The following is a 144,179-nucleotide window of genomic DNA, read 5'->3' on the forward strand; positions in this document are numbered from 1 at the left end:
TTCTTGAGTCACTGTCAGCGTAAGGTGAGGGGACAGAGTTGGTTCCCACCTCAGCTGAGGTGGATTTGTGGCAGAAGAACAAGCTCTGGACATGAAGTATGAAGTGAAACAGATTATTTCAGGATATTGAGACCTGGCACTTTCCCCATCGCCTGCCATGGCAGACAGTGACCAATATTGTGCAAGGATTTAGCAATAAAAAAAACAAACCAAAAACTCCAGGACCGAGGTTGTGGTGATCCATTCATACTAAAATGCAGGGAAAAAATATCTACTGAAGATGCCCAGCTGGGCAATGAAGCCAAAACTGGGGAAAGACTCAGGAGTGAGGTGTGAGCTCCCACTCCTGGTTGCCTCTGTGTTCAGCATCAGGTTAAGCCTCAGCAACCCTACTTAGAGCATGGGAAGGAGGACAAAGCTGTCTTTATAGCCCAAGTCTGCCCAGGGAGGAAGGGAATGCCCCTGTGCACCACATGTAATAAATGATGGTCTTCAAAATCCCTTGGCTGATGTCATTCCTTGCACAGGGTGTCACAGCCTTGGCCTTTCAGCTGAGACATTCATATCTCCCAGCTGGAATGCAGCTGGCATCCCCAAGCCTGGCTGTAACCTCCCAGCTCAGAGAGCAACTAATTTTTCTGAGCAGTTAAGAAGTTACACATCCATCTACTGCTGAGGTTTAACCATATCAGTATCCTCCACCTCCTGCCTCCCCCCGTTAGTTTTTGTCTCTTGTAATCATTTTCTGCTCATATTTCAGAAATCCCTGCTTTGCTACCTAGACAGTGATGTTAATGTCAGGTGCTGTACATCATGCCACACTCATGAGTTTTACATTCCTACTATATGCCAGACTTTGATATAATTACAGCTTGGCTACATATCTTAATTTATGTTACAATATTGCTGCAGTGATATCAGAGACAAATGTTTAATTCACAGAAACTCAGTTTCAAACTACAGTCCCTGAATGCAAACAGCAGACTTCAATATTTTTTCATCAATTTCTTAGTTCATAAAAATCAATTTTTGTAGAGTTTTTACACTGTACATAAAAGACTGTGGCATCAATTAGCCTTAATTCTTTTTTTTTTTCTTTTTTGGAAACCTCTTTGTAGGAAAATCTCATATTTCAGCAATTTGCATTATCCACACAATCTGCTTTGAAGTTCTAAGTTATGGTAAGAAAAGGATCCACTTATCTGCACATAAAAAATGTTCAAAGCTTATAAATTCCCTGAAACAGATGTACATTATCATTGGATTTGCCTTTCTCTCTTTGCTGTTGCATGGCTAATAGAGTTTCATGTGCCCCCTCACATCCTCCCCATTTAGCATCTTTTCTCTACAGAAGCATGCACCCTACTGTGCCAATCCACACTTCAAAGATTTCTGTCTATCTATTAGAAACAAAGCACAAAGTGAGAACATATGGCCCCTTTTAAATTTCCCACATTTAAGTCAATATCGTTTCTTTTCTCCTTTGGCAAAGAAACATAATAAGGTTTATCTTCTCCCTTCCTAAATCTGCTGGCTCTCTCAAACTGCTTGTGCCAATTCAGCAGTTACTTTGCAATATCAGACTTGGCAGCACATATGAAAACAAAATCTCTAATTTTTTAAATTGCTTTTATTTCTTCAGATCAAGAAGATGCATTTAAATGATGAAAAAGGACAAAATGTAACTGCACACTTTCAGATAAGTGGATTTTAAACCCATGAAAGGGCACAATAGAAAGTCAACAGCAAAAAAATTGTCTTGTGCAAGTTCTTTTCATGGTGACATCTTTCTAAACTGACTAAAGGGATGGAAGAGTATTCTGGAATCTGAGGCCTTACTGCACCTGCTTGTCACATGTGCCAGAGCCTCCCCAGAAACCCAGTGGGGCTGAGGGGGTGCTTAGACACCGAGACACTGACACCCCTCCTGAGGACAAGGAACAGTTACTTGTCTCAATGACTTTGGCTCCTCAGTTTTCTCTGTTGGTGTCACAGATGCAGTGAACATACCTCTTGTGTGCCAGGAAGAAGAAATTTTGGACCATTCCTCTGGAGTGGTTCCATCCTGCACATCTTTGGGGAGCTGAGTAAGAGGGCACGCAGGATGCTCATGGTGAGAGCTGCTGTTCAGTGGATTTCCTTTGCAGTTGTGGGCTACAGAAGCAATATCCAAAGGAACACAGGCTCCAAGTAAAACAAACTTCATTAACTATTGTTAGAAAGATCAGCAGACACATAATATCCTGTGAGTGCCGAACTCCTGATTCAATTACAGCAAAAGGGGTTACAGAGATGATGTTTTTAGCAGAGAAAGGAATGAAAGTCTTGCCCTGCTCCTGAAAACACATCTTGCTCCTCTAATTCATAGTTACCAGCTGAAATGATTCCGTATTTTAGGCTTGTAAGAGATCAAGATTGTAATCCTTAAATTAATTTATTTTAGCATCCATTTATTAGACCAGAAAAGTTCTAATAAAAACCTGTACCTAACCTGTGCAAGCTCCGAGTGTCCCAGGGCCCTGATTCCATGAGAGTATAAACTGAATACTTCTGTAGATCCAGTAAAGCTGCACAATATTTCCAGTGAAACCTATGGAAGTCACATGCTCAGAGCCATTGAGGGTTGTGGCCCTAGCAGATGGCACACTCAAACAGCAAGTTGTGATTATAGACATCAAAAGTAAAAAGTATTCCCTGAAAAGGCTGTAAAGAGACTGGAAGAATGTGAGGCCCACAGTGCTGCCTTATTGCTTCCCTTCATACTTTTGCACTTACTGGAAACTCCAAGTCTCTTTAATTGAGCTTTTCCTCCCCTCCCCTCCTTGCAGTGTGAGAGGGTTAATTGCTCTGGATGGCAACATTACAGTTTTTGTACTCCTGCTTCCTCCTGGAGCACTGAGTGTGCAGAGAAGCTGTGTGCACACCACAGAGGAGCCCCCAGCACTCGGAGCAGGGATGAGAACAGCTCCAGACCTCCCAGCCATGGGATGAGAACAGCTCCAGATACCCAGCCCTGGGTATCTGTGGGTATCTACAGAGCACCGTATCTATGGCTTTGAAAATCAGCACTGGCCAAGTGAGACCTTAATGCTAATTGCTGCAGCATTTCACTGTTTATCTTAGCTGAACTAGCATTACCAGTCATGGTTGTTAACAACCTCAAGTGGCACTTTATTCATCTATCAACAGCCTTACTCTGTGAACAAGCAAGCAAAGAACTATAAACACCCACTCCAAAGTCACTGTGCAGGTTTAAGCTGAAGCCCACAGAAAAAAGGCTATTCACAGATCATCAGAGAGCAGACAAAACACAACCTCCAAACCGATGCTTTAATCTACAAAGTTTTATTTGTCTTTTAAAACTTGTAAACCATAAAAAGAGCTTATCAAATATCTGAAATTAGTACAAGAAAAAATAATGAATCATAGCAAACTGCATTTGTAAGGTCCAAATTCCAACACATGCATGGGGCTCTTCTGCTTCCATTTATGAAGCTGAAAACAAATTTGGCCCATTTTGTTAGGTGTTTTATTAGAAAATTCACAAAGCCTCAGCATGCTATACTTTGTGAATAGAACAGAATGGGAAGGATTAAATGCAAGAATAAGCACTCAGCACCCGAAGGATCTGAACCCCATATCTTCATCCACAAAATACAACACCAAAGCAGTACATACATCCCTTAGCTGGCAGTAAATAGAGGCAGCTTTGGACTTATGGACTAGGCACTCAAAGGAACACACACATCCCACCTCACAGACATGTCCCAAAAACCAGAAAGCACAACACCCATCACTACCAGTATGCCTGTTATTGTTAATGTTTGCCTATCCCCAAATTTATGAACATTAACATGATGTCTTCAACTTTCTTAAAAAAACCTCTGGAACTTTAGACTCTCAGACCCCAGAACGCCAGCCTGTTAATGACAACCAACAGGCCCAGTCTGCCATTCCTTGTGGTATAAAGATTATCCTTTGTGTGAGTAGATTTCACAGAGATGGTGCTTAGTGTTTAGAAAAATCAGGACAGATACTGAAACTCTGGGTAAAAATTTGACTAACTTTTGTGTGTTTGTAATCAAAGAGAAAAAGAACTGATGGCACTATTCAAAATGTGTTCTAAGGAATATTCAAAACATCTGTAGAAACATCTGCTTCCACAAACATTTCCCTCACCTTGGACAGGGACTCAGGAAAACAGGGATCCTTCCTTATTCTGCCATAGCTCCAGTGATTATCTGCAACTTTCCTGCCTCGTGCCTCCCCTGCACACTGGAGATTCATCTTTTAGAGAAAGTCATTCAAGTTTTCCCAGTCAAAAGCATTCTACAAACTACTGTTGCTGTTTTATGAGCAAAAACTGTAGAAGAGATTCATAAAAGTAATATGAATAAAAAGTTCTCCATACAGCATTTTCCTGCCTCTGGTGTGTCTCCCCCAGCCCCTCTGTTGGACAGTCCTGTGCCATCCCCACACTTCTCAAATCTTTCCATCTTTCCCTTGCCAGTCTTTCTTCACAGCTCTAACTCTCCCAGTAATCTGCCTGAATAGTCCTGAAATCCTGCTAGTTTAAAACAAAGAAATTAGAAGACTTCATCCGTGTGACTCCTATAATTTTAGTTAATTTAAGATTGAATTATGCAGAAATATGAAAGTAAATTAAAGCATCATTGAAAATCCCATCATTTAATAACTATAATCCAAGCTTCAAATAAGATGCATTTCAATGTATATTGAATAAATTCAATATAGTTTTTCTCTATCTGTTCCTTTTAGACCATTTTAAGCACAGTTTAAATGTGCACAGAATAAAAAAAAAAAAAATATAAATCAAAAAAAAGACCCAAATCAAATCAAATCAACATCTGTTCAAAAATGCAAAAAAAAATACATTATTATGTCATAAATAGAGGCTGGTTTTGCTGTTAAGTGCGTTAGGAAAGAAATCTTCTTCCAGAAGCTATTTAGAAAACACATTAGGTTCAATTTTTAGTTCATGGATTTTCAAACATGTTTCTGCTGGTATGTTAAAAAAAAACCAAAAGCCAAAACCAAAGAAGTCTGACAATTAATAGGATGCTGAATAAGACTTAGTTCCCAGCAAAGCCATGAATAAATCATGTTTGAAAATGTATTTTCAGATCTTGATGAATTGCATCAAGGTAATTAAAGGTGCGACTTGATTAGCTGACATGTTTCCAAACATGAACATTCTTGCCTGTACTCCAGGCAAAAATCATGGAGAATGTTTTTGCAAATTTTCTAGCATGATGAATTTTTCTCAAGTATAATCTAGGCCCAAAGGGGCCCAACTTTCCTGTTAATTGGAATAGAAATGAAATCTGTCATTTAGTAATTGAGGTACACGATGACACAGGGAGAACAGTATGCACTCATCAGAGCCGTGTGCTCATGGACCACAGAGCACACACAGTGCTCGTCCCTTTAGGAAAAAACACCTCTGTCAGAACCCATTCTGTTCCATCCACTCACTTCTGCCAGAGGACACCCTCACACACACATAATATATATATATACACATGTACACAACACACACACACTTTAAAGTACTTCTCCAGCTAAACACTGCTGTTCTATGCTCACGGTGACTGCAGTAGAAAGACCGTAACAGAGGTCATACATTTGGTCATATATTTGGGGCTGTCTGCCACTATGCCAGGAGAATCTCACCATCCAAGGGCAGAGATGGGGTCTCCATTTCTGACAATGACTAAGTGGCATGTGGCTGTTTCAAAGACATTTGGAAGCCCTCAGGTCCTCCAATGACAACAGTGTAAAGAGTATTTGCTGCTAATCTTAATTAATTTACCAGTTTGATCTCTTACAGCAAAACTTCCATTTACTATTAGAAAACCCATCAGCAGTAAGATGCAGAAAAAATAAATATTGAAGTTCCTGGCTGCACATTATGTAGACTTCAAACCCACCTTCCTGGAATGAATTTATAGGCACCCTGCAGCAAGCAGGAACCTGGCAGTCTTGCCAGAGATTTCACTGGGATAGAGATTTTACTTCACAGCCTTAGCTTAGGTTAATTTGCATTGTGGTCATGAAGTTGTGAGAAGAGCTTAGCAATCCTTTTCAAAACACCGTACTCCCCAGAACTGCAGCTGGTAGAGATGAGCAAAATTTTTCAATTGAATTTTTTCAGCAAATAGTGCAAACTTCAGGATTGACTTCATTTTGCTGAACTGCCTTCTGTAAAAACAGAAGAAGGAAGTGAAAAGTCTGGAGTTTTCATCTGAACTTACTTAATGTCACTCCATTTTATTTTCAATATTAACAATATACTCAACTCTGATATTTTTTCTCTGGAAATAAATGTTTTGTTTAACCAGAAACTAAACTATTTCAAATTTTGATTCAGCTATGGTTTTGAAAAGCTTAAAACAATATTTTTTTTTTTTAAGGAAAAGCTTTCAGAATTAATAGCAAGATGAAATACCAGTTACTCAACACAGGTCCAACAGCAGGGGACAAGACATTTAACTTTGAAACTTGATATTTTAAATATTAGACCAAAGCATACCCAGTCCATACGTAATTTCCTGATCCTGTTCCCAAAAATGTTAATGCAAGCTCTTTCATCAGTGGGATCTGCAAGCACTGACAGCAATTGCAATAGGCCCCTGAAATCCACAACAAGAAGAAAGAAATATACTTTCTGAACTAGTAAAACTTTAATTAACAGGGGGTTCTCTTGACACAGTTTTTGTTGTTAAATAAATAAAACATTTAGTCAAAACAATTTATATTTACTGTACAAAATACTAAAAAACAAACATACTTAAAAGATAGGAAAATGTAAGGTTCTGTGAAAAGAAACTGCTACGTGTTATTCACACTTATAATGCACATAACACAACTGCAACACACTATTTAGATATTGTATATTCATAGATGGCTGGTATAAAGTTTTCGTAGAGGGATGCTATGTTATTAAAATGAGTTTGTGCTTCACAGACTCCGAACAAGGCAGAATTTGTCTTTTGAATGTCTAAATATAATAAACCAAACAAAATCAATGCCAGGCTGTAACAAATGGCCAGTCGTGTTCCATGTCAGAGCTCACTTGGCACAGCCAGCACTGCACACTTCTCAGTCAGATGGGATTTTGGTAGTGCTGCTGTTTTCCAGCAAAATATCTTTGGGTGAAGGAGCAGTTTTACCCCTTTGCTGCCCCTTCTTAGAAAGCCCCACAATTCTGAAAGCACTCGAGTTTTCCAGAATGTTTTCTGGTTGTCAGCAACAATCTGCATTTAAGAAAAATTGACTAAGAACAATTTCCACCTGTCAGTCTTTCTGGCATGCTCTACTGAAAAGAGAACAGCTTTAATTACTTCTTCAAAACAAATAGCATGGCATCCCTTCTTAGATGGAATGTACACTGTGTGTTTGCATGCGGTATAATGAAAGTCACTTGAATACATCAGACTTCTTTTAACACTATAATATAAATAAGCTTATTCCTTCTACTAGACATATAAATGCCTTTTTTTTTTTGCAGTCCATAATTATATATACATTGAAAAAGAATGATACACAAGCAGCAAAAAAGGCTTAGACTAGAACAACTCAGTGGTAACTAACCAAATTTGTGGCCTTTTCATATTTTCAACACAGAAAATTCTGCATATAAATATTTTTGGACTTTAGGAATTTTAAAATAAACAGAACAGTATAGTTGTCACACAGATCAAACACATTTTAAAAACATTTTGTTAGATTTTACAGAACACACTGTTGACAGCTAAAAAAAGTAAAATAAAATAAACCAGATTTTTAAAGGGGACAATAAGTCTAAACATCTGCTGATCCAGGGAGACAAGAGATGGACCTAATTACCATGAAGCAGTGATTCTATTCCAATTCCACAAGAAGGCAAGGCTTCCCACTGTTCTTTACAAGGTGATGTCTCTGTGTTCTTAGAAAGGACAACATCCCTCTAAAACTGGTCAGCAGTAAGGTAATATCCCACTTTGGACTGATCAAAACTCTAGTCAGAAAACAAAAAATACCCCAATCATAAAGGGCTTATAACAATGTTGGATAGTTACATTTTACAATATATACTATTGACAAAATACCACAACATTAAAAATAATTAAAACCAAAAGCAAATACATTTATAGAACAATTATGTCTTTATGTAGGAGTTCTCTACTTTAATGATCCAAAAGAAATGAAGGTGTTTTCCAGTCACTTTCTACCTGCACAAATGATGATCTGTACAAAACCCAACTGAATCTATTTTAAATCTGGGCTCCACAGAAAGCAAAACATCAATGTACTGACCCTTTCCTTATTTTTTTTTTTTTTTTTTTAACTTTTCCAATTGTCTTTTGACCTTCAAATTTCTCAGCAGCCATTAAGGCCTGAATTGAGTGTGGTCTTATTCTCCCTCATGGAATGGAAGCCCTTTGATATGGAAAAAGTAGAAGAATCCAGAAAGATTGTGAATGATATTTTTTTATACATGTCTCTTTAATGGGAGAAGGACAAATTTATAGGTGCTTGGGAAATTCAAATTGGAGGCACCAAGAAAATGCCATGGCATATGTTTCTAAAAAGTCACTGTTGTGGAAAAAAACAAATATAATGTTAATATTCAAACCACAGATTTCTAAAACACAACAAAATGTACCTGAGAGTGTGCATATTTATATATATATATTTATATTTATATTTTATATATATTTGCCAACATTTAAAGTGAGAAAGTATATTTTCCTCAATTCTTTCTCAAAACAAAGAACTGTGGATTTAAACAAAACAAACCCCCCCAGTCAACCCCTCTCCTTCTCAAACCCCCATGAATGATACTTATGGCCCAAGCATTAAAGTCTAGTGATGCTTTGGAAAACCCCATTTCACATCCTCCTCTTTTCAAATGGTACCCCAGAGTGGAGAATAAGCAAGAGAAAAACCAAAAATAAAAGAAGTATGTTTAAATATTACCCAGTATATAACAGACTGTACTTGTATCAATGAAGAATCTCCAAGAAAATAAAGTGTAAGCCATACAAATGTAGCCCTGTTGACAAGTTTAGCTAATATTTCCTTGTAATTAAGATGATTTGAAAGGATGTGAACACAAACAGGCTACATGAACACAGTATATTAGAATTCCCCCCTGTAGCACATTACAATCAATAAAAAGAAAATAAAATCTGAATAATACTAGAGGTAGCAGCTGTTTGTATTTTCCATTATCTGAGTATCTCTGGAGTCCAACCCTTCGAACATTGCTCCCCTGATGAAAGGCTTGTGTGCGATCAGCCGACATACAGCAGAGTGGAAAGCTAGATGTCTGCAAGAGTGTTTGAAGTATCTTTCCGAGTACAGTGGAAGTAGTACTTGTACAGAAGTGCGTTGACGACCTGTATTAAATCACAGCTCAAAAAGCTATGGCTGTTTGCTGTTCTACAAGCCACTTAAAAAAAAAAAAACAAACAAAAAAAAAACAATCCACAAGGTGTTTGAGTAAGCTATGCTGTTCCACAACATATAAATAGGGTGAGTTTCAAGAGTCCCATATAACCTCTAAAATATATGCTAGCTGAATATTAATGGAGTAATGATAATATTGATCATAGTAATGCCTTAGTTCTGGTATCACAAGAATGCATTTCCTTCATTTGGGATGATTCTTGGAGGATGTTGGTGGGATCTCTTCTATGTCTGGTAGAAGTGGTGGTAGTGGTGGTGGTGCTCGTGATGGTGGTGGTGCTCATGTCTTTGTATCATTTGTCCCACTTGCCCTTCATACAAAATGACTGTGGGTAGGTCTCTCACATGTTCCTTTTCCACAACTGTCCCCGGAGACTGGAAGGTTTTGCACATTTGGTGATTCTCCTTTGCCCTCTGCTTATGCTTCTTGTGGATCTGTTGGGACTGCAAGGGAAGGTACGGGAGGTTCTGGCCCACGCGTGCACTTGGGGAAGCCATGGGCAAGGGCACCCCTTGAAAAGGTTTGTTTCTAACTGCCCTTCCAGGATGCACAGGAGCCACATTTTTGCTCTGGGCTTTGGGAGACCTCACAAAGTGCTTGTTTGAGTCCTGGTTCCGGAGCCTCTGCTGGATTTCTGCAATTTTGGCATATGAACTTTCAGCCAGATTGATGTGGTTTGGATCCACCACTTGAGATTTCCTATGGTGAGCATGGAAGGTCTCAGGCTCATGAGAACGGGATCTAGTTTGATTCACAATTCTGCCTGGTGGGTCATGTTTTTGAGCTGCTGGAGGAGATCCTAGGAAATAACAAGCTGAGTTAGTCATCTAGTATTTCAAAGTTTTAATTAGTAGCATGCAGTTGGCAGGGATAGTATTATCGGCAGAACAAATTTTTCCTAAGGAAGTGAATGCAATTATAGCTGTCTAGTTTAATTACATTTAATAATTCTGGCCAGTAAATAATACACAAATATGAATACCTATCTAGAGAAGACTGAACGTATGTGTGTGTGTGTATGTGTATAAAAATCTTTATGTTACCAACTCTAGGTCATCAAATTAACTGTGAGGGGAATAGTAAAACCCTGGCAGAGGGCAGGGAAATGAAGGAAATCCAAATCTCTTTGATTTGGGGACTAGAGCCAAAATTCCAGGTATGAACACATATTCTTCTATTTTTGGGTCAGTAGTGAGAATAAAATATGTGCTGGTCTCATCTTGGGAACAAGCCCCAACATCCAAAAGTCAATCCTTGCCTTACCCGTAGCCTAAACTTAATAAATTAGATGTAAAGATTGTTCTCCTAGGCTCAGCTCCAAGTTTAGCTACGCAAACAAGCACATCAAAGCAGCCTCACAGCACATTAGCCACTCTGCTGTGATACCAGCTTCACCAGTAATTATCTGGCAGTATTCACAGTCCTATTTCTGAGTCACTACAGACAAATCACACAGCTTCACAATTCACTGTCCCTGATATGGAACATGCAACTGAAGAAAGAAGAGATTATGAGGTTACAACATAAATTACCTGGCCCAAACTTTGATGTGTAGTTTTCTATTCCTGCAAGATCCAAATAGTGGTTTCTCCTTTCAATGTTCTCATCTACACAATGACGATAGCACCCACTTTGCTCTGGATTGTTCTCACTCTGGTGGTATCTGTCAGCAGGAAGCAAAATTACAATTCAGCAGAACTTCTTTAAAGTTTTTGTCACTATCTGCAAACCAACAACTAACGGACCCTTTGAAGTGACAGGAGCTGCTCACAAAGAAACAACAAACACTTGAAATTCTGGATGACCAGATTTGCTATGATGATAGGCCTAAACTGACTCTTCTTTCCCCTCATGTAAATCAACCCTCATGTTGCAAAGCAAAGGAGACTTTCAAATTGCATCACACGTGCAAAAGCAAACAAAATAACTCCTAGCATTTATTACTTTCTGTCTTAGGGCCAAATAATTCAACTTGTTCTTCAATTTGGACATGCCAAAGAAAATCTGCTGTTTGATTCATGACCATTCCCACCGCTGTGAGGAAGTGCTGGGGTAATCCAGATAAATATTCATGTGTTCAGAAAGACAGGCATCAGCACTGTGTAGTAACTGTGTAGTAACTAGAGAGAACCTGGGAAGAGAAGGTGTTGGTAGGACATTCAGAGGTAACTGCTGCTTTCCAAAATACAATTTATAAGGTCAGATCAGATGCTGGCTTTAGAATCTCAACTCCTTTTCCTGCTCAGCTTTGCAATTTTATTTATAGCAGAACTATTTCCTGAGAATGAATATCTGAAATACCATTCATTTATGAGGCTGAAAAATATCAGACAGAAGTTTACAGTATTGTAGCCCATAATGCCAAACAATTTAATTCAGCAATTTAAATGGGAAGTCTGCAAATACGAACAATATTTTCAACATAACAAACAGAAAGGATAAGCACAAAACTCTTGATTAAGTTGCTGCTTGTCATTCAGACAGCTCAGTTTCCAAGACCACGAGATTGGCTCTGCTATTTCTCTGTGCAAGTGCACTGATGTCAACCTAACATCAGAATTTGGCCTGGTATCCTACAGCAGCTGCTAAATGTGGGGTCTGTAATGTATGGTGCCCAGTACTCTGCTTTTAGTCTATTAACACATTTCCAGGTTTGCAGAGGCTGCTGATCCCCCTGAGCTTTGGCACAAATGGCCCTCCTGGTCTAGCTTCTGCTGCTCAGGGACATTACAGAACAGAGACCCCTCGTGTCTCTGTCAGACACAGGTCTGCAGCTTCTTTGACTAAAGACAAAAGACTTGAACTACCTGGAAGATCATTTTTGGTCAACTTTGATAGAGGTAGAGTCTCCTGAATGGAGGAGAGTCTGCCTAGAAAGCAGGTAAGGTTTAAAGATTCTGAGTCAGCTTTGAACTCCACAAGTGACATGGGGTACCCCCCAAAAAAAGGGGAATGTCCATATACATTTTTGTATATAATATAAAATATACATCTGTATATTTTGCTTTTTAGATACCTAACCAACTCAGTACCTTTCCTACCTCAGACACAACTTTGCCAGTTGTTACATTTGGCAAGTCAACATACAAGATCTCTGGGGCTAGAATTTGCCTAACTTAAGCTGCCAGGCATGAATCACCTACAGAAACCATTGGGACTTGCACACATGTGCTGAAGACAATGCACAGCTAACCCAGAAAAAACATCATTGAGTTTGATCCAACACAATTAAGCAACACTGTATACAGCATTGTCAGTTGGAAATGAAGCTAACAGGGAACCTGTTGTTTTGTTACTGTAATAAATTCAATCTCTCATCAAGACAGAGAAGAAAAATGATGCCAGTACTGCCACAGCCCTACAATCTAATAACTTGTTTACATGCAAGATGATGTTCCACAATATTCAGGCAAATACACAGCGAAGCAATTATACACTGGTGAGAGATGTGCTCCACTCTCAAAGGGAACTTCAAGCACTCTGGGAAGTGTCTGGCATCCAGGCCCACACTGCTGTCCTGCAAACACGTGGGGAGACTTGGGCAGGCATCAACCATGCATCGCGGACTGTGTAAAAGCACAATGCTGTTACTGGGGTTGTGCTTGGTTTGGTTTTGGTTTTAATAAAAATGGCATCTGCTGAAGAGTTTGTGGTGTGTATGGAAGTCCTTTCTAAAATTCCCATGCAGATGTGTCATCCTGATGGCATGAAGCACACAATAATATAGCAGGAAAGAGGAATAGAGCAGTGACAGAGCACAGGGCAGAAGATGCAGGGACACCCCCTGAAAGCCTCACTCACTGAGAACACGAAGTTCAAGTCAGCCAGGGAGAACCAGGCTATCTAGCCAAGAATCTAGCTACTTATCTTGATACCCATATTAGCCCTACAGGTGAAAATTCCTGCCTGTACCTTACAGCAAATGAAAAATCCAACCCATTTCTCTCCCAGCCTTCAGGATAAAAACATTTCTATCCACTTTATCTTGAATATTAATCATGTCTTGCCTAGAATTCCTTCCTAAGTGAATGAACATGTAAAATGTGTGTACTTCTCACAAGTTCTCATTGCTGCTTTCAAAGGGGAAGAAATTGCATTAATATTGTGAGATTCTGATCTGAGCCTCAGCAGCTTTCCTGAGGGTTGTCAACCTGGCCAGATTGCACAAACATCCCTGAAACACACACAATGTGCACAGCACACTTCACCCTGCCTATATTTAGTGGGATGCAACAAAAACTGTCAGGTGCTGATCATTGTCTGATGCTGATCTACTCAGCTCAAGACACAGATTTGTTCTGTCGACGAAGCCTCTCACCAAAGGAATGAGAAGGACAAACATTTTGTCCCAACATCTGATGCTTCCATGACTCTGGATTTAATTGGAAGTGCCTGTTGTACATAAAAACACTACAATTGCAGAGCCAGGAATTTAAGATGGATTAGAGGGGGAGTTCAAACTAAAAGGGGATTTTTGCACTAGATTATCAAACAAAACCAGTCTATCGAATTCACACAGGGCAGAACTTTGCTAATGGGCAGAGAGAATCTGCACACCACATCTAGGCCAGCAAGTAAAACTATGGAGCATTCTTCAGTTCATAGCAGATTTTGTGCAGAGTTGCTGACACAAGATTAATAGTAATTTTATTCTTCTTTTAATCTGAAATTTGATTGTACTGGGATTTGCTGACTGGGATAACTCACTAGCATTTTTTCTCCTTCCAAAAAAGGGAGGTACTGTTCTCTTGTCAGTTTTAATAAGACTGAATGCTCCTTCTCCTGATAAATTTGTTATGTATCCAGACAAATATCCCTAAATCTAAAGAAAGCCAAAAGCTTGGGTTTTTTTTATTTTTAAATTTGCAGCTGAAGAAACAAACATAATTAATGAGTCAAAGTCATTACTGTAACAGTTCAGCAAACACTTTCCTCTTCCTTATGAGCAGTTTCTGTTATGAAACATAAAATCCTGAAATATATCAAATATGCACCAAGATGATCTGTTAGCACTCTGGTTGGGTTATGAGCTGGTAACCAAGTTAGCCCATGTAAAACTCAGCACTATTTGAGTTGATGAGTGAAAAAATGGGCTGGAAGGAGGGCAGAGAAAGGCAGGAGACAGCCACTAAGGAGATGAAAAGGTTTTAGGATACTTTTAGTCAAAAAGCTGTGCTATTTGCCTCACTTATTTGCAGATGGCATCTAAAAAGACAATTCAGATCCTCCACAGAGCTCATAGAAGAAGAAAATATCAAGATTTTTTTTTTCTTTTTTGTTTGTTTTGTTTTAAAATAAGTATCCAGCTATGGAATCTGCTCTTAAATCCACAATGAAAACTCCTGTAATTCTTCTATTTTAAAATAATTTTTAAAAATAAAATAATCAAGCAAGAAATCAATGGTTGAGGTTTCCTCAGAGGTCCCCAGTGCCTGTCAGGAATCAGGGTTCATTCCCCTTACCTGAGGGAAGCCCTCTGCTTCTTCTCAGAGCTTCTTGCTTCTTCATTAGCTTTGTTTTCAGCCCTGTGCCTGGCACTCTGCAGATCTGCCAAGAGAAAGTACATTATTGCCACGTTGCTGTCCTTGCTGATCAGCACAACTAACACTCTACATTGCAAACACGGCTGCTCGTGTCAGCAGATCAGCATGTGATCACTTCATGTAACCTTCTCAGTCCTGCTTTTGCCCACAGGACAGATTTTACTCAGATGTAACCTCAACTGCAGGGTATCAGCCAGGGTTAGATTTATCCTGCACTCCATGTGGAAGCCCAGGTGGGGCCACAATCACACTGAAGGCTCAGTGCTGACAATTCAGTGACAGTGACAATTCAGTGACAATTCAGCCAGCTCCCCAGCAGTGAGAACTGGCTTGTGTTTGTTCTTGAGGGAGTGATTGTTTTATTAAAATTGAGGTGGCCAGGCTCTCCTTTTAGATCTGATACCTACATTTTCTAATGAAGTATTATTTTAAATACTTTTAAGTATTTCAATTTAGTACTACTCTACCTACTGAAGTAATTATGCTAATACAATCATTATTACAGTGAGGATAAGTTGGATGACCTATCATGGTATGAACCTTTTTATAATGGCAAACTCTGCCAGCACAGAAAATGTGCAATTTTTATGCACAGATTGTTTACTTATGCTTAATTGTTTATTTTTATCCAGCAGCACTGGTAGCTATGCACTGGCAAGAAACATTTTACACCCCTACACCTGCTTCCACACAGATCAAGTGCTGCAATACCAGCAGAAATAAAGTGGTGGACGCCAAGAAGGTCTTAGACCTGCCTTGTAGAGCACAAAGACAATTACAGCTCATAGGAGTTACTGCTGCTTCCTAAAGAAGCAATCCATCAGAACCCTCATTTGCTAATGAGACTGAAAGGAGGGCAGGTAATTTTCTATTCAAGATCATAAAGCAGGTTAATGGGGTTTAAAAAAAACACATAATTATTTGCCTTTAAGTATATATACATTTGTATTAACAAAATACAGAGATGGATTTTCAAGGGGCTCAGGAAGTTTTCTGTATTTTTTCCAATGGCTGATTGCACATCCTTACCAGTATGATTCAACAAGATACTCTTTTTTTTCTGGCTGCCATCTGGTGCCACAGTGAGTTTCACTCGCAGAGTTTTGCTGGAACTAGGAGAATGGTTTACTGATGCATCAACTACCTCATAGATGGTATGAAGCAAGCTGGTAATGTCCTGGGTTGGATTGAAACACAAAAGAACACAGTACTGTGAAAATGGCATGAAACCTACAGCTTTGATGCTTACAATTGTTTTGGATTTGGCACTATTAAAAGCTGAAGTATCCTCAGAAGTCACTGAATTTAGAAGTCTTTAACTTGCCCAGAGTGTTATAATCTTCACCAAATGGGTTTATGAATTGGGGCAAAGCAGATCAAAACAATAACAAAAGCACAAGATATGCAGGTTTCCCAAGCTCTGAATCAGCAAAATGGTGTTCTGCCTTTTCTTTTCTTTGATTTACACAGAACCCAGGGATAATAATTTATGCTCCACTAAAAATTGAGTTCACATGGCCAACACAAATACAACAATTGAAGAAAATCTCGGACATTACAGTCATTACAGTCTTCCTATTTGTTTAGTTTTGGTTTGTTGTTGTTTTTTGTGGATTTGTTTGGGGTTTTTTTGTTTTTTTCCTTGGCATAGTTAAATGGTTGATTGTCTAGAGAAAAATCAGCAAGAAAAGTGGCAGAACTTTAAACCTCAGGTTTGAAAATAAATTATGTCTGTCTGAATGTCATCCTACCATCTGTGTTTTGGGGTCTAGTTTATTTTGCAAAATTCAACCAGTTTCAAACACACATTTTGAACTGCAAATATTATCCAGTCAGGCCTATTACAGACCCTTCTTCACAGATCTCTTTGAAGGCAATGGGACGTGAACAGAGGTTTACGTGTCTGGCTATATTGGAAAGAACACCAGCCAATTTTAATAAGCCAATGGTTTCTAACAGGAGAAGCACTGTTTAGTAGCTGGTGATGCTCAAAGGTCTCTCAGGTTGATTTAATCCAGCCAGGCTCAAACAGGGTACTACCTTAAATTGCCAGGATGGAAAGGAGATCTCTTGGCTCACTGCTTTTTCTCAAAAGGATTTTACCCAATCTGGTCTTGGGCACCAACCTAAGGCCAAAGGATTCTGATAAAGCATTCTGATCACTGCAGCCTAAAAAGAGCCCATCAAATGCATATCTGATAACTTCTCCATGCTGGTCTTCCTTTTCCTTGATCTATCCTACTACCTCAGCTCTTTCCAGATGCCTGCAAACACAAAGGAAATACCTAAATCATCTTTTGTCCAGCATAACTGGTTCTGAGGATTAAGAGTCAGGTCTATAAAAATTCAAAACCTTTACAACTTCTACTTTGCTCAGAAGTCACACCTGTAACATGGGCAGCTCAAAGTTTAGTATGCCCTAATGGAGTTCCCTGCCACTTTAGTAGTCAATATACCACACAGTCCTCATTATGGAACCAGCTTTTAAATTGACGCAGAAATATTAAAATACTAAATTCTACTCACACAGAATTTAGGGAAATACTGACCTTATGGCCAGGACCAATGATATTACAGTAGATTTTCCAGCTCAATAGGAAGAATGAATAACTAAATCCTAGGGGCTCCTTTGTCTTAACATGTAACCTTTCTAACTTCACAGCACTCAGGGGAATTTCTCCAGACTTGTAAGTTCAAGACAATATATTCACAAAAAGTGAGCAGAATTTGCAGTGTCTCATTTATCTTTCCGGTAATATTAATTCTCTCATTGCTGCAAAGGTCTATATGGGCAGTTATTACATGTCAGTAGCTGCTTTCCATGCTCTCAACAATCCCTGTCTAAAGCTTGAGGGCGGGACAGAGTGCTCTGTGTCAATCTGGTGGACACCTCATAGCTCTTTAACACATCTCCCTTCTCACACTTCCACCCTAATTTGAAACCTAGCCAGACCTCTAAATGTGGCCAGACAGAGCCACATCTGACAGCCAGCTTGAAGGGCTGTATTTTTATTTCATCTAAGAGGAAAAACCCAGGCAAGCACATAATGGACAAACAAGCCATATCTATGGATTCATACACACTCCATAAGTCCTGTTCTAGGAGCATTGTGCTAGAATCCTACACTTTGATAAACCTTCTCCTTCAGCAAAATACTTCAGCACAGTATTTATTCTTACCTGGGCTCCATACACTCAGCATGGGGGTGAATGGGGCTTTTCCCATACATTCCTGGACAAGTGTTGGTTAGCCAACGTGTCATCTTTCCACACAAGGGTGCTATCAAGGGGTTATTATCAACTCTTTCATTCACAATAATCTGCTCTTCTTCCTTTTTTCAGCTATGCCAGATATTTGTGAAACCAGATGTTGGTACATCTAATCTACATTAGCTTCAATAACCAAAGCCAAAAAATTGCCCACTGTCCTTTTACATGATTTTTTTCAGGGTTGAGGTCTAACTTTCTAACTGGCTGACAATCTTCTCCTTTGTGTTCTGTGAGGGTCTTTCTCAACAAGCTGCTTGACTCAGCAGTTTAAAAAGTACTCCCAAAGGCTGTCAGGGAAGGCCAAATGTGGCATTTGTGTGACACATACTTGGCAAATCATGAAAACTTGCCCACACATATCACATCAGGACAAGTTACATGTCTCAGCCAAACAGGCCCAAATTAACCCAATTTAATGTCCAGGCTGTGAAATGATTGCACACAGGACTCAGCACCCTTGTGGGCTTACACACTGCTGCCTTTGCATTTTGTGACGTGTTTGACATGCAGCCTCCTCCACTGAGCTCGGAGCTGCTCTGCATTCTGGCCCTGCAGGAGCGTGGATGAGTCCCAAGATTGAGGTTAGGGACAGCCACGAGCAACCACTTAGTGCTTATGCTGATCTTTTAAATACTGACAACAACGTCTTCATTACAGGGTTCATTTACTTGTGGTCCTAATTTGGGGCTGGGAATTTCAGCAAACTGACAGTTCTGATTTGGTCAAACAAGACTGCTTGGGTTCTTCTGTCTCATGTACCACAGTCCTGGCTGAGCAAGTACCAGCTACAAGGGAGCTTGAGCCTCCTGTTGCCTAACAATTATTGCTTCACAATTATAACATGAATTTCTGAGACACTGATCTACTGGGAATGGTCTTTGTCAATAAAATTTGAACTGTGACTAAAATTCCTTTCTCACAGCGCTGTTTTGGCAGGTAATATGGTAATGGTTTTGTGTCAAATTGGTAGCAATAGACCATTAAGATATATGTTACATGCTCTGTATTTTATAGTTACATGTATATTTACCCCCAAAAGTACTTTCATCTTATAACAGCCTGCCAGATGACTTGTTTCCCTTGAAAAATGTCCCACTGAACATCATCTGTATTTAAATTTGTTAAAAAACCACCTAAATCCATCGAGGCAGCTTTACCTTCTACACACCAGCTTGTGCATTTCACCATCCTCAAGAAATTTAGCATCTAAGATCAAGAATAAAACCTAGTTAAATATTCCTCTTGTCTGATACGTATAAACCAGCCTGACCCAGAGCCCACCTAAAGAATCAAACTTTTATGCACAATGAATTATGAGTTTTACAAATCATGGGATTTTGCAACTGTTTTGCTTTAGACTGCTTGGCCCTTTCCCCCAAAAAAGTGTATTTTTAGACTACTATATTAAATAGATAAAGAGAAACAAGAATGAACAAAAATATTTCTCTCCTTTATAGCAAATGGATTATATTTAGACAGGAAGTATGCTCCATGACTAACTTCTGGGGGGTTTCTGGTATGCAGAATTTCTGCTGGGATCTCTAGGTTAATCAAGTACAAAAACTGAAAGAATGAAATTTTTCCACAGAGAAGAAAACAAATGCTCATTGAGTAGTATCCAAACAGCCAGCACATGCCATACCCAGATTTGTCTTTTGCTTATTGAACACCACGTTTGGTTTTTCCAGGGTGAAAACCCCATCCCTTTTAACAAGCGGCCAATGCAAACAAGTATATTAAGAAAAGAAAATTCAATAGATTGCCCAAGATAATTTCCATTCAAAATTTTAAAAATATTAAAATATTAAATATTCAAATTTCCATCCAAAATATTAAAAAGCAAACACTTAAGCCCACACATGTATGCTGCACTCACACATCTATCTGCAGAATATTTTATGGATCTCCAGTAGGAGATTAGTAGTAATTTATAACATTCAGAGAAACCAATGGGTCTGAAAAAAGAGAGAGAGCACTGAAGTATTCCTCATTCCTTACAGAACATGTGAGCCTGAGAAAGTCCCTGTTTCAGGTATTATTTTCTATTTTTAAACAATATTAGTGGTATAGGGATAACCTTATCTTTCCCATATTAGTATAGGTTATGATCACAAGACTAGTTAGCAAATCTGAGATTTTTGTAGAAGACACTAATAGGTTAGAATTAGACATTAGAATTGACAGTGAGATATTTGTACCCAGAAAAACCCAACCAACAAACAACCCTCAAAAACCCTTAAACTACCAGCCTCCCCTCAGAAAAAAACCAATCATAAAACCACAAAAAAACCCCACAGAACACCCCCCAAATCCGAAAAGTTTAATAGAATGGAAAAATTCTGTTTGAGTCTTTGTACCTTGCCTGAGAGAGAATTCTTTGATTTCCCTTAAAACTAAGAGAGAAAGTTATATTTTCTCTTAATATTTCTATCATGAAACCACCATTCCTAATGACTGAAATAATGGCCACAGATACAGACAGGCACTGCTCCTCTATCCATTGGTTTCATTCTTCTTTATGTATCCTGAGTTAGTATAAACACATGAAAACCAACAAATTTCAAGGTAAGGGTCAGGCTAATAAATGGTTGCCCCAAAAAAGCCAACATCCTTCCCCAAGTCAATGACTTGGTGCCGAGTTCTGAATGCAGATATAACCTCAAACCTTTTTTATTCATCAGAGCATAGGAGTAAAAAAATCTAAAAAGTTAAAGAACAAGTCACAAAGGAAAAATAAGAGGAAAAATTGGGTATTTAATGTGAGATACAAAGAACATTTTTAGCATTAAAAATGCATGAAGAGAAACATCAATACCAGTTCATTACCTTTCCCTTGGAAAAAGATAAATACAAATGTCTCATTTGTACTTTGTTTGTAGTCTGATTTCTACATACAGCAGGATGTTTTTACTGCAACATCAGCTCTGTTTGATCACATACATTTTTGAATCATTCTTATTTGGAACGCAAAAGGAACTTCACTTGCTATCTGCTCAAAAGCAGCTCTAGAAGAAATCTTTTTTTTTTTTTTTCTGACAAGAAACTTTCTTGTGTGCTAATTCCTGTGCAGCCGCTCACCGAAGAAACTCCATTTTACAAGGAAGAACTGATTACAAGAAAAAAAAAAAAAATAGCTAGTGTTTATGAAGTATAATTACATTCAGAGAGCTCAATACAAAACCTCATGGATCAAAACACATTAGCTCAATTATCCAAGTTTCAAGTCCGATTACAAATATTCGTGTGAAGATAATTACAGCGCAGCTGTCAGTTCTACAAAGGCCTGCTGTACATAATGAATTGTCCTCTTATGGCTTATGGAATGAAGGGAAGTGTTATGAGCCAAGTTTTGTAATATACATATTAGAGCAGGAAAAGTTATCTCTCACTAAACCAAAAAGGACTGAGAACCGGTCATCTTTATGACAGGAAAAGCAGAAGTTTAATAACATGCAATAATGTTAATTTATAATTTGCTGTCCCAATAATTATGCTTTCATAATGACTGTATCTCTTCAAGAAGCATGACTAGATGTGAATTTCTAATTATAAGGACTACAAAATAAGTCATAGAGACTCTAGGAGGAAATCAAAGCAGCATTAAGTTCTGAAGACGTTGTTAGATCCAGAAGAAATTTCACTAAAATGGAATTTGAATGTTCCAGCAGCGATCTGTCATTCTGTAGAACCCAAGGGAAGTTGTATCAACTAAATTTGTACCTTATTTACAATTTTTAAACATTTGAATGAAAAAAGCCCATTTAGCTCATCAGTAAAATTGCTCCCTACCTATGTGTATCTTACAAACTTAATTTAACATGGCAGATTCCTTTGGAAACTCTCTAGATATGAGGTACAATATTTTAAACACAATGATTTTGAATCAAATGAAATGGATGTGGGTGGGCAAGCCACTTCTTTTCCACTGTCTCACTTTTACAACGTGGTGAAAAGCAAGAATAATGCTACTGACTTCTTTTTGTAAAGCACCTCCAGGTCTACAGGTATAAAACTAACTGAAAAAGTTTAATCTCTCTGTTAAATCCAGATATAAATTCAGGAGACAATAAAGGGAAATTTTCCAAGAAGGAGAAAAGGTCCGTATTAAGCCTTTCTCACCAGAACACTGGACTTTTGTTAAGAAAAGCCGACTGGTTCTGAATGCATTTTCATCAGCTCGCTAAAGGGCACTGGTACAGCTCTGCCTCTTCCTCAGACTGCCCATTTTGTCCCTGCTCCAGCAATGTACTTCACATACTTTTAAATGAAAACATGTCTCTTACTCTTTTTAATTGAAACTATTCAAATGTTTAATGTTCCCCCTCGTTATGTGATTTGCTGGAACAGGAGCAGGGTTGCTTAGCAAAGGACAGTATCAGGCATACTACCCATCTCCCCAGGGGCCAAGAGAGCAAGAAATTCTATGTCATATTAAGAGACTAAAATTCCTCTTTTGTGGCCAGGATTATCTATGAACTGCTATTGTTGGTCATTCTGGCTCAAAAAAAAACCCTCATAAATTGTACCTGGATTCAACAGAAGATAACCAAGAAGATGGCTTATACAAATGGTCCTGGAAGAGTTTGCAAAAGAAGTGTGTGACATAAAGGGAAAGATTTGGAATGGTGCACACTACTTGTTTCTATCTTTGGTCACATGTAAAGAGCTGAAAATTATCAACCTATTTGGTCCCTTGGTTGAAAGAATTTTTTTTGGCACAGGTTCAAGCCTGAATGTAGCAACCTCCAGACCTCAGAGCAATATAATATTCAATCCCTGCACATATTTGGTTTCAGTTAAGCTGCAGTCTGCTCTTGTAGCAGGGAGAGGTAGAATTTGGCTGTAACATATTCTCAAAGTACAGTCAAATTAAGCTCTTTGGTGTACCACATAATCACAAGTAATTATTGTGTACATACTTGAAAGCATATTCTCATTATGTTCAGCACATGGAACCCCCACTGACATTAATGGGAATTCCATGCCTGAATGTAAAAGACACCCTTGTGTGTGGGTTTGGGTTTTGTGTTTTTCCCCTATTTTTGAGAGTCACAATAATCTTGTAACGATGACTTAGCCTTGGGTCTTGAAGGACCTGGATTCAATCTGCCACTAGGTTCTTGTGAGACTTAAAGCAAGTTATTTCATTTTTCTAGTCTCTGTTCCACAAACATTAACAAATGCAATAGTACTTCCTCACCTCACCCCTCCTTCTTGCCCTCTCTATTGCATCTTCCTATCTGAAACTCTGGACTTAGCCTGAAACTTTTCATCTGCTCGTTCTTGTCCATAAGGGGCACAGATTTCACTTCACTACTCAAACCACCTTCAGAGCAGAGACAATAAAAATAGCCTTGTAATGATGTTCAAATACATGTTAAAAAGCCTGAACAACATTTGGCAACATCAAAAGAAATTTGCTTCAGACTTACAGAAAAAAATTCTGCCCTCAGTTGGTGTCTAAGGCCACTACACTTTCATTATTTGCCCTATTGCTTTCAAACAGTTTTTAGCAATTGTCACAGGCACCAGCATTAGATCTAAGTGAGAAAAAGCCTTTGATTTTCAGTTGATTATCTAAAGGCATAGGAGCCAGTAAACACACATCACAAAAATCAATGACAGCACATGGCATAAATGCCAAATAGAAGACATTCTTCTAGAAGTACTATTCAGTTTGGGCAGAAATAGCTCTCAAAAAGGACAATATCCCAATTTATACACTCTCTTATTTGGCTTGAAGACATCCTGATAATAAAAAATACACAAAGATATGCTTTGACAGCCATTCTTTATGGTACTCCAGAGAACATCATCAGTGTGATTTATACTTGGAGGCAAAAGGCAGAGATCAGCCCAATATTCATGAAAACAATAGAAGAGTATAGTTGGAAAGAATGTCAGCAAGCAACCTTGCTATTTGGTTAGCTTAACTCTGAAAAGCAGGAGAGAAGTCAGAACAATATACATTTGCAGGGGTTTATTTTGACAATGTGTTTAGCTGTTCAGTTGTTTCAGATATTTTTCCTCCTCAAATGCCAGTACTATTTTTTAAAGGCTAATCTCAGGTATTAAACAACAACCAGCTTAAAAAAAAAAAGGGTACAGTAGATCTGAAAACAGTAAACTACTGGTGGGATTGTTTCTATGAGGGAAGGGTCCATGGAAACTGCTGTTTAAGTTGGCAGGACACCTCTACTTCATATTAGAAAAAATGTTCCTGTTATAAAACACTTCTCTTGTTAGCAAGTGTTCCTCATAAAGGGGCAGCTGTACTTTGCTTACCTCACGTGTGACTCTTCCGTTGTTATCAAAGTCATACAGTGTGAAGGTCCATTCTTGCCTGTTATCTTCCTCTACAGACACATCACATTGCAATTCCTAAGAAACATGCAAAGAGCAGCTGATTACCTAAAGCAAAAGGCCTGTTTGCAGGGGAGACTCTCTGTAGGAGGCTGCTTGCTTTCTTGCTTCCTCCCTCCCTTGTGGGAGAAGCTCTGAGGATATGTCCTGGAGAGGCCTCTGCCCACCACAATGAAGAGGTCCCATCACAATCACAAAACACTCCTAACTCTCTGGGCTACACCTCAGGGAATTCACAACTTGCTTTCTACTAACACTGTAGGAAACAGAAAAAGGTACAAGAAGACTATTCCCTGAAGCTCTTGAAAGATAGTAGGAGTCCCCACTAAAACATGAGAAGGAAAGCTGTGTTTAACTCAGGAAGAGGAAGACAACAGAAGCAGACTCACAGAAGGAGGTGGCACATCACAGGGCCAGGAGTTTAATCCTTGTTAATGCAGAACGGACACAGATCCCCATCAGAGAGACCAGTCCTTGACAGATATTGACAGGAAAAGGTTGTCAGAGTTAGTGCAGTACATCATGCCACTGAAACTCCTGAAACAGAGCCTGCCTCGGAACTGGCAAGGACAACCCGAGAGTAGTGCCTGCTCCTTGTTTTAACTATGCTTCTGTTAGTGAGAGTGTGTTCTGTGGAAAGCCTGAAAGAACCAATTTGTTAAAGGGGAAAAAAAATCCCCAAACCAAAACCAAGAACAAAGGATGCACTTTGACTGACTCCAGTCACCTGGGTGCAAATCGTTTGCTGTCTCTCAAGGCCTGTGCAATCAGAATTATCCAGAGCCACAAAAAGGCAAAACAGAGAAGTTACAGTGCAATTAAAATGAAAAGTCACTGTATGCAAGTAAAACAAACAGCCCCAAATAGCTTCGGCATGATCGACCTCAAAATACCTGGTTGATCTTCTGACTTGAAACCAACTCCCTACAGCAGTAATGGGCACCCTGTCCCCTGCCGAGTTCAAAGGCAGCCTCCTCTGGGTTGTAACAAGCCCGGCTGAGAGCTGCCAAGTGCCCCACACTCCACTGTGGAAACACAGTTTCAGATTACATAAACATTCCCGGCACCTTTAAAAGCAAAATCACTTTCACCTCAGACTTAGACCTCTTGTCACAACACTTGCATTTCTGATTCTTTTATACCTTTGAAGCATTTACCAGTCTCTTAGCTCCCAGCTTACATTGCTGGAAAACTTTCATTTGTAGAACAAGGGGAAAAAATATCAATACTTGGTTTCTTGCCACATATTAATACTTCCCTGTCCCACATTGCCTAACATAACATCTTTATGTGAGGATGTGCTCCGCTTAGTTAAGAGCCATGGAAACCTTCCCCGTATTAGTCACGGTGCCTAGAACCAAGTGCTAACCTTTATGGCATGCCAAGAACTACTTGGGAACAAACACAGACTTTGCTGGTGCTGTGGAGTTCCAGCTACTCTGGCACCAACCATGTTGACAGGTGTCCTCCAACATTCAAATGTCAAGGCACTGTTAACTGCAATTTATCATGCCTTTCCTGTCTGCAAATGTCTGCTACTCGAGGTAGAATATAAAATGGGCCTAGAAAAAGAGTAATAGCTATGCAAAAAGAAAAGGAAGAAAAAAAAAAAGTTCACCTCCCCAGAAGGCACACAAGCAACACCTGAACTACCCATGGGAAACCTACCTCTCCCTAATTTGCTTTAAAACAATAAAAAATAAAATTGTACCAGACTGAGAAGGAAAAGAACACTCCAGCCATGCTGCAAGGTGGCTGCATTGATTTTAAACATCAACTGAAGAAACACAAAGCTCATTACCTAGAGGCTGACAGCACCAAAAGGCAGAGGTTTGCCCTATCTGCTGGAGTGCCGAGGTGAATATTTGTGCTGGTTTTTGCTGGTGCCACAATATCTTCCTCCTCACCAAGACAGACAACCCAATAGCTGGGTGCATGTTGCCATACCCATATTTATGAAAATGCTCCCTACAGAAATAAAAACTGCCAACTACACACAAGGTCTGAAAGTTATATGGTGTTTGCAAGTCTACAAGGACTACAAGCCCATAGGACTCATCTTCCTCCATCTCCTCCTGCCATATATCAGATGGATTTCCTGTGTAGCAGGTCAGGGTTATCTCACTTTGGAGACCTGGGTACTGAAGATCAATCATTGCAGAAGCTTTCATAGGCATCTTTTATATTAGGCAGATTTAACCAAGTGCAGTAGTCCATGAAAGTCAATTTAAAGATTTGATAATATGGTAGCTGGCTTGATAGATAAAGGGTTGAACTGAAAGCTTCTTCTTACTATGCATTTCAGATCCTGCAGAGAAATACTCATCATTTCATTCTCTCCAAACCTGGAAATAAGTGTCACTAAACACCTTGTAAGGAGCACCAATAGAAAGGCACTGATTTGTGCCTGTTCTGCTGCCTCCTGCACCCACTACAAACACTGGGAGCAACAAACATCCATCAGATGACACTATCTGGTCCACAGGTTATTTTTCTACCATAATTATGTCAGTACAGTGAAACTTTAAAATACAAAGGACTTACTTCAAATTTCAGTTGCTTCTTGGAACTTGTGCGTGTGTCACTTTCTTTTTCTGCTTTCTTTTCATCTCCACTGCAAACTCCATCTGTCTTCTCTGGAGGCAAAGCCACTGCGAAAAGCATATTTAAGAAAAAATGCTTATAAGGAAATGTCAAAGCAGTCTCATATTTGCAAATCTGTCTTTATATTTAGGGTGAAATTGATATCAGCAAACTTGTATGAGAAGATCATTATACTTGATTTGCTTTTGTGTTCACTACACATCTGGGATAATTTCAGCAGACAATCTACTAACAGCTTTTGGTACACAGCCTTTCCTACAAACATCACTAGAGTCACAGGAAGTTCAAACACAATATTATAAGAATATAAAATAGCAGAACTGTTACTGCAAATAAGCTGAATAATTTGCAAAATATTGAAAGTTTCTGACATATCGCGAAGAAAACCCATCACGTTCACCAGCAGTGAGTGAAGTAATGAAGCTGAAATAAAGCCCTCATTCTGTTCCAGTTTCACTCTTCAAACACACACAAAGCTTAGTACCCTCCAAGAAGGTAACACTACCTGCCAAAAAGGTTAAGCTGCGTTTTTTCAATGCATGAAATAGCATATTTCACTCAAGTTCTAGTAAAAACATCAGGCACTTGCATAAATCAATAGCACTCATAAAGAGCATCAATATTAATATCTATCACAACATATCATAACATATATCAGCTATATAACAGATATATGCTTCTCATGTGGATTAGAAGACAAATGCCTAGAACTTAATAGCTGTTCCTTTGGCTCCTGCAGGGGCATTCAGCCTTGCACAGGATGAAATCTGAAGAAAACTAGTTCTATCTTCATTAGCATTATGAAAATATACAAAGACTTTTTAACCCCACTCTCAGACTTTTAGATGTGATTTTTTACATATCCACACACCTCTGCCAACGTTATGCTCATACTCCATTGCATATAGCAGTAATCCTTCCAACTCCCCAAAAACCAGCAAAATTGCAAAAACACAGCTCCTAAAGTCAGCATTTTCCTCTCTTGCACTACAGCATTTGCATCTACCCAAAGCCTTTATCCTAATGCTATGTTAGGAACTGTTTCTGGGGGATGCCTTTGGCAGCAGCATCTCATTAAGTGCCAGTTCAATCAAGTCAGATTCCTTACAAAAAAGGTGACATGATCCCCTCCAGTTCAGGGTGACCCATTTCAAACTGGTTTTACTGGCTCTCCTGGTGTTCCACACTGCTGAGCTGCCTCCCAACCATTCTTTCAGGATAGCAAGTTACTAACATGCTAGAAGTTAAGATAATCTATTAGCCATTTTCCAGGACTTTCTTTCATGTTTAAAATATAAAAATTAGCTTCAAGAAACCAACCAACAACAAAAGCAAAACAAACAAACAAAAAACAAAACAAAACCCACAAACACCATAAAAAACTTCCCATTACCATAGCTTCATACTCTCAGAAATTCCAGAAGATTTCTGCCCCAACATTCACACTGTCACACTGCAATATGTATCACAGTCTCATTTCTATAAATTTAACATTATTGTATTACTTTTGTTTGTTTTCAAAACTGTGATATGTTATATAAGATGGATGTACAGTAAAGAAAAGGGAATAAAGTAGAAATGTTGACCTTGGGAATTTCCTGTCTTTGATATGGACTGGTGGTTTTGATGTTATACTAACACCAGCTGCCCAACACACACACATGTAATTTGCATTATACCAATGTGATGGTGTTTATTGTACACATACTGACATGCTGATATACTTTGATTTCTACTCCAAGTCATGTTATGAGTCCTTACCAAACATAAGCTAAATAGGAAGGTCAAACAAAGGAAGACAAAGCTGCTTCACATCAGTTTCTTCCCCAATTCTTTTAACTGGTGTTACTGGATGAGAAGGGACTATTTCTGAGGAGGCTTTTGTATAGTGTTTATCACAGGTAAGACAGGTATTAAAGTAAATATTATTTGCAATACATAACTTTGAAGTACATCTAACAAAGAGCTGTTCGTTCTATACTCACTTTGCCCATAAATACAACTCCACATTCCTAGAAGTTCAAAGCTAAAGTCACAGGAAGACCCCCACACAACAACAGACAGTATTTGTTTGTCTACTTCAGTCCAGCTTTGTTGAAAAGGTAACCTGGGCCTTCATAACAAGGACAGCTACACTGATATTAGACACATCCCTAGATCTTCAGTGCCTCATCTGTACCAGTGGTTGGTTGTTCACACATTATAACAGTTATAACCTGATAAAAACTTCTGTAAAAGAGGCTTTTGCAATCCCTCCCAACTTTGCTGTACGGAATGTGAAATAAATGAAAGCTGGACTGGTATGACCAGCTTCTTTGGGGCAGTAAACAGCCATTTGGAAAAACAAATATCCACTCCTGTTATCACACATTCTTTTAAATGTTTAAAAGTCCATGATGGCTAAGACTCCTACAGTTGTCTTTTATCTCCTGAGGGTCAGCATCCCAAACAACAATGGCATGGCAGACTGCATTAGGCATAGCACTGTGAGACACATGCTGCACGAGGTGCCTGCTGCCTGCACAGTGCTATTTGTTGGGTTTTCTGTCTGAACAAAGTGTCTTACAGAGCATTCCCACCTTTCCACCACCATGCTCCTGCACTGTGCTGAAAGCAACTGGCATAAGCATGGAGCACCAGAGCTCCCCAGTCCGCCAGGTGCTTCAGAGAGGAACAGCACGGAGTTACCTTCTGCTGCAGGAGCAGCCCTTCCCCTGGCAGGGTTAACAACCTTTCTGGATGTACAGTTTGCATGTTCAGATAGGAAGCTTTCACTTTAATGTATAATTTATGCAACAGAGGAAAAAAATGTGCACTGACAAATTAGTCTTCTAAAAAAACAAGGGTTCAACTATTGGGGAAGGAGGGGATACATCTTGCAGTACACTCCTTGGGAGGGTTTAAATACTGTATGCCAGAAATTATCCTCTTTGAGCTTTGCTGACCTTTGATCTGAAGAACTTATTGGCCTTGCTGCTCCAGGGAATTATCCTTTGAAATCAGTTACTCATTTTGGAGCTCAAATGAAATGGGGAAATCTGGTGATCTCATCCTGATGTCAAGTTTCATTCAGCAAAGAAAAATGAAATCTAACTGAGGAAACTTTAAAGGGCAATATGGAGAATCTAAAATATTATTTACAAGTGATCAAATAATGTGTCTGTGCACATATCCCCACATGCCTTATCCAAACACAATGAACATTTAAAAATACATACTGTTTTGTCCGAGAAGAGAAGGAGAAGTGTTTGGTATCTTGCTGCTATACTTAGTTTTGACTATTGACATGTGCTCAATTTCATGAGGGATACAAACACATGCAGAGCCTACTTATAAATAAAATGAGAATGTCTGCTTGGGACAGTTAAAACTGGCAGCCTGTAAACAGAGATCTACCAGTGAGCCACATGCCAAGGTTCGGATATATTCACAATGCGAACTTCCTTTCAGCTCTGCCAATGATATTAAACCAGACCAGACAAGATAGCTATCTCAAAGGAGTGTGGAGAATTAATAGGCTTGTGCTTCCAAAGTCTAGGCCATCAGAAATAGGTCTGCATACCTCATCATCTGTGCAAAAATACTTACTTACCTCCCTGCTCAGATAACAAGTCCTGACAAAAAGAACGTGCTACATAGACAAATACACGGAGAAACATACCCTTGTTGTGGGAATCCACAACTGGAGGGGAAAAAAAGTGTATGAATTGCTTCTCATGGGAATAACCATATGCTCTCAAAAACAATGTTCCCTAACAGAATGTTTCATGAATTGAAATATTGCATATGTTTTCTTTATTATGTTCTTTTCTTGTTCATTATTAATGGTCTTGTATTCACTTCTATAACCTTAAGACACTATAAAAATGCGTCTGGACAATATTTGAAATTGGAAAGACAATAAAGGAAAAATATTAACTTGGAAAAATTGTGAAATACCATTCTTTCACGAAAAACAAACTGACTGGCTTAAGTGTACTAGCAGATGTTTCTCTCTACAATTGTTAATTACTACCACCCAATTGCTCATAATTGAAGTGGGGGAGGAAAAGAGCGAGAGAATGAACACCAGTTTAAAGATATTAAGACTCATCCCAGAAGAATTAAGCCTTTTTTTCAGGTTTTCTTTTTCATTCCTAAGGAAAGGGGGTAATAACTCAATATGCTCCTCAGGAATCACCAAAATATCCCAGAAATGAGGTAAACCAATTGCTGTGCTCTGTGTATTGAATGAGGTTAGAATAGTACGCTTCAGGCAGAAAAAAACATTTTTCTCTTGCCTCCATCCTGCATCTGACAATAAAGGAGAAAAAAGAAAACACCAAAATAGAGCTGCACTCAGGTGGAAAAGTGACTGTTTAAACTTTCACCCTCACTCATGTGGCATGTCATTCCATGTTTCCCAAAGGCTCATGCCAGAAAAGGACCATGTGCTCTGTTAAATGATCTGCCTTCTCAAAATAAGGGCAGCTTCACTCTAGTTTTCAGCCATACTTTGCCTTTTAGTCAGATGGATTAACAGGATCCTGAGGCCATAATCAAAGGGTGCAACTCTGAGGAATGTCCAAGTCCAGGCTACCAACTTCAAATTTTGCACAGCAGTTAGGAGAACTCAGGCTAAATAGACAAACAACTTCAGAACCTCTTTGGAAGGACAGCCATTCCAAAAGGCATGTGATTGTTGCATCACCTTAATTCAAAAGGCAGAACTATGGGAGAAGCTGTGCAATTCCACAGTGGTGAATTATGAGTGGACAATATCAGTGATGTCTTAAGTCTATCTTAACATCAGGGTCATTACTGAGAGAAACCAAAGGTAAAATTGGAGAATTGACAAAAATGCCACCTATGAAAGTCAGAACCTGCTATATATGAAACCAAACCTTTGAACTGAAATATTATTGCCTTTCTGTCATTTTGGATAGGCTGAATTCCACAGAAATTCTTCAAAACTACTACCAGAAGCAAAGGGATAGAATTATCTGTATGTGGGGAAAAGGACAACAAATCACACACTAGAACCTAAGACATGTGGGGGAGTAGGATAAAAGCAAAATTTAAAAATTCCCTATTAAAACAAGGAGTGGAAGTCATAAGTACTTCTATAACAGGTAAATTGAACTTTGGCAGCAGTATTTGACTGGTAGAATTGAGCATCAAGGAGCTGGCCAAGCTTGGTAGTAAAATTCCTATGGACACCAACAGGGTCAGGGTTTCCCTTTCAATTTACAGACGTAGCAGATGCAGCAGGACTTAGAGACTATGACAACCAAAGGGATAGAAAGATAATTAATTTAATTGTTTTACCTGAGGTCTCTGATGTCTAAGTTATCTGGTTCCACCAACATTTTTCTCATTGCAAATCAGGTTTCACAAACATAACTGACATTCCAAACTGACTGTGCAACAACCAGAGCAGTAACAACCATGTTTGAAAGTCTGAACTGAGGAGAAGTCCTTTAATTAACAATTACATTCACATTCAGATTTCACTTTTAAGTTCTCCTGGAGGCCATGGATTAAGAAACATCACCCCCATTAAGCACACTTTATTTTATTCCACTGATTTGATTGAAATATATCCCTGATGGAGATAACTTTGCTCGAGCAAAGGCCCTCTTCTCCAGTGGCAAATGAACATAGGGAGAATGGGATCAAGGAGGAACACTCCTGTTCCACGGCCACCAGAACAAGCACATAGAAAAACAGGCTCCTCCTGGGTCAGTGCCAGAAACACGTATTTAGCTTTCCCTGACTGAAAGCTGAAGCTGATGAATTAGACACACCCTTCAAAACAACAAAGACCAAGCTGCCTTCTCTGAAACTTACTGTAAGGAAATTAATTGTCCATTTGACGTCCAGTGGGACAAGCCAAAACCAATTTAGAGGAAGCTGTACTAGAAGTGCCTCCTACCAGTCTGGGATGGGTATTTCAACCCAAAAATATGGAGAGAACCCATGTTCTTCTATTTCATGGTTTTTTGTTGACAGTCTCAAGACAAATGAAAGGCTCAATCACACACCATAGGGGAAAAAAAGAATCTCAATGTCACAAGACTTAGAGGAGCACCTGACCAGGAGGAGACAGAGCAGAGGAGTAGTGACTCAGATCTTGAGACAGCTTGGAAAAAAAGAAAACCAAACCAAATCCCAACAAAAACAGACAACCAAAATACGTTTTAAATATTCAGGCATGGTTCTCAGTGACAAGACACTACTGGGACAGTGAGGAATGGCTAAACTGAAATTCACTCAAAAATTCAGAGAACAGTTTCTCTCCTGAATGAAAATTGGCCAAACAAGTCTGTGCAACACCACCTCCCTTAAAGGTTCAATTCCTTTTTCCAATCACAATAATTTGACATTTCTAAGTAGAAGTATTTGCAAACTTTGGTGCAGATTCACAGGTTTCTGTCTAGGTCTGGCTTTTCTGGTTTGGTGGTTTTGGGGGGAACTTTTTTGTCTATTATGTTGGGGAGAGGGAGGTGGATTTCTCTACTATTTCCTTACAAAAAAGTTTTGTACTAAAGATGCAGATATGTTGTCTCTGATAGCCAGGGTGTAACTCAAACATGCATAAACACTAGACCTAGATTTCTCACACTCTCTGTGGAGTGAGTTTGCTAAAGGGAGGGAGTTTGCTGAATTTTGCCAGATTATGATTCCCTTTTCCAGTTAGTTCTCCAACTGGCTGTATTTCATCAACAGAAACTGCCAGATTAAGTGCCTTACTTGACCATCTTCACCCAAAACACTTTGATGTTCAGTTCTCAAGCTTCTACCTTTTGGATGAAGATCAGACAGCACTAAACAGAATTACTAATTAATTAAGCAAAGTTAAATTTTAAACACTGTTTGTTGTGCTAGCCAAAAGCCTGAACAGAACAGTCTTTTTTTTTTTTCCTTCCTCATTGGAGATCAAAGAAGATAATTTCTCATTCCCCACCCCTAGCTTAAAAAAAAAAAAGAAAAAAAAAAAAAAAAGAAGAGGGAGAAAGGAGCGGAACATGAGAACAGGGAAGAATCTCCATAAGCTTTGTCAGAATAGTTCAGGATGATACCTGTAGAAGCAAGATTTTTGTTTGATCAGTGGACGTATCAGAACCCACATGAACAGAATGCAATCTATTGTATCATTTAACATGGGCAAGTAAGTGCTCCTTGAGTGAAAACTGTCAGTGTCATATGGACCACTCACCACTTTCTTACAGCACTGTAGGTCCCTGGGGCTCTGAATGGGCCTGTGAAGTGTTGAATTCTGTTACTGAACAGGCACAGATGGGGACATCAACTGATCACTTGTGACTTAAAACAAAAGAAAAAAGACCTCTCTTCTCTAAAGCTCTTCCTACAATGATTTTGGTTACAACTTTGCTTTTTAAAAATCCATTCTCAGTGTAAGTTGCAGGCATGCATGTTCACAAAGGATTTTCTATCTTAAATTTCCTTTGCCTTTGTCTCTTTGGACTTTTTTCCCCCGAGATTCACAAGGGAAGAAAAAGAAGAAAAAAACCCAGCCCCTGTATAACCCTTTATTCAAATGAAGACTGAGTAGATGTTATTAATAATGTAGGCTTTGATATTAACTCTCTCCCATCTAATTTAGATGTTCAATAAGAAAAACATGTTTCTACCACCTTTGCTCTGATAACAGGGCCTCTAAAGGTATCTGAACTGTAATTTTCAATTCATCAGAATTGCTTCCCATGAGGATGAATGTCACTCTGACCCTCACAGAACTAACCTTTTATAGAGAGCAATGTTGTCGACCTATGCTGTAACATTATTTTGTCTGTGATGAACTGTTACAGATCTGATTAATAGTTAATATTCAGTAGCAGTTCAGTGTTCCCATCCTCACAGCCATACATGTTACTCTGAGGGGGGAAGGAGTATTACTAGTCCAGCATATACATGTGCACATATGTCTCTTTCCATTTTCATATTTATGCATGGGTAAGGAAGGGTACTGAGATGATACATCACATACTGCTAAACATGCAGAGAAATAAACTTCATCAAGGCTTGACCCAACCACCTGAAGCCTGAAGACTACACAGGATCTCCTCAGAGAAACAATTCCCACAGAGCAAAGCAGGTATCTGTTTGCAGTAACTAGCCCAAGGACCTCAGCCAGAGATGGAAGCCCACATACCACTCAAACACAGAAAAGCAGATGGTTTGGAGCACGATTTAGAGCACCCTTTCAGGAGGATCCAGCCCTTCCTGTTGCTCCAGAGAGTCCATGTCTTTACAACTCAAGGTTCAGCTTCCCGCTTTGAGCTACCCCTTTGGTCAAAGACCTGTAATATTCTCCTAGACACTGCCACTGTGAACTTACCTTCAGATGGAGCATTTTGGAATCTGGGCAGCAGTAAGTATGTGCTAGAGGGACTGGGCAGCTGTCCCTGCAGGGCACAGGTGGCCTGGGGCAGGGCAGGGCAGCTCCCAGGGGTCCTGCAGGAGCACAGGGAGAGGATTATTCCCAACCCCACTTTGCCAAAAATGTCCTGCCACACCCGGATGGCTCCACTCTCTTTAAAGGCTCCTTGAAATAGCAAAACAAGGGTCTGCAGCCCTACACTTCAGCTTTATGCCTCCACATCCTTAGGCTGGACTATAACTCCTTCCTAAAAATATCTTTCATGCACAGAGTCCAGGGCTGCCTTGGCTTCCCTCAGCAGCTCCCATGCCAGCACCAAGCCCTGAGTGCAGCCCTGGCTGCCAGGCACAGAAATGCTCTCCACTCCTCCAGAGCCTGCTGAAAATTCCTTGGGTAGCGGCTCTTTTACTTCTGGATATTTTGGTTTACAACTACTATTCCTTTCCTCTCTTTCTGTTACCTTTACAGTTTTAAATCCTTTTTGGTACAAAGTTGAGAACTCTGGATGACGTATTTTATTGGTGAAAGGACCTGGATTGCTGGATCAGATTTATAAAGCAAGAAAAAGCTGATTCCTGGTAGTTTCTTTTTGGGATTTTTTTGGTAGACGGGGGGTTGGGACTTTCCATCTAACAAGAGCAGCTGGACTCCAAGCTCTTTCAAGAGCAGAAATGTTGCTTCAGGTTCATTTCCACAACCCCACAGTGCTGCATTTATTATTTGCTTTTACTCACAAACTAGTTGTGGTTACAAAAAAAAAAAAAAAGCTTGTCTTCCAAACAAATCACATTTTATCTCTTTCTCCACAGGAGAATAAGGTTGACTGCTACTCATGCTTTGAGGTTTGGATATGATTGAGATGAAACATCTGTTAAGAAAAAAGGTGTGGGGGGACTTTTTTCTGCTAAAAATATCATGCCTTTTTTTTTTCCACCAAACTTGAAACATGTGATGAAATTCAACTTTTAAAATATAACCCTGGAGCTACTTGAAACTATAAAAGTCTCCTCAGTATCTGAGGCAAGTCAGAATTTCCACTGTTCAAGCTGGGCTTTTATGAAGAGCAGACTTTAGAAAAACCTGTAATCTGTCTAGGTAACAAAGGGTACTTGTTCTGCCTGGTGAGGTAAAACTTTGGGTTTCTGTAGCTACTGCAGCAGAAGTGGAGTTGAAACACACAAAAGCACCCTGACTGATACACACTTTGAATTTGGAACAGCAACCGGCAAAGCAACATGCTTGTCATGGAAATTGCCTGCACAGCCCTGCATCTACACACGCAAGGTTCAGAGTGGTGTTGTGGCTAAACTCACCCAGCACAAGGCTCAGGCTTCTATCTAACTCTGCACCTATCAGGCAGGCCAGCTGTGTAACACAGATCCTAAACTCAGCCCCAGAAATACAAACTATTCGATCCTGTCATGATGTGTGTCCACACATGAGACACTCCAAGATATGAAATCCCTACGGGCAGGAGAGAAGGGCCTTAACAGAATCATGCTCATGGCATCTAAGCAAAAACCTTTGCAGAAAGCTACCAAAACCCAGCACTCAAGCTCAGTTGCCTGGCTCTGTCACAGGTCAGTGAAACACAAGGAAACCTGCAACATCAGGAATATTTGGGAGTTGCAGCAGGACATATGGCCTATTAAATGCAGTATTCAAGGTTTCTAAAAATGAGAGCGGTGTTTCATGCAAAGGCAAGGGATGTGAAACATACATGTTGTCTTCTGAAATATCAAAGGCCAAAATTTCTCTCAATTATGAAGGAAAAAAACTGGAATAATTCTAGGAATATCAGCATAAGAATGTTATCTAGTCTAAAATCTTTGACTGGAAATATGCACTAGCTTCACATGGATTAAAAAAATAGAAAAAAAAAAAATAAAAGAGACAGTCACAAGAGAATCAGAGAAGAATGGCATTTTGAACCACTTTTCAAAAACATTTTAATAAAACCTCCATGAACTGTGGTCAAAGCTACAAGAAAAATAACTGGTAATAATCGTTGCTGGGAAATTAAAAGTAGAAAAGGACCTTTGTTCAAGTAGAATAAATGAAACCACTGGTATTCATCATGTTTCCAGAGAGATTGTTTTCAAACTCCTGACTTGTTCCCATATTTCATTCTTTGTTCTTGGTGGTGGATGTCCTGGGGCAAAGTTGAAGCACATTATTACACTGCTGCCCACGTACAGTACAGCAGCTTTATCTCTGACCACAGACAGGGGATCCCCTCTCACAGGTACAGCCGGGTCTGTCACTCTGCCAAGGCCCAGCTGAGCAGTGCCCAGGGTGGGCAGGGGTACCCAGGGGGGCCAGGCTGTGCCAGCTGTGCCCAGGGTGGGCAGGGGTGCCCAGGGGGGCCAGGCTGTGCCAGCTGTGCCCAGGGTGGGCAGCTGGAGCAGAGCTGTGCACAGCCTGCCTCGCTCAGCGCGGCCAGCCCCGAGAGCAGTGAGCCCACTCCGTGAGCCCACCTCACCGAGCCAGCCCTTTCGTGCTGCATGGACAAAGCACAAGCCTCAAATCCCCGGCACCCATTTCTCAATCCTGCTACAGGGGACCTTTCCTCAAGCCTCACTCACTGACGTGAGCAACCTGCTGGGTGCCGACTGTCTGCTGCCCAACACCCGCCTCAATGCCCCGCTCCCCTTTGGGGTGCCAAAGGCACATCCAAGAGCCCTCCTGTCTTTGATGATATCTCCCTGAGCTACACCCTTTTGGCCATCAATTCTTGTGCTTCCCACATGCACCCTGATGGTCTGGCTCTCACATGATACGAGAAAAGCAGCTTGAGAGATCTGCAGACAGATTTTCCAACAGGTGGCTTTTTGTCTCCTAGAAAACTAGCTCATGACTACCCCAGAGCTGAGAATAAAAGAATATTCTTATTGTTAATTGATTATTTTTAAATGAGCACTCAGGAAGAGCATTAGCTTCTCTGTGGCATAAGGAAAAGTTGCCAGTCTTAGGTAGATGGAAAGAACATGGAAAATCACTATTATTATAAATACCATGCATATAATATAATTTTAAATCTTTCCATATTTAAGATATTCATTAAGGATCAACTCTTTGCTTTTTTTTGAGGCACTTGGTCACCTCCCTATTAACATTTAACTTTCTTCAGCTATCATAAAGAATATAGACCACTTGTAAGTTTGGAAGGCTTTCTTGTGTACTGTACTTTGTCACTCTCTATCACATTCTAATGGATAGACATGATTGCAGAAAATCCCAAGATTCATTCTCAGCCTTGCTACGCAGCTCCTAAATCAAATGTGCAACATGTCCAATGTAACAACTTTCCAGCTGTGTAGAATGATCTGAACACAGAGATCAATGTGAAACTACTACTTCCAGCAGGTATGATCTTCCCAGTCTAATGCAGAGGATTATAACCCAGAACACTCTCAAATATAGACAAAACACATCATCTATCACAGCCTGTGAGGCAGCACCAGTAGGAGCTAAAGAGAGCGACACGCTCCGTGCAGGGAACACGCAGGACACGGCAGGGAGAGTGCCTGCTCTGCACACAGCAGCAGCTCAGTGTGAGGAGCAGAGCTCACCCTCTGAGGTGTCCTAACAGCCCACTTTTCACTGCCTTTCTATGCTCTGCTTGCCAACATGGGTGGGAGCTGTTAGACACACTGTAAAGGTTCATTTGGAAACACCTGGAGACCACTAACTCATTACACACAGGCCATGGGCAACCGTTGGATGGCAACAGTCTTTCATCACTACTGACCTGGCTGCACTTGAAACAGCAGCTCCAGAAGTAAAAGCTTCTGATCCAAATACCAACCCCCCTCAACTGGAACAGTTAATGTTAAGAAACACTTGTACAATTTTATATTTTTTTAATTTTTTTTTTTAAAGGGCCTCATGCCGTAAGATTTTCCTCCCACTCATGGCAAGCAGCCTACCTGCTTCTTATAATTTCCTGGATCTGTGCACAACCACAGGAAAACTTCTGCTAATCCTACCAGTCTCATGTTCTTTGGTGACTTTTATTCTAACTGCCAAACTAAGCAGTTTTCTCTTGGCACTCTCCCCTGCTCCTTCCTCCCCACGCCCCCAGGTCCTTCGCTGCTCCCTCCTGCCCACAATAACCAGCTTATCAGCTGCCAGCCTCGGCTGCTTGTCACACACTGGTGCCTGCTGCCACTGGGGCACCCTGTGGCCAAAGACATTTTTCAGAGTTGTTCCATGTCATATAGAGTAGTAGGAAAGGATACAGCAGAAACCTCTTGGGAGATGAAAAAAATACAGCCAGCGAGCAAGTGATCAGCAGTCTGAGGTGGTCACATAGCATATACCCAAGCATAGCAAATCTATGGTAAGTGCACAGGATTAGCAACAAGTCATTAAAATGCAGTTCCCACATGACATCCCAGAAGGCTGACCACAAGAGCACTTTTAGAATTATTAACACTCTATTTGCAGTGTCAGGGATAAATAGGTATTCTGTTTAAGAACCTGAGAGACAAGGGACCATCATTTTCTGCAAAGCATCATGCCTGCATCGATAGTACCATACAGGTAGCAACAGTGGTGCCAACACAGAGAAAATTTGCCTGTGTGCAAGATGCAATCTATGCCTTTTCTATAAATACACTGGAATTTCACGTATATAAAACACACAAAAAAATTAAGCTTTAGAAAATGAATATTATAACTGAAAGCTTTAACTAGGGGGAGGAATACACTTTGAAATAAGTGCCTTTTATTACCTATTCACAGCTCAGCTTAGAACAATACATTAATTTATTAGAGTTAAGAGATTAATGAAGTATGGTAAAAAGTGTCTCCCAGGCAAGTAGGTTAGCTAAAACTAGCTAAAATGCTTGTTACAGTTTTCTTTTGCTGACAAGTTTATAAACAATTTGGGCCAAATTATCAGCCCTCCTCTAAGCTGACAACCTGACAAATATTCTTCCAATTACTAATTTTAGAGAAAACTCCATGAACTAAAGCCTTCCCTGAATTTTTCCTGAATGGAGAGAGGGAGGAAATCTCACACAGGAGCAGCCCCACTGCAGGGTGCATTGGGAAGGATGGTCCCCCATGCCTCCCCTGCAGCCCCAGCAAAGGGAAGCATCCCCCTGGAAGCCAACGTGCTCCCATCACTGGGATGTCTGGCATCAGTGTGGAGGAGGAAGCACATGCAGCTGTGGGGTCCAGGCAGAGCTGGGCCTAAGATCAGCAGCCTTAAGCCACCAGTTCATTCTTTGTTATTGGTTCCTTGTTTGCTTATGGGTTCTTATAAAAGTCAAAAATAACAACACAGCTTTTCATGCTGGAGCACTGCTAACCACACCTCAGCTCCTACTTGACCACTGATTCCCTGGATGCTGGGGAGGAAGACGTGAAGGACAGACTGCACACACTAGTAAAACGTTAAGAATATAATGAATTACTTTTCTGCTTTGCTGAATACAGAATGCTTTAATTACAGGTTTAAAAATTCCATACCGGCTTGTAAATATGTGAAAAGTGCAACAAGCTCTTTTACAGATCTGCTATATTTTTTTTTCAGCAACAACACGTGCTTTGAACTCTGCTGGAGGGTTTTCTAATATTAATGGGCAAGAAGATGACCTGAATAATTTGTCCTTTCTGGCACCAGAACAGGGAACATCTTACATCTAGGGATTTAGATACATCTGTCTTGGGAAACATTAAAAATTGGGTTTCTTGATTCAGGACAAGCTCTGTCACTACTTTCAGAAGGGCTATCATGTTCAGATAAGGCACCAGGAAGGTCTGGATCTTCTCCAGTCTTCTGTTGAGAGAATAAGAATAAAGACATCACCCTCAGCTGACAAATGTAACGGGGTACAGATTGCTATCAGTGTAAGAGGCAGCTCCTCTGACAGCTAGAGGACTAGATCAATCTCAAGACATGTAAGATTTCTGATTAAAAGAAATACTTAGGTTGCACTTTTCAAGAGAACAGTGACATGAGAAATCACATTGCTGCATAAATAATTGGGACAATAGGTTAGGTATCAAGGTCAAGTTCACTGTGAACTCCAAAAGGCAGCTGTATCCCACAGGGCTCCAAAGAGCTTGGACTGGGACAAGGAGGAAATCACCCCTTTATACAATCAGTCTTCATCAGAGGATTGCATCAGGAGTTCCTTCCTCAGCTGAACTTTCTGGAAAGTTTTTAAATGTTCAAGCGATAAGATGGAGAAACCCCAGGTCCTTTCAGAAAGACATGGAGTGATCAAAATAAGAAAGCTCACCTGGTCTACAAGTTTTAGCTGCAAAAATTTCTAAAAGGGTCCAGGGAAAGGAGGTGAAAAAAGCTCTGAAAAACAAGAGCATGACTCTTCAACAATTCATTAGAAGCTTACTTATGCCTAGAAGAGTTTAGGGAGAATTGGGATGTCATTATTGAGCACACAAATAGCGAATGTCTTTCTGAACCACCCGCTTGTCTCCATGGCAGAAGAGTGACTTGCTGTTTGATCCCGCACTCAATTCCTGCCTGCCATTTTAGCATCTCTGCCGGCACGAAATGGAAAATATCTCCTAATGTCTGTGCTGGTTTTTGTGACTTCTTCCAGAGCCACCCCCAGTCATTCAGTTCTGGTAACCCATTACTCTAGCCAGGGACAAGGAAGAGAAAATGGGAGCTCTTTAACCCTTTGTGTGAAGGGTGATGCAGCACGTCCTTCCTGTGCAGAAACTGGGGGACAAGGAAATTCCAGTGTGAGACATTCCTACACAGCAACAGCAGATTGCTCAAGTACTCCAAATTTGGCAAGTGGAAGGCTCTGAAATGCACTGGGAAATTTCCTGGAATGCAAAATGCAAACAAATCCACTACAGAACCTATATCCAGAATGGCCAATTGTTGTGTTACTAATGAAAGAGGAAGAAGGAAAACAGAGTAAGAGTAATACGAGACTGAGGTTTCCATTGGTGTCTCTTATCTCAGGAATCAGTCTCTCAACTGACCACATAAGAGAAAATCCAAAAATTTCAATTTAGCGACTTGCCCAGCAGCAAAATCAAAGGCAGGTGGTGGATATACTAGACAATGCTGGTCAAACCATTTCTTTCTACATAGCACTCAATAAACAGAGTTGCTGCTATTGAGTTCTAACCTCTTGTCATGCAGCAACATTGAGTCAACAATCCGCTCTCATGGCTTAATGCTTTTGATGTTTACTTTGTTCTTTGTATAGTTCAAAAGAAAGCACTAATGCAGCAGTCCTCTTACCAAATACAATCTTAATCCCAGAATCCCGAGCCTTTTGCTGTTGGCCAGTTAAGTCTGTTAAGACGAAAGGATTTGATCAAGCTTTACATAACAACACAGAAGTTAAATCCAGCAAAGAGAGTTCTTTTTATCTGTACTGCTCAGACAGCTAAGAGGGGAAAAAAAAGAGAGGGAAGGGAAAAAAAAAGGTAATGAACTTGGCTATGTAAAACAAAATAAGGAATTCAATTATTTCTCTTATTGCCACTTTGTCTTTTCAGTGAGAGTCTTCTAAAGAACTCAGATTTATTCTCCAATAAAGTTCCTCAGAGAGAAGGCTCTAAAATTCCCCTAAACCAGAACTGTGGCAATTGCTGAACGTTTTTCTTGCAAATCTGAGAAATGTTTCTTTTTCATCCCTACCACGTATTCACCAAGACAGAACACCGTTCACTGATGCATGGTATTTGGTAGAGCATGGTATTTGCCATTTGTCCTCTCTGAGCTTAGTCTGACCAACCATTTTCTGGGTTACAGATCCCTGTCTCTGAAGCTGCTGGTGATTTTGATGTTATCTTATGACACATGAATCACAGCACATGCGTTATACCAGTACACATGTGAAGATCATAAGGCAGCAAAACAGAGGCAGAACAACTATTTTAGATGGAAAGTTCCATCTATGTTCTAGGATATTAATTGCATTTTCCCACAGAAACGTTTCTATGCGGAGAAGAGGACGACAGTTGCCATCTTGCACCTAAGAATTCAGGCTGTGCCCTATCAAAGATCTCAAATCATGTTTCAGCTTCACTTTATCTAATATCACAATTTTGTGCTAGTACTAGCACAAACACTGAAGTATGATGCAAGTAAAAAGTTACACAAAAAGGATGCTTTAACACAATGATTGTTGTATTGTCTGGTAATTATAAGATTTTCAGTATCTGAATGAAATAGGAAGTGGTTAACTCTGTCCCAGCATGGAAAACACAGCCTGGAGATCTGAGAGCAGAAGGGATGAGGAGCAAGCTTTGACAACCTGCATCCATATGCCTGAGCATGGGGAGGGAACAGTCATCTTCCTCCCAGCTGGAAAGATGCCACAGAACAGCTCTTCCCCGGTGACAGCACACAAAGGATGGACCACTGCTGGTACCTAAATCTAGTCTTCACTACTCAGCTACTTCATAACAAACGAGACTCATCAGAAGCAATAATGTGAAATTGCTGAAAGACTGAAATTACAGTTACCTAAAAGGCTTTACACTCTAATAAAAAAAAATCTTGCTGCTGACTAGTTTGAAAATATTATATATTGAATATTGTGTTTGCTAAGCAAGATAATGCTACACAACAAAGAAAGAAATAATTAGAGGCAAGAAAAGATGGAATGAGACAAAGAAAATGAAATTATTCACCTTGCTGACACTTAATATCCTGTCTGAAGCATTTTCTCCTATAATTCTAAAATTAAAATCTTACCCTATGTCCTACTAAGGGGATTGGAAAACTGTGGTGAAGTTAAATACAAAACCACTCAACAAACACTGACTCCATAATGGCAAGTATTTGTGATTAACAGTAGTTTAAAAGCACCAGCCAAAATTGAGTTCCTATGTTATGGCACATACAAGACATGAAGTCTTTGTAAACTACAGAGATGAGAGAAACTTGGAATCCAAGAATCACAGTATATTAACACATTGCACAGGTAACTGGAAAGCAGACATTCTTGAGAATCTTTCACATTCTGTTTATACAAAAGCTTCTAATACCAGAAACAAATGATTGGATTATGAAAGTACAGAAATTTCCAGATTAAGCTTGACATGGGTTCACTGCTCTGAATAAACTGAGCATATTGTTTCCACTAGTGTATAATATAAATCCAGCACACAGCCCATGCAACCCCTCGTTATACTAGAGTTTATGAAGTCTCACTGCCTTGAAAGAAATGAGAAATAAATTCATCTCCTCCATTCATGAACCCCAACTTGTCCCTGAAGCTCAAGGTACCTTAGATGTGTTCTTTGGCAGAATATAGCAGATAATGGTACCCATACTCACAGGTACCAAAGGTCCTTCCCACCACAATGATTCCATCTCAACTGCCTGATTGCAGAGGAGGAGATGAGATGGAAAGAGAAACTGTCTGAGGCAATAAGGATCCCATTCATACTGAAGAAAAATGTGTTGATTAAGTCTCTAGCCCTTATTAGAGATTAACATGGGAGTTTCTAAGGCTGCTTTGTGTAACCCAGAATGGATTGCAGTGTCCCACACAACCCAGTGCTAACAGTTCCACCCATTTGCCAGCTCTGCCAGGGGCAGTGACAATCACCACTCCTACCAATGTCAGGAGAAGCACCTGGAGAAAATGGTGAGACCTTGAGTTAAAACACTTGGTCCCTGTGATTCAGCTGGGTGACTCTTTCCAATACAAGTAGTAGCAGATACAGAAATAAAGCCCTATTTCCATCTTAGTTTTTTCAGGCAAATGACACATCAGTAGACCAAGAACTGCACTCTAAATATATGCATTATCACACTAATTTATTCACTAACTTACTCCAATACCCCTTTATATTAACCAAAAAACTTTGTTCTTTAAATACCTTCTAGATGAAAGTGTTCATCACCAATAGTGTCTCTGTAGCCTTCCCCAGATAAATCCTGTTTAAAACAAAACAAAACAAATTAACTACAAATATACTACATATAAAGTGTTGAGGTGTTAATAATATGTATTTATTATTGCCAGAACTAATTTATAACATGAATGAGAACACAGAAACTGTTTTCCAGGAAAGGAGTCAATCAACGTCTTAGTGGTAGTCAATGCATTTGATGCTATTTTACAATGCTCTGGATATATTCTGGACAAAAATTTAGTGAAGATGAATTGACTATGTAGGGTAAAGAAAAAAAATCACATTTAAATAATCTTATAAAGTAATATTTTGCATTTCAATGTTCTTTCAATCAAGCAAGATTAAAAAATTCCAAATGGAAATGATAAAGGAGAAATAAGCCTTCACTACCCACAAAGGAATGTTATCACTTGGTTCCACCAACAAACAGAAAACTTCCATATGCCAGAGGTCACCCAAGAAAAGCAGATACCAGATTCTGACAAGCTGCCTGAGCCTTCAGTTCTGAAATTAATGAAATTCTGTCAGCCCCAGAATGTCTAGAACAATACAGATGCAGGTGCCATAGATAATGCAGATGAACTTATCTGAGATGCAAAAACCATTTCTCCAGTAGTGCTGAAGCAGTTGTAAAGGGCATCAGTGGGATTTGGAGCTAATCCCAGTTACAAAGACTCTGGAGAGCATTCTTACTCTCTTATGAACAAACCCTTCCAGCTCCATCACCCCACCCCAGCCAGGCCAAAAGCAATGGAGCTATCCTCATGTCCTGACTGCTCTCAGCCAAGCTTGGGCAGCACCACAGTGCCACTGACCTTACACTGGAGTCCAGCTCCCTGGATGCTCCCCAAACACTCTCTGCCTCTGATAAAGTTATGGTGACAAAGAAGGATATGGGCCTAAAAAACTGGTGTGCTGCACTCACAGCCATTCCAGCTGCATCTGCAAAAACAGACCTGCAGCACAGAGCCAGAATTCACAGCATCAACCTGTGGGCTGGAAGCTGACCTTGGAGAGCTTTTAGTATAAGATAAGGATAAGGGAGTAACCTGTGAAAATTCATGTCTGGTTGTATTCATTAGCTTTATTGTTAAGGAATTTGATCATGATAAAGGCAGTTCACATCTTTTTCTTTAAAAAGCTGGCAGAGGTTCTTCAAATTCCACATGCCTAAATGTTATTCTTTGAGATTAGTTATAACAAAGTAACTAAGCCACAAAAGTATATCTTAGGAATTCTTCGGTATCAATTTCTGCAACAGCATGTTAAAAATTAGATTTCACTAACAATACTGGATACCTAGCCCAGAAACCCTGAAAATACTGCCTCTTCCCAATCACATCCCCTGCAGTAAAGTTAGACTCTGCAGGACAAATGTCTCTGAGAAATGCTGGCAAACTGGCCTGGAATGCTGGGATACACCACAGCACAATGCTGCTATAAAAGCTGACATTCTGGATTTGTCTTTCCAGGTAGAAAATCACAAAAAACTACTTTTGTTCCAGTAAAAAAACTCTCTTATTCTGGGCACGTGCTGACTAATATCAATCATTACCTTAAAAATTATGGAAGGAGCAAACAGAGAATGAAAAGAAGACAGAAAATTTTGGAATGATGCAGCATATCACTGCAAGGTGATGTCTTTTCATGACCATCTGGAAGTTAGTTACTTTTGTTTGATCAAACTCCCCCATGTCACAATTTTCCATGAAGCTGTGAGAGCACACCTCTGCCTGCTCCCATAGATAATGATATATAGAAGTGACTCTGCTCTCCCACAAATATTGAATAACTGTTTCATTTGGGGTTTTCATGTGTTGGAATTCCCACTCTCCTTGGAAAAATAAATATTTTCTGTTAACCTGATCAGCAAATATGCAATGGGTAGGTACTTGTGGTGTATCTCTGGGAATACTATCTACATGGTAGCATTCACCTCCTAAAATTTTAGCTATGCAAGCATTCCACCTGGCTATCAAACATTGCCTGTTAAAATTATGTCATTAATCTCATGCTCTACAAAACTCACAAGTTATTAATTGTTGTGATTTTTCATATGTCAAAAGATATCACTTAAAAATAAGCATACATTTGTGGATGAAAAATGGACTATCAGGTAACTCAAAGGAAAACAGTGGAAGACAGGGAGTGTAAAACAGCAGAGTGAAGCATTAATATTCATTACACTAGCTTCCTTATTTCCTCACTTCTAATCATTACATGGGTCTTAAGCAAATATGTTTTATATTCCAGTCTAGTTTCACTCCTTCTCTAGCTCCTAGTTATTTAAGTTAAAATAGTAACTTAATGTAAGCAAATTTCCAGTAAGTGTTTCTGCCTTAAACCAAATTATTATAAATTAACACATTCTAAAAAGTGTTTTTCATGCTGTTGAACCATAATATAACTGTTAGCACATAAATTGACAATCCATCCTGAAACTGATGAGAGTATCGTTTGAACATTTAGTGACACATTTAAGCAGACTTCCTCAGCTCCCATTCAAAGGTATTCCTCTGTGGAAGATTCTGACATGTATTATCTTTGATAGACAGACATGTAGCTGAGAAGGGTGTGGGCAACTCTTAAGATTTTACAGGGGAAAAGATGCAGGAGAAAAAATATATACTCTCTCATTCATCTTATCATCATTAACTTTTCTGTCAAAAAAACTGCAAGAGATTTACCTGAATATTTTTAGCACCGCGGAGATAGATGTTGCAACCTGGATAAACACCAGAATCCCTGAGAAAAGGTTTCTGGGCAGTGTATGTGAAGTCACACAGCAAAAAAGTGTAAGAGCTGAGCAAGCATCAGAGAAAACAATTCTGACTGCAGCTCATCCTGCATAATACTCTCCCAGTAACCCACACAAATAACCTCAGAGTGGATAACACAGTTATCTACCCCCAGCAACCCAAATTCAAGTGGACTAGAATAAAACAAAAGGGTCAATGGGTAAAACAGAACTCAAGCTCAAGAAATTCTAGTGGGAAGCAAACCCTACAGCCAGGTAGGAATATCTGACACTGGGGACGAGTGTGTTCAAGCACAAAGAGGACACAGGCTCAAGGGGATGGAAAAGCCAGGAACAGCTCTGCATTCAGCCAGGCTCTGCCACGGGGCCCTCAGCAGCCGCCACGGCAGGCCCAGTGCCCAAGAGCAGCAACAACATTTGGGTCATAGGCAGCTGTATATCACTGTCCTGACACGATGCTTTAAATCACAGCACTGCCTTTTCAGACTGCAGCACTGAGTCATGAAACAACCAAAACCAGATGTACCCTGTGAAACACTATATAAATGAGGTCAGCGAGCACTTGAAAGAATAAAGAAAAGAAACATTTACACAGAAGGATTATTCCAGCATGCCATTGCTATGGGCTGCTGAACAGGAACCCACCTAGAGTAAGTGTCTCTACCTCACCAGGAGTTTCCCAGATAAATAACTGGTCTCCATTAGCTACCAACACAACTCACAGTGAATGATTAAGATTCAGGCTCAAACATGTGCTTCAAAACCCAGAACAGCTGCCTGGCTAGAGAGGACCTCGTGCCCCATATATCCCACTCTGATAGGTGCCACTCTACTCTGCTCAGATTTAAGAGGGCGGGGGTGGAGAGAAGAGTTAATTAGTGCAAGTCCCTCAGAAACATTGCTGAGTATATACAAACATGAGGAGAAAAACAACCTTTAAAAGCTCCTACACGCCAGGGCTTCAACTGAGTTGGGTACAGAAGTTCAGCAATCGTCACTCGCTTCCCACCTTCCCTGTGCAATCACACATCAATAAATTCTAATTCAAGGGAAATTTGAATTTTTCTAACCTCAATTTCAGCCCTAACTGCCCTGGGCAGTCTTCTTCCTGATCCAAGTCTCTGGAGACAAAGGCCAGGCACTCACTCTGGGGCTTCCAGCTAATGACTTCCTTCTCGTGACATCTGAAAATGCTGCAATCCAAATACTCTCCATTTGTTCTGCCTACATCACTTTGCTGGCTCTTTATGCTTCTGCCTTGAGGTTAAGCCCCTTGACTTCACTTTCCAGGCTCTGCACAGGTGTATTTGTGGTCACATCCTCTAGTCCTGCCTCCTAGTCCCTACATCCACCAGTTGCTCCAGCCTTGCTCTGCAGTATTACCCTCTCCCTGTCCTGGCTCTGCCTTTCCACGTCACCCCCACAATACCAGCACATTTGTGGCACACAAGAGCCAAAGCTCCTGACTGCAGACAGAGTGTGTATTTCAGCAGCCTGAGCCTGACCAAACACAGTGCTCAATAGTTTTGCTCCAGTGTTAAGTACAGACAGATATATCCATACATGTATTAGATATTTCAAAGGATAACCTTTGATTTAAGTGGGTTATCATGATAACAAGCACATTTTGAAAGCCTGGGCCCCCCTACTCCTTCTATTACATCTCAAGTCAATATTGTGTTAATTAACATTTTTCTAAAATGTGCTCTTCTCAAGTAGAAACAAGTTGCTTTACCTCTCTCCTTCAAACACCTCATTAAAATACTTTGATTTAGCCTTAAGATACTGAATTTTCCACATTTTTGGGAGAAAATATGCACATATTTCCTGTTTAATGAAGTTTTTGTCAAGGAATCATATATACTTTTTTTTTTTTTGCATAACACATGCAGAATGACAAGTCATCAACCAAAAACCTTTCCTCCCTATTTTTAACCATCTGACTGAAACATGGGGTTTTCTCTCTTTATTCTCATATTGATGCAATAAAGTTTTGGAATGAGCAAAGTTGAAGAAATGCATTTCACAACAGGACTGCAAGGGACAAGATATGTGGTAATTCTAATGTCTTGTAGATTTTAAATGATTTTATAGTTATTGCCAACAAGAATGCTGTGTCACCTATGCACAAACTTCATTTCTTGATGTAGAAAAAATAATCCCAAGAAATAGAGGCTCAAGAGAATGAGGATGCCCTTCGGCCTTTCACCGAAACCACTGAGGGCCTGTCAGGTGCCAAGTGGCCATTCTGAATGTTTCAGTCTCACTTGCAGGAAGCAAATTTACAAAATAAGTCTGATTTTCATACAGCAAGTCCTTAGCAGACTGTGAAAATGTGGAAACCTCATACAGCGAAGAGCTTTAGGAAACCCATCCAAATCCCAAAGCAGTCGTTATTGTTTTACTTTATTTTTAGTCTTGTCCAGACTTGAAGAGAAAGAGGAAAAAGACTTTTGAAAAAAAGTTGATGGAAGGGACCTTGTTCCCCTTTGGGTATCTGAAATTTCCCATGGACTAGAAACAGTCATGTGTTACTATGACCAGCGCGAGCCTAGGGTTCAGAGCCTACAGACACCTCAAATAATGGTGTAAGGTCTTTTAGGTTAACATAAGCGGAAGCAGATACTGAGTTATCCTGAGGTAATATTCTCCATTCTCCATATCCACCATTCTTTAAATACAGGTTTATAGCCAGGCTTAAAACTTGAACTAAACAAGGAAATAAAGGAATAAACTGCTCATAGTCAGACACAGATAGAGAGGACACTGAGCCAGGCCAGCCACTTCCACACACAGGTACCCACACAGTCAAATATACATGAAAGTAGGTATTTATGCACACAATTTTGTGTAATCACTACTTACAAGCAAAAGAGAAGAATGTGCTTTGGGCATGCATCTGGCTCTGTCAGCATTTGGAAATGAAGACTTCATTGTAATATTCTCTTTCAAAAATGCTTGAAGATCCCCCTCACAAGCTTCTTCAAATAAACCACACAGTCCTGTATTACAGTACTCTATTTAGGACAAGAGCTTCCTTTCCTTCTCTGTTCATAAGTAATCTATAAACCCAGGGCCTTACACAGATAAAAGTATATATGCCAAGCCTCACTATAATGAAAATTGAAACCAGGTGAATACATGTAAGAATTAAACATGCCATACAGAAAAACACTGTACAGCAATACACATTTATGCCTTGTATTAAGCCAAATATTATTTTCTACAGCATATTTCCCTTTTTCTTCTGCAATCATGAGGTCTTACTTTTTTGAAGTTTGCCATTTTGGATAATTTAATTATAAAGATAATTCACTATGATGAAACATTCTATAGAGAACACGTAAACCAGCTCACACTTGAAAAAGTCAAGGTGACTCTAATTTTTAGACCCACATTGAAATATACACTACAACTGCAATAATGTAGATTGTTCAGCAGATGAAACAAGCTCAACTTATATAATGTTTTCTTTCTCTGAAATTAGAACCTGCGCTCTGTCATTACAGAAGGGTTTTTCTTCATCTGCCATGCACCGAAGCTTCTCTCAGATAAAATTTCTTCATCATATGATCACAGCAGGTAGAGTTCTTAAGAAAACAGACTTTTCCTCTATGATCTGTGATAGATGACCTTGGATGGGTTTAACTGCTGTGGCTTAGGATTTTACTGCCTTTGTCTGCCTCACTGGCCTCTGTGCTCAGAGTTATGGTCTTCCTAACAGAGAGCAGGACACAATGGGTCTCATACCACAGGCACCAAAATTCATCCCTTGGCACGTCAGCATAAAGATCATACTAATCTACCAGCTCCAAAAATAAAATGGTGAAACATAAATGTCTTCAGTTTGGCTGCCTCTGCTCTCTGGGAGCAATAACTCCCAGCCATAATAACATGGCAATTCTGTTCGAAATCACACATCTGTATCCACCAATCTGACAGAACTGGCACTCCTGCAGTCTCAGCTCACAGAATTTACCTGCAGAGCAATTCCAGCTGCTGGTAAAATATTGTGATGATAAAGACAGGATGGCAAAAAAAACCCCACTCTTAAGCTCCAGTCACAAAGGATCATGGACAACTAGAGGCTTATGAGGCAGAAAACATCCCCAAAACCTTTATATCCTGTTACAGGCCCTCAAATGTGTACCAGGAGCAGTTGTTGCATGATACACTTTCAAGGACAGCACATTCATAGGAATACGAACAGGAGCCTTTTGAGGAAGTGAACATGGACAGCAGATGGACACTTGCACAAATGCCTTCATGGTGGACACCTGAGTAAGAAAGGAAACATGGCACTTTTTGTTCCAGGCTGCTTGCAACATGCAGCTGAACATCTTTTGCCAAAAACAAACATGTGGACCAGGCTTTCCAACAGGATCAAACAAAAATCATTTCTCCATATTTCTAAACCCATTTCTTTTCACCAGCCTGTGACAACAATGAATCATGTTCTTTGCAAGGATCTTTGTCACCTCTACTGTAGTGGGCAAATGAGCATCCTCTTTCAGTGGTCAGTCACTGCAACCTGCACTCAACAAAGGCCACCTGCCTGCTCCTTTAACTCATTAAACTCATTAACTCATTTAACTATATACAAATATATAGAGAAAAAAAAAAAAAAAAAAAGACCAGAAATAGCTTAAAATACTAGTTAAAATACTAGGAACTTTTATCCAATATATGTTAAGACCTGTAGATACACAGAAGATCAAATTAGGGTACTCTTTTATTTAGATTATTCCAGTTTCAAGACAGAACATTTCTATTTTTATGATGTTTTAATCCTGGATTTCATGGATATTTATAAACTCTTGCTAGGTGTTTGCAAAGTGACATCTTCCATTAACACTATTATTGGAATTCTGTTACTATTAAGGCTTCTAATTTTTAAGGTGATAGGATAAAACGCCGTTTTTCAAGGACTGTTGCCAGATAAGAGATCATATAATTGAAAGCAACTGTTAGAACAGATGTACAGAATCAGCAGTTACTTTTTTACTGAAGGGTCCAGCCATCTTCAACTAAAAAAGACCATCAGTCTTTGAGATTAAATAGAGCTGAAACAAGAAATGACTGCTTTTTGCTATATTTAAATTCACTTTGAAGCTACTTCAGAAGAATAAATGAACTCACTCTACATTCAGAGTTTCATTCAGAGATTCAGCTATTTACCATACTTTGTTCTAACTATCCTCTAATCTCCTTGCTGATTGGAAAATCAATTGTCCCATGTTCCCCAAGATCTTATCTTCAACATAGATTACACTGAGGAACATGTCTAAAGACATGAATAAAAGAGGACAAATCTTCATCTTCCAGCCTGGAGAAGCTCAGTAACTTCTCTGAATTGCTTATTTTGGGCTTCTTCACCACAGCAGACAGATGGGCATAGCTATGTAATAAACCTGATTTTCTGTTCAACTTCCTTTCATGATAGATTTGGTTACCAAGAAACTCTTTAACAGACACGTTTAAGTGCACTGAGGTGATTGTATCCAGGCATGCATTGGGAAGCAAGCTTGTAGAAAATGGCTACAGAGCTTGAGGACAGGGTAACTTGCTCGTTTAAGATGTGATCACCAACTTCAGTGGTCATTACGGCTTTAACAATGTTCTGAACCTTTCTTGTGAGAATAGTCTGTGTCTTCCTATATGGCTCAGGTTTTCATACAGCACAAGGGCTTAAAGCTCCCCTAGAATGATAATCAATGCTCCTCTATTATGTTTATAGCTCTAAGGCTTTTCCTGCTAATGGATGACGTGTATTTATGCAGCTGGAGGAAACCTGGATTCAATAACTGCTCCACCACAGACTCACTGTGTGGTGTAGGGTAAATCACTTAAATCTCTCTGTGCCTTCATTTCTCAACTGTAAAGAGGAATTCTTGATGCCCACCTTTGCAAAAAGCTCTGAATCCTCAGGATGAAAACATTCCCTGCTAAATAATATTACCTTGTTAGGAAGCACAGGTGTGTGACCCTGGACACATATGCTAATGTTGAGCCATAAATCTGTCAACAGGAGGTGCTGGCAAAACAGATGGTTCACATTCCTTTTTAAACCACCTCTTTGTCCCTCGAGCCCAGGTATGTCAACTAATCATTTTATAACTGGTCAGGGTTTTAATGGGCCAGGAAGTCCCAGCAAAGCACAGTGCCATCAACATTAAGGCTAAAAACAGAGCCAACAGGAGGAAAAGACAGACATGGAGGTTTCTTTTCTCCTCTGTGGCCTGGCATGTAGGACAAGCACTGTGATGCTCTGCAGAAAAAGATAAAATAAAAAGCAGAACCTATCTCCACACATTCCTGTAAGCAGTCCAGCATGAGTTACCATGCCTGAATGGTGACTGATGCTGAATACATGAGAACAGACACATGCTTTTTAATTACAGGCAATAAAAACCACAGATGCACACCATTTAAAAACCTGATTTAGATGAACAATTGCATGCTGATTCACAAGGATGTCAGGAGGATTAGAAACAGATAAAAAGTTCCCTTCTAAACTTTTTTTTTTTTTTAACTTAAGAGTTGCCTCTACTATTAAAATTCCAATTCCCTATCTCAATAGCTGAAATATGGCATTTTCCTTGGAAATGTTTATGTAGCAGCAAGGGCTTGGGCAGGATTTGGGCTACAGGCTGGGCAGGTAGGTGACAGAGTGTTTAGGTGGGCAGGGCAGGGCAGGGCAGGGCAGGAGGCAGAGCAGGCAGGGTTGGCAGGACAGACAGCCATGCAGGCAGGACAGACAGCACAGGCAGGACAGACAGACGTGCAGACAGGACAGACAGCATAGGCAGGACAGACAACTGTGCAGGCAGGACAGGCAGGACAGGCAGGACAGACAGCTGTGCAGGCAGGACAGGCAGGACAGACAGCTGTGCAGGCAGGACAGGCAGGACAGGCAGGACAGACAGCTGTGCAGGCAGGACAGGCAGGACAGACAGCACAGGCAGGACAGACAGCACAGGCAGGACAGACAGCCGTGCAGGCAGGACAGACAGCCGTGCAGGCAGGACAGACAGCACAGGCAGGACAGACAGCACAGGCAGGACAGACAGCACAGGCAGGACAGACAGCACAGGCAGGACAGACAGCCGTGCAGGCAGGACAGACAGCACAGGCAGGACAGACAGCACAGGCAGGACAGACAGCACAGGCAGGACAGACAGACGTGCAGGCAGGACAGACAGCACAGGCAGGACAGACAGCACAGGCAGGACAGACAGCACAGGCAGGACAGACAGCCGTGCAGGCAGGACAGACAGCACAGGCAGGACAGACAGCACAGGCAGGACAGACAGCACAGGCAGGACAGACAGCACAGGCAGGACAGACAGCACAGGCAGGACAGACAGCCGTGCAGGCCCGTCTGCCACGCACATTCCCATAAATGGAATGGCAGGACCAGCCGCCCACATCAAAGCATGGAGTTTAGCAGATTTCCCCTTCCCCTCCCCCTGAGCCTTTGAGACGGAGACTTCATACTCCAGAATTTAATATCTTTTTCCTCCCTCCCCCCATCAGCCCCTTTGTCTGTGTCTCTGTTCTCTAAGAGCTAACAGATGTTGATGCCATATAGTTTCAAAGAAAACTTTTGATGCCCACATAACTCATTACAACTAATATATTCCAAGAATGCTTGTAGCTCAGGAAACACTGGGGTGAAAAAACAGAGGAGAAGGGGCAAATGGCTACACTGAGTAAGCCTTGAGAGAAAATAAATAGTTCACTTCAAAGTCATCAGGGAATTCTTTAACAAGCTCTTTCTTCCGCAAAACACAGAACAAATTCAGCTGAGCCTAGAATTCCCAAAGGAAAAAAATAAACCCAAACCCCATACAAATGGCAGAGCAGGGGGAAGCATCTGAGAGGTCGCCAGGCTTGCCCAGCAACAAAGTGCAGCATTCTCAAGGTTCACTATTCCCAAGCAACCTGCACTGTGCCAGGGCACAAAAGCACCACTGAAAAGCAGAGACTGTCAACAATAACAACACAGAGAGCCCTAGAAAGAGCTAACCCTGTCCCTCTGCACAGAATGAATGCAGATGGCAACGAGATTGCTCAGTTCATGGAGCGCTGTAAATCAGCCTTAAACACATGAGGAGGATGTGCCATGAATGTCACAACTAAATACAAGAAACATCCCCTCATTTAACAAAAGCAGGTGATTGCATTTTTCAGGGCAGGCAGGTCCGTGTTCTTAGCTGTTTTCTAGGATTACATCTAGGACACAACCCTCCATAAATTTTGCCAGCAGGTCTCCTCCTCTCCTCTGCTGCTTCAGCACACAGCTGCATCCTCCCCTCCGTTTGGTGAGAAGCCCCCCAGGAGTCACCAGGGGTTGGTAGGGAGAAGGGTTGAGAAAAGGGGGGAGGGCGAGAATGCGATTACATCAATTTCCACAGCAGGGGGATCAGATTGCATCATTGTACACAACTTGGGGCCCACTCTTTTATCCCTGATGCAGGCAAATTTCCCATTGAAATCAGTGGGAGACTCGTCTGTGCGAGGACTGCAGAATCGTGTGTTCTGTGATCACGGAATTAAAAAGCAGTAGGAAGCCACACCTGGCAGCACCTCTCTCGGTGGTTCTCTGCCCTCCATCGGGATGGAGAGCAAATCACAACAAACAAAAATATAACACCCATGTTAAATCCCTTCTCCCCTCATATATGAACTCCTAAAAATTCACCACTGCAGTTACTGCACAAAAGTCTGCATAAAGTTCCCACAGCTGTACTACAGATTTCACACAAAGCAAGTAACAATGAGAAAGAAAATATCAGGGGGAGGCACACATTGACATTTCTCATTAACAACTAGAAAGCAAAGAGTTTAAAAGGTTTTAGATGAGCAGGTGTATTCTACTGCTTGGGGTTTTTTTCCAGGGTTTTAGTTGGAAGAGGAGAAACAAAGACAGCCCTATTGCAGCAGCAACAACCCATGGTCTCTGTCTGAACCATTCAAATATAAAAGCACAATATGTGAAACTACTTTTTCACTGCTGCTCATTTGCAAGCACCACACTTTGCATCCACTCACATCTGCATGGAAATTTTCCTTGTAGCAGCTCAACAGTCTCCCCAGTTTTGCTGCTGCTACTCCCGTTCACACCTTCTCTGCAAAATAATTATTCCTCGAACACACTGGTAAATAGCTTAGGAAAACCAGAACTGAAGTCCTTTATCAGATTTGTTGAGGATAAAATGTGGTTCCTCTAAAATGATTCCTTACTACCTCTCCTGCCTCACTGTTTGGGGACAGGTCATTTCCTCTAGAGAATCACAAGGAAGGCACCCTCAAGACCTGTGGCTCTGTAAGTTAAATACCGTACTCCTGAGGTCATCCACCACATTTCAGAGCATTAGGAAGCTCCCGCAGGAGAGCAGGGAGCAGAGCTGCTTGCTCAGGTAACTCAAATCTAGTCTGTGGCTGAGTGGGACTAAGGTGAAAAACATCAGGAGAAGGCAGAGGATGGCACAGAAGTACCAAACGCTGCTGAGCCCTTAGGGAATCAAAAGATTTGGAATTCTATTCCATAAATTCAAAGCCTTACCAAACTCTCAAAACAATGCACCTTTAGGATCTGGGTTCTAAGTTTGTTCCAAGCCCCCCACCCTCTCTGACTGAGGGGCTGTTGAGCAGGAGGGGAGGCTGGGCAGCTCCACTGCCATCAGACCATGGGCTCTGAGCTGCCAGGGTAGCACCGGGCCAGGAACTGCCTTTGGACTCCACCCTGTGCCCTGCCCGTGTTTTTCACCTGTCAAACAGCTTATTCCAGGGGGGAATAAATACATGCTCCTGTCCCACACGTACCAGAACACTGTGAGGAAAAAAAATCAAACCCAAAGAATCCTGAAATATACAATATAACATAAATGTTATGTTTTCATTTTCCTGGTTAGGCCTGGTTTTAGATTCAGCTCAGCCCTATCACGACTATTTTGTGCAAAATAATCTGGCCTTTAGGATGAAAAAAACCAGCAAATAATTAGAAAGAAAAAAACCTCACCCAGACCAAAAACTTAGTAGCCATTACTTTTAGTGGCTGTTGGCAGCAAGAGCTGGAGTTTCCCCATGTAAGATGAAGCACAACAGGGGCAGCACATGACTGAGATTTTACACTAAAGAGAGATTGAACTCCAGTCTGGGGGTTCCTCCTAAAGCTGGTGATTCTTTGCCTTAGAAATCTGCACCTATAGCAATAGTCCTGACTTCATACAATGGTTCTGTTTTCTGTACTCGAAACTTTAACCACAGAGCAACCCATACATCCAGCTTATCAGCAATCCTCCTGGACTCTCTCAGCTGTTTCTATACATTGAAAATTTACATTCAATAGGTTAAGTTACCTCTGCTAGAATTTGTCAAAACCCTCCCCCAATTTATAGACAATCCAGAGCACAGAACCTGTCAAGTGCATCTCCTTCAAATGGTCTCAGTAGTAGGAGACCAGCAATAATGCTACAACTGTAATTCCTTTCTACTCTCAAGCAGACAAATTAAACAGAAATAAAATTATTTAATTTTCACAAATTCTTTTTGAACTGCCAAGGATACCTTCAATAGATTTTCAATTGTGTTGCCCTGAACAGTAAAGGTGTAGATGTGCATATCTTCCTTAACCAGAACTTCTGGTGACACATGGGAATTGTGCTACAGGTAGGAGGAAAAACACCCTACTTCAGCCAGCCAGGATAGAGCAGATGCTCATTTTGCTGCAATTCTGACACTCTGGACATGCAAAACCCTAAACTTTGGGCCAACGCTATGGTTTTGTCTCCTGAGCTGAGCAGAATGATGCCCAGAGACATACAAAGACCTTGGAAGGGCATTTGAGGCAGTTTTTCACCATTTCAGGGAAAACGTTTGGTTTTCTGACCGTGTGTCTTGGAGTGTGTAGGTTTTGTTTGTTACACTGGAGTAACAGAAAGGCTAAGGAAAAAAGATTAATTTCCCAAATACTAAATTTCCTTTCAAGAAACACTGATAGAAAAAACATAATTGAGCCTCACAAATATGGACAGTTCTTGTCCTCAAACAAAGGAATTGAACTTGCAGTGACCCAGCCAAGGCTGGGCTGCTGAAGCACCGAGGGAGGTGGTATTTATAGGACCTCTTTCAAAGGCTTTTTTTGCCTTGTTCTCCTATTTCCATTAAAAAGAATTACTGTATTACTTAGCAGTACTGTATTGCTTAGCCATTACCTTCTGCAGTACACCCTGGCACAAAGCACTGCCTGTTCCTCACAGTGCTATGCAGACACCCAAAGCCTCCCCAGCCCAGGGGAACACACCTGAAAAAGTTACATGAGGGTTTATTTTTTTCCACCTGCAGGTGCTTTCAGTAGAGCAGATCCCACTGAGCTTCTTGCAGTGGTCAAGCCCAGAGAAAGGTGTGTGCACAGGTCCTGGGCAATGAAACTGTCCCATTCAGCCCAGGGCTCACAAGTGCACAGGTACTTTGAGATCAACCCCCAGTGCCAGGGCTGTGTCTCCAGGCACAATGTTATGTATGATTTCAGATACAATGAGGGTACCTGACAAAAGCTGGCCTTGGCATCAGATTCCATACAAAATGGGAGAGGCCAAAGCCAGCACTGTGAGAAGCCAACCAAACCAAGGCTATGGGATGTTGTCAAGAGCCACGAGAGCACCATTTCCACGTTCTGAGCACATCAGCAGGGCTAGCAGGTCCTCAGTGTGTTCCCCTTGGAAAGGTACAGCCCTCCCTTTACACAGGTGCCATAGGAAACACTGCTCCATGACTAGCACAAAACACCTGGACAAAAGTGGAGTTCCTTGGGATCACAACAGACATTTTCTCTTCCCATAGAGGGTGGGAGAAAGCTGAAAGAGAAACTTAGGGTACTTCACTTTCATCACCGATCCACAAAGCCCTCAGCATGTGTTCTGAGCAACAGAACTGGAGTTTGAACAGTCTCATCAAGTTACTATCCCACTTTTCTTTCTGAAACCAATTTAAGTCCATCTTTGTGGCAAGGTTTTGTACTCGTTTGCTATGATTTATAACATTTAAACATAAAGCCCCATGGAAATCTTTTACAATTTTTGTACAATTTTTAATGTTTTCCATGAGGACCAGACACATTTGAGAGGGGAGGATGATAGCCAAATGCAGATTATATGGAGAGCAGCAGGCTTGACTGGCCCCATGCACCTATTAAAGGGACAGCAACATTTTAAAATTCACATTTGCTCAGAAAAGCTTTACCTAGTCTTATGTAAACACCAGAAAGGCATTAAAGGAAGAAGAAAGTCTCAGCATTTCCAGACAGCTCACTTTGACTTTAGAAAGATTGTTTCAATTCAAGTCGGGTGGTGCTTTTAATATGCTCCAGTAAGAAAGGCACAAAAAGAGGAGTGATGCAAATAATCATGAAAATAAAGGAAAACAACAAGGAGACTTTACTATCCCAAGCTAACTCCATTTAAACTTTTAAATATTAATTAGGGGAAATATTCCATCAGAGTCATTACTGGCATCTTGGTTGATATTATTTTCATGTCAAATGCTGTTTAATGCTGCAAATTTTTAAGAGCTTGTATTTAAATAATTAAATAAGATTAACAGAAGCAGCTCTTTCTCACTAGGTACATCTCAATTTCAGTCAGAAAAGTCTGTCAGGCAGCCTAGAGTGCATCAACAGCTTCATGAGCTCATGACACACCAGCAGCATAGCACAAACTGTTGCCCAAGCTGTCCTGGCAGGACATGCAAACCTTGATTTTGCCCTAGTTTCACATTTCTGTAACTGCAGCAGAACAAAATCAGAGTGGCTGGAAATAAAATTGTGCCTTCACTGGACATTCAAGACCAACTTGTCTCCTAGTCAGTTATAGCATCAATATTGATATAAAAGTAAATATTTTAACTTAAATTGAAAACTCTTTGTATTTCTTCCATAAATAAATATTAAGAACTCTGGCCTAGAGAAAGATAAAAGGAGCCAATCTCCCCTTTAAATTACCAAGCAAGCCTGGGCTTTGACTCCTTTTTCAATGGGAAGTCAAAACGTCTGACTCCAATCAGTTTGTATAAACCAGCTTTTGTTTTTCCTTTTACCCAAATGACTCCACTCTTAAGGATTTATTGTAACTGGATTGCTTTTCTACCCAGCAGGGAGCTGTAGCACTAGCAAAGCTGTTCCACACAGTAGGTTTTCCGCTGATTGAATTTCTAGACTTTCAGCTCTTCGGAAATGTTTGCTCTTGTACAAGCTGTCAGAGGGAAATTGTGTGCAGTCGATTTTGTCTCAGCTGAAGCCAGGCGGGGTTCCATATGCAGCCAGCCAATGCAAAATTGAAAGAAGGAGGATCAATCAAATTGCAAAGGAAAAAAGGTCTCAGCACAAACAAATACAAAAACCCCAAAGAAACAAACCATACAACAAAAAAAAAAAAAGGGCAGAGGGAAGCAGATGACAATGAAAACCATTCCTGCAAATAGGTGCATTAAAAGAAACAGCAACATCCTATTTTAAAAGGAAAGCTTTTATTTAAAAATCACTAAAATAAGGGCTAGGAGCCATATGAAGAAGTTGTTCCATTAACCATGCACAAAGCCAACACCATTACATTGCTCCCCCTCCAAGCTGCTGTATAATCCCTCATCCCTGGAGCAGCCCACCCTACCAGCAGTGCCCCAGCTGTCAGTACCACAGGCACAGCCCAGATACAGATACCCTGCTCCACAGGCTGCTGGCTCTGTGTAATCAGGAACACACACTGGGCAGATGTAGGGAAAACACCTCAGCTGCCATGTGTGTCACAGACCATGGTGATTTAACAAGAAGGATTTTTCAGGCATCACGTTCTCAGACCTTACAGAGACGCCAAAGCCACCTCCACCCCAAGTGGATCGCTGCCATTCTCTTGTCACACACAGGGTCTAACATGCCAATTGCTGTCTGCACCTGAGGTTCTGTTCTTTGGAAATACAACAACTGACAGGGCCAGAAGCGCACATGGGGGCCAACACAACTAAGTCAGGCAGAAGCAACAAGCAGAGATTAAGACATCTGTATTGAAGGTCTCAAAATCTGAGTATAAGCAACACTTGCCTGTGGTCTGGTTTGCAATAGCTCATATTTATAACCCTACTGCAAGGAAATTTTTGGTTTTAACTGCATTGCAGGGAACAGAAATGCTTTTAGGCATAAGCCAATATTTCCAAATGACACAGTAACCCATGACTGGACTAGGAGTCTCTGCCCTGCCAGCCACGGGCAGATAAGTCTCACAATATTTAAGTACACCATAACAGAACCAGGAGTGGTTGCACTGACACCAGGCACACCATCTTGCCTTTCTGCTGAGGTTTGTATTGTGACAAACCTGTGTCAGAAAAGTTGTGTCACCTGCTTTATCTTTTAAGAAATATTTACATCTAGTGGGTCACTCTCTTCTGACATACAGTGGAAATCAAAAAGCCATACAACAGGGGTTCGGTTTTAAATTACTGACTTGACCTTAAAATACTTTTAAGTCCTACTCCCTCTACTGCTCTGGACTTCTTCTCACGTATTAGTTCAGCAAGTAGCCAGGGAGTGCAGCAGTATCCCTACTGTCTGCAAGGACAGTCATTCTACCTCTTAAATATATAATGGGGAAAAGCACCTTGCAAAAGATCTTTGTTAGAGCATCCCAAGTGTCTGCAACAGTGACTGGTGAAGAGCCTCAGTGATGGTGCAAAAAGGAATCTTCAGTTTACTGTGCACTGTCTTTCCTCAGAAGATTCTCTACAGTGAGAGAGGATGACATCTATCATAAAACAAATAATAATAATGAGGATTTTTGCAACAACTCTTCCCCAGTCAGCTGCCTTCCATTAACAGTGGTTTTCTCTCTCAGTTCCTCCCTTATTTCACCTGTTAAGTGTAGCTCAGTGATTTTCCTGCTGGGAGTCTGTTCAGACATGCTTTCCCAGCTCAGCACACTGACAACCTGACATTTGTGCTCCTAATCAACAGTGCACCTCGGCAAAGCCCTGATGATGAAAGGAAATATCCTGGCTCCAAAGTCTCCTAAAGGGCCACATGCCTGACGAAGGCATTTGCACCACTATTTACACCATATTTAATGAACCTCATTACCAAATCAGTTGTCTCCTCATGTTAGTCACTGAAGAGTTTCCTCATTTTTTCTTTACCTCTTGGGAGGCTACGGTTCCTCTTCGACCATAAAGAAAAATATTGAAAGCAGAAAAGAAAGAGGGCAGTGAGCAAGAAATTCCTGATACACAAGAAGGCTTTTGCACAAGGCTGCAAATGACCTGAAACTTTGATCAGTCTGTCCTCCTGAAATTAAGATTTACTCCAGATGTCCCAGGCACTGCTGCTAACAGTGCCCCAGCCCAGAGCTGTTACCATGTACAATAGCTGAACAAAGTATTGCCTTAAGATAAAAATTCACTCATAAATCCCAACAACAGTTATAGAAAGGTTATTGTTCTCCAGTTAGGATATACTGCCATTTTCAACTAAATGTAGATCTGATTCAGAGTGACACAGAATTTAAGACTCAATATTGCAAATGCACAACCTTCAGTGTGAACAGAACAAGGACTGGTTAATTCTTCCCCTACATCTGAGGATGCTCTGATTGCGTGACAGTCATTACCTCATTACCAGTTTCTACCAAGTTTTCTATTGCTCAATTTGGTTTGAGGGCATGTGGCTGCACAAAGTGTGAATTATTCTGGAGCTCACAGACATAACTGAAGCAAGGCAGGTCAACAATTGTCCCTAACCAAATGCTTAATTCCTGAGATCTATTCCACTTTCAGGTCCTAAAAACCAGAGAACAATATCTGAACTTTCTATCAAAGCCACTGTTTTTCACTACAACCTGCCTTAAGCATTCTACAGACTTTGCTTTATTTACCTGCTTTGTATAAAAGCCTGCCTTGCTCTTTTGCTTCTAAAAGAAAAAGTTATGAGAAAGAGAAATGACTGAGTGGAGCAAGAGGGCATTTGGGAACTTTGGAAAAGGAGCACAGCTTGGAACCTCTCACAGCTCACCTCCATGTTCTCCCAGGTGAGACACCAACACTCTTACCACACTAACTCACCTAGGCATTCCACTGGAAAACAGAAACTTCCTTAAAAGTTTACAACAGAAGTTTGAATTTATGACACACACTCTGATGTGTGCAATTATACAAAATGCACATTGTGGATTTGCAACATCTCCCATTCGAGTAAATGGAAGATTTGTCACCAATTTTCATGGAGGGAAACCTTCTTTCCAAAGCTTAGCATAGGCCAGCTGAAGATTAATGCCCTAGACCATATGTCATGCCTTGCAGATCTCACTTTAGACTACAACTGTCTTTCATCCCAAACAAACTGCTGTCAATCTGCCTTTGTTTGTTTCAATTATCACCTTACAGTTACTACCAGAAACTACCAAATGACTGCTTTTGAAGGAGCAAGGCAGTTTCACACAGAACCAGGATAATGACAATATAAGAAGATAAAGAAAGAAATCCAGAAGTTAAATGTTTGGGGGTTTTTATTTTTGCTATTTTAAAAAACACAAAAGACATTGGGGATGGAAGAAGCTAAGAAAGGAGGCTTAAAGACACATGAAAACTGAAAAACAGATGCAGAGAAGACATTGAAGGCAGCCAGCAATGGAAACCTTTGCACAGGCACTAAAGCTTACTCAAATTAATAGTTCTTTTGAAACCAACTTGACTCCTTAAACAACTAAATTTAAATTTTCAGGATCAATTATCTAAAATGAATGTTTAAAATAAATGAAAGATACAAGATATCAGAATACCAGCACATGAAATACTGTATCACACTAATACTAATGTTAATCATACCTCATTAAAAATAAACTTCAAAGTGGTACAAGAAGCCTAAATGGTAATATAGGCAAGATTTAAAAGTGATGATAGAAACAAGGCTAAGGTATAGAAAAGCACATGCAGTGAAAAGGGAATAATCAGAAAGACTACAGCAAAAAGGGAAACCAGCAAGGACTACAGCAGGAAGGAAGATGGGATGCATGTGCACAAAGAACACACCCAGATGTTTTATTTCCAGTTTATTCAGGGCCCAACCTGCAATCATTTGTCAATTGATGAAAAGACTGAAGCCACAGCCATTAGTGTGAATTTCAATGACCTGGGTCTAACCCTTAAGAATATTCCTAGATGTGGAGTTTCAGGGACTTCCCTTCTAAATGAGCACACACATGAGCATCTGCAGGGTTTGATCATTAGCTCACAGCCATTTCTGAGTCCCAAATTTCTTACAATACGGTTCCAACAGCCACAGCCTTATCCAAGTGAGAATTAACTGCTGGGAGTGTGACAAAATGTGGTGCAATGCAGAGACACATATCCAGTGGAGACTAATACTTCCAAGAAATTATGAACAAATTCTACCAATCATCTGACAGAAATGAGATGGGCTGCTGGCTGACAACAGAAAGCACTGAGAACACTGCCCTAGTGAGTAAAGTTTCTATGACATATAAATGATATTTCCTCAGATCAGGTATATCTAAAATATAGGTTAGGTATCAACACCTAATACATACATGGAACTGCTTTAAACAAAAACAAAGCCAAATCAAATTAGCAAGAATTCAAAAGGAAAAAATGGATATGAAGAAAATAATTCCATAGATAATGTCTTTCAGTAAAGCTCTTCTACAATCTTATATGATGGAAAAAGAGGCAGACGAATTCTCTGTCACATTTCTCTGAACAAATTTCTGCCAATGGTGTAATCCTGCTGAAGCAGCGTGGGCAGCTGACAGTGCAGGTCCTCACCCAGCACCCCCCGTGCTGCCCTGCACTGTCAGCAGGACCTGAGCAACCATCTCAAAGCAAGCCCCAAAGATCCTCAATGAGGATCTTACATCAGGGTTTCTAGTACAGAGCTCACCCTCAAAGGTGCTGGATGGGGCAGTAAGCACTGTCTGTCTCCAAGGACAATGCTCAAACATAATAATCCATAACAGGGATGCCAGAAAGCAATGAAGACCTGAGAGGTGGGAAAAGCACATAGAGATAGGCTAGAAAAATACATAGCATGGAAGTAAAGGCCCTGAAACTTACATCAAATTGATGGAAAAATGAAACACTCAGCTGTTCCTGGTAAACACACAGCCTTTCCAGGCTCTCCAGGGCCAAAGGAGAAATGCCAGCAGCTTGAGTTGGAGGAGTGTCCCCAACAGTTCACCTGTTGCAAGCTCTGCAAACAAGATACAGAGGGTTTGCAGTGCACAGGAACAGAACTTTACACAATTTTCTGATCCACGTAAATTTATGGATACTGGAGACAAATACTGCTGGGAAGCCCTGGGGCAGAGTGTCTGTTAACATGTGACAGGCTTTTGACTTTGGGAAACCTGAACAAAATCTGTCTTAGATCACAAAACACAGTGTGTGGGATAGTTTTGATGTACCAGTTTAAAAATTCTCTGCCCTAGGATGGGCTGAGGTGTTTCACACAGGCTGGCAGTATATGGATTTCACACTGAAGTCTGAGGTATTCTCCATTTCCTCACACATTTTAGCTCAAGTTCATCTGCTTTTATGGCAAATAACTCTGCAAACCCAGTATTTATCCATTGTAATATGGCACCAGAATCCCTGTTAACAGCTTTATTTTGTGAATCTCTTACACAACGCCTACAAAGAAAACTTTGCAGCTGCTGAGCTTGTTATGGGTTGGGGAGTCCTTTGCATCCTGACTGAATCCTAAATAAAGCTCCATTTATTTTAGCTAGGGATATTTCCATGGGCCTGTTTTGATGGGCAGAGCTCCTTCCCCTCTGCTTTAGTGTCTTTTCCATTTAAGAGTAAGTTTAAAAAGCAAAATTTAAAGATTTAAATTTAGATTTAAAAGTTAATAAATAAATAAATAGAACCAGAAACCATCATAGCTTCAAAATCTCACTTTCTGGATAGAACTTAGGACAAGGGACAATACTAACAAATACAACTCGTACCAGACTTCAAAGCCCACGCTCAGGCCAATGATCACACACATACACAAATTCACACTGTGAATTTTCTTACAAGTTTGCTGGAGATAACACACAAAAGCTTGTTTAGAGACCTCTTTTCTTTTTTTTTTTTTTACACTCTGTTTATTTTTGCTATGCCTTTGCACACAGAGCCTTAGCTCTCCCCTTGCAGTGTGCGTTCTGCTCATCTCCCAGAAGCAGGAGGGGATTTGAGGAGAACAAGTTTCCTGACTGCACACAGAGCAGGTGGCCACACCTGGACACTCGGAGTCAGGCGTGCAGCCCTCTACATTTAAATCTGCATTTAAACCCTCTGCTACCAGCCCAGCCCAGTCTCTCACTCTGGCCATGTGAAACTGTGCTGCCAGCAAACTGCAGCTCCTTTCAACACACTGTGGGCAGGGTAACCAAGCTCTGAACTTCAGCACAGGCAGCTGTCACAGCCTTCCTTGCCTGCTCCACCTAGGGAAGAGTGAAACACAGCCAAGGAAAGAACACGGTTCAAAGGCCTGAGCCTGAGAGCAAATGCTAAAAAAAAAAAGGAAAAGGAAAAATAAGAACAAAGAAATCTTAAGCTGGTTTGTCTGTTTCAATTTACACAACTGTAAACAAATTCAGAGGTTTATTAGTTTATAATGCTTTTTGTGGTCATGTAATTCAAATGTGAGCTTTGATTTAAGAAATGGAATTTGGCAAGAAAGGAGTTTCAAGGCAGCCTACTCACTTTCCCATTAAGAAGATTAAAAAAGAATTCAAAATATTTAATGTTGGTTAATAAGGTCTATACTTGTGTAGCAACTAATCTGGTGCTCATGCACATCCCAATTTGGTACTGCACTTGCTTAACTTTAAGCAAGTAAGTATTCTCACTGACTTCCCGCATACTTCAGGAAACACTAAGTGCTTTGCTGAAATGGGGCCATGATCAGATTTAAACAGTGTCCTTTAATGAGGATTTACTGATTAGAATAAAAGGTCTCCAGAAAAGCCACTCAGCCTGTTAAAAGCCAGCTATTCACCTTAACCAGCAACTTTTTATCTAATTTTGCTTTTAAATAAAGCTATCCTACATTCAAGGGTGGAATCCACAACGAGTTATTTTAAACAGAACATTTCAAGTTCAGCTTAATCTGGGGAAAATCACAGCCTGGACGGTTAACTGTATCCGGACTCACTGTGCCTCTGTGTAGAAGGCAGCAGCACATAATCCCTTGGTGAACCACAGCCACTCGGGCATTCAGCCTTAATTCTGAATGTGCTGCCTTGCTTTTGTAATCCAACAGGCAACATCCGTATTTTCTGGCCAAGTTCTTTTCAGTTATGATTTTTTCCAGATTTCAGTTGTTACTTGCATGCAAAAAGAATTGAATTCAAACCTTAATGCTACAATGGGCTCTAATTGTATATACCACATACTTTTAAACACTGATCATTCTCAAGAGCAGCAACTGAGAAATAGCCTTGCTTGGCCTTGAAAACATAGGATGTCATTAGGAATAAGGGAAAAATTTCCTGAAGAAATACCATGTACTTCCCCATCTCCAACTCAAAGATAAGGCCAGTATTTTACACTTGTGAACACTCATGATTTCATTTAAAAGCAGGTTTAGGTCTCTATCACAATTACTATTATTCTGCTATTGCTTTAGCAGTACCCTCTTGCAGGTGTTACTGCAGAAAAAAAATAAAATCTTTATTTCACAGAAAGTTACACTAAAGAAAAAATTACATTATCCCACACCCAAACATAGAAATGACCATTCATTTAGCTGTTTAGAAAAACATTACCAAAGCCACAGAAGCTACAACTTTTATAGCCAGTACGGATTTAATTTTCCCAGTGGGAAGAGGGGGAAGTTTTTCCTGAGCAGGTACATCTGCACACTCCAGAGAGGCTGCTTGGTCTTACTCTCACAGCACTACTAGTGGATGGGCTTGTCTGCAAAAGGAAGCTCTGCTGGATTTAAACAGGAGGCTTAGTTTTACACAGAGTTCAAGTGCAAAAAGCCACATGGACATTTACTTCATGTGGTTTATTTTTATTTGGCTTAATTGATTCTGAATAATTTAAAGCCAAATAAAAAAGATAGCCAGAATCCTTAAAACTCACAATAGAATCTTCACCATTCAATCCAAATTGAAGTAACAGTTTATTTAAACTAAAGTCGTTGTATATGGACAAGGCCAAAGCTAATCAAGTGTTGTCTAATCTCAATCCCAGCAAGCAGTCTGAGCAGAGATAATGGCAACTTCTGCTTCCTGCCACAGCAACTAGCAATGCAGGCTCTTCAGTCCAGAGAAATACCAGTTTGGACTGTACAGGGAAGAGGGAGAGGGGTTCCTGCTAGATGGGGCTGGCAAATCTATTTCTGTGCCAAAGAAACAATCCCTTCAACGTCCTTCCAGTGTGTTGTCAAACCTGACCTGTGTGAAATTTGAGAATGGATATAAATCAAAGGGAGAAAAAGTAATAAAAAGCTCCCGGCAGACTCGATGACATGTTGATAATGTTCTCGTCCCGGAGTCAGGGTGACACCAGCCCAAAGAAGATATATAGAACTAAGCCCACATACCGACGATTTACTGGCCTAACGACAGTTTTCATTGATCAGGGGCCAACAATTACTGGATTCCTTCCCACTGCCTATTTCAGTATCAGGCTCTGGCGTACAATCAAAACACTAGCCCTGCTCCTCCACAGTTCGTGTGCCAACTTTGCAGTGGATGCTCAAGCCAAGCAAGAATGATATGCAAATCTGGCAGGTGTTTGGGGCATACCAGTGCTGCTCAAAAACCCAGCCATAAAAAAGGAAACGGCACACAGGCCAGGGGAGTCCCGATCTGCTGCAGAAAGGCTGCAGGCTCTGTACAGTACACAGCAAACAGGTCCAGAAACTGGAGACATGGCTTTCAGGCAGCAACAGAAAAGCTCAATTATTTTATCTCAGTATAAACAAAGCACATTCTTTATATCCCCTCCAGATTGTCTAAAGGCCTCTCTTGCTACTGCAGCTTATTTCAAAAAGAACAAGAACTTACAAACAAATAGAGCATCCGGTGCTGGTACCAATCACATAACATTCCTTTGTATTTTGTTTTGCTTTATGTCTTGAAGTAGGGAACCAGTAGAAAGATATTTCCTTCCCAAGTGTATGGAAAATTAATGTGTCAAACTGAATTAATATCTGCAATAGCACATTTAAATGGCCATGATTAAGCTGCTGGAACGAGATGAATCAGTGCGGGAAAGGTGCTGGCAAAGAAATATTTTTCCAGTATATTACTGTCTCTTACAGACAGGCAAGTGCATGTAATTTGTCTTGGTCTATCAGGATTTACCTATCTGTCCCACAGTTAGCATAGGGGAATGCTGCAAATTTCCAAAAGCTTCTATACACCTTCTTTGGGACCCAAAGAAAAGTTGGGAAAGGCTCCAAAGAAACAACTCCTGCAAAAAGATGCAATTTCCTTACTGTAAAACTCATGAAACACACACATTTAGAAACTACACAGGAGTTCAGACTAATACTACGGTATCACTTTGTACAACACTTTTTTTCTAAAAACATGCCACTAAATACTTTCCATCTCTCTTGACCTTCTCTCCTCTTTCTCTTTTCCTTTAATCTGATTTGGCCAAGTTCCTCAACAGAAGAAAAGAAGCTCAAGAGTTCGGAAAGGGAATTACTGTTTTAGGAACACAGACAATAGAAAAAATCTTCTTAAGAAAAAATGTCCTTTGAAAAAAGTTGCTCTCAGCAATTTCATGAGACATCAGAGTTGACTACTTTTAGGGGAAATACAGGCAAAAAGACAAAGTGGATTTGAAGACACTCAGAAGATTTGGGATTTTCTATGTTTCAATAATATCTGTATAAAATGAAGCTACATCAGAAATACTGTCAACATCTCTGGAGCATAACAACCACCCCCCAGGTTAACCTGAAATTTGTGTAGTTTCAACCATATGCTCTTTTTTTTTAAGAAAAAGTTGATATAATACACTTAAAATATTTAACCCTCTTCTGCAAAAGGGGAAAGGGTATAACTACAAGAAAAAAAATTAAGCAGCTGAGTACTCAGAAGATGCTACCAGCACGTACTCTGAAAGAAATGGAGTTTTCCTCTACTCAATCTTCCCAAAAGTAAAACTTTTAAGAGTCCAGGAAGTTTCAACACTAGTAGACTTTAATAGAGAGAATTAACTTCTCTATGAGTATTTTGCACAAAGGAAGACCCCCCCTGAAAGTAGATGAGCCTGACAGCCTTTATGTGCTGCCTTCTTCAATAGTAAAGCTGTTCCTTGCTGCCTCCATCCTAGTTCAGTTAATATGGCATTTTGGCCTCCATGTCTATTTACTGCGGAGATGTGACAGGCCAGTAACCACAGCTGTTGGCACTGCAGCCACACCTGCACAGCCCTGGCAAGGAGCTGCAGCCCTCTCACACCGAGCATTGAACCACCACTGAGCTGAGCCTGTGGGTGCTGACCAGGAGACTCCTTGTCATGCCACAGGAAAAGCATTCCCCCAGGAATCAGCACCACCCTGCCTCAGCTGCACTAGATTATCACACAGGGGAGTGCATGAGGCTCTCTAAAGACAAGCCACAGCCAGAGCAGCTCAAATACTAAAAATACATTTCTTTTTTGCCCAATGCAGCCAGGCTGTTGGACAGAGCGTCTCTATCTTTTCCCTTCCAGAAGATTAAATATACAATGGACAAAATGGAAGGAGTGCTGAGGAACATGCTTTTGCCTTCCTTCTCATGAAAGGTGCAAGAATTTACTTCAGGGTCCCCATGGAATACATCTTTGGAATACATCTTTCAGCCTCTTGTCCATTCAGTTGCAGTACTCATCTGGATCCTAACTTTCTCCTGCAACTGCTGAAACAAACCATCTTTAGTAGTTCCATATCTCTATTGTCTCTTTTATTTTTTCATTCCTGGACAGGGATTATTTCAACAGCATATTTCAGTGTGGAATGAGAAGTGGAATTAGTAAACACTTTCTATCAGAAACTGATATTCATTAATCTGAACCCAAAAGTTAAAGGAAAGCCCCACCTGAAATGCTGGATCTGCCTGCTTGCATCACACATCTCTTGGGAGGAAATGCAGGGCACAGCTCACTGAGGGGAGTGCCCCCACTGTGTTATGGGTGTTTGAATTAATTCTCAGCATATTCTGACCATGTTCCCAGAGGCCACAGTAAGTTTGTTGAAGGATGTTTTCCCCCACCCTCTCATATCACTGTTCTTTCCTTCTTTCACTAGTATTTAGATAGTCTGGCGTTCATCAGCATGCCCTCCTGGTCAGGCAGGCATCTGTTTCAGCTTCAAGAGGTCTGTAGGGAAAATCAAAGCCTTTAAGTTCAAAGAGGCCAAATTATCACCTGAAGAGGGTCCCCAGTTCAGAATATCTGTACAGAGCAAGTAGGTCTGTTTCTAAATATCAGATTTTTGGAGATGAAATAATCTACAAATGCAAAGGTGAAAGATTTATTCACATAACTTCAAATAGTAACCCTAGAAATCAAGGTTAACATTTTATTTTCAGGTAAAGCTCTTTCCCAAGGGACTTGCTTTATGTACATGGTACCCCTGTGCTGTTCACTGTACACCAAATGCAATGGGGTAAGGCCAAATGTCATTATATCAACTTATTTTTATATCTGTACAGAGATGCTATTATGGTAAATAATCAACCTTCTCTTTCTCAGTTTCTGAAGGTGCCATACTTGCAGAAGTGCCATCTCTGACAGTTTTTCAGGGCCTCCTATGTCAGATTTACTTGCTGCATTTGATTGATCTTGATTAATCTGGGTTATGACAGTGAACTATTGTAATGCATTGTGTGTTGAAATCAGGTCAACACTGAGTTTATTTTATACCATTCATGACATATGAATGATTTACAATTTTTTCCTAAGCAGCAGGAGATTGTTTGATGCTATTCCAAACTGTCCTGGACAGTAACTACTCACACTTCTGAAATGTAAGAGTGCTGTAGAAGCTTCCAGAAGCTCTGGCATTGCCTACAGTCAAAGGCAGGTGTGAGGACATCCCACCCAGCAGCACTCTGTCCAGGAGTGGAAGGTTAGGTTAAGTGTGCAGTCAGGCAAAGGAAGTTTACACTGATCATAGAAATCAAACCTTTCTCAGCAGCCATCTCCCAGCTCTTCACTCAGGGCTTCCTTTTTGGCTGGTGCAAGGTAAATTTTTCCAGCTTGAATTCAAAGGATGGGTTACCTAGCGAAAAACTCCAAAAAGTATTTGTCAGCCTTCAGAACTTGTTCCTGCATCTTTGTTATGACTGGTCTTTCCCATTTCTGCTCTTCCCCACTGTTTCTCCCTTTCATTTCAAATCTCAGCCTTTTCACCACATTAGCTTTTCTTTTTCTGGACATTTGGAGGTTTGTGTTTATGTACAAGAGTCAACATATATCAAAACATTCCGACATGCCAAACCTCACAGACTTAAAATGTCTAAACTGAGAAACACAAGAACTAAATTTGCAGATTAAATTTCAATCAGAAATTGAATTGAATTACCAGACCAGTTGCTCTAACTTCATCTTCATCATCACTCCCTTCCAGCTGATAGAAATAATTTGCAATAATACAAGTGAAATGAAAAATAGGTCTGTATGAAATGGTAGCAAAAATGAAAATAAAACTAAAATGAAAGAAAGATGAAACATGGAGTCATAGTACACTGTGAAATTAGGATCATTTAATTTTCTATTTCACTAACTGAAGGTTGCAGAGAGGGCTGATCTCTGCAAATGGCTGTGAAGTAAAAAAGCAATTTTCAAGTATTTCTGCTCTGTCCAAGTAATAACTAACTAAAAGGGATATAAACTCCTTCTTGTTCACAATTTGACAACATCCAACAGAACAAGCTTCTCTACACTGCTATACTGAAAAAATAAAAATCAAAGCAATTCTCCTCTCAATGAAGAACCCACGCCACGAGACAGCACAGCTGGGAGATCTGGATCTGCTGCACCCTACCTGCCCAAGTGGAATTTCTTCCCTTTATTAATCTCTCTGGCAAGTGGTGGGGCTGCCACTATATTTAGCCAGCTTATGCAGGACTGGCTCTTGCTGTCTTCAAAAGGCATATCAGGTGCTGATGCCTATTTTTAAACAGGACATCTAAACTTCCCAAGTGTGGTGACCCATGAGTTTGGACATTCTGCTTTTAATCAAGTGAGTTAATTAACTACAGGGCTCTAAAGGAGAAAAAGGCATCAAAGAGGAAGAGCAGGCTACAATAAAGCAACTCAAGATCTGAGTGATAGGAGCTCCTCCTACTTCAAGCACAACTATTCAGGGAAGGAATTTTTTCCCCTCCCCTTATCTATGCCACTGAAATACAGGCAAGGCTTCTTCCTTCCTGCAAGAGGCTGACATTATCTTTTTTTCAAGACCACTCTCAAATGAAAAGATATTCAACTGACAAAATTTTGTCCCTAAATACCATGCCACCAGGAAGATACTAAGGAAGTATTGAGATCCATGACTGAAATTAACTACAAATTGCTTTAGAGACATTAAGAGAACCCTGTAAAACAAGCATGAGAACTAGCCATGGTGTGAGCAGTGACGGCAAGTGATAGGTTGGTACAGGATGCAATGGGGGTTGAAAAAACTTTAAGGTATTTTCAAGATAGATAATGTATGTCATGCAGAAGTTAAAGAATTTGAGAGAATCAATCACAGAACTCAGGATTTCTTATAACCTCACCTACTTTGTAACCTTCAGCCAATAATCCTTCCACAGCAAGGTGACACGGTTATTACTTCTTCCTTATGCTATTTATACATATGGGGAAAAAGACATCCAATATTTTCAACCATTCTGAGAAGTAAAAAAGAAAAAAATAACAAACAAAAAACCCAAAACAAAACAGAAAACACAAACCAAAACAGTTTATCATTGTTCAGATTATTTACACAAACGTCTCACCTCTAACACAGTGGAGCTGCTGTTTTGAGCTGTGCTGCTCAGGAAAATGTAAGGATTTTCTGTCTGTTCAATGTAAAAGACAAATACAACGAGATATGGGATAAGCCATAGTTTAGCACACGGTTGGGAAGTACTGCAAGTGCTTATCCAGTTCTGTGACACACAAGCAAACACTGAAAACATAGAGAACATGATGATCAATGGACAAAACCCCTCTATCTGCAGAAGAGATGCACCCACTGTTGATAGTGGGTGTCATGTTCTGCTTCTGCAAAGATAAGTCTTTGGTCCTCTGTTTTCTCTCTCTCTGACACGTGTACACACAAACACACTGTCCCTTAAACACCCACACTTAACAAAGTGCAACAGAGGCCAAGCTTCACAGGCAGAGGTTCCTAAATCTACCCCTTTTCAGATAGATGAGATTAATGTTTTCGTGTCAGCCTGCTGACATTCCAATTTGCTCTCCAGCTTAAAGGCTTCCTTAAAGCAATGAATAAAGAAAGGATAGTCAGCAGCTTTCCTTTTTCCATCATCTGCTCTTCTCCATTCATACATATACATGTCCTCACCCAGACTTTTACCACAGTGTTTCTTTTGTTAAATTTCTCCCTCCTCAGGCATTGGACATGGCCAGGTTTTCTTTTTCCCTGGAGAGACGGTGACAGTTTTGGACACAGTGACTTGCAGCACACAGAGTGAACAAGTGTCTATCCATGGAAACCTGATATATCTCCTCTGGTTAAAATAGCATAACTAACTGTAAAATTTCAAAGCAGCTAGACACTGAGCAGCTAATCCTACCATACTTACCTCCTGTTATTTTTTTCAAAAATAACAGCGTTCTCTGTGCTGTAAGAAAATTCTCACCCCTGGTCTATATATATCAACCACACCCAGAGGGGTCAGCCAGAGCTGGGGTCTCGCTCTGACCCAGAGCACCGAGGGCAGATCAGACATCCCTGCTCACGTGGCTTACCAGAAACAGTCCCAGTGTTAAAACTGACCTCACTGAAGTTTCTGTTTCTTTCCACTGATGAAAGGAGACAGCATGACTGGCTCAGATGTCAACATTTACCTTGTAGATATCTAAAGTTAGCTGAGCTGAACTGAGCTCCAGACATGACAAGGAGTACAGGGCACTGCACAGTGCCTCAGTAGCTGAGGAGTGCTGGTATAGACAAAGGATAACCAGAAATTGAACACAGATTCTGCATGGGAGTAGTACAAAATCTGCACATTTTCCTCTGTCCGTTTCATTTAAATAAGATAAAAAAAACTGTTGTCAAACTAGAAATGAAGATCCTATTTGTAGAAGCTGAAAGTCTTAAAATAAAGAAAACTATGGCAATTTTTCTGAGTAGATACTGCAGATTTTGGCTGCAGCTTCACTGAGCTGAGATTTGAAACTTTTCCAGCTCAGTTATAATTCACAAAATTCTTCATAGCTCCAGTCATTAACAAATCCAGAGTAATTTTCTGTATTGTGTCACATGCAGCACATTTGTTTTCCTCAACTGTTGTAACATTCAAGCCTTCAGTACCATCTTTCTTGGTGCCCGGCTGTTTTCCCTACTTACTTTCATTCCTAACCTTTATGGCAATTTTACAGGCAAATCACAGCATTACTTTCATTACTGCTTGATTCAATATGCTTATTTGCTTAAAAAATGCTCATAACATCCCCATTGCAATGAGGGCAGATTCCCCCAGACAGCTTTTGCTGATATTATTGTATGCTTAGTTTGTTTAATAACCTTGTCCTCAGACACAAGGCATCAAGTCATTTTGGTCAGCCTCATTTCTGAGCAATCAAGCCAGCTGTTTAAACAATGTGCTTCCACTTCTCATCTTCAAGGTAAATTACTTCACTGGGAAGCAGAGCATTCTTAGCAGCATCTGCTGCGGTTAAATTAAAGGCAAGAGTCAAATTCTCTCATTGTTTTACAAACACTGAGCAATTTTTTGAACTAATTAGATTATTCAAATTTTCTTACATCATTTAGGAAGAAAAAAAAATTAATTGAAGTAAAAAAAAATAATTCTCACCCCTACCTGGTAAGAGATATGTTCAGACACTACATGTTTTCTGCCACATGCTGGGCTTGCTGTAGAATAAGAGAGTTCAGAGGCTTCCCCACCATTCACCATATCCTATAAAAACTAAAACTAAACAGGCTTTTCCATCCATCCCTCAAACTGATTTGAGCTGTCATTTTCACCAGTCCCAGGGAAAGGATTATCAAACTGTGAACTTTCAATTGAGGGTGAACTCACACACATCTGGTAACCTGTAGAACGCTTTCAACCCAATTTTCTTCTGGGTGACAGCTCTCCTTAACATTCATGATACACATTCATGGATCCGATTTAAAAGAGAAGAGCTTCCTCTGACAAATTTGGTCCTGGGAGAAGGCTGTAACAGCCAAATCTATACCTCTGTTTGGCAGCAGTTCTTCCTAACTGGAATTCATAAAATAGCAAATTTTTATCAACTTGTGTGTGCTTTTGAAGTTGTGAGTTTTCCTTTCTTTGAGTCAATCATTCAAGCCATCAGGTGTCCTCTTTAAAAATTAATAAAGAGCAACACATATGTTAAAGGCAAATTCTGGAAAACACCGAAGAAAATATTTTCTTACGTATTTATAAAATGTTGGGCAACTTTGTATACAAGTTTCAAATTCAAGGGAAACTGAAGTTGCAAAGCAATGTCTCCAAGTAGGTACAATCCTGAGCTCTGAGCTCGGGTGCCATTTAGGAGATGGACTCTAGGAAAACTTTGCCCTTTGGATAAATGTGTGGCCTCTTGCACTGGTAGTTATGATTCTTTCATGTGATATCGAATGGTACACGAGCAGATTTGGACAGTCAGCCCCAGTCAGACCTTAGGAAAGTGAGAATGGGTTTTTAAGTGAGGGCCAGCTTGTATTTGGTTAGCAGGTTTTTAAAAGCATGTGTGTAAAAGGATACTGCTGCAAAGGAAGTAGCCCAGCTTCAACTCCCATTAACCCTTGACAGGTATGACTTAAAGCTGAAATCTCACACCTTCCCTGGTTTAGCTCTAAGTGCTCAGATATGTACATAGATAATTCTCAAATTCCCAGGGTTTATAGTTCCCAGCTCCATCTAATGAAGAAACATCCTCAGAGTGTTTATTTTTTCAATGCACTAGCAAGCCTCCCTGCTCTCAAGTCTCTGAATGCCCATTTCAGCCAGCTACCAATTCATGTCACACTGTAATGAGCATGAAATTGAACTATAAACCACACTTGGACAAATTAGTATTAACAGAGGCAGGGAAAGTAAAACAGGAATAAGGGAAACCCAGTTCACAGCTGTGCAGATCATAACTAAAGTGTCACATGCAAGAAAAGAGATTACATTTTCTAACAAATTCCATAGAGATTAAGTCATCAAAATAATTCTGGTAGGGAGGATGGTTAATTCCACTAAACAAATCTGATATATTCTAAAGGAAGTCTACTTCCTCTCAAATGGAACCTATGATAGATTTGAGAATAGCTGTCATGGTGAAAACAAGATAACTTTATGACCATAGTAATCCAGTTGATAATAGAATTAGGCAAACTTTGAAGTTATCAGTTGCATTTTGGAAGTGTATAAAAATCCAAATATTCCTACTCTTGAACACAAGTAGAAGATATATTCTGCCATACACAGTCTTAGGAGGCGAGGGACATCAGTAAACATAGTACTGGAGAAAAAATCCAAAGGAAATTAAACTACTTATTTCCAGTCACAGAAGGATTCAATAGAGAATTGAAAATAGTGTGGAAGTCCCTCCATCCCATCTCCTGAATGATGACCCTGAGGCTGTACATAAGTACAGAAGTATAATAAAATGTTCCATGTAATACTTGCTTTGTCATCCTTCTTCAATAGTCACAGACACAATGCCAGGCAGTTTTAGCAGTACTCAAAGAAAAGTTAAATTTTTATTCTTTCCCACATCTCTGTATTGGATATTTCATGCCTCTGAGGAAGAGGGAGAAAAGGCAGACTCAGGTGCAGCTTTGGTGTGCTGGAGCAAAAATACCTTATGGTATAATTTTGCCCTAGGACACAGAAGAAATTTTGCTGTTTTTCAGAGACCAGGACATGGAGAGAAACAGGAACGTCCAAGACAGGTTGAGGTTGCAGGCTGAGTTGGAAAACAGGAGAATTAGTGATGAGAGACAGAAAACTAAAATATTAGTTAAAATACCTAATATGGCTAAGCAAAGTATTAGTCCATGGCTTTTCGAGAGTCTTCTTAATGCTGGGCTCCCAAGACAACTCCAGGGAAGCTTTCCCTTTCTCTGGCACATTTATCAGTGACATGCCAATACACCAGGTCGCTGTAAGGAGCAGCTCTGCACTGAGCAGTCAGGAGTGAGGAATGGGCAGTGTCTTACTGCAGTCGAGGGAAGGAACAAAAGCATGAAAAGTCTGAGGAAGCAGGCCTCACCCCAATTCATTCTCTCTCCACAGAAGTGGCAGTTCCCATTAGTCTGGATGGTGTACACATGTACACTGGCCTGTTCTGAGCACAATTCTAACCATTCAAAGAATATTTTCTTTGCCAGACAGTGCCTTCTAATCATCCACACCACTCAGCTTCAGGCTATCATGTCAAATAACACTTAGACACAATTAGTAGAAGTAGTAGTAATAATCTCACCAACAAATTAATGTTTTTGCCTCAATGTGAACATCACACCCCTTAGGATCAACAATTAGAGAAAGTAAAGCATTCAATACCGAGATTTTACACAAAGCATAGATCTGCTGATGCATTTGCTTTTCCTATCCATCAGGTGCTAGTCTTTGACAGGAAATGAGGAATGGTTTATTGCCTCCAAGAGCTGCATTCTCATCCCAAGGAAACACCCAATAAATATACCAATACTTCTGTTATGAAAACATCTTCTTTGTGGGAAGACAAGTGTCCTCCTTGTGTTTGGTCTCACATTAACCAACTTCTGTTCATCCTTAAAACTTGTTTGCCCCAAAAAAAGTATCACATATTGACAGCAAAGATATAAGTTACGATCAGACTTACTACACAACAACTAAACCACAAGACATTATCTTCTTTTTGATGTTTAACTTGGGGTATGTGAAGAGAAAAAATAATGCAAGGTGAGATAGATACACCTTATATCCAATATTGTTTCTCAATACTGCCTCTTCAGATGAAGCAAACATGCAAAACCAGACAATCAGCTCACAGGATGAGAGTTGAGCTATCTTTCTGCAGTCTCAGAAGCAACAACTCCTCCCTGACACATAATAAATAAGAGAGTTCAAAATTTGGGCAGTAACAGAAGCCTCAAAGAGCTTCAGACTGCTAATTCCCTGTGGTAGTCTGCCAAGCCAGCTGAGGGAATGGTGCGGTTCCTCCTTGGTAAAAAAGAAAACCAAAATTTGAGCAAAACATGCCACAGTCCCGACAAGTGCTGTCGGAGACACAACATGAAGAAAGAGCTGGAATCTGAAATGCTGCTGGTGCTTGGGCCGAGTTCTTGTCTCAGGAAGAGCTGTGGTAGGACTGTGACTCACACAGAGGCAATTTAACAGGACAGGTCCATGAGGCAGATGTAAGGGCAAATATCACTGGACCTGACCGGAAGGTTCTCCAAGAGCCGAGTATTCTGAGTTGTCAGTGTTTAAGTAAAACAAGGCTATGGCTATGGTTTCCTAGGAGAGCAGCTTCTAAAGTTCATTTCCCACCAATCCAGGGACTCAAAGCCAAGCTCAACAATTAAGAGAAACTTTCACCATACACACAGAAACACAGGTGAACACCCCAGTAATACCCAGGACAGGGCAATGGCCTGTCAGCATCTCCCAGGGTAAGATCACCACGCAGAGCTGCTGGGCACCATTTGCTGCAAAGTGTTCATGTGTGCCCAACCAAGTGTGGTTCTGGTCTGCCTTTTCCACTTCCCATCTGGTAGCCCACCTCCAGCTCCCTCCATGTGGTGAAGCACTGCATGACCAGTAGCTGCAGCCCTGGCAGAGCCACCCCATCCCTACATTGCCACTTCAGCAGCCTCTTGCTCCACACACAAACAGAAAGGCGACAGAAACAAAAAAATGAGAAGTAGAAGGGAAAAGGATGATCTGGGGAAAGGCAGATGCAGAGGGAACAAAAATAATAATCGGGAAGAAGACATACAACACAACAGCAAGGAAAGAAAACAAGTTCAGAAAGCACAGAGTGGGATGAAAACCTTAGAGTACACAAGAGCTGAAAAGATGAACAGCAACAAGTATCTTTTGCTACACAAGGCTCTCCATAGAGAAAAAAAAAGGGGGGAAGTTTGCCTCTAATTAGAATTAACAACTTCACCTCCACAGTGCATCAGCCTCCAAGTTTCCATGTCAGTTTTCTCTTTCCCTGTGTGTGCTAGGCAGCAAAACTCGTGTGGGGAGGTTCAGGCACCTGCAGGCCCTGGGTGCTGTGGGGACTGGCTACGAACCAGTGGGAATGGCAGGGGCTGGCCCTTTGCAAAGGGGATTTTCACCTGGTATCACAGCAGGAACTGCCACAGTCCATTACACAGACCTCAGATACAACAAAACAGTGTATTCATTTCTTTTCTAAAGAAATTGCCATGTTCATTTGGACATGCCTATTAAGGCTTAGAAAAAAATAAATTTGAGCTACTGCCAAATTTAAAGCCTCGTGTTTGATTCCCATCCCCCCCCCCAAGTAGCATAATGGGCCTAATCCATATTGTGGGCAAGTATCCTGTAAAATTTAATTAAAAGCCCAAAGCTGGTAAACAAAGTGATATTATGACACAGAAATATAACAGTTTTGTGAGGTTTCAATGTAAGTTAAGTCACAGGTGGTTCACAGGCCATGAACCCCTTTGCAGTAACAACCCACTGTACGTTTCTTGTATGTGTTACACACTGGGGTTTAGTGCCCCTAAATGTTTCCTTGAGGAGGAGATGAAATAATTATCTTGGTATACTTAGCCTTCACTAAACAAAAAAATATTTCCATTTCCACCCTTTGGGATTTCGTACGCCCTGAAGTTTGATGGTTAAAAGTGCTGTACTTAGTACTAAGACAGATCATAAAAAAGGTTCAGACTTTTCTCCAGGGAAATGTTATGCTGTGATCTCACTGTTTTCCCAGATAAATTTCATTGCATTGTTTCTTTTTCAGCAGTTTTAGACCCATGTGAATGCCATAGCCAATACCAGATGTGCCTCCATGCACTTGTAAGGGAGCTCTGAACAAAGAAAATCCAGGAGAGCTGGAGTTCTGCTTAATGAGAACAGCCCTGGGACAAAGCTTTAATAGTTTAACTAAAATTACATTCAAAACTTAATTAGCAGAAGCTCTGAACTCACAAGCCGTGGCCCATGAGTTCTAATACACTAATTAGCTAAGACACCCTTTAAAGCCAAGTACAGCTAAACCTTCTTGAACAGCTGTCACGTGAGTCCTTGGATCCGAGGCAACATTTGTGCTGCACATGGGAAGTTCAGCATTATTTCACTACAGTGCTGCTGCACATACAATTATTGCAGGTCCCAATTATCCTGGGTAACAAACAAACTATAAAAATGTTCATAGCACATAGTCCTATACACAGAGAAAGATCAAAGCAAACTTTAAACATGAGCTTTGAGCATCCTGGTCAGTGGAAGGTGTCCCTGCCTGAGGCAGAGGGGTTGGAACTGGATGGTCATTAAAGACCCTTCAAGCCCAACCCATTCTGTGACGATCCTGCAACTTACCTACAGTAATGTGAGCCAAAAAACTTAGCTGGAGAAGAATTTTCAAAACTTCAGAAAAGTTACATCTTAAAAAAGGATAAAGACATTAGAAGTAAGTATTCACTTCAAACATGCAAAATTCTGATGTTTCAGCAATTTTGAATAAAATCTCACATTTTTTGAAAACAGATTTGGTGACAGAGTCTGTCTATTTTGACAGATTATATTGTCTGGGAAATTAAATTCACCATAGGATCCCAAATCAGTTCTGGGTTGTCCAACTGCCTTTAGTGACATTATTTAAGTAAGACTGCTGATTTCAGTAGGAAAGTTGGTTAAGTCCAGATTTTGGGATATAAAGAAGTACTACAGGTATTGCACAACCTCACAAGGAGTACATACAGGTTTTTTTGCTGTAAAATTTTCTCTTTGAAACTAACCCTGAAAAAGGTTAAAATACCTTTTTGTTACGATGTATTTCACACAAACATCTGTATTTCAGCTGTTACCATTTCCACAACATTTTATCATGGAAGTTTTCAACATGCCTTACAACAGTGGAGAATGGGAAAGAGCAAAATTTAATTTAGGGGCACTGGAGCAATTTGTATTTATTAAGGAGACTATCCTACAGTCTTAAAAAGAACAAAAGGAAATTTTACACTCCCGTGATAGACTTCCAGCCAGTGAAATCCATAGTGCTTAATTTATTTACCTTTGAAGGACAAACAGAGACATTGCCAGGACTTGGATCTCTTGTGCCAGGGCATTTCAATGGTTGAAACCTGATGCTTCTATCAACCAGTCATTAGTTTTCTTTCTCTGAGGCCTTATTTTCCTGCTAAAAAGGTGTGCTTCTACCTTTCAAGATAACTTAGGCTAAAATTAGACATAGTTTACTACCCAATGGTTAGGAAAAGAGGAACCTTTCCAACAGGAGAACTGGGAAATCTTCTTTTTCCCTGCTCCCCCCTCAAAGCAATCAAAACCCCTGCAGCATTATTGGGTTATTTTATTTTAATGGATCTTTGTCAGTTTATAAATGAGCTCTTATGGCTGTAACCACAGGGGATAACCTTGAGAAACCAGAGGATTACTCCAGCCCTTTGCCTCACTTTTTCTAATGCACATGTGACACTCAAGATAGAGATAGAAGGCTTTTAAGTATATGGCAAACTAGATAGAGCCATCCCCTGGCTGGTGCAAACCTTGTGTGGCTAGCTCTCAGGCACAGCTGAAGCACCTCGTACCTCACCTGAGCTGTGTGCTGCCTTTGCTGTGCTCCTGCCTTCAGACAGCACACAACACAGAACTCTGAGCTTTAAAAACATACTTCTGCTGGAGTGATGTCCACTACTAACACCCAGGTTTGACAGGAAATACAAACTAGCAAACTTTGACTGGGGACAAAGTAGAGTGTGCTGCAGGTGCCTCACATATGTGTCTGAAAACTGGGCCCTGGTACTGAATCTGCTCAGAGACCCCTTGAGTCTACTTAACACATGGAACAACATCTCACCCACCCCAGGGGAGTGGACACTGGGCATTCATTCTGCTTTCACCAAGCACTGCTGAGAGTGGCAGGCAAACATCAAATATTACACATTGCAGCAGTCGTGTCACGTGCTGACTACTGTTTTACGTATGAACAGTATAAAACTCACACTGACACAAATCCACAGCTAACAGCTGTTAGGGTGCTTACTATCTACATGAAGTGTCCTTCTTTTCAGCTTTATATAATGTACACAAGATCCACAAAACATCAAGGGAAATCTTAACCAGGAGTGTAGAAAAACTTACTCCCAACAGTTTGAAACGAATAACAAAATAAAAAAAAAGAGAGAGGAGTACATCAAAGTACAGTATTTAGTTCTGCTTGTATGTGTAAAGCACTAAGTCTTCCCTTGAGGATACAGAGTTGTGATGTTTGCTCCTGCACTGTGCTGCCTCCATTAAACCCATAGAAAGAGTTCAGGCCTCATGATAACTTTGCAACTGCTGATCCAGTAAGCTGCTTAAAAAGACTCTTGATCTCTCAAAGCAAATTTTTTACTTCCAGTTTCAAGTTACATTCCCTATTTCAAGTGACTAAAAAAAGAAGAATTGAGGGGACAAAATTTTTTTAAATGAAGAAAAATTAAAATGAGACGTGCAAGCTTTCCATAGAAATCATCCAGCAAGAATTCAGCCACAGCCACTGCTCAGATTTCAGTCCAGATTTTTCAAGGTAATAGGTTGGCAGCAAAAAGAGGTTAATCTTCCCTCTTTCTCCTGTAAATAAACGCAGAAAGGAGTCTGGCTGGATCTGCAACACAAAAATGAGTTTCCATTGCAGCCACAGCAGTGACTGCTGCTCTGCAGCTGTAAGGAAATGCTTCATGTCACATGGCCAGGAAGAGAAACCCATGGAGAAAGAAAACTCATGAGGTTCATCATCCCTTCCAAATCTTCTTTAGTCCCAAAGGAGAGATAATGCAATCTAGAATTGGGTTAGATTTTCCATCCACTCTCAAGACAGACTGTCCCAGCCAAGAGGGCACTCTGCAGAGGAGCTGGTGAGCTCTCGGGAGCCCAAGCTGGGACAGCATCCAAGCATCTCTCGGGCTGCAAATGTATCCTGGCTTCCTTCTGTTTCAGAAAATAATTCACAGAAATGAAGAAGTTCACCAGAAAGACACCTAAGATAGTTTTCCTCTTTCCATGTTAAGTTTCCAATTAATGTCACACAGATGGAGAAAATCTGATCTTGTGCCCTGAATTTCCAGCTTGTAGAACTGTTTGCTCTGTAGACTGTCATGAACAAATTAAATAAAAAGTAAATTTATCAGGGGTTTTTATTTCTAGTAAGCATCTGAGGGAAAAAAAACAAAACAAGCAAACAAAAAACAAACCAAGAAACTATTAGAGGATCATTAAGACACTAGAAATGCATATCTAAAATGCAGAGCAGTCACTGTGCTTTATTTCTACTCATGAAGCAAGACAGGTTGAATTACAGAATCCATGTGTCATCTCAAATTCAAGTATTCCTGTCCATCCCAGGTAAACAATGAATGAGCTGCTCTGTAACAATGCCCTCAAAGGCCCTGTAGCAATTTTATTTATTCAATTCAGACTTCACTTTAGTTATTTTCAATGAGACAGAGTTCAAACAATAGCAGTTCTTATTGCCAACTATTTCATGCCTGCACATTATTTGACTAACAGCACTGCTTCCTAATAACCATATTTGTTTCGTAATTAATGCAGATAGAGCTTGCAAAAATTGCACAAGTTGTATGAACAGGGATGAGGCATTAAGGCCTCAGGCACACGGAAACAAATCTCTCCTTTTCACACATTCACTCTCAAAGTGTAAACATGAAAAAAAAATAAAAATATTTGGCTCATTTTCACTTTATTTAGGCCACACAAGACCAGAAGGTGGCAATACCTGGATACTACTCTCATGCTGAAATCTTGAGCATCTGGGAGAAAAAAAAAAATACTATAAATAAAATATATAGAAGATTGAAGTAAATGGGGACTGCATATATGAATCCAAGAACTTTATTTGGCCCACAAAATGGAAAAACAGCATCAGCTAAAACCACAGCAGAAATGGATATAATTTGTCAGGTCCAAATGCAAGAATACAAATGGAAATGACAGAGACAGAATACTAAAACCTCGAAGAGGATCTGCAATAGACATCAAAATACTTACAGAAATTACAGGGAAACACACTTGAAAATAAATAACTGAGGACAAGCCTGTTAATATAATTAGTTCCCCCAGTGCAGGAAAGGCAAAATAGAGGACAGAAGTTGGGATGTGGAAAAAAAAGAGATTTATCACAAATAGCATGTTGATGTTTACAAAAAAAAAAATAAATTCCATTTAATGGTAACTTTCTACTGCCACCTCTTTCCTCCCTAAGCAGCACATGCCCTCACCAGGAGTAATTTATTTACACTGTGCACAAATCCAGGAGGTTATTGTGCCAGGTAGTTTAGCTACTGATATCCCTGTGATTGCAACAGTCAAGTACTTTTATGCAAAGTATGACTTAAAAATCACAGAGCATGTGAAATGAATCAATAATTGAGCAAATCTGCTCTCTCATGAACAGTTTTCAAACTCCTGTGTGAGGCAAAGCACAAGCAGAGTCCTTGGGCAATCAGACAATACACCACAGAACTTTATGCAGCAAGGCTTGCTCTTGGATTACACTTTTGAAAGCAGTGGTTGGCAGAAACAAACAGATCTGTCCTCTTGCCAGAGCCTGATGAGCTCCTGTTGGAGAAAAGGATGCTTCTGCAAAAAAACAGGCAGAATTAGGCTTTTCTGGCAAATGGAGGAATAGGGAGCGACCACTTCAGAGTTTGGGTTATCAAGTGCCTTGCCAATGCTAAAGTCTCAAGGCAAGTACTATTTCACTTCAGCAATGTCTAGCAATTATTCTCTTCCATTTGGATCTCAGAATATCTCTGGATATAAGATGACAGTGTCTGCCCACCACTCTGCCAGTCTATCAAAGAGATATTTCTACTAGCCTTTTTATTACGTGACTCTCAACTCTGATGCACATGATACATCGGCCCTCTTTCAAGAAGACATTCTTACAGGTATCAGGGCTCTCCTTTCTCTTCTGTAAGGGCCTCTGATCTAGAAAGAAAGAAATTTGCTGGGATTTATATTCCCTTTCTTTTTCTCTGAAGCTTTTGGTATTTTGTCTTTATCCTTCATGTCTGATGATTTGAATATCACTGTTCTGACAGACATATCATTTTCCTCCTTGCAAGTGTTTCTATGACTCTTTCGACTTCGAACCGATCATCATTCCGATTTAAATGCAACAGTTCAGTTAACAAGTTGTCTAAAAAGATAATCAGGACTCCTTTTCCTACATTTTCTTGTCACTTGCTAGCCTATAATACTCAAGGGCTTTTATTCCAAAATCTCTTTGAATTACAGTTCCTCATCACTTCTGGAAGACTCTAGGTTGGATTAAACTTCTTACATTGCTTCCTGTTACAATCTTAAAAGGACTCTTTTTGTGTCTTGCATTACTTTCTTTCCATTCCTCATATACTTCTTTATCATCTGCACTTCAGTAGCACTTGGAGGTCCCAACAAAACTGTTGAAACAGGTTTGCACATTACAGCACTGGAAGAGAGGGGCTCTGCCCCAGGAGTTAGAAATGGAAAGAAACAAAGAAAGGATCATTATCTTTGTGGGCAGGATGAACAGTCAAAATACAGAAACAAGACTTGCCCAAGCTTACAAGGAAGACTCTGAAAGATACAGAAAGAGAGGCCAGATCTCCTAGAGCTGAAGGGCTTCCCACCCCCTGTCTCTGATATTCTCTTTCCCAGGGCACTTGTGCCCATCTGGTCTATTCAATTATGTGATACAAACATATAAATGGCTACCACTTGACTTTTGCAGCCTCCAAAATCTGTTTTTCCAACTTCCACAGATGGAGTTGCAGTAGACCAAACACAATTGATTTGAAAAATGAGTGAAAGGAGTAAACTGGAATGGATGATCCCCATTTCTATTCAGCAGCACCTCAAGGTACTGAGTGGACTAAAATGACAGTCCAAGAAATTTGATATTAAATATTAAATGAAGTAAACACATACTTTGAAGAATAGAAAATAACATCACTTCTAAGCAAAGATGAGATATTAATTTTTCACAAAAATACATTGCTGATTGTCTTATATTAAAAAAATACTTTTTTAAAAAAATAAAATTCTACAAGAACCCCAGCCTAGAGCATATAATGGTTTATGCAACAAATACTTGTGAAATGCCTACTTAAAAAGTTAAACCCCCTGGAGGGCTTGTGAATCTTTTAGTTGTAATGTACCCCTGGAGGATTTTATTTTGTATCCGCCTAGCCTAAAGTTAAAGAGCACTTTTTGAACGTTTGCTTTACTTGAAGCTAAAATCTGGGTTACTTAGGGGAGGGCAATGGAGAGTCTAATAAATCTTACAATATACTTCTTGGCAAGAAAACTACTTACTGGTGTCATGAAGAAACAACTTTACTGCTCTCTAAAGAAATATTGGTTTCAGAAGTTACTATTGTATTTGAGACACATGGAAGCTACATTAAATCAAGTTGTGAAGCATACTTTGTAATATGTGTTTTAAAAAAAAAAAGTTAAATCTTGAAACAGATTCTGTCATACTAAAAACAGGAGGGAAAAAAAAAAAAAAAAGGAAAGTTCCTAAGGCTTCCATAAATTTTGAAGGAGGAAGTTTAAAACTTGGGTGTTCCTCTCCATAAGTCACATTCCACAAAGAAACAGCTTGATTTTATGTATATAGTTTTACCATTCAAACTTCAGTGTTTCGGTTTTTTTACTTAAGCTTCTATTTTCACCATTAAAAATTGTGTATTTCTAAGCACAGGAAACATGCAGAACAGAGCCCACTTGCTCTGAGAATACCAGCTAAAATATGTTTTCTTACTCATATTTGAGAAAGTGCCCTAACTCTTGGCTCACAATGCTCCCATTTACTTTCTTCCCCAAACACTGCATCCAGAAATGGATCAGCTAATTAATCTAGACATAATTAAGGCCACCAGCAGCAGAACAAAATTGCTTTGCCAGTTGCTCATGCATCTGGATGTCCTCCCATATGCTGCCCAGAGGAAAAAACTGAGAAGCCTAATCTTTTCAGAAAATCAACTGTAAAAACAATAACTTGAATTTAGACCCTTTGAAAGAAAGCAGATTGAGTAGCCAATTTATCCTCTGAACAGGCTCAGACTCAGAGCAAGGTGCCATGTTCAGTTCTGTACTTGAGGGACCATTACTACAAAGGAAACAAGTCAAATTCAAAGTCCCTCAGTTTCTGTGCTTTCTGTTTGAAGATGACTACAGGAATTTGAAATGAGAGCAGGTGCCACAACTGTCCTCCTGTGACATATTTGGTAGACTGCTAACAAAAGATGTTTTCCTGGAAGTATTTGCAGCCATATAACTAGCTTCTAGTTCTCCTTCCTCACATGATTTCTTCTGGGCTAAAGAAGTTAACTCAGTAAAATCAAGACAATAATTAAAAAAAAAAAATTAATCTGCATATGATTTAGACTCTGATGCTTGCAGTCTGTTTTTCTTAATTCCAGAATGCACTTCCTTTCCCAAGACTGGATATAGCAGAAACAGCCCAAGCCACATCATAGAACTTTTGTCTTGTTAATCTTTTGTTGAATGCAGTGTATTTGTGAAATTATGGTCAGTTGGACCAAGTTTGTTGAATTTTGTTTGGTTTTTTTTAAGAATGTGATGCTAATAACACAGATAATTACTCCTCCAGCTGCTAAAATAAATCCACTTGTAAGCCATAACTGGAACCAACAGCTCCTAAAAGGTGCAGAACAATACTGCAAGTGAGCATCCTTTTCCTAAATGTGACTGGATTCAAAATTCTGTAGGACATTTTCAACCTATACGTTTCCCACAGCAAAGATTCTTTAAGGTGGAAGCTTGTTTCACATTTTAGCCTTATCTTTTGCTTCCTCCCTCACCATGCCCATGGCACTGTGGGCAACAAAAAGAAGAGGGTTAAAAGGAAAAAAAACAACCAGAAAAACCAAACCCTCAACCCCTCAATATTGAGGTGTTTTGCCTTTCATCTCTATTCTGATGCATCTGAAAATTAAACTCCATAACTGGCTACTGATAATTGAAATTAAGCAAGCAGCATGTTTTCAAAGCTTCAAATTCCAAAGTAAACTTTATTGGGAACCTCAGAATAATTGTCTCAACTCTGCAAATTAGAATGAATATTTAATGTTACACTGCTACCAGCACAAAAAGCCCACTTCTTTTGATAAAGACACTGATTTATCTCCAAGTGTCCTGGGAGGTTGAGGCTGAAATATTGCAAGAGAAGCTGGCTTGGATCTAGGTTTCAAAAATGACAAAAAAATTATCAACCCTCAGTTCTTAACTGCCTTACATTAGTCTTCAAAGTTAAAAGGGGGATTAAAAACATCACTAACTAAAGCAAGAAAATACCAGACATGCTGGATTTCCAGCTCAGTCCAATTTTATCTCCTAATTATTTCAAACGCAAGCTGCCAAGTGCACCAACCATTATGACAACAAAAATCTGATCCAACTTTGAAACAACAACAAAAAAATGTTTATCAGAGAGGACTAAACCACAGAGTCATTTTGTAAACTTGGAACCAATTCCAGAGCTAGTGCCATACATCTCAAAGGAAAAGATAAACCTTCACTCACATTTTTATATAACAACAAATGGATCAGCGGTCTCCATGCAAAAAAAACCCTAAAATCCTTCACAGTTGAAGCCACAAGACTTCAACAACAACTCCTTCTTATCAGGGATATTTCCACTAACATAAGTGCAAGTAGAACTCTTGGCAGAAGTGTCCCAAGTCGTGCGTGTCAAGAGCAGGGAGCAAGGAACAAAGCTGGCTCTCAAGGGCTCGGAACACGCACTTGCTCCTCACAAGAAAGGAAACATTTTGCCTCCTTCAGGAAGGGTCTTACAGGGTTTTGTCCCCTTCCATATATCTCTGATTTCCAAAAACTTTACACAGAAATTGAAGCCAAATGGCACCTGAGAACTATGGTGTGAACAGTGAACTGAAGACCTAAACAGCTTGTGTGAGGACAAGTTGCAGGCAAATTCATTTGAAGCGGGAGGAAAATTTCGTGTTCTTACCCGCCCCTCACATTGTTTCAAATGCTTCTGGAGGATGAGCTGGCTCAGCAGATCAGAAAGGAAAATGGTGTATTTCAATAGCAGGCTGCTGTTCCAAGTTCAGCCCAGTCCAATGGTGGCTGAAAGCTATTATCCAACAGGTGGCCAATGCTGAATGAAATAGGGATTTCACTTCCAGTTTCTGTTGAGTACCTGCAAACACACAACTGGCAGCTTGAGCAGAAAGGCCAAGCCCTGACTCTCCAAGCTGTGGCCAAGGTGTGCTGCCAGGGCAGGACAGTGGCTTACACCTGTTTTGTGGCAGAGGACTGCATTTAACCAGTGCTCTTAAACAGGAACCAGGAGGGAGCTTGTGTTTTTAAAAGAAAGATGAAGAGGATCATTTTACTTACAAGACTTTTGCCTGATTAATTTCAGCAACAGGAGATACATCTAATATGTTTACACTATATAAATTATTGTTGCATCAAATTAAACTTGAAACAACTCTTAAATTTTGTTTGAAGCTAGAAGCTGTAGGACCTTGCTGTCTGATACAGCTCTGCTATCATGGTTTAAGGAGCAAATGACTAAGCTACGAAATTCTACTGGATGAACCTCAGCAAAGTGCTTCAGGCTAGTTTCTCAACATTAGGACATCTGAGAGTATGGCTACATGGCAGGCATTCCACAGTAATAGCTCATGTCAACACTTCTACTGGGGTAAATAAAGGCATAAGCTGCCTCAAATTACCTTGTATTTACTGTGGAGTATAGGGGGGAATAGGGACATAGGGGAATGCAGACAGAATTCCATGGAGCACCCAGGTATTGGTGCATCCACCACCCCACTTACACAGAGATCATCTGCCCCAAGACTGCAACCAAACTCCCGTCTCAGCCTCCAAAGCACTTGATCCTGAGATCTCTGCCCCAGACAGGCAACATTTCCTACATGGATAAGAGGAGATGAGGGGGGTTTAACTCTCCCAGCACTGCCATTCCATTCTTTGCCTGGCTGCCAAACATCTTTAGTGCAGACAACCTGTTTTAAGCTCCCTCTGACACTGGCTGTCCCTATAGGCTAAAAGGGCATGGCAAACCACCATCCAAAAGAACAGCCCCAAGGAGAAACCAAATAATTAGCAGCATGTGTTTTGATACAGAAAGGTGCAGAGAACATGGCTTTCCCTTTCAAGGCACATGGAGGAAAAACCTTGGTAAAGCAGGGAACTAGATACTGTTTTCTCAGCAATATTTAGTCTAACTCAGCCTCCACCTACATTCACTTCTGCACTGAAAGAAACACACTGTGTAAATTTTTTAATATTTTCTTTCCTTTATATCCTATCCAGTGTCTTCTCTCAAGAGTATTCAAAAAAAGCTGGAAAAGGGCAGCATCTCCTCAGGTGACTCTACAGTAGGACATATCTTCTGCACCACAAGAGTAAAAATCTTCTAATTTCCAAAGTTATGTTTTCACTTGTGTGCTATGGGTGACAATGTTATTGATGACCCAGTAACAAACACAATAAACCCCACATTGTCAAGACTGTGACTACATATATATGCATACACTCAGGGAAAAGAAGGCAAATGTAAAGCAAGTATTTCAATAATAAGTGAGGTATACAAATACAAAATGGTATTTTTCCTCCTAAATCCATGGATAAAGGACTTTTTGCTAGTCTCTGAATTTGCCTTTCACAGCTACATCATCAAGCAATGTCTTACCCAATAAAAATATTTCTGCAGAATTTAATAACTACATCTATAGCACCTTGTCTGAGATTCAAAAGCCTTGAAAATTAAAATATGGCAAGAGCAGAATTTATGACAACTCTGTGAAGTAATGTCTATGCATACACTCCCTCTTAATGACATGATTAATTTACTGTTAGGACTATATTGTAGCAAATTTATTTTTAAGTTACTGGTTCTCCCCCGAAACAATGCCCACCCACAAAAGCCAAGCTGTTGGTCCCCATGCCTGCTGAGCTGTTTTCTGCCTGCTGAATGATGGCAACCAGAATAAAAGTCAACAATTCTCAGATGTGTTAAAAGCTTCAAGCTCTCTGCAGCACTCCCCATAAGCCATAAGCAAATGTGATATTGCAAAATGGCTTGTCATCACCCTCTTCCTGCCCTTCCCAACACATATATTCCTCATGAAGGGATCTTTTCTCTCCACCAGCACCTTTGAGATACTGAAACCTTACTGCTCTGTTATAGGAAATAGCAGGCGAAGATGTCTGTTCTTACACAAACAATTCTATTTATGAACTGAAAACAACTTCCAGGGTTGGCATTTCCAATATATTTATTATTTCAAGGATCATTAATCTTTATAAAGGACAGAGCTTTGAGTTATAACTAACTGCTGTCAGCATAAACTGCTACAGCCATGCCTAAAGTAACAACACTTCTATGTCAAATGGTATCATGTAAAAGATATTCATTGAAAGGGTGAAAAATCCCATACATCTAAATTTTGCTGGCATAGATACACACAATTATTCTGTCTTTTCAGTAGAAGAAAGAGAAATGGACAGAGTTCAATGAACTCAAATTTGAAGACCCTTTTCCATTACATACTTGAGAAAGTTAAGAGATGTAAACTGCAGCTTTAATGATTCTGAGTGGAAATAAAACCTGCACCATTTTCCAATAATTATTACACATTCAAACAGACTGCTACTGCCATGCCTTTACACCCAGTTTTTCCCAAGTCCCCCTGTTATTCCTCATCATTCTTCACAGATCTGAGTAAACTTTTTTTTAGGTGTCAAACAATATAGACTAAATTCTCATTCAGTCTTTACTGCAGTATTTACTGGCATATTTACATAGCCCGCACTCATTGAAATTTCCTACTGATTTTCAATTATTTAAAATGAGGGATGCAAAAAGTCAGCAAAAGAAAAATTATTTCTCCAAAGGTCACATTCAGATGCTTCCAAATGAGTGATTACTTTCAATTCTGACCTCTTTGGTATCAACTGGAACTTGGCCCGAGAAAATGGTTTCAGGACTCTGCCCACTGGTTTGTTTGTACAGTGGCACAGGAAATATGTAAATAGATTAAATTTACAACAAAGTGCCAAGCATTTGAGATCACTGGTTCTGTAATATTCTCTGCTACACGATTACAACAGCCAGAGCCTGACTCTATGGAAGTCAGCACTAACCCCCTCTGAAAGCAGACACCCTGCAGTGCCCCATGGACTCTCTTTCCACCATCCCAGGACCATCACACGTGTTCACACATTATCAGCCTCTGCTCTGAGCAAGGCCAGCCTGGAATCACATTAAGTGTCACACACCAGGCTACAGATACAATGGGTCATAGCCCAGGGGAAAGCGTGTTCTGTGCCCAGCTAATTTGTCCTGTTCACTTTTGGGTAAGTGATTCTCACTGCCATTCATAAATCATGTCTTCTGATGAGAATTCAGATTTAGAGCCCAAACCTCTCACTCTGCAAACACACTGCTGGGTCAGACCCAGCTTAACAGATCTGAGCAGGCAGCTTCTACCCAGTGCGGGTGTGTCTTAGTGTTCCACTTCCCTGCTTAAAGTTCTCCAAAATCAAGGATATTCATGTTTATTCATATGTGTAGTTTAACCCTTTACCATCTAACAATTAATTACAATTACTTGAGTAATGAAATGTATCCGGCTATCAAACTGAAACAAAGAAAGAAAAGCTTTCCTAAAAAGATAGCATGACAGGACATTTACTTTCTTCTCTGTAAGAACATACAAGTTTTTACTTCAAGAGAATATATGAAAGGAGCATTATTTTTAATAGAAAATTAATCATAGATTTTCAGTTCTACTAGACCTAGTCAAGTTGTCCTTCTTTGCCTGAATATTCAGAATTTGCTTAGTAAAAGAAAGGATCTGACTCCAGCAGAAAGAAATCTTCTAAAACAAAAACATGCTGAAAAAGTGAGACTTGCACTACTAGCAGAGAACATCTCTCAAGCCACATGGGTGAATTTTAACATTTAGATCCCTGCTAACTAGGCACAGGCTCAAACCAAAAACCACAAAAATGGTGAAAGTCTGAACACAGATCTGAGTTTTGTAGCTCACACACCAACTCCTCTCTTAACAATGGCTCGAAAATGTTTTTCGAAACTCCTACAATATTTGTTCCATACACAGGAAATGAATTTAATAGTACATCTTTGGGGATTAGCTTTGTTTATCTGTCCAAGCCTTTGATTCAAAGCCTGTAGATAGTATTGCTTTAGTTGCTACACAGACATATTTCCTGATGGGATGCCTCCCTTGCTCACATGGTCATTCACCTTAAACCCTGTTAACTTTATAGGATGCTACAGTGCACATATCACTGGCTGCAAAGGAAGTCCTTTATACAAGTTTATCGGCCTTCCTCTATTCCTAGCATGAAAATGGAGAAGATAAATACACTACTGAAGCATGGGAATTCGGAAGTTGGATAAAAAGTATTACATTCTTACAGAGGCATTCCTCATTTCTAGACAGCATAAAGGAGCTCCTGAGGATGAATTTACTGCTTTTCTGCTTCAGCATAGTGGACTGTATTATGACCCTATAATCCACTGCGAGCAAGGCAGCAGCTGTGAGCTGCACTGCCCTGGAGCTGTCTGAGTGACTGTGATGCACTGAATCACAGTTTCCTTTCCAATTTCCACTCTGCCTCAAGTAAGGCAGCAAGCACTGCCTCTGCACTGTCCTCTTCCCAAAATGATTCTGCTCATGAGCTGGGCTATGCTCCACTGTCTTTCTACTCACAACCAGGCAAGTAAGGAAGTAGGAGATTTGAGGAGAAATTCTTTAAGCTCCAAAAATATGTATACGTTACACGTGTTTTTTGTTAGCAAGCTGCACAGTGGCTATGGTATAGCAAGGTGCAGATATTCAGTAGATACAGTGTGTACTTGCCTCAAATCTTAGTTTGGTGTGCTAGACAACACATGATTGCAAAGGATTCTTGGTGTTCCACACCAAATGTACACCCTGCTAGCTAGATCGCCACGTGGTTTTGTTTCTCCCCCAAGACTTAGTCTCTGAAGAATGTAGCATTTAAATCAAGCATTTAAATGAAAGACAACAGCTGTTAAAATAGAAGTATCTAACATATTTTGAGGCCTGAGGAATTGGTAGGAAAAGGAAGAAGCACTTCAAGTACTGAGAAAGTGTGATCTGTGGGCAATAGGTGGGAATGAAAGCTTTCAGCATGCAAAGGGAGAGGGGGAAAAAATCCCCAAAAACAACAATAAATGCCCATATCCAACACACAGACTAAAGTACCCTGATTCCAGCCAGACTGACCAAATTCTCCAAAACCACAGAGCTGCTAGATTAAAACCATCCTTATGATTCAATATTCAGAGAAGTAATCCTTAAATACATAATAATAGGGTTTGAGATGCCATAAAATCCTCTTTAGACGGGCAGAATATTCCTGAATTCTCTTCATATTTACAAGGAGTGGGGAGCAGGGAAGCTAGAAACTGGGATGTGCCTGGCTGCAACATGCAGCTCTTGGGGGTGTGCTCACTGCTGCCAGGCTGACAGGACAATAAGTGCCTCCTCAGCACCATACATTTAGCTGCGCTCTCCATTCTTTAAAAGAACAAAATACAGTCACAGCCAAGAATTCAGCAGCACCAACTAAAAAGCTTGGGAGTACCCATCACTAACCATCAGTCACCATTTCTAAACATGACCCTGGGTGATGCACAGCAGACAGCACCAAAGGAGGAGGGGAGAGGTGTTGATTCACCTGTAAACCTGCTCCATTTTGTGCTCCAGATAGCTCAAAGGTCTGGAATCAGAGGCATAGCTCACTCTCATTATAAGGCTCTCCATTACACAGCCGGTGTAAAGCAAAGCTTACTGCTTTGACTCACCACCCCACTTCAGTTCTTTGTAAACATTCTGACATGCATTTCACTCACGTACAAACTCTGCTGCTCCAGAGAATAACCTTCAACAGAGAGTAATTTCATTATTCAAGCAAACACCAGAAAAACTTCATCTCCTTGCAAAGCTTCTCCTTTCCCATTTAGTTACGTCTGTGCAGTCCATTTCACTCAGTAACAGTGGTGAAAGCCTGGCTCAATTCTCCTCATGCTGTATTGTACACCTGCTATGATTTACACACATGCAGCTGTACGCTCTGTCCCTACACTCCTATTAATCCTGCCTTGACTCTATATACACCACCAAGAGCAAGGTACAGCAAAAAGCAGGAAGCCCACATCACTTGAATGCACATATCCTTGGCCAGGCCTCTACAAGAGTGGAGATTCAGCTCATACATGAAAGACACGTCCCTCACACCACCTTCTACAACCTTGTCCAAAGTCTTCAGGATGAGTGAGAAGTAAAATGTCTTTTCTCTATATGGCAGAACAGCTTTGATTAATACAAACTTTTTAGAATTAGACTTCTTGAGCTGCTGGATTGTAACAAGAGCTGGACAGTTCAGAAAGGCCCCTTTCTGAAACATGTTAGGAAGATTACTGTAGATCAAAAGAAACAATGTAAGAGGTTGGGCTATTTTTCAAGGGGAGATTATATAAACTTCAAGGAGAATTCAAACATTCTTTTTCATTCTTACTTTGCTCAGGAAAGTAGGTGATAAATACCTGGCTTGTTCATAAAAACATAGCAATGAATTAAGAGTACAGCTGACATTGAAGTTCTTCATGAACTATAAATATTTCTCTGATGGGGAAGTGGGAAAAAGTGGATAAACCCAGTAGGCTCTAAGAGAAGACAAATGAGACTAAATGAGTGGGAAGTGTTTAGCTATTTGGGGTCTCTGTGAAGATATGAACAACTTCAAAAATGATATACACCTGAAGCTAGGATCTAGACTAGAATGGCTGGCTCCAGGATCTCACTCTTAAACCATAATTTCAGAGTTTCAGAGACCAGGCAGCACCACAGCAGTGGCTATCCATCCCTGGCCACCCACATCACAAACACCTCCCAGCTCCACATCTCAGCTGCCAGACCAGTCTGCTAATCTCAGATGACTTCAAAGCCTACCTACCTTGCGACCCAGAGAGCTTAAGAAAGCTGTGTTTAACCTATTACCCCATCTCCTTAAATACAACAGGGCTGACATCCCACCCATGAAAATCCCAGCCACTAAGCAGAGCCCCAGGGGGCAACACCAGCAGCCCAGCTAGCAGGGGCACACCCTGTTATCAGAGCCTGTCTCTCAACCACGGACAGCTTTAACCTCAGAGGGATCGTTCGTACACCTGAATATAAAATATGGTCCAGTACCACCTGCAAATGGATAAATCTGAAGAGTGCTGCACTAGAACATGCAGCTCTCAACAGACTTAGCTCCTAGAAATTTCTGTCATAAGACGAAAATACAAATAAAAATTATTTTACGATTGAAGCAAAAAGGATTAAGCCCAGATAACTCATCTGTACTGGCTGTACTTCTGATGTGCCCATTCTCACCTCTTCCCCTTAACAACCAAGTCAATGATTTTGTTATATTGTATGCATGCAAATTGGACTAATTTCTTTGACTGTGTCCCCAATACTCTAATTTTGCCCTTTCTATCCTTTACCAAGCCCGTCTACATAAGTTGAAGATGCACTCCCTCCTCTGTCCACTTGCTTTTTTCAGACCTCCTTTCAGAGGAGAGGTCAAGCCTTTCCTCTCACCAGTCCTCTCTCATCTTCTTTCTTAGGAGAACATTTTCACCCAGTCTGAGGGGATTACATTTTGCTCATTCCTGTTTGATGCATTTCTTGTGAGACAGGATCAAATGAGATTGAAGGCCCAGAAAACCCCATGCTGTGTACCTTGCATAAAATGTACTTTCTCTTACACTAGAAAAGGGCTTACATGACATATATTTTTTATAAATATATATCTATGAAATTTTGAAAGTAGGCAAAAAACATTATAATATCATAAGGTGGCAAGGAATACAAAAGAGGGAAAAAAACCACAGTGAATAGAATCCTTTTTTATAAAAAAGAAAACTATGCTGAACACAAACTCCTTCATGAATTCTCTTTATACTTCCAGTGACACAAATTCACCATTCTGCTGACACTGTTGCTGACACTACTGAAAAAGTCACCCAAGATGGCTCATTTTAAAATAAAATTTTACAAGGAAACAAAATGGGGATTTGTAATGGAACATTTCCTTCAACTTAATCATAGCATCATTACTGTAACAGTATAAAGTCAATTTGTTCTTTTAATTTATTTCATGATAAACATACAATATTTTGGGGATAACTCCCACAAAGACATCCAGTTAAAGGAGAAAAGTCTTAAATTATAGTTGTCCAAAACAGTCCTCCCCTAATTTACTTGATGCCAACAAACAAGAGATCTCCTCAGTAATTCTGTGTTTCCAATACTGCTGTCAGTTTTAATACTACCTCCAGATTCCACTCATTTCAAGTCACTGAGAAATTCTTGAGTATTTACAATCAGTCAAACAAGGAACCATTTCAGCTCTTTGACCTTAGAATCATGAGGTATAAGCTTTCAACTTCCATAGGGAAGATATTTTTAAAACGAAGAGTGCATTTCCCAGAATAATGATGCTCTAATACTAAACAGCAGCTCAGTTATTTTGTGTTAAGAAACCAAAGCCCTACTTACACAATTTCAAAGCAGCAGCTGTGACTTTGAAACTAGGAACGCATTCTGGCCACCTGCTTTAAAACCAGCCAAAATAAACGTGGTGGGATGGTTCCTGTTGATAACCATGGGATGGCAGGGCAGCACAGGTTATTTGCTGCTAGGGCTTAGGTCCTAGACATCACTAACTTCTCCAGGATTTCATCTGGATGAGGAGCTTGGGATCAAGCTGATCTGAAAGTTGGATTAATTACTAAGTGCAAGTTTGCAGTACTGTTACTCAAGAGGAGCAAAACTTCATTGCACAGCTGAGACATATTGTTCACGGCATGCCATTCACAGTGTGATGTTTTACTCCCACAGCAGATGATACTTCTTAATCCCTTGCCAAACAGAAAGTATTATGGTCTGGCTTACAAGGTATTGGCTTCTTTGAAGAAAGGGTTTGTTTTGCTGCTGTGTTTTTTTGGTTATTTTTTTAATCAACTCAAACCCATCCATAATAGTAATAACAGTAAACTAAGAATTATTACTTTAAAACCTCAAACTATCCTACTTCTTCTAGCTTTACTAAATGCAAAAAACATTGCATAAAATAGTGTCCACCAGTGAAACTAAACCTTCCCATTATGCTAATGTAGCAGAGTGTACCTCTGAAGATATTTCAGGGCCAAATCCTGCTCTCAGCAGAATTAACTGAGAGTTACTGAACTTCAACAGTAAAAGAATTTGGCCTACAAGATCTCAGCCATTTCTAATTCTCACTATTAAAAAGCAAAAGCAGTCCCCCACGAAAAACTCCAAAGTACTACAGAAGAAAAAGAAACCTTAAATATTTAAAAACATACAAACCTGTTCCTAAAACTTTAATTTAATCTAACATTGTTAAAGAAGGAGAGAAGAAAAAATAAAAATCAGGTCACTCACAAGCGCCCTAAGTTCTTTCTGCTTTCTACTCCTCTTTGCCTTGCTTTCCCCCTTGCACTCTCCTTGTGCAGAGGCACATTTTGGACAAAGCACCCACTGTAACACTCACAGTGCCAAGGTGGGAACGCACTCTTCTCCTTATGGAGAAAGGACACACACTTTGATGTTCAAGGAGAGGACTCTGGATGGTGCAACTCAAAAGGTTGCTACAAGTTTATTTCTTTTTTTTTTTTCTTCCTATAAATTATCCCTCCTTTTGATATCTATTCTTGCTCTTAAAAAAAATACACACATCAAGTTAAGATGAAAACTGCCCACACAACAAGTTTGTGTTTACAAGCTTAAGAGCAAGTTTCACTTGAACACAGGTCAATGCCTCTTTAAGAAACATCACATACCAAAAAAATCACACATGGTTAGAACACATCATGAGCAGAGAGGAATTGTGGACTCAGTCTGTGAGGCACCGAGCCAGCCTGAGAAGCCCTTTGAAGTTAGAAAAACATCCTCTGGTCAGAGCACATTTGTGAAACCGTGGGACAGGCGCTTTAAACAACATTCACTCCGAGATCACCTGCGGTGTGCCAGTGGATTGGCGCCTGGGTAACTTCAACAACGTAACCCTTTATATTCCACCAAGATCACTCACTCCAAAACCTCTCCCATCACCAGCACAGTCACAAAACTGCGTGGCAAAGCACGTACCATTTCCCTCTCTGCACAACACAGGCAGGCAGCTCCAGCAGATGAGTGAAGGCTGGGGAAAGCCAGCCGCCAGCCCTTGGTCGGCAGGAGAGGCCGCTCTCCCTGGCTGACACACAGGGAAGGCATCACCCTGCAAGAAGGGCTGCTGCAAAGCAGTGCTGCACAAGGCACAGCAGAGTCTGAAATGCAGCCAGGCATGACACAGAATACTGCTCGTCACCCTTGTCAGGAGAAGGAAGATCCTTGGCTATGGATGGCCAAGCCCAGGTAACACAAGGGGTTTTTCCCTCTCCCACTTACACACAGATAAGACTGAACATCAGAAGACTCTTCTAAGCAAAGTTAGCTCCCTCCACCCAGCTCTGCCATCAGCTATTAGCACCCAGCCTGCTAGCATCACTGTGCTGTGCCAGACCAGTTTAAAGCACATCCACCCCCAGATCTGGCAGCTCTCTCAGGCTGGAGTGCCTCTCAGGAGAGTCTCTAACTGAAGGCAGCAGTGCCTACCCAATCCTCGTACTGCTGGATATTGGAATTGATGTGCAATAGCAGACAATCTTGACTAGAGCCCGTGTCAGTTGAGACTGTGGAAGGAACAAGCCTCACCCTGCCTTTGGATAGGGTTCCTGATGGTGTTAGGAGACACTCAGACTGTACACTAGGCCAGGACCCTTTCCCTTCTTAAAACATACCCCTAAAGGCACATCATTAGCATTTTTCTCATCCAACTATTCTGCTCTTCTATGTTTGACAAGCTTTCCTACTTTCCCCAGTGGTGGTGAAATTCCCGTCATTTTTGAGGAGACAGGACTGCCAGTGTTGCCATCAGAAACATATGAGGAGGGTCAGATTACTCGTGCAGAGCTAATATGGGACCTCACAGCCTTCTTGCTTCTCCCACAGGACATTACCCATTGTCTGTTATTCAATTACTGACAAATCTAGGGGGTTCCCACTGCAGTGCCCTTGGTTTGTCTTTCCAAATGGGGAAAATCAGAGGCGGCCATAGGCTAAGGACAGATTGTTTTAGCAGAGGTTTGTTCTGTATTTGAACAGCACATGTATGTTTCATGAATAAGCACAAGCAACACCTGCATGCTGCAGCCTAGCTAGTCCCTCCTAGATAGCAGCAAATGTCCGAGGACACAGAGCTACTTCAACCTACTTCAACATGCCTTGCCTTTGAATTTCAGCAGAGTTCTCACAATCTTTTTCGGTTTTTTTTTTCCCCCTAAATGGCACATAAAAAAATAAATCAAACACCCATCTGGAAAAGAGTGCCACGGTAAGGTTGATGACCAAATTCTAGTGAAGTCTATACAGCATCAATGAATACAATACTTCCTTTCCAAATGCTGGGGATTTTTTCTTTCTTCCCTGTCACACATCACCATGTTGCAGTCTGAGAGCAGCTGTCTTTCAAAGTACAGCCCTGTACAATAGCTTACACAGGAAGAGATCTCATTTACTTCTTTATGCTGTGCATTAGTCCAGAGTTAAAGATTTTGTGTGCTTCCTATTAGTCATAAATAAATGATTGAAAATACCCTTAGAGTAGAAGAAAAAAAAAAAATGAGATTGTGGTTCAATACTTTAACAAACCAACCTAATTAGATAAAAAAACACCTTAATACAATAAAAATGTGGCATTTTAATGGGTATTAAGCAGTGCTGTGGGAATAGCCTCTTTCAAAACATGCTTTTTAAACCTAACTGGAAAATTACACTGCTAATTACAAATGGGAATTTAAGTGGCAGTACATCTGGGAAAAACTTTTATGAACCTGTCATAAAATGATCAGATAAACTGCATCTGCAGGGGAAAATACACTGCCATTACACCAGCAATGTAGCTGCCAGATTAAAAGAATATTAGTCTCTTCAACCTTCCCTCATCTTCCACTGATGTGGCAGAGAACCCAATACAAAGCCACTAAAACCAATGAGCAGCTTCCCTTCTATTACAGCAGGACTTTTGCATCAAAGCAAAACAGAAATAATGCAGAATTTTTAGAAATTATAGAAACAGTCTTACCGAACTGCACCGAGTCAGTTACAAATATACATTTAAATGTAATTTATTTATGGTATTTGAAAAAACTCTTTATACCTATATATCCACATCAGGAACAAGACCTTGCACATAAGCTTTGCATAAATAAAAGTGGCTTTAACTGAGATAACCTATGAAGTTTATCCTCAAAATAAAATTAAATATTCGGGATGGCTAAATGAGGCACAGTTTTTCCATGGGGAAAAAAAATAGCAAAGTATTATTTATTTTCCTGTAGGTACTTGTTTTGAAAAGTCTTTCCTCCCCACCTGGCCATCTGCTAAAAGCCACAATCTACATTAAAACAGTGTGTACGCTTTAGAAAATTATCAACCATCTTTTTTTACAGCAGGAGCTTATGAAATTATTTGATCCACTTTTCATATAGAAAGTCTATGGCTGACCATAAATAGGCAGGCTCCCAGTATAAACTTACCAGGATTACATCAAAGCCCTTCCTCTAGGATCAGACGATTGATTTCTTCAATGCTTTTTAGAATTTCTTCCAGGATATTTTGGGTTATTGCCTTAGACCTTTGCTCAGCTGGAATGACAGATACTCTGTTTGCTAGACTGTGATGTTCCCTCTTTATAGGGGAATGAGTGTCCGTAGTGTACACACACGTACGTTACACGAACAGAGAGAGACTTGGAAAGTTCACAGGCAAAATTATTATTTATTGTTTCAAAAAGAGTAGTTTATTACAGAAACACTGATACAGGCTTAACCACAGCATCTTACGCAATATAGAGAGTGCTTGTTATTCTGTGAGCTCAGGACTGGAACACTCTATGCTCAGAGAAAATCCCTACTCCCCCAAACAGGCATTTGTTCTTTCTATGCACTTAACGCACAAGGCTTAGCCTTACAGCTACTACCCTCTTTACCTAACTCTCTTGAAACCAACTGTCCTGGAACTATGAAAGATTTTTAAGATAGGACAAGCAGCAGCTTAGTCCTTACCTACCACTATCAAATCTTTGGGGAATCAGACAGCAAACTATCTCCGAGGGCAATGTGACACACTACCCACCGTTCTCCTTCCTCCCCCAAGACAAATCTGTCACCTCAGTACCACTCATCATTCGCATCAGAGTATGGATCAAAAGATCTGAGCCTGCTCCCAAATCCCATTTCTCCTGCAAGACGGTACTTTGTTCTGTCACTTCCCTACTGAGTCTATCTCCTTATTTTATGCCTCACAGCATGTGTGGCTGCACCCCAAGATCAAACACCCATGCATGATTTTCTTTCACAGATCTTGAATCACAATGTTATACTTTAATAGGAACCTCAATATACTTAATCCCTTTAAAGCTGCCACAGTAATGCCCCCAAATGCATTAAATTTCACCCTAATCGCAAAATACAAAGTATTTCTCTGGATGGACAGTGCAGACTGTTCCGACCACATGCCAATCCACCTCTGAGCTAAAGCAACATGCACTGCCTGCATTTGTTTGTCAGAAGTTCAAGGACACATGGCTGAAAATTCCAGGCGCCTTAAATGTTCTCTGCTGCAAATTTTGCTCAAAACCTAACTGAACATTTAAGGGATGATCTCACATTCTCAAGGCATTCTCATTGCAAATGACAAACGAATGAGAGCCACTGAGCCTGCATTTAAATCCAAACCCACTAACACTGAAACCAAGGCTGGTAGATGCCCCCTTTCAAGGTGCACTCAAAACACCCACACCCCACCACAGTCAACTCAATGAGTTTCAGAGTCCACTGAACTCTGAGACTGAGAAGGGTTATTACACAAAATTACCAAACTATTGGAGCTTTGGCAAAAAGCAGAAAAACTGCTTGCCTGATAAATCTCGTTCACAAGTATTAAACTTTATTAACAATAGCTCCAGGTTTAAGGAACAACTACTTTTCATGTATGTTTGGCACGGACCTGGTTTGAACCAAGGAACCACAAGGTCTTCTGCTCCCTCTTCTGCTGCAGGGCTGGTGTCTGGTGGGACCCTTTAGGTGTATTTTTACAGGGCCCTTCTTGACCACTGAGGACCTTCTCAGGCACTGATAGCATTTTAGTTTCCTGTGGCCACTGCCTGGTCATCTGAGGAGTGAAGATTCGTACCACCAGAAATTTTACAGACCAAAACAACAGGATCATTTGTTGCCCTATAATATACAGTAGGCCAAACCACAGAATCGCAAAATGGTTCAGGTTGGAAGGGACCAGATCATATGGGTCATCTGGTCCAAGTTTCCTGCTTCAGCAGGGCCATCCCAGAGCACAGGCCACAGGATTGTGTCCAGAAGGTTGGTTCTTGAATCTCTCCAGTGAAGGGAGACTCCACAGCCTCTTGGACAATCTGTTCCAGTGCTTGGTCACTGCACAGCAAGGAAGTTCTTCCTCATGTCCAGGTGGAAATTTCAGTGCATCAGTTTCTTCCAATTATCTCTTCTCCTATTACTTAGCCCTACCAAGCAGAGTCTGGCTCCAGCCTCTCGACACTCTCCCTTCAGATACTGACAGACATTGATGAGGTCTCCACTCAGCCACCTTTCCTGAAAGCGCTACAGAACCTCCCCAAAAGACACTCCCTTCCTTAAACAACTAGATTCTGTATGACTAAACCACAAGTATTCCTGATGTACGATGGGCACCTATCAGGTGATGTGAGACACAAACAGAGATTAGAGAATCCAGTTAAACACTTGCTTACAGACAAAAACCTGCTGGAAAGCCAAGTCCCATGGCAAGCCAATGGATCACCTTATTAAACATTGGATATTAGGTTACATGGCAGCAGTATGTTTGGAATACAATGACTGTACAAGCCTTTCCAACCCAAAAAGGGACGTCACACATGTTCAGAAGTGCCACTGTAATTCCTCAAGTTAAAAAACAAAATACATGCCATATTGCCCTGATGGCAACAAATCCAGAAGCCTACAAAAAGTGAATGCCCTGTACAACAGTACCCCTTGCAGAGACACCAGGGCAGCAGTGGTTGGAGATGTACAAATCATTTCCCCTTTCCCTTAGCTCACGCTAAAAGCCAGTGCAGACCTTCCACCACAGTTAACACCATTGGCCTTCCACCACTGGAAGAGAAATGTCATGAGATATTGCAATACAAACATGCTTTCCTGGCTCAAAAATCAGACACAATGAAGATTTTGCATTTGGAACTTGGTTAATAATTCTTGAATGGAATATAGTCCAACTCAGACTCCCATAGCTGTAGTTACTCTGTAGGAGTAAATACAGGCTTAGTTTTGCTGCCAATGTTGGCAGATACAACTAAATAAATTCACAGAGAAAGTATATTTGACCATTCCTTCACATTAATGTTTTTAAACTAAAACCTTACCTCACTTTCCATGAAAAGATATCTATAAATATCACATAGTTTGAAAACTCACAAGTATTCAAATTGGTATATGAAGAAGAAAATTAGTTCCATTACAAAAAAACAACAAAACAAAATCCTTCAAGTATTTTTTACCTCTGAACATCTACCATTTGCTTTCCAACCAGGGTTTGATGCTGACATTCACGAAGCAAAATCCGTCTGCAAGGATTTCTATAAATGCCAACATCTGCAGCACTGGGAGCAATGTTCCATTCTGATTTAAATATCATCACTGAACAATTATTTCCCCAACTTTGGAAAAACTAACTCCTACAAAGTTTCAGTACTCAAGAGACTTCTCTTTCCTCTGTTCATAACTCAACACAAAAGAAACCATAAAAGTCAACTAAGATCTTCTTCTGAAGGGTGCATACAAACAGCCACTTACTGAGCTCCTCCTGGGTCATATTACAGATCTCAAAACCTACAGAAAACCCTTCTGTTAATGAATGCTGCCGTAAAGAACACTCCCATATGTCAACAATCATGTGCTACAAATGTGCCATTTTTGTTATAACTAAAGTTTTAGTGTGAAGTTCTGGACTGCATTATTTACATTTAAGACATTAAAGAATATAATGTATTGTTGTTACTTTTCATCCTGGATTACAGAAGAAAACATACACCATAACCAAGGCTTTCTCATTCAGAAGAATTAAGGTTTCACTAAGCCAACAGGGACTATCAGGAGCCCAAGAGACACAGATGAGGACTTGACCCAGCTACTACAGAGAATATGTTTTCTTCTTACAAATACCAGCCTAAGTAACTCCACTTTAGAGTGAGTGGGAGAAAGAGGGTTGTTAGAGATCAAAAAAAAGTTCCTTTAATGAGATTGTTTGCAGAAACTTCATGGGCCATTCAGCTTTCCAATCAACATGCCAAATTAAATGTGCACCACATTAAATCTGAAACACCTATAAAACAAGCCCTGATGAAATACAGACAGTCTTCCATCTACCTCCTCCATATGGCTCAAGCAAAGTCAGCTTTTAATTTCATAACACAAAATATTTAATTTATGCTTTTCTTCATATGTCAATTTAACCTCTGGCACATAGCTTTGAAACCATATAAGGATGCCTAACACTTTCCATATGGCAACTGAATTGTGGCTTTTAATTGCACCAACTGGTATCATTCAAGGATAATTCCCTTGGAATCCAGCTTTCTGCTACAGTATTGGCCAATTCACTAATCTCATCACCATGGCACTAATACTTTCAGAAACTCTTTGATTGTTAATATTCATATTATAATTTTCCCAAACCAGAGCTGTCAAGATATACTATGTACATCACTAATTAAATTATCTTGGTTTGTTGGCACCAAATTTCAACACTAAGTAAGATTCTGCTTCTCTCTCTCTCTCTCAATACAAAGTTTGGTAAATTTATTTTAAATGCCATAGACAATATTTTTGTGTACTAAAATGCTTTCTAGTCATACCAATGCTGAGTCTGCTGTTTATTTTAATCTTCAGAGTCAATAAAAATAATTATTTATATAGTACTGACATTAATGGACTTGAAAACACTTCAGTTAAAAAGATCACTTCAAGCAGTCACACAAGATAACAACCAAGTAAACTTTCACTGCTCTTGTCACTATACCAGAAAGAAGGCAGCCTTTCAAGTGTCACTAGCCATGAAATGACCCCAAGATAGTGCTGCAGTTAAATCTTGCATTTCAACAGCCTTTAGTATGTACATAACACAAAAAAGTCTCATTTCTGTTTATTATTTTCATTTTGGATGAATGACCTACCCAGCTGTGTCTTTCGTAAGGCGATGTATTTTTAATATGCACACACACACACACAATTTAACAGTGGGGGATTGGGAAGGCCTTCTTTTTTCATTTAAGATTGATCATACTAGAGGAGCAGTGAAGTTGACACTGGTGTTGTCTCCTCTCAGCCATGCAAGGAATGCCCATTAATGTCACTGGCAGTTACAGGCACAGAACAAATGGAGAACAAGCCCCACCTCTGAAGTACTGATGCGCCTCAGAATTTCATACTGTGCTAGTCCCAAACCAGATACTCAACTCTAATTAATGTCAATTAGGGTTGAACATGAGGATCACTAGCACCACTGAGCCCAGCAGAAGTGGTAAGCTAAAGTCATTTCTATTTTACCTAAAATGATTACCTACAATGTGGCTCACTGAGAGCTGGTCTGAAATTTAATTAAAAATATGTGACTTTTTCCATTCCCAAGCACAGATCTCAATGAGACGCACAAGAACCTCATAAAACTTCTTGTAGGTTTGAAGATAAAAGTAAATGGAACTAAGCAAATGTCATATTTAATATTCCCCCCTCTAGCATAGAGCCATTTCTCAGTTAAATAAACAAATACATGAATATTTGCAAACAATGTTGATTTCCAAAAACAGTTTGTAAAAGTAAACACACTGAATAAATTTAAACTTAAGAATTATACAGGATAATCCACAGCATCAGAAAACCTTTCTGGATACAAGTTAACTCATTCATAAAGCACCAAAAGAAGTGTATTCAGTTGCTAGCAGATTTACAGCTTCAGTGGTTTCAATTAGCTTTGAAACCAGAAGATGACTCTGGACCTCATACTTTTCATGGATGCAACAGAATTCCTTTTCTCTTTAATCCTGCATGATGTAGAAGCTGCAGGCCAGCCCTCGGCCTGAAGAGTCATTAAAACCCTTAGAGCAGAGCAGCCCCTGCTGGGCGGGTGGCAATGGTTTAATGAGATCAGAGCTCTCGCCCAGCACAGCCAGCTGCACACACACCACGGGCGCTCATTTCGGACACGCTCCCCTCCCCTGCCTCATGCCTTCACCCAACCATCCTCCACGAGACCCTTCTCAGAAGACTGGTGCTTTTGGCAACAGCTGGACATTAATTACTGTTCTTTCAGTGAATTGGAGAGGAGAGACAGATGGACAGGACACAACACAGACAACACATCAGCTGAGGGAAGTCTTCTCTAACCGAGAAACCCTCAAAACTTCTGCTCAGGAGAAGGAAAGGTGACATACAATTGAACTCTCCTGAAGTGAAGTGATGTAAAGGCCTCCCCTCCACGACAATTGTAAACTCAATCATTCTAGAGTACTACAAATGAAACTTTACTGATTTCCTGCATTAGTCACTCATTCCTCTTGTAAAACACTGCATGAATCCCTTGAACTTCAGTGTCATCTCCCCTGGATGACTAACTTCAGCAGAACAATTCACTGTCTGTTCTTGATAGAAATAGCCTTCCAACTACAACCAGGACAGAATTTTTGGCTTATAGACAGTATAATAAATCAAATTGCACTATCATATCCAAGTTCTCATAAAAAGTATTCAAATTTTGGATTTTCAGTCTTAGAAGCTCTTCAGGCTAGGCTAGGCTCTTCTCTCCCATCAACAGGTCTTTGGAAGTAAACTGAATTTTACCAAATAGGCCCTATATACTAACAAAACCATCAACAAAGCTCTGGTAAAGGATTCCTACTCAAAAAATTATTTCTAGGACCATTATTTTTTTAACACAGCTGTATGTTTCTGTGAATGCAGATATTTTCATCAGCATTTGATCTAGTTCTTTCTGACATAAGTCACAAATGCATCAACTTGGGATCTATTTTGGGGGAAAAATTCCATGTTTTACTGAAAAGTCACAGTTTCAGCTGTGACACAATAAAACTGTACCATTCCACAGAGCCTTGTAAGCTTATTGAACATTTTAGGATTAATTTTGAAGCAATAAAGATAGGCGTCCTTTGTCAATTCAAGAGCTACACTATTGGGGACTATACTACACCACTGTCCCATACAACCCTGTTACTAACCACTAGCAGAAGAAACTACTATTTCTACATCTTGAGGAGACCAAAGAACCAAGAGGTTAGGCTACAATTCCCTTTGTATCTTGGTATAATTATACTAGAGATCAAAGAGATCTCAGAAGAGAAGCAGTCATGCAATCTCAGTTATGGAGTCAATCGCTGTGACTCCGTAATCCTTGTCAAAATGACTGTACATATGGCACATATGGTTCCAATGTAGAATTAGAAATGCATCCTTCCATATTCCAAAAGTTCATATTTTAAAGGAACTTTAATGTTGCTGTCACAGTGTGCCTGTGACAGGATGACAATTAAACTAAGTCAATAAGCAGGCTATACATGCACACAGATACTACCAAATATATTAGGCAATAAATGGCAAATATTTTTGAACATTCAGAAACATCTCTATAAGGATGGCAGTAAAAAGCCTCATGGGAACAGTGCTTTTAAACACACTTAAACCTATTTACAGTTTTATAATCTACTAAAACTGTAGACTAATATTTAGTTAATGGCTTGTTAATTGCTGAGCCATCATGAGGAGGACTTCCTCTTGAGTAAGTGGAGAAATACTGTTCTACTGTCATTCCAGCTGAGCAGACCTCAGGAAACTGCCAACTGAAGAGTGTTGTGAATAGAAAGTATCCTTGATAAAAGATATTTTCTCCTCCGTTTCAGAAACCAAATCATCTTTGTAGAAGAAAATACATTTCACAAACTAAAATCAGAGTTTTTACCTTTAACTCTTGTATATTAAATGATGTTTACTTTGGTGAGTTGAGCTTCTTTTCTAGAAAATATACATGTGAAAGGTAGAACATATGTAAAAACCGCATCTTAGAAAAATTGGGATAATTAGAAAATAATTAAAAACACGTGTTTTTACTCTTTGCATCTGCATCAAAGTATATACTATTGTTAATGAGAACTTCTTTGAATATATCGTTTCCAAGTAAAGCACAATAAATATCATTTCAACCAATCATACCTGCAAGTCGAAGGTGATTATGTTCATCAGCTACAAACAAGTCAATAGCTTACCCCTTTGTCTCTACTTCTAGCGACTTTCACACACTTTATGCTCCTCAAAATACAATACTGGTGGAATCTAAAATGTCACCATTAACTTTTCCCATACTACACATCTTCTGCTCACTTCACCATCCCACCTAAAATGAAGTATTTTCGACTTGCAAGTTAATTTTTCCTGAGACACAAGAAGTCCAGGCTTCTGACAATACAACTGGTAGCTAACAAAGCAAAGAGCCTGCAGGAGGTTTGGTGGCCCTGGCTCTGCTTGTGCTTTCAAAGCCACACTGCTTGCTGGGAAGCACAGATTCCAATCTCTCCATCTCTCAGATTACCTTCCCAGTGATGAAGCTTTCAGGACTTGATCCAAAGTCAATGGGATTCTTTCAGTAAACATCAATAAGCTCTGGATCACACCCTGAAACACTATGAGGACCATATCTAAGTAATGTTAAGTCTGTTTACCTCCCATGATGCCTTTTTGTTTAAAGAGACAACATTAAAAATAAATAAAAGAAAATGGCAACTGTAACATTTCCTCCCACCCTGCTTTACATGGAGAACTGAAGGAAGGAGAAGGGGTGAAAAGTGAACAGTGAAACAGCCAGGACAAGTGACTGGCACAGTAACTCTCGTGGAGAAAGTCAGCCTCACGTTATTCGCAAAGAGCAAATAAATAACAATAACTCTTCGGGGACTTCTTGCCTGCCAAAATGTCACAGGCAAACTTGTGCACTAATCAGGGTTCACAAGCTATCGCACGCCGGCTGGGTGCTGGGCTTTCCCCAGAGACTGTTTGTTCCTGTTTGTGAAAGGTTTTGTTCTAATCGTACTGCCCAGACACCGGCAGTCAGGTTCCCTTACTCCTCTGGCTTTTGCTCCCTCACCAAGTTTGCTCTGCAGCTTCTAACTTCATCAAAGGACTAAAGGAAACCACCCACGGGGCAGCGCCTCGGAGCAACATTAGGGCAAAGAAAACCTTCCTTTGCACAACCGCCCCTTGGGAGGGAAAGAGGGATGTAGAAAGAGCTTTTGCTTTTCACTGTTTCAAAGGGAAGGGGCGGGGGGGCAGCGAGGAAGCTGACATACCCTGGCGCTGGAGAGCCTGCACACGGCGCGGTGCTGGCAGCCGTGCTGGAGTCCCGAGCTGCTGCCGCCGCTGCTGCTGCCCCCGGAGTATTTCTGCTTCACCATCCAGTCCTCCAGCCCTCTGCGAGCCAGAGAGGCGTTCACCGCAAAACTATCACCTAGAAAAAAGGAGACAATGCCTCCGCTGAGCCGCCCGCAGAGCCCGCCCGAACCCCGCGGCCGTCCCTGCGCCCCGCCGGGGCTGGAGCCGGGGCTGGAGCTGGGACTGGCACCGGGGCCGGAGCCGGGACTGGCACTGGGACTGGCCCCGGGACTGGCACTGGGACTGGCACCGCGGCCGGAGCCGGGGCTGGAGCCGGGGCTGGCCCCGGGAGCGGGGCAGCCGCGCAGAGCGCCAAGCGCGGCGGAAAGTTGAGGGGAGAGGGCAAGGGCCGGGGGCAGGCAGCCGGACCGGGGGAAGGCGTTCAAAGTTACTAACAGTGAGGAGCCATCCCTACCTTCTGGACTTTCTCTGGGTTTACAAACGGCAGCTAGGCAGATCCGGAGGAAAGTGTGTGAGGGAAATAATAAAGGAAGATCGTTAGACACCAGAATAAAATCACAGCAACAAACCGAGTAAAATCCGAATAAAGGGAAGGGGCTAAGGAAGTAGCAAGTGAAAGGAACTAACCATGTTTCGAGTGAAGTTTCCCCATCTCTCTGCATTGATCTGCAATTACGATTCATTTGACTGTTTTCAGTAGGGTCAGGTTCGTTTGTTGTTATTTTTTGTAGATATATAAAATCCCAGCGTGTTTAGAAATCCATGTGCTCCGCTTCTCCCTGCTAACACACAAGCGAGCTCAAATCTCAGCTCCTCTCCTGCAGCACGGTCCGGCGTCCCCCTCTCCGCTCCAGCCTTCCTCCTCTCTGCTCTCTTTCCCAAAGACAGAGGCGGTTACAAAAGACCTTACTTCACCCACCGGGGAACATGATTGACACCTCATTGAGATTAGACCACTTGCAGGCAGCCTCCGCCTTCCCATTGGGCCGCGGCGGCAGATGAAAGGGGCGAGTGAGCCTTTTGGAGCCTCAAAAAGGAAAAAGGAAAGGGGAAAAAAAAAAAAAAAAAAAAAAAGAAAAAGGAGCAGCCGGGGCGCGTTTCACTTCCAGCCAGGCACGGGCGGCGGGGCCGGCCCCGCTCCGCGCAGCCCCGCGGGCGCCGGGCGGACAATGTGCCCGCTGCCCCCCGGCGCGGCCCGGCCCCGCCAGCGCCGCCCTCCGCAGCCTGCGGAGCCCCCGGGCCCCGCCCGCGTCCCCGCTCGGGCCGCGGGGCCGGAACCGGCCGGGCTCCGCTGCCGGCGCCCCTCGGGGCCGGCCCCGCTCGGCGCAGCCCGCACGCCCGGCGGGCTCTCCGCACGCTGCCTCCCGGCTCCCCTGTACCCGGCTGCGCTGCTGAGTCCCTCCTGTCCCTGCTTCCCCGTATCTGGATCGCGAAGGAACACGGCATGTCTGGAAAAGCAGTTGTTCTGCCGACTTAGTCGTGCAAATTGTTTTTCACGGGCATCCCTTCGCACACAAGTGATCCTAATGAAGCCGCTGCTAATGCCAAAATGCAGTTCTCAGGGTCAGGTCCGGAGCCCTTTCTTAGTGATTCAAAATGTTGGCAGCAGGAGGACAAAGTCTCTCCCAGCTTTTTTTCATTATTAGTTAAGTAGATGAGATTTACAAAGAATCTCCCCTACTTCTCCAAATCATGATTGGTGTATTTTTTTACACATAGCATAAACTAAAAGGAAACTTGCTGTTTCATAACAATAATTCTCACAGTCATTAAAAATTTGCTTTCTTACTCTGGCTGGTCATTATATTTCTGTTTATGAAAATTACATCTCCCTTGAGAACCTTGTAGTTCAACTAGGAGAGATAAAAGGGAGTGTGTAGTAGATTCAGAACAAGAAGAAATGAAGACTTCTGAGAATTTAACTCAAGAAACTGCTAGTCAAACTATGTAGGGTTTGACCCAGATGGGCCTGGTCCAAAAACTTCAAGGCCACATCTGTGCTTTCAAATCCATACGTTTCAAGCACAGGGAGGAAGGAGTTAGGCTTGGGAGCTCATCTGAAAAAAAGATTCAAAGCATATGTAGTAACACTTCTGCAGGGAATTGGGACTGGGAGAGGAGGGTCAGGCTTGGAGCTCATTTTTAGAAGGAATTCCAAAGCACATGGATGTGGTGAAGGTCTGGTATGAAACAACTGCACAGCACAGCCAATGCAATGCCATTAAATGGACCGTTTCAACCCAAATTGTTCTTTGGATGATTGCAAAGTCATTTCTCACATTATTCCAACTATTTATCTGTCTAGCAGAGAAAGCCCTTGCATTGTGAAATGCAGACATTGCAACAGCATCAATTGCTAGTCAAATAGCTAATAACATGCATCTTTTGTGAATTTCTTTTTTTATGTATTTAAATAATTTATTTGGCCCATTTTTTATGCATTTTATTTTTATTTGGCCCATTATTTTTATGCATTATTATTTTGTGCATTTAAAGTGACATATTTGTTCATTTGAGGACTTGTTTTGGATGGAGAGGTGAAAGAAGGGAAGAAAGTGACTTAGATATGAAGCAGGCTCATTGGGGCATGAGCCTCACCTTGACTGTGAAAACTTGTAAAAATTTTCTGATCCATATTAAGAAATTCAATAATACCTCAGGTTGGCATATACACAAGTACCCTTTAAAACTTCACCAGCAAATATTTTATTTGGAATATCACTTATCTTCACTGTTTATGAGAAATAGAGAACAGCTTAGCATAAGTGGCCACAAATGGGAGGGGTCTAGCTGTTCATCTTGTGAGATGGTGCTCACATTCAGCTCTTGGGAATGAAACAAGGCTGTAGAAATGTCTCGAGTTCAGCAGGTCTGCTGAAGTGGCATGGGGAAGAAGCCCTGGCTTTCACAGCAGATTACAGAGGTCCACTTGTGTCGTGGAACTTGCATTCATAACACAGCCACTCTTGTGCGGAACTGCCTTCACATACGCAACATTTGTTAGAGTTTAAAGCAAGCCCTTTCTAATTAAGAGTCGATGACATACCCTGCAAAACCAAGGTTTTCACAGGAGAGCAAATCTGACAAAAGAATCCCAAATGTCAGTAACTGACTCCATGTACAATGGGATCCATGACTGTGCTGCTTGGGCACAGGAATAATGCAATTACAAGCTGGTTGTGTTACTGTGGGTATGAATCACAACTGCAGCTAATTCTTCCTCCACCTGGGAGAAAGTTTTAGCTACTCTCAGAGTGACAAATCTTGCGATTCTTAGCATGGTTTTGCTCAGATATCAAATTCCAGTTCATTTCAGGAGATTTTAGCATGGTGTAACAACTAAACAGGAACCTCAAGATTTGACTGGGTATATAATGATCCTCAAACTACAGGATGTCAAGGCATACAAAGCCTTTTGTTTTTCCTTCCATGGAGCCAGAAGCATGTTAAGTAGTGATGTCCAGTAAAATATCAAAGTACACCATTCACAAAACTACTAATGATTAAAGGATCTCCAGTTCAACCCAGTGACCTCAGTGGAATTCTTAAAGTCGAAAGCTATGACGTAGAGTATTATTCATTGCCCTTTCATTAGTGCTGACTACACTCTACTTCTTCAGAAGATAGAAAACCCTTTTGAACCTTGCTATACTATAAAGCAGCTGATGATAGGAAATGTGTCTTAGCTAAGTGAATAAGACCATTCTAGGAATTAATTTTCGATATGCAATACCATTGCAAAATTAATGACAACAGTTGCAATAGCAAGAGTTACCTGATAGATGAAATCATCACACTAGTTTTCCTGTCTGGGTAGTGGTAAGATACTGCTTTCCAGTTTTTCTGCTTTATCTCCTTCCTTTTCTTCCCCTCTCCTGCCATGCTCCCTCCAGCCGGAGATGAAAGAAGTCCGGTATTAGTCTCAGGTGGTGCTGTTCTCTTCCACCTAGAAGTGGCATCCTGGTCATGCTACACCACCTCCAGAATAAGTGAGGGTTGACATGTGTTTTTTAAAGTTGAAAAGCCCCATGTAATTCTAAAAAGAAAAAAAAAAGGCACATAGAAGCAGTAAAGTGCAAGCTGTGTGGCTCCTCCTCTACCTTAAACAATCTAAGTCCATACTGAACAGAAATGTTTTAAGAAAAGGTTGCTCAGTTGTGAAGGAAAAACATGTATGTTTTTTATGTTCTAAAGAAGCTTCTGGTGCTCCCAGCAGCATTGCCAGGGACAATATGGATCATGTGTAAGCTCTTAATATTTCCAGGATCCAGCTGATACAGAATTTTTAACCTCATCACTCTCAGAATCACAGATGGTCACAAACCACACTCAGCCTCCATTTCAACCAAGTTCCAACCAAACCCCCATCAACAAAGAATTGCCTACAGCAATGATACCTTTTCAACAGTTGCCTCAGTTACTACCCTGCTGATGCATTTAGGGCCATAAAACCTTTTATGAACATTTAAATTTTGGTTTGGTGACCACATGAGTGGTTTGACTGCTCATTCCCAGCACATAAATGGGATGCCTGTCACAAGACACTGTTCTAGCTTTTGGGCCTTTGTCCTTGTGCCTCTGGTCTTGGCAGTTTTTTCAGCACTTTTGCCTTAGGCATTTTTGCAATCTTTCGTGTTAGCACCTCCTGGCTTTAGCAACTTTGCAGCCTTAGCTTATTGCCTCAAAGCTTTGGCATGAGTCTTCACAGTGGCATCCTTTCAACTCCAAACATACTTGCTTCACAGGTTTTCCTTGGGCTTTTCTTGGATGTCAGCAACTACCCTGACCCTAGAGGGGGAAGAAAGACTGATCAGCAAGTTCAAACAGTGTCTGTGCAGCAGAAAGATGGCTATCACAAATGAGCACATTCACTACATCACTTGCCAGATATTGCACATGCTCAGGTACCATGAGAAATTTTTCCAGGCATTCTTCAAGATTATTCCTATAAATCTTCTGAGAGCCTGTGATGACTGTCTGGAGAAAACCCTGGCAAACTTCATAATCTCAGACTGTAAGACCACTGTGTCTCCATACTCCAGTGGATAGAGTTTCCATGATTAAAGTATTTTCTCTTTCACTTCTCTTCAAAGCCAAGAAAACCCATCAGACAGAGATAGATGTTGAGTTTAAGGGCTGGTAGTTCAGGGTGATAAGTGCTGATTTGGTAGATGAGCCACAACCACCAGGAGACACCCAGTTGTCCTTTGTACTGCCTCCACTAAAATACTCCTTTTCTGGTAGTATCACATCTTCTTTTCATTACATTCAGGAAAATGAGTTTTAGAAGTCTTAAAATGGAAGAATCCATGATGATGAGGACAAAGGTTCATGCCAGGTTAATCTTTGTTTTCTCCATGTATTACTCTGAAGGTCCTCCTCAACAACTGCCTTCAGTGAAGGCTCAAGTTTAGAAATGCTTTGTTTTTGTAAATTCCTAATTGTCACCTGTTATGTCCTGTAACTTCTTTCTCAAAGACCTTTGCATAGCTAACTCAATAATCCAGATTTCAGCTCACCAGAAAAGTGGAAAGGTGAAAAAAAAAATAACTGACGCTGCCTAAAACTAGCGAGACTCCGCCTACCATGTATCCCTGTCTACAGCTGAGGAAGCCAGGCCAGGGCTTTCCCAACAATTTGGAAACAATTGGCTTTTTCTGTATATTTTAGTAGGCGCTGGACCTGGAATCTGTTTGCTTGGAATCTGATTGCAGATTCTCCAGAATAAATTAAAAGATCATACAAAATTAGCAGGAATTTTTATGTCATTGTTCCCCAAAAAAAACCACTCTTCCTATCCAATAAAATGAACTTGCAGTTCATTTACTAATCCAAAACTATGGATGTCCTTCATAAAATGGAATCCTTGAGATATTTTAAAGTGACATTTTTCTGATTTTCCAGTGGATATTTTACAGAGATTAAATTTGCTAACTGTAATAATATGCAGAGAAAGAGGAAAAATAACTTTTTTCCACATCATGTATAGTACTGTACATAAAAAGAAAAGAAGCAAAGTAGAAAGTACTGCCATGACTTCAATAATCAGAACCTTTCCTTTAGCATCTAAGAAATGACAAGTAAGAAAGTTTTAATATAGGAGAGGATTTTTATTTGCATTTCTTAACAATAAGGGTCGTTTATACTCCACCTGGTGTCTTTTCTCACATCATCTTTTATGGGCTTCTCTCAGTGACAAGTACCTTTGTACAAAGGTTTCCTCCCCCCTTCTCCCCCTTCTCTGGTTCTAACTCTCTAGCAGGCTTCAGCATACAAACACAATGGGAGCATTGAAAGGAAGACAGTGGGACACCTCCTTTGATCTTGTGTTCTAATAACTTGTGTATGTTTGTGTCCAAAAACAATGTTCCAAGGCTGTGAGGACTGCTGCTGCCGAAAAGAATACTCATCACAGGGGCGGTGGAATAGTTAAACTGTATTCAGGAGAAAAAAGTACTGGCCAATAATGTAAACAACAGACTGTAAACTCTACTGAAATGCTTTGATGACTGAAGAGAGCCTCACTCCACAGCTGACAACACAGACATCATAGGTCTGTTCAAAGCATGGCACTGAGGGTCACCATTAAATCATACAATTCCCTATTACTTTTCATATCCATTCTAGAGGATACTCACTGCACATGGACAAAAGAAACATGTCTTGCATTAAAGCAAATGGCTACTGTCAGATAATCCAGCTGAGCTCCTCCGCTCTGCTGCTACTTGCTCAGTGTTGTTGGGGTTTGTTCAGCTACAAGAAGCTAAATTTCTGTTTTCATCTTTCATTTTGTAACTCACTGGTGCTTTTCTTTCTGAAAAAGGAAAAAATATTGCTGGAAAAACAATTGGCATGGGAACAAAGTAAGACCAGTCAGACCTTACACACAGAGCACACTGCTTGTGTAGAAGCCACTTCTGACAACGTGGCGACCCACAGCAAGGGGTGGAGGAAGGAGGAAGTTGCTTGATCACTGTCTCATTACTTACAGCTATGGGGAGGTAAAGTCTTATACTGTCACATGTTGACAACTCTGCAACCTTTGGAAAGAAAATGTAAGAATAATATATATAATATATAGGTGCATAAATGCACCTATATTTTGTATTTAGGCTCCATCTCTGGAGTATTTTCAGCATATTTGAAACAGACTTTGACAGTCACCCAGGCCTGATTTCCAATATGATAGCATTTGCAAAACTCTCATGAAACGTGAAAGGCTCGAATTTAATGTGTGGTGGTTCAGCACAGCACTTGTATGTTAGTTTTGCTGAGTTTTTTAAAAATAAGAATAGAGTTTATTGAAGTTCTGTTGCTATAGTAAACAGGGTTGGTGCTGTGCTTACAAGTAAGCAAGTGTAAGAAGTGTCAACTTAATAAATATCTGAAAAGGATAAAAAATGTTAATAAAACTACCTTTTAAGCTCTGCATGAATTATAACAATTCCAAAGTGTTTTGGCAAACACTCATAACCATATTGCACTGGGAAAGTAAACTTTGCTCTAAAAACTCTGCTTGGACCACCATGTCACTGCACAAATCTGGCTCCAGTAACTTGCCACAAGTATTTTGTCATTCTAAAATAACCTTGGCTATAAAATAATGCCTTCTTTTGAACATTAGGATACAGCAGAATAAACGCTCAGGATTATCTCTGAGTTGTTTACACACTGAGTCATTGGTTACTACTGATTTTCCCCACAGGTACCCTGTGCACACCAAGGAGTGGTGTTGGTACGAAGCCTGTGATGCAGCAGGAATACAGAGACTGACACAGGTGAGGGGCTGAGGCACAGAAACTGCCCTTCCCCATTTCCCTGTGTGTGTTTCTGCTCTGCAGCACCAAGCAGAGCCCAGCTGCCTGTACCCACAGACGGTCTTGGGGATGAATTACCCGAGAGTACAGCAGGAAAGATCCAAACTCAAACTGCTGAGCGTGGTCCTGGCTCAGTGCTCAGCCTTTGTGCAGCTTACCAAGGTTGTTGAATCAGAAGCAGACTCGTTTCAGGCACAGACCCAGGGAGATGCAGGCACACAGCAGGAGCAAAGAGCGTGTCAGCACTGCCCAGCACAGCACACAAACTCTCCAGGTGACGAGACACAGACAAGGAATTGTGTACAAGGAATTCCTTGCAAGGAAAACAGAAATCACTAAAGCCGTTCAGCTATATTGAGGCCACCAGCATAGCACACACAGCTTGATCTAAATTGTCCTTGCTGTTTACCTATATTCTCTAAACTTTGCTGTGGAAAACAGTTTTGCTTTCAAAATTTACTGAGTTTTCTTCTTACAAGGTGCATCCAAAGGATGCAAACACTGACTCATATAGCTAAGACACAATCTTTAATGAGCTTAAAATCAAAGTCTTCTTTGCTTCTACATGGAAACTTCTGAAGGAGTAGCAGATGGACAGATACAAAATGACCAAGTAAACTCTGAATATTTAATTTATACTTCTCTGCTTTTCTTTTGCCATTAACTATCAGTGTTACAAGACCTTGCTTCTACGAAGCACACTGCACATCGATTTGATTTGTGTGCTCGATACATGGCCTCTTCACTGTACCTCTGCAATGTTTTCTTATGGTATTAATGACATAATTATTGCATTCAGATAGGCTGCATTAGTTTGAATGAAGATAACCCATGGAGATCCACTTTGCTGCTCTGTTCTACTTTCTGTGTCCTTTTACATTGTGTATTTTCAAATACATGACAGAAGCTACAGGAATTCCATGATTTGCATAAAACTAACAAGCCCTCAATTCTTCTCCTGGCATTCATAATTTTGCCATGGTGGTTTTGAACTAGTTCCAGACCACGTCTAACCAAGGCAGAATTTCTGCCAGCGTCCTGCAAAGGCAGAGTGCATCATAGCAGCCTTTCCCTCTGTTTTGGCAGCCAAAGGGCAGACAAGTGAAAGAACTCAGACACATAAACCACGCACCTTGTACTTCCTCACAGCTTCTTGCAATATCTTAAGAGAATCTTTCCCTGTAAGACTCCTTCAGTATCATGAGACAGGTATAGGACCGTGGCTGGGTCACAGCTGCTAATACCACATTCACACACTAAGAGAATAGATAAATTTATTTATCCAAATTTAGATTTTAGATAATAGAAATTCCTGAACATATACTGGCTAGAATTTATGTTCCTCTACAGTCAATGGAGAGAAATGGGTGATTCATGTGACCTATTTTATGTCTCTATGAAGTTGAAATGAATCATCTCCTGAAAGTACCTATTAGGACATGATTTGTCTCATCTTAATATAGACATTTAAAATAGGTCAGATGAACAGGTTATTCCCCTCCCTTGGCTATAAGGGGAGAGCAGGTGACCAGATCTAGTGAAGATATTGTAGATAGCTAAAGTTGGGTGAGATGCGTTCCATTTTGTTCATGTGGAGCAAGATTTTAATGTTCTTCTTCCCCTGGTCTTGAAGGGAGAGGTGACTTTTCTTTTTTTAAACACAAAAAGAATACTCCTGCATGCTATGCACTGTAAAACATTCAGGAGATCAGAGGGAACAAAACACTACCACGCTGGACAAGGCTCAAGTGGGATGTGCAAAAGTGAGAGGTCACAGCTCTGTCACTGTACAGAAGACAGTCAATGTGAAAGTTACAGGTGTGTTCAGCCCATTCTTGTATGTGTAGTTGTGGGTCTGTGGAATGTTTCAAGATGTGTTTTCTGTTTCTGCTAGGAGTTAGAATGTCACCACAAAAAGTTTCTTACTGCTCTGGTTTTAGGGTCTGCTCTAATCAGCCCTCTTGTGCAGAAAGATACTGTCCATAAGAATACTGTGACCAGATCAGCCATTCCCATCAACCTCCAGCAGACAAACACATGCAAGAACAGCTATGCAATCTCTGCTTCCCTGGTACTCCTAACCAGCTAAACAGTGGGAGTCTGTAGGTTACATAGGCTCAAGGAAAGTTTGGGCAGACCAATAGAAGGGAAGTCCAGTGACAGTTTCTAAATAGAGAGAAGTCATTCAGACTCAAGAATTCCCTGAATAACAAGTTGTGAGAGACTGAGAGATGATTGAGTGGAAGTATCATGATATGTTAACCTTATTATATTCTTCCCCAGGCATCTGCTTTTGGTCACTGTTAGAGATCAGTGCCCTGTTCAGCAATTCTTGATCTACCTACCACAAAAAAATAAAGTGGATCATGAGTGTTTCAGACAAGTTGAAGAAGTTCAATTAGCACAGTCTCCATGGAAGTGAAGAAAAAAATTCTTGCTCCAAGTTCAGCTAAGCCCCTGAGCTGGTCTGGAGGCTCCATACTGATTTCAAGAGACCCATGAGGTACTATTCAGTCTCTTCATGTCTGAGTAGCTATACAATAATATCCACATTATTAAAATAAAATCTTGTTTCATAAGACAGTTTCCTCATATGTTCTGAGTATTTCCTACTGAGAGTGGGAAGGCATTAATAAAACTGGATTTAAAATTCTACAAATCAGCATAAATCTCTATGGAAAAAGAATATACTTCAGCTCTTCCCCGCTGTTGGATTATTGTTGAATACCCTATGGTTCTCCACAAATTCTTTTCTGTAGCACAAACCAATGAGATGGATAATAGAGCTTTTGTTTATAAATTCTATATTCTCTTTACTATAACATCTAGTATTTTAATAGCTCATGTTTCACACAATGGAATCATACTCAGAATTATGGCACCCTGGCAAATAGCTAAGGAGTTTAAATGTATCAGTCTTAAATCAGGCCAAACAGGACTAACAACCTAAAGCTGACATAGCCTCCCCCCAGCCATGAAGGAAGAGGTTTAACAAAATTTGTCTGCTGCATTGGTTCCTTGGGTACAGCACTGGGGCTGCCTCCAGCTGGTCACAAGGCTCTGAGCCCAGCAGTTCAGCCAGGGTTCAGCCCACCTGCCTGTGCCTTCATCCAGACCATCCTCCATCCCTCTCCATCCCTCTGGCAGCAAGGATGTTACTGTGTTAAACAGTGTCAAAAGTTTTACTAAAGTCAAGATGAACAATATTCTCTGCAACACCCACCTTTCTAGGCAGGGATTATTTCCCCCTTTCATAATCAATGCTGAACACTCCCAGTCACCTTCTGTACTAAGCATGCTTGAAAATGGGTTCCAAGGCATTTGTTCCATTGCCTTCCCTGGGACCAGGGTGAAGCTGACTGGTCTGTCAGCTCTCAGATTCTCCTTTTCGTCCTCCTTGTGTCACATTTGCTTTATCTCAGTCCTCAGAAGCCTCTCCCAATAGTGGTGACCTTTTAATGATAGCTGAGAGTGGCCTCACAGAGATATCAGCCAGTTCCCAGTGAGTGCATCCCATGGACTTGTGAACATCCAGCTTCTTTAAACACACTCTAAACACTTCATTGCTTCAGACTTTCTCACTGGGCTCAAGAGCCTGAGATTGCTGGGGGCTGCTTTTACCAGGAGAGAATGAGTTGGACTTCAGTGAGGACCTTGGCCTTCTGTGTGTCCTTCGTCTCCGAGCCCACCACCCCATTCAGCAGCAGATCCACATAGTTTAGCTGCTGGTCCACTTGCAGAAGCCCTTTTTGTTACCCTTCCCATCCTTTGCCTAATTAAACACCAGCTGGGCTCTGACTTTTCCAGTCCCAACCCCACATTTGCATGGGTTGCTGGAGTCTGCAGTGTGGAACACGCCTGAAGTTTGTGTCTAGAGCCAAGCACAAATTCAATGTACCAACCTCAGAAGTAAACATGGAATGCTCTTTTGTGTACAAACTGGCAGGAGACTGATTTTGCAAGGACCACAAACTATCCCAGCCACCCATAATTTTCACTTTGGCAATTAAAAGAATCCAGATGTGATTCTCTGCATTCATTTAAAGGAAATTAGACAAAAGGAAGTATTACAAGCAAATATAAGAGTTTCAAACTGCTACAATGGTCCAAGCCTTTGTCAGGCTTACAGCTGGGATCAGAGCTGTGCAGAAAGTAGGTTTTCTGCTATGTAGGAAATTCCACAATTTTTTTTTTTCATTCTAAGTGAGGACAAAACTCTTTATTTATTTTCATAATTTTTTTTAAGTTCTTTTTGGGTTTAAACTAATGGTTCTGATTTTTAGGCTTTTCCTAACTACAAAGAAGTTTGTCTTCATAATTTTAAACAATGGAAAAGCTACTTTACAAGGTCAAAGTGTTCTATTCCAAAAATATAAAGAACTTCTGTTTCAAGTCTTTTCAAATATTCTGCTCCAGTATTTTAATACATAAAGCATTGTCAAAAGTGAACCATTTTTATGGATTGCCATTTTGCACTGAAGAGCAGTTCCACAATAAATTTTCTGACCAGTTCCAATTTAAATGTGAGAGAATACAGAGATTATGATTACAAGTTGTTTTGTATCTTCAGTGGTATTACTTATCCCTTTCATCTCCTAAGGGCAAGGATGACTCAGAAAAATATGATCAAAAATTCAGGTCCTAGATATAACAAATATAGTAATTATGTTTCTTATTTTATCTTAAGATATCATGTAAAAAAATTGTTTCCAATTCCAATTAACCTGACTCTTTATTTACTTAGGTTCATCTTCCCAGAGATTTTAGTGAGGAAGGTACACTTTCATTTCAGAAGCAGTTCAGTGTCTCTATTTCAGTTCTGCCATAAAGGAAGAACATTTATTTCTGTCAGTTTCCTTTATAGCCATACTGCAGGGTGCCTCTGATTATGCTAAACATTTGGGCCAGTTAAAGCCAGTTAGCTTTATTTTATGTGTTTTTATACTGCGGATTTTAACATTACCTTTGTTAGGACACCAGGACTTTTTCACCACATGAGATGCAAAAATTAATAATACTTTGTTTTTCTAATACTGAGTTAACAGTCACACCATACAGCATCTAGCCTGACCCTGAACAAGAACTCTAGGCCCACCAGATATTCCAAATAGTACAGACATAATCCTATTAGAAAGATAAAATAATATAAGAGAAAACAAAGCAAAAGGAATCTTAAGTATGTATATTCCTCTTTAGGCTTCACAACTGAGCAGTCCCTCTGAAGCCATCACATTTCATTACAGTGGAGCTTTCTGGTCCAACCCTGTGCATAGAAAAGGCAGCTGCATATCCTTGAGTTCTTTCCAGCCTGCATTCAGCACAGATTTTGAGTATAGGATGAGCATCTGACCTTTAAAAAAATCTTAAATTCAGAATATATAAAACAGGCTGCTTAGCCATTCTTCTTATTTCTAAAGGAGATTAAATGCAGTTGAAGAAACTACACTGCATTCAGAAACTGGACCCTTTGGAAGAAAGGGTGACATTTTCTCAAAAAGAAAGTCCACAGACTAGGACTTTTCAACTGTTTCAGTATAAAAGAGCCAAATATAAAGAGCAGGAAACCATTCTGTACTTTCAGAATAATGTGAAAAAGACAACCCAAGAGAGCTTTAATACCTGAAATGCTCTTAAATCCTAAAGAAAGACTTTTTGTAATACTATATCAAAAGGGGAAAGGGAAATAGCCCAACACAGTGCTTTCCTTTTTTCAGCATGATATGGATGTGGAAAGTATGTTAATTCCTATATTCTCATAGGAAAACAAATAGCATAAACAGACAGGAGAGGAAGAGAGCTGTATGTTTAAAATAATAGAGAAACCCACCACTCATTTAAGCTGTTAGCTCTGGCAAGGCTCAGGCTGTGTGTCCAATCACAGGACCTACAGTTTATGTCAAGGCTTGTTTCAGATGCATTCTGCACCAACTCCACCAAACACAAACACAATTAGAGCATTCAGCATCAGACAGTAGGAGATCCCCTTTGATGTTGGGATAAAATGAGGATATGCATGGTTTTGTCCAAAATGACAACCATCCCAGGTTTACTAATGGGTATCTAATAGAAAAAGAGAACTTTATGATGCTCATTAATTACCAAACTGTCATGTGCTTCTGGCAGAAAGAAAGTAATCCTCTTCTCCAGATTAGACAGCCACCACAAAGGACTTCAAAGAACTTTCAGTCCCCTCCCCTGAGAGCTGCCTTGCATAAACCTCACAGCACTAACCGTGCAAATTAAAAGAAGGGAGCAGTTGACAAACCCTTCCTGATACATGCGCAGTCTATTGCTGTTGGCAGTTCAGACACGAGCCCTTATTCTGCTGGCAGATGTGCACATTTTCTGTACAGAAAATGTGCTCTAAAATTCACACAAAACTTTACAAATTATCAGTAAACAATGCTTTCCATTCTTGCTTTCAAACCCAGAGATATTTGTGCTGAAGATCCTTTGGCAGCAATAAAAATTATTTTTTAAGAACGTGAATTTGTAGAAGAAATATGATGTAGAATGTAGAAGAAAGTCTAGTTCTCAGAAATTTTCCTCAGATGCTGTTCTTAATAAGGAGCAGCTAAAGTATGCCTTTTTCTGGCAATTCGCCACAATGGGTATAAAGGGCTACAGAAATCATCCAATATGAGAATGGATGTGTGAGGGAGCATGAAGCACTCACAATGATTCTCCTAGTTTAAATGGTCAGACATTTATGGATTTGGAGATTTTGCCTTCAACACAAATTCCTTCCTTTGCTCTTACATTTCTATAAACTCTTTATATGTGACTTTTTTTTCCCCAGAGACTGAACTACAGACTTCAAAGTAGGCATATTTCACATATTTATGATTGTCACCCAAATGAATGTTATTTATGGTTGTTTTCAGAAAGGTCTGAAACAGGGATAAAGTCTGAATTGTCTCTCAGGAGGAGCGAGGGGACAAGTACTTGTGATGTTTGGATGACACGTGAATTTTAGATGACAGGATTGTGTTCCTCAACATATTTGACTTTTGTTTTCTTTATTTACTCACGTAGATACAAATCACTTTACTGACAAGGTGAAAGACAATGGGCCCCATTATGATTTAGAATCTGAATATCCTTATTCAGAATATCCCAAGCATTAAAGCTGTATGCCTCGGTCTTACTGGACAGATCAAATATTCAAAAGGTGCCCCACAAATTTTATTTTAAGAAATTAATTTCAATTTTAATTTAAATAAGGTCTTTCTCCAAGCAATTTGACAGACAGTTTATAACAGTGACTGCCAAAAACATACTGCTATCCAAAATAGGACTGGCTTTATGTTTAATGAGAACATAAGAGGCCAGGGGAAATAGTGCTGAGAAAGAAATAGAAATAAAATATATACTCATAGGAACCATCAAAAACTGTTCCTTTGTTCATACAACTTTGCAAACAGCACTTCTTTAGTACATCCTGGTGAACCTATTCCAAAACCCTAAACACTTTGAAAGATTCCCTTCTTCCCAAATAATGTGTGTGCTACTTCTCGGTTTGATTTTTAAATAACAACAACATATTGGAAAAAACAGGTTTAATTTTCCTCTTTTTTTTTAATGAGTGATTTAAATCCTTTAAAACTCTAATGTTGCATCAGAAACATCATGTATGCTGAACACATGACCAACCTTGGTTATAGCTACATATGTAAAATACTACATGAGGCAGGCTAAAATTTGTTATTCAACATTTTTAGTGAAAAAAATCATCTTTTGGAGAGTAAACTTACCTAAATAAAATTTTCATAGTAGAGAACTGTCAAGAACTTTGAAAATATGAGCACAAAACTGGGGAAAATGGAGTTTTGTCTGAGAATTCTTTCTCTTTACATCCCCCATTGATTGTATTTGAGGATCAAAAGTATATTTCCTGATTATCTCTACAGTTAAACCCTTCATTGTTACTTTTACTCACTAAAAATGTTCCATTCTAGAGTATTCTTTCTATATTAATAACTGCTAAGGGTCACAACATTTCTGAATAACCATGGGCAGAGCCTTGACTTTCCTATCAGCTCTCCAAAAAGAGCATTTATAATGGACCCAATTATGCATGACAAAACAAAAATGTAATATTTGAATGTGAGACAGTCTGTGTTTGGTCAGAGGCAGAGAAGCTGCCTCATAGGTGCCAGCTCCAGCTCCAGACCATAGGAATCAGCAAGTGCCCTACACTGGGGAAAGACAAGCACTGCTCACACTGAGCAATCCAGTGAAATATGATTACAACCACTAAAACAGTACCATTGTATTCTGCTCGATGCCACTACTTTTATCTGTTTTCTCCAGTGTGAAACCATCAAAAATTTTTAAAATTATTAATAAAGACAAACCAAGTATTTCATTAGTTTGCAAGTTAGCTAAAGATGACCAGAGTAGGCTGAACAGCCACAGGATTTTCTTTTCTACCCCTTTTTAGGGGTTATCCACTACAGCTGAAAATCCTATGCTCATCCTCACTTTGTACTTGCAATTCAGCTGATGAAAAGAAACAGGACGTAATCTTTGACACAACATCCTCTGTTAAGAACATCCTCCTCCACCTTCTTCCCCAAAGATAGAGCCAAGAAACTGTAGTTTCTTCAGCACAAATTCAAAACACAGCCCTCTATCGCCCGATCTGAAGAAAATTAACTCCATACATTTTCTTTGTGACTGAATAGATTTGTCCCAGAGAAAAAAATCACTCCATAGTCAATTTCTCCTCCAGAAGAGAACAGAAATAGAAACAAGCTAAAATTGGTGACCGACCCTCCTAGGTCAAACAGAGATCAGCAATGAGATCTGAAGTATAAGCATGGAAATTTCAAGTTGCTGTTCCTGCCCAGCCAAAGTGCAAGCTCTGGAATTTTTTCAATTCAATGTCAAACTCAACTGAATGGCTCACAAGATGCTCAGAAAGGGCAGGAGTGTTTTAGCAGTCACCTAGTCTGATCTAGCACCAGTGATGCTCCAAAATTTTTTCCCCTCCAAAAAAGGGGATCATTCTAATCCAGGGTCAGCCCTTGATATGTTAGAAGCAGCCAGCACAGGGCATAACTGGCCACAACATCACCTAGATGTACAAGTCAGGAGGGTAGAAAAAGACCCCACCTGAACTGGCAAAGGACATGAAATTTGTCATTTTGGCATTTTCAAGTACTCATAAGGTCTTTCAGGATATACAGGCAAGGAACCAGTTTATACACACTCAGATGCATCTGGACTTGCAGACTAAGATCAGGGGAGAAAAGAAGCAACAGTCATTCCAAAGGGTGTGGATTTACTGGTGGAACTTGACTCTTTCCCTTTTCCTCTCAGCAATGAACTTCACAGGAAGGCAGCTGCAGCTGAAAAAGATGCCAGCTGATTGCTGTGAGCTGAGACAACATAACTGGGAGCCTGATCCTGGGAAAGCAGAAGTCTGAGGTATTTTGAGATGTTTTTGTGCAATTTCTACAGCAATCAATTCTGTTGGTAGAAAAAGAGTAAATGGGAACAACTGAAATGATAAATGAAGTCATTAAGCTTGCTGGTATGAAAAACTTTCCCCTAGAAATAACTGGCCAAGTCCCCAGATGTTCATAGATACACAGAAGTTTAGAGTGTAGTAAGCTGATCTGTGAATTTGCCAGAAGATGAAAACTTCAGCATAAGTTGGATGAGAAGGAGGAACCTTTATAGGGGTGAGCAAACTGTGATTGAGCAGTTTTAGGAGTTCATTCATCCCTTCCATACATACAAGATATACAAATGCACACACAAGGACTGCTCCTTTTCTAGCCTGCCCATGAGTTAAGTTTTTAGAGTCCAGTGATGGAGGCTGAGCCTGTAACACAGCTGTGAGTGGTGCTCTGGAACAGCTAATGCTCATGGTCCATAGTACTGCACCTCCTGGCAATAGATTTTCATCCAGTAGGACATCTCTCCTTGAATTATCAGAACAAATTTGTGATCTGGGGAAATCATGTATTGCTGACATGTTTTTATAGATTTAACACTAATGGGCTTACATACAGGGATGGCAATAATGCTTTGTCCATTATTACTGTATTGGAAAATTAGGAAATGCTCTCCCAACCAGAGCAACTACCAGGTAAAGACATCCAACTAGAACTACATAAGACAAAAACCAGATGGCTCCTTGTGCCTCTGTTAACTCCTGTTAATATGCCTAAAGGAACTGGGTCATCAAAAGCATGAGTACACCCAGAATTTATACAGCTGACAAAGTTCCCACTTCATTGACTGGAACAATGTATTTGTTCTTTCAGTAATAGCCTACAGGGTGTTGAAATACTTACCTGAGAGGGATGCTGTATTGGAACAGAATGTCACAGTGAAATCATCTGGTAAATGAAGCACTCCACTCCACTCCAGCATGCAGTTCTTCTTCACATAATCATGCTTAATGCTTTTTCCATCTCAGAAGAAAATCCTGGTACTTTAAATTGAAATAAAGACACAGGATATGGAACAATGTACAAGTTGCTACTGGGCCTTCTAAGAAAAAGAAGTACTCCAGCAGAAGCTGTTGCTATTATGAGTCTAAGCTCCAAGCTGACAAACATCCGTGCTGTGTCTTAGTTTAGACAACCCTGATCATGAGTTTTTCTAAATGACTGACAATAAATATTTCATGTAATCTTTTTTTTAAGCCATTTGTTCATTCTATCATGTGATTACTGAACAAAGACAGACCTGCAGCAAATATAAGGTAAGGTGTCCTTTCACAAAGGAGAGCAGATATCAATTCTGAACCTCTACAAACAAATGTAGAATGGAAGTGCACCTGATTTGCTAGTCCCATGTCTTGAACAAACATTTCTAGGACACTTGAGCACTTTTGTATCTTTAAGACAAGCACTCACACAGCTCAGACATATAAAAGTTACTACAAAATGGGGCCTCTATCAAGGGGTCATCACCTCACAATATCTGCTTTACAGTCAAGTAACCTCCATTTCCTTCTTATTTTCAAAGCCTTCCCAAAAGTTTTAGCCATATGAAGTAACAACAGTGATTCAGATATACAAATCTTTAGGTCCTGTTTTCATCACAGGAAAAAAACCCATGCACTAAGCTTAATTAAAGCCTAATTAATCCCTAATATACCCTTTTAAAACAGCTTACAGTACCCATGCAACCTTCATTTTCCTGCCACAATGCCATCTTGCCCTCCCTGCATTTACTGTATTCCTTAAAAATATCTATGAATCTTAAATAATAGCTTATAATTATTCCAAATAGCTTCAGCTAACAAAATATAGACCATGAGCTCATCTTTCCACAGAGCATGATGGAAAGAAAAGGAAAACCAGCTGGAGGTAAATGGTAAAAAACAGTCATTTGTATGATGAACTGTGCTGTAAGATAATCTCAGTTGACTGTGACACAGTCTTACTCAGAAGCAGGTCTAAACAAATTCTGGAGTTATGTGGAAAGGATTGTTGGAGTTGCCTGAGCTAGTTAAGAGCCTAGAATGTGTTAGGGTGAAGGTTCTGTACTGGATTCAGGTATAACGTGCTCGGGATGAAGCAATGAACAGACTCACAGCAGTGAGGAATGCTGATTGGAATCCAAGTGTTTGTCATGAGGGTCACACATTAAAGTAGGGCTATTGAACAAGTGGAAAATATTAGCTCATGATCAGATAGCAGATGCTTTCATAACTATGAAATCTATGAGATCTATGGTTTATAAGACTATTCACATAGGTCACTAAATGGGTGATTGCAAATAAGTTAGTCATGCTTACCTGAAGTGTTAACTATATAAATGCTTTCATGAAATCACAAATGACCCATTTGTCATTGCTGGACACTTACCAAGCTTGGAAGCAATGCAGCAAGTATAAAAAATGCTGATACCCACAAAGCACTCCAGATGAGTCTCTAGTGTACCCAGCCAATGACAGCCCGTAACTGTGGAGACGTAATAACTGATCTTGAGAGGATGATCAGAGCAAATAAACTCATTGTCAGATTATATTTGATTATATAAAGTTAAGAAATTGGGAAAATAGCTCTATTTACTCTGAAGGCTCTTCTGAGGGTGTTTGTATCTTGAAAATAATCCCAATGTTAATGCAGAATTGTGAGTGCATTTGCTATTTGAAAAAATAATCAGTATAATAGCTGTTAAGAAGATTTATCTGATGATCCTGTTGAGGGTCAGAACAGCTTATCTGTTCTTAGAACTGTAAAGATAATATTAAGCATGCAAAGGAGCAGCTATGGATGTAGACAAAGCTGCTCAGTAAATCAAAAGGCTCCCCTGCTATGCTACACAGCACACAAACAGCTTTAGCTCCAGCTCTGCACACACTGACAGCTACTTACATGAATTTTAACACTAGGACACAACATTATGATGATATTTTCAGAGCTGTATTTTTTCTATTCTGATGTCCCCCACTCTCTGGCAGCCTTCTCTGAGTGACTAACTTCTACACTTGAAAGAGGCAGAGAAGGCAGAAATGCTGGTGGACTCTGGCAGTGAGCACTGAAAGCTGGAGTTTGCACCTTGGGCTGTGGAAGAGCTCAGAACCTCCCTGGTACAGGAAAGGCCCATGCCAGGGTCAGTATATGCACAGCACACGTAAAGCCTAAAGCCAGCTATGAAATAAAAATCCAATTTAACCTTCCTCTTGAAATCTCAAGATGAATATCACAAATAAATAGATATGGAGAACATATACTTCAGAAGTTCTCCTCATGCCTCTAGAGCAGGACTATCAAGTTTCAGCTTTGTGAATGTGAGCTGATAACCAAGTTAAGGGACGATACAACCAGCAGTTCAACAACTGCTCAGCTGTGTCACTTTCTGACCAGCTTCTCTTTTTCTACTCTAGAGTAAACACAGTTGACAAGGCCAAATATGTAGAACACAGACATACAGAAAACCCAAATCAAAACAAAACTAGTGGCTTCATACCCACAGGGGAGAGCCCAGTCTGTTCTCTTGCAGCCAATGTTGGTTATGGGAGAAATTCCTGGGAAGGCAGAATTCTGTGAGAGAAGTGCTGCACACCATGGGCAGGGAGCTCTGCCAGGCTGGGCAGGGAGGGTGGGCGTTACTGCTGTCACCACTTTTTTTTACAGGAAATGAGGGACAAAGGATCAATTGCTCGTTGGAATGAGAATTAAATCAACCAGAAATCAGCAAGGGGGGACAGGGCAGATGTAGAAAGTTAAGACTGATGGTGTTCTGGTAATTTAAGTGCAGGTTGCAGTATCTAAGACTTTCAAAATAAAAAGTTTATGGACTAAAGTACTGCAAATAGATGTCTCTATTTTGTGAACTACAATAAGGTGATCAGCCAGGTAAAAGAAAAAAAAAATATTCTAACATTTAGACTGTATTGAAATTAAACATTCCTTTCAAGTAAACACCTCTATAATAATCCTAGATTATACATGCTTGAATAAATACAATTGAAAACAAAAATTAAAATTTGAGAGCAAAATATTTCAGGGGTGAACAATATTAAGGGAACATTTTTGGTTCTACCAACCATATTGCAGCTAAGACTAAAAACAAAAAAAAAAAAGTACTGTTTACTTGAGGGGGTTTTTCCCTATGGAGAAACATGTTTTGATATCTGCATTTTTGCAGAACCTTGAGTAGCTTAGGGGTTCTCTCTCAGCAAAGCACAGTTCATCCAGCTGTCTAATGAGGTAAGAGTGCTGTGATGGAGGATTGGCAGGCAGAACAGGGTCCTCAGTCTGGTAGTCAAGGAAGAGAAGGCACAGTGAATGGAAAAGGAATTTAGTTTCAATGTTTGTGAAGAGACAAAGCAAGGAAATTAATGAAAAGGTCCTAATCTCTTTGCAGTAGGCTTAGTGAAGTCTTAGTTTTGCAAGTTTATGTAGTAAGATATCACTTGATTTATCCAGTGTCATAAACTGTTATTACTCATAAGTTATTGGAGGGCAGAGAGACATCTCTTCAGCTGGGGGATGCCCAGCTGTGGGGGGTCAAAGGACACAGGGTCTGGATTGATGATCCTTAGTCCTGTGCAAAGGGGAAAACCAGGAGATGTAACTGCCATCTCAATTACAAAGACTGGATCTAACCCCAGAGAGGAATAAAGAAGCTGAAGCTGGAAAACTCCCTAGATTTTATTTTTTTTCACTGACCCTAACAACTTCTTTAAAGAAATAATTTCATCAACTTGTGCAAGACACTCAAGAGACAGAAAGGGGGTAGTTCCTGCAATAGCAGTGATTTGGACATACTGCCAAGTTCCTTGCTATCTGGTAATCACAGATTTATTTATTAATCTTGATTGTAAGGAACTCTTCAGGTCATCTGGTCCAAACCTCTGTAACTTTTATATCTGTTCAGTATTCCCTTTGGTGCAACCTGTGACCACTGCTTCTCAGCCTTTCACTGTGCATCTCCAGGAAGAGTCTCATGCGTATTTAGGGTCTGCAACACTTTGTCAAGCTAATGATTCAGTGTCATGTTTCTAAGAACTACAAGCTGCTAAGGGAAGAACAAGGCATGCACAGATTAACGCTATCATCCTTCCTGATTCCAACAAGTGGAAATTTAGGAACACCGAGTCTGCAATTAGCAGTGGTGCTTAATTAGGTGTAGATTTAATCCTTTCTGGAATCTATTTGGTTTCCACAAAATTCCGTAGTGGAAAGTGCCGCAGTTGACTTATGAATTATGAAAAAGTGCTTTCTTCACTTGAAGTGAAGCAAATCAAGCTCTCCCAGTTTTAGCAATATTTTATTGGCAGCAAGTGAGATGAAGATGCACAGCTTCTCTCGATGATTTATGCAATTTCAGTGGCAATGGATCTCAAGGATGTTTTCAAACTTTAGAGTTAAGGGAAACTGTTGAAACTGTTGAAATAGCAAATGTTAACACCCTCTGAGAATTTCTCTGCATAATAAAGTTTACCATCAGAAATATCACAATGAAGTTTTTCCACTAGACTTCTAGTAGTGTAATTTCTCATGTGAAGGCACTCCAAAATAGGCCAGCTCACCCAGGATTCGCAGCAATATAGATATCATAATATATTATAGATTGACTGGAAAATCTATATGTGTACATAAAGATTGACTGGAACAATGCAAAGAAAGAAATTTGGAAATGGAGATTTATTTTTCCCCTAAAAGACAAGCTCTTGCCCACTTTTAAGATCAAAGGCAAATTGCAAAGATGTTATCAAGAAAAACATCTCTGTGTCAGTCCAAATCACTAATCACTTTAATATCCTCTATGATTTCTTCTGCGTTAATGTTGAAAGCACTGCTTGTCAGAACACTGAACCTGAAAATTGAAAAACTCTCCTCTTAAAATGATATTTTTACTTATGCTGACTTGATTGCTGCTGTTGTGCTCCCTCCAGTCTGATGCCACCATCTGTCCATGCTTTCCAAGAGTTCAAATATAGTTATCAAAGCAAGTGAAAGAATAATAATTAGACCTTAGCTGAAATACCAGGTGTATTAGCAGCTTAGTATGTTCCAGAAAAAAAGAGTCTATGCTGTTCTTACTGTTCATGCTGGTGCTGAACTTTTTCTTAGTAGCTTCTTCAAATTTTCCTTCTGTAGATTTTCCAATAAATGCCTTTAAAACTCACTGCTGTGATCTCTACCTCCACTTTTGTTTCAGTGTTGAGTCATTCTATTTAACTCCCTTTGTAGCAGCAAACTGCCCTTTGTATAAACTGAACCTAGTTAAGAATTCCCTTTTGCTGCGAATCCGACCGGAATTCTTAGCGGTACACAATGTCATACACCATAGCAAGGTGTTTGCTCCAGTATTTCACTCAAAAGCACTGGGCTTTGTTCTGATTCACACACTTCAGATAAGATCAGAATCAGGCCAACAGTTTCTGCCAAAAGAGCATACAAACTGAAAGGCAGAGAAGATAAAACGGACTCACTCCAAGAGATTCAGAGAATGAAAGTAGCAAAAAGCTTTTTAACTTTTTCTGTTTTGGCTGGAAGTGATGCTACCCTGTGTAGAGCATCCATAGGCCCTGTGAAAGCAGAGAGATCTACAGAGGTATCAGAGAGGAAAGTAAAAAGAAAAATGAACTGGTAAAAAAATAGAATTAAAACTTTAATATGTCACCCTGCTTCAAAGAAGGTTGCTTTGTTCATACTGCATGGTGCAATCACACTCGGATTTTTAGAGACCTCAGGACTACCCTCTTTGTAAAGAAACATTAAGAGTCAGGAGAACAATTTATTACTGTGGCATCTGTCCTTCTGACATATATCTTCCCCTTGCTAATTGACCATTCAGGAACTAAAGCAAGAAGCATTCTTGGCTTGCAGTGCAGTCTGGTTCCAAACACAGCAGCAAGGTGACTGGAGGCAGTTTCCCTCCAACTTGCTCCTGCAGGGACAGGGAACAGTGATCTGCAGACAGCACATTGGGCTCTTGTCCTGTTGCATCCTGAACTCAGCAACTCCCATCCTAGAGAATGTCTCCCCTGCCCCATCCAGCTCTTGCTGGATTTTGCTTTTACCTTTCATATGTTCTGTCACAGCACATGGACAAAAAGACAGCTTTGTTGCCCCTTTTTATCAGGACTTGGCCCACCACCAGTTCATTGTGAAACCTTCATGCCCATGTCAAGAATCTGTCTCAGCCCAAACTCTGTACTTCTGAGAGGCACAAGAAAGCCTAACATCTGTGCACATTACACAGCAACAGTAAATCAATTCTAAGATCATAAGCTTTGTCTGATATTAAAAGAGAGGAAAATAAAAGGCAGGACTTGGAGCAGCAAACACCTCACAGGTGCTAAAATGTGCCTGGTATTTTAACATGGACCCAAGCTATTGTTCATAAGTCTGGATGAACCAGACAAAAGCAAGCCATGCATGCTACAAAACCATCTGCCAAGAGATAGCACAAGCCAACTCTCCCCAAATATATGAATGCTTTAAGTCAAAAGTGCAACTGGGCTAACAGTCATTGGGAAAGCGAGCATGAGTCATAGGGTTCAGTAGGCTTTAGCAACTCCTCGTGTCACAGCGCAGACATAATCTCACAATCTCACTCTGCAGTTCCTGGACAGCTGGAGAAGGACTTTGGAGAGAAACATGTTGTGCTTTCTTTCAAAAATCCAGGGCCTTACTCCCTTGATGCATCTCAAGAATCGTGACCTGCTCTTAGTTGGCAGTGTCAGAGCTGTTGTAAACGTGGTGTGTCTGCACCACAGCACAGGGCACTCTGCAGTGCCACCAGGACATGTACCTGGGTGCACTCCTGCTCCAAAGGAAGACACAACACAGGCACATCATCCTTCAGAGCTGCAGAGCCTGCCTGGGATGCTCATACAAGCAGAACTGCGGGGTACTCATCAGAATGCTCGTGCTCCACAGTGTGGCACAGATTAAGTAGAATAAATAAAAAATTACATCTTTATTTAGGTTCATGTGCTTCTTACTATGTCTCAAAATTGTGTTTTACTTCTTTTCTTTCACCAAGAAATGAAAGTTCTATGTGTCTCAAAATAAGTAGATTTACTCCATGGCAGACTGATGGAGAATGTATAGACATTACTTTTCCCTATACTTCCCAGATGGCTTATTTCTCCAGATGCAAAATACATAATGTTTTCAAACCAACAGGTATTGGATAACATAAAGCATGCCAAGTTTCATGAACACCTAAGCATGCTTAATAAAATAAGATTTGGATTATACTTGTATATTAGAAGTTGCTAATTAAAGTTAGTATATGTTTATTTTTGGTAATTATGTTAATCCTGAAGTATTTTTGTGGTATTCACTGAAACTGATTTCAATAAAATCCTTACTGAACTATAGTACAGCTTTCTCTATGCATCTATCACCCAGTTACTTTTTCTAATTTTTACAAAATGACTAAAACTTTATAGAATCCCATTGGAAATCTTAAAGCAGCTCTGAATGACACAAGTCACTGATCAGTCCCCTTACAATGGAAGAAGCCACTGTCATCTCGTTCATATGTAAGTTTGTAAGTTTAACTTACAAACTTTTTAAGTTCAACTCCAGATGAATTTAACTGCTTTTTAGACAAGGTATTGGGTTTGTTTTGGTTTGGTTTTCAAATATAAGCAGTGCTCCACTGCCAGAAAACAGGCCCCTGGGTATTTTGCCTTCAGTGTGTCCTCCATCAGTTAAGAGTTTGATAAACCTACTTTACAGGGGCTAAAATGTTGGATTTTTCCAAACGTGCCTGATATAAATAAGCCAAGTGTTTTGGAGAGGAATCCAGAAGTATTTAATCAGGCAAAACTTCCATTGATTTCCATGGGAGTCTTGTCAGAGTAAGAACTGAGTTAAGACTTCAAGACTTGGCACATTATCAATCCCAGCAAATGACGGGCGAGAGCTGATGCCTAACGCATGTTCTAGGGAGGAAACTACTTGGCTCAGAGACCAGATTTAAAACATCACATACTGTAGTTTAAGCCCTGTAAGAAGTGAGAAGAACAAAGCTTTAGTCTCTAAACACCCAAGTCAGAGTTCAAATACAGTGCAAATATTCTTTACATATCTCAGCACGTCTAGTGGCACGCTTACTGTAAAAGGCAAGAGCGATGGATAAAAGGGAGCAAGTCTTAATGGGAAATGAGCGCCCAGAGGAGGCACCACAATGCACCTTTTTTACAGGCTGTTGATGAGTAGATAACACATGATTGTGGTGTGACAAAGTTAGTTCAGAAACACTATTAAAATAAGGAACATAGTATTTCATATAGCTATTTTAGAGATTCTTTTTATTCCTGAATTTCTTCAAGCAGCAATCTCTTTTTTATCCTGTTTGGCATTGTGGGGGAGCTTGAAATATCACATCCTCACAACAAAAGGCAAAAGCCAAGAAAAAGAAAGATGAAGTGCTTTACTATACAGCCTTTCCTAAATGCTAACAAACATAACTCTGAATTTGTCCAGCAGATTGGGTTTAACACTGTACCAGCTTGCCTTATAAAGGCAAATTTTTTAACATACTTGAATAATAAAAATGAGTGTAACAAATGAAGTAAGCTGTTCAGGAATGGGATTTCTAGCTCAGTCACTTTGTCTGATCCATCATGGGTGGCACTTTATTAATGTGCCTGATGTTGCTGATTAGATCAATGGCTGGCAATTAACTGTGGGGTTTGTCTGATCTGCAACAGATTCAGAAATTGCAAAAATTCCCTTTGCAGAAGGCACAGAACACCCCCTTCTAAAGCTCCTTCATCCAGAATACTGCTCCAGTGGAGGACAAGGCTGCAGGCCATGAAAGCTCAGTTGTTTTGAAGTATTTCCTGGAGATTTAAAAATTCCATCTCTCCTATAAGGAATGTCTTACTAGTAGAACATTAAAGCATGACAATTGTGTGCATTAATACAAATTGCTAACACATAGGCCTGTATTCAGAATATTATGAAATATATTTAGGACAATACAGAGAGAGACACAGAGGTAGAAACAGATTTCAAAGTACTGCTGACCAGGTGCTGGTAAATTAAAACCAGGTGTTGTCTAGAGTTGTTTCTAGGCAAACATAAAAATCTGAATTGCACTCAAAACAGGAAAGATTTTCTACTTTATTTCTGGTTGATTTAACTGACTTTTTTAGTAAGCATACTGCTTTTTACAGTAAAAAACCTCTTTCTGCACAAGCATTTGCTTTTTAATTGAAACACTTTCCCTCCTCATTTAAGACTAAAATAATGGCCTTATCAGGAGGGGAGAATTGTATACAGATCCTTTATACTAATTCTTTTTGGGAAGCTGACATAACATGTGGACTGGATAAACACATCCAACATATACTAAGATGCATCTTAACTATTCAATCATATCCTAAGTACAAAGCTGACTCAGTGCACAGGGCAGTTCACCTTCTTCAGAATTCTTAATGGCACACAGACTCCTCACATATTGCCTGAATGTAACACAGAGTCTCACAATTCATACATTTTAAACATTTTGCTTTTCTTTCTCCTTTTTAAACCGGGTAACAGCCCATGGGAGAGGAGAGTTCACTTGTTAAAAAAGAGAAGAAAATACTTTCTGAGCATGACCAGTGTATACAGTCAACAACATCCTGGACTGTATCAAAAGCTGTGCCAGGTTCAGGTCAGACATCAGGAGGAATTTTGTCTCTGAATGGGTGGTTAAGCAATGGAACAGACTGCCCAGGGAAGTGGTGGGGTCACCATGCCTGGAAGTGTTCAAGAAACATCTGGACATGGCACTTAGTGCTGCGGTTTAGTTGACAAGGTGGTCTTTGGTTAAAGGTTGAACTCAAGGATCTTGGAGGTCTTTTCCAGCTTTAATCATTCTATGATACCCACTGAGGTCTAAAGAAACTGCAAAAGCTTAAGCAGCTTTCACCACTTCAATTACAAATTTCATGACCTAAAATAATCTTCAAAATGTATTCATGCAGACAGATATAAATTTGAATGCATTATGACGTCTCTTCCACTTACAAAGGATATGGGCATCTCTCATTTTTAACTCTACAGATCTGTGACAAAAATTCCACAGTTATAAATGGTCTTCACTTGCACACAAAAATATCCTTCCTCTAATAATGACACAGAATTCACCATTTCTTTCACAGTCTGAAGTTCAGCTGCTTTCACTCTACACAACTCCACGCTTCTGTATTTTAAGCTTCAACTCTGTCCTGCCTCCTCTCACACAGAAACATTTTGAGGGGAGGAAAATTAGCTAGAACACAGGTGAGAATGAGGAGCATGCAAACAGTGAGTAAAGACACCTGGGGCAGTGGCAGCCTTCATAATACAGATAGACAATAACGCCTACATTGCATTGGAGACTCTTTAAATACTCGGCAGCCATGGTGAACATTCCAGCTGAAATCACACTACCCAGAGGCATCCATTTACTCAATTTACTGGTTTCCTCTGCAGCTAAAAATCTCAGAAGGCAGAGGATAAGTAATAGTGAAATCTGATGATTTCTGCAAATACCCCATGTGATTCCAGAGCTCCTGCTCTGAGGCAGCTGGAATTAAACACAGTGGCCTCTGGGCACCCAGCATTGTGGCAGCTCAGTTGAACAAGCCATGGATGTTCTCTAACATACATCATAGTGTGTCAGCACTAATCTTAAGAAAAAAAAGACAATAACTGTGATTTCTGCAATGTTAGGATTGCTACCTTATTGCTACATCTAATTATTTATACACATAAAACGTTGGCCCTGAGCTCAAGATTATTCATTCCAAATGAATAGAATGTTTAATGTTCCTTAATTTCAGTTGGACTTTTCAGTCTTAGCTACATTGGGGCCTAGATATTTGTCTTTCTGAGACATGCATCACAGCCATGGCAATTCAGATATTACAGATTTAAGCAACACTGCAGGAAAACGTCTCTGTTCAAAGACAACCTTAACTAGGTGGCAGGTCTCCATTCTTCCCACCCCTAAGTCTCAAGCTTGCAAGATTGGGGCCCTCTCCTGTGGAGGCTTATTTGTATACATAGTGCTCATGTTCCAGGGGATAAATGATCTCAAGACCATTCTTCTTGCTAGGAACATTATATACCAATATTTTCATGAAATAGATTTGTTATTCTCCTGTAGCTAGACAATTGAAAGGCTCTGCCTCCTGAAATGAAGCAGATTACAAAGAATGAAACAAGGGTAGGCCTGTCTAAAAATAAATAAATACAATTACAAACATTAAAGTTTCTAGAGGCATTACTCACTCAGCCTCCCTGGATAGCACCTGATGTAGAAACAGATGCATCAACATAAATGCTTCTTCTGATTTTCCTTATTAAAAATACAGCAGCGGTGAGGACAATGGTGCTAAATGCACTACTGGAATTTCTTGTTTGTAGTGGGAGGAACTACTCTGAAACTTAAAGACATACTTATGTGTTGTCTCTTCATATGTGCTCTTCATATAGCCCTGTCAGGAGACACTGTCAGCATCTTTTAGTTCCACCTATCCACATCCTATCCAAATTTTGCTGTTAATGGTAGAGGTGGAATATGATGGCAGCTGTACATCAGCTTCCCTTTGTTGAATTTATTTTTTAAGAAACATACAAAAAAACCCGGCCAAGAATAAATTTTCTAGTATCTGGTTTCTCCCAGTTAAGTTAATTTGAGCACATAGAATAATGATAGTAAGAAAAACCCCTAGGAAAAAGCCACATGCATTCAGCATACATCTACAATCCTGAAGAAAAGCATCCTTAAAAGCATACACGTGTAAGACTTAAATAATTTTGGGTTTGTCATTCATTTCATGTAATTTCATTCATGTCATTCTTCAGTTAGTTTTACAGCATGGCAAAAGAGTCTCACCCCATATGTGTCCCCAAGGATACTGGCCATTTGGTAGAGTGGGAATGTAACCTGTTTTGTGCAATAATAATTTTATTAAATTTTTTTATGTGAGAGGCCACAGCTACACATCTTCTCAGGGTGAGGTGGGCAGACACTCATACACCTGCTGTAGTAATGGCTCTCAGCGGCTGCTTATGAGAATCTGGGGGAGCTGCACAGAGGGCTGTGCTCTGTCCATGTGCCAGATATTAGATGTTGAGCACTAAAACCAGATGACTGCATCTCTGCAGCAAGAAAAGGCATCAGATCCCATGCCTGCAGGCAGAATCTTTTTTTAAAATTTATTTATATGAGACCAGAAAAAAAAAAGAAACGTCTTCCCCTGGCAGTATCACAATTAAGAAGCAAGGACCAACAGTAACAGGGAGTAAGATGCCAGGGGTGCTGATCCTCCTCCAACTCCTGAATCCATTTAGTCTGTCCCAGAAGGCCCTGCACAGATGAAACTCTTTGATATGTTTTTAACCTCTATGAGAGCTGCACAGGTGCAGCCCATTTGGAAAGCAGGCGGCTCCCATTTTTCCACCAAGGGCAATGTTACTTTGAAATCATTCCATGAAGTCATTAGACATGAGCTTTTTGTTAGTGTTTTTAAAAGACATAATTTATTGGTTTTTTTTTTTACTTTCAATAGCTCAAGAAC

At 40.3% G+C, this 144,179-nt stretch overlaps 1 protein-coding gene across 2 annotated transcripts; it reads right to left on the bottom strand.

Moving 5' to 3' along the window:
* Positions 1-4,851: 4,851 nt before the first annotated feature.
* Positions 4,852-114,881, bottom strand: NKD1 (NKD inhibitor of Wnt signaling pathway 1). Of its 2 annotated transcripts, none has more exons than XM_005526366.3 (11): positions 114,743-114,881; positions 113,991-114,145; positions 113,818-113,850; positions 113,321-113,478; positions 45,473-45,530; positions 27,196-27,302; positions 24,574-24,669; positions 16,048-16,195; positions 14,938-15,022; positions 11,008-11,138; positions 4,852-10,274 (listed from the first exon to the last, which is right to left on the bottom strand). In XM_005526366.3, exons 2-11 carry the CDS (start codon positions 114,013-114,015, stop codon positions 9,700-9,702), a joined length of 1,416 nt encoding a protein of 471 aa, XP_005526423.1. In that variant the 5' UTR covers positions 114,016-114,145; positions 114,743-114,881; the 3' UTR covers positions 4,852-9,699. The 2 variants fall into 2 exon arrangements, with proteins under 2 accessions (XP_005526423.1, XP_087918522.1); XM_088062396.1 differs by lacking the exon at positions 114,743-114,881 and adding an exon at positions 114,283-114,396.
* Positions 114,882-144,179: the final 29,298 nt, after the last annotated feature.

Source organism: Pseudopodoces humilis, chromosome 14, assembly GCF_049639895.1.
Source record: "Pseudopodoces humilis isolate 2021_Gansu_Grassland_sample_001 chromosome 14, ASM4963989v1, whole genome shotgun sequence".
NCBI classification, from domain to species: domain Eukaryota; kingdom Metazoa; phylum Chordata; class Aves; order Passeriformes; family Paridae; genus Pseudopodoces; species Pseudopodoces humilis.

Bases quoted from the DNA above. Each gene is read 5' to 3' on its own strand.
- NKD1 (XM_005526366.3), bottom strand. From the start codon at position 114,015: ATGGGGAAACTTCACTCGAAACATG. The intron at 16,196-24,573 runs GTAAGCAAAGTA...AATCCAACCCAG, and splicing joins ACGGAAGAGTCACACGTGAG to GACATTACCAGCTTGCTTCA. The intron at 15,023-16,047 runs GTAAGGATGTGC...TTCTCTTGGCAG, and splicing joins TATCTTGTTGAATCATACTG to ATCTGCAGAGTGCCAGGCAC.